This window comes from Zonotrichia leucophrys, chromosome 23, assembly GCF_028769735.1.
Source record: "Zonotrichia leucophrys gambelii isolate GWCS_2022_RI chromosome 23, RI_Zleu_2.0, whole genome shotgun sequence".
Taxonomy (NCBI): domain Eukaryota; kingdom Metazoa; phylum Chordata; class Aves; order Passeriformes; family Passerellidae; genus Zonotrichia; species Zonotrichia leucophrys.
In genome coordinates this window covers 734,123-852,472 of record NC_088192.1, presented here as the reverse complement: position 1 = coordinate 852,472, position 118,350 = coordinate 734,123, and the positions used below count along the sequence as shown (strand labels likewise).

Sequence of the window (118,350 nt, the reverse complement as noted above, 5' to 3'; positions counted from 1 at the left end):
TGGGAGAGGAGCTGACTTTGGGCTTTGGAGTTTTTAACAGAAAAAGTGGAATTTGCTCCTGGTGCCTGGGGACAGAGGGACACATTTTCCCATTTTCCCAATGGGCTCCTCATTTTCCCATCCCATTCCCAATCCCAGTTTGGCCTCTCCTGCATCCCCCGTGTCCCCTCCAGGCACAAATTTGGGGTTTGTGCCACCCCCATCCCTCCCTGGGTGTTTTTCCATCCTTTATTCCAAAGGGAACAACGGGAATTGTTGGGATCTCTCCCACCCTGCTGCCATGGCAACCTGCCTTTGTTCCCGGGAGCTGCTCCATCACAATTAACAAATAATTAATAAAAATCCTCCCCTGCACGGGGGCCCTGCCCTGGTGCTGCCCCCGCTCCGCCGGGGCACGTGGGGAGAGCAAAGAACGGGAAAAAATGGGGAAAAAAATGGAATTTTGTGGCCTGGACGGGTCTCTGGGACAGGCTGGGCCACCTGGGGAATTTTGGGTTTGGATTTTACCCCTTCCCCCTGGAGAATTTTTGTGTTTCTTACCCCTGGTACCTGGGAATTGTTGTGGGTTTTACCCCTTCCAGCTGCACCGCTCCTGCCCAGCAGCTGCGGAGGAGCCCAGCCCTGTGTCCGTTTGTCCTTCTGTCCCCGTGTCCCTCTGTCCCTCTGTCCCCCTGTCCCTCTGTCCCCGTGTCCCTCTGTCCCTCTGTCCTTGTGTCCCCCTGTCCTTGTGTCCCTCTGTCCCCCTGTCCCTGTGTCCCCCTGTCCCTCTGTCCCTCTGTCCCTTTGTCCCCCTGTCCCTCTGTCCCCGTGTCCCTCTGTCCCTCTGTCCCCGTGTCCCTCTGTCCCCCTGTCCCTCTGTCCCTCTGTCCCCATGTCCCTCTGTCCCTCTGTCCCCGTGTCCCCCTGTCCCTGTGTCCCTGTGTCCCTCTGTCCCCTCTGTCCCTCTGTCCCCATGTCCCTCTGTCCCCATGTCCCTCTGTCCCTCTGTCCCCGTGTCCCTCTGTCCCTGTGTCCCTCTGTCCTTGTGTCCCCCTGTCCCCCTGTCCCCGTGTCCCCCTGTCCCTCTGTCCCCCTGTCCCTCTGTCCCCGTGTCCCCCTGTCCCTCTGTCCCCGTGTCCCCCTGTCCCCGTGTCCCCCTGTCCCCCTGTCCCTCTGTCCCTGTGTCCCTCTGTCCTTGTGTCCCCCTGTCCCTGTGTCCCCGTGTCCCCCTGTCCCTCTGTCCTTGTGTCCCTCTGTCCCTGTGTCCCGCTGTCCCCATGTCCCTCTGTCCCTGTGTCCCTCTGTCCCCGTGTCCCTCTGTCCCTCTGTCCCTGTGTCCCGCTGTCCCCATGTCCCTCTGTCCCTCTGTCCCTCTGTCCCCAGGCCCACAAGAGCAGATCCCAGTTTTTCTATTAAAAGCTCCAAACCCCAGCGTCAGCTCCTCCCCCAGATCCAGAGATTACAAAAAAAAAAAAAAAACAAAAAAACCCCACACAATAAAAAAGTCCCATTTCTCTGCTCTCTGTGTGCATTTTTGAACTCGTGCTCCTCCTCTTTCCAACCACAAAAATCCCAGACCTCGTGTTCCAATGGAGATTTGTGAGCTGCAAACATCACTGGGAGCTGTGTGGAACTGCAGGGCTGCTGAGGCACATCCAGGGCTGAAATGGGGCCTGGGCTCAGCGTGGCACCTTCATTTCCTTTATTTCTTTTATTTATTTCCTTTATTTTCTGGCACTCCTGGCACTGCAGGGATCCCAGCTGGGGCTGGGGACACTCAGGTGTCCCAGACCCTTTCATGGAAAATCCTTTCCTTGGGATTTTTCCTCCTGAGAAGCCTCAGGCACAAAATGCAAACATGGATTATCTGCTGCTGTGGAATGCAACAGGTGCATCTGGGATTGGTCTCATGTGGTTGTTTCTAATTAATGGCCAATCACAGCCCAGCTGGCTCGGACTCTGGGTCAGTCACAAGATTTTATTATCATTCCATTCCTTTCTATTCTTAGCCAGCCTTCTGATGAAATCCTTTCTTCTATTCTTTAGTATAGTTTTAAGATATCATTTTCTTTTAATATAATATATATCATAAAATAATGAATCAGCCTTCTGAGACATGGAGTCAACATTCTCATCTCTCCCCTCGTCCTGGGACCCTCAAACACCCCCACACTCAGGGCTGTCCCAGCCCACAAAACCCCCCCAAATGCCGTGCTGGGCTAAGGGGATGATCAGGATTAACCAGGTTGCACTGAGATGTTTACAATTATTATTAGCTCCCAAATCTGCTCGGGCAGAGCAGCCTGGGCAGTGCCCATCTGCTGTTTTACAGCTGCTTTTGCTCTGCCTGCACCTCAAATTCCCTGTTCTGGCACAGCCTGGCTGGGAGTGCCACCAGCAGCAGCAAAATCTGCCCTGGGGATGCAGGGCAAGAATGGGAAAAGGAGAAAAAATCAGCTTGGAGGGAGGGAAATGCCATCACAAGGGCAGGAGCATGGAGGGCAGCACCGCTGGGTGCCCCCAGGGTTTCTGGGGGGCATCAAGGGGTGCTCGTGGCTCTCACAGGGGTCAGGAGAACTCCCCTGGCACCCCGAGAAACCCCCTGTGCCCCAGCCTGGCAGGGAAAGCTGCCCCAGCAGCACAGGATGGCACAGCAGGGATGGGGAAAGTGGAGCTGAAACCTTTCCCTAAGGAAATCACAAAAACCAGCAGCTGGCTTTGCAGGCTCTCCCCATGAAAACTCAGGTCTTTATTTTAATATTTTAATATTTTAACATTTCCCTGTGTGCTGGTGCTCCCCAGGCTCCTGCCCTGGCTGTGACAAATAAATCAGATTTGTGCAGAGCTTGGACAGGAGATGCCCTGAGCGCCCCAGCACGGGGGTTTCACCCCCATTTTCCAGCATGCATTAAAAGTGGGGGTGCTCCAGTTATTTCCTCTCCCAGCTGATGTTTTACCCTGCTGTATTTTTATCTTCGCTGCGTTATATAACGAGCTGTGCTGGTGTCAGTCTGGGAGCTCCGGCGCTGTCAGTAAAACTAATCCAGTTTACCACAGGCCTGAATTCCTCGTGATAAAGAGCAGAATTAACCCAAATGAGTGCCTGAACTCCTGGTCCCTCTCTTCTGACCCTGGGAGAAGGAATTCCAGCCAGCACAGAACTGTTCCAGCCAACTCAGCGGCATCCTCGGGGTGTGCCAGGGGAGTTTGCACATCCGTGCCTGCCTGAAGCTTTGGGAGGAGCTGCAGGAGGAAGGAGCCTCCCTCAGGGCTGAGCTCCCCTTTCCCAAACTGTTCCCCTTTCCTTTGGGGTTTCACCTCCTCTTTTTTATCCTTTAATTTCAGAAAGCCTGAAATCTCCCATTCAGTGACATCCAGAGCAGTTGGTGACACCTTGGTGACACCAGGGTGGCTGCTCAGACAGGACACCCCAATATCCCACCCCAGCCTGGGCCACCAAACCCCTCCTGGGGCAAACTCAGCTTTTTTGGGGTCACCTGGGCATGGAGAGAGCAGAGGGGGGTCCTTACTCTGAATTTGAGTGGGGAATGGGGGGGATCCCTGCAGAGCTGCACCCCACAGTGTAGGGAGGAGGGATTTGGGGCAGGATCGTGGGGGGAAGCAAATCCTGATTTTGGGGGGCACCCCCAGGCCCTGGGTGTGGCTGGGTCGTGACGTCCCCACAGTGCTGTCAGACCCAGGGGTCCCAAAAACTTTGGGGACCCCGAGGAGCTTTAGGGACCCTGCGGAACTTTTGGGTCCCCACAGAGTTTTGGGGACCCTGCTCAGCTTTGAGGTCCCCCCGAGGAGCTTTGGAGACTCCGTGGAGTTTTGAGGACCCCACATAACTTCAGGGACCCTGCAGAGGTTTTGGGACCCCGCAGAACTTTTAGGTCCCTGTGGCGTTTTTGGGACCCTGCACAACTTTAGGAACCCGCGGCAATTTATGGGACCCTGCATTGGTTTAGGGACCCCGAGGAGCTTTAGGGTCCACGTGGAGCTTTAGGAACCCTGCAGAGTTTTTGGAACCCCGCAGAACTTTTGGGTCCCCGCGGAGTTTTTGGGAACCTTACACAACTTTAGGAACCCTGGACAGCTTTAGGAACTCTAAACAACTCTGTGGACCCCGCACAGCTTCAGTGACCCCGCGCAGTTTTTGGGACCCCGCCGCGCTCCGGGCCCCGGGGCGGGGGTGGGCGTGGCACAGGGCGTGGCGCGCTGACGTCAGCGCTCATTTGCATGGCCCCGCCCCCGGACGCGGTCAGCGCTGGCGCCGCAGGAAAAGTTTGCGGCGGGGCCGGGCCGGGATGGACGCGCTCAAGTCCGCGGGCCGGGCCCTGCTGAGGAGCCCCAGCGTGCACAAACCGTCCTGGGCCGGCGGGCGGCACAAGAGTGAGAGCCGAGACCCTTTCCCTGCCCCGGGTCCCACTCCCTGCCCTGAGCGCCGGATCCCTACCCCGCGCCCCGGCCGGGCCCCGCTCCCATCCCGGACCCCGCATTCTGCCCCGGGCCCCTCATCCCGCACCCCGCTCCCTGCCCCGGCTCCCGCTCCCTTTCCCGCACTCCGCTCCCGGCCCCGCTCCGGGTTCCGCTCCGCCGCTCCGGTCCCTGTCCCTTCCCCTCGCTCCGCTCTGTCCCCTGTCCCCTCTCTTCCCCCGGCCCTCTGCTCTCTCTCTTTCCCTTCGCTTTCGCTCTCTCGTCGCTCTTTTCTCACTTTCAGCCCCACTTTTTGCCGCGCTGTTCGCTCCGCCCCGCTGCGCTCCTTGCGCTCCTTCCCCTGTCCCCCTATCCCCGTGTCCCCGTGTCCCCCCGTGTCCCCCAGCCCGGGCCAAGGGCCGGAGCCCGCCGGGCACGCTGTGACCTCGTCCCGCTCGCAGATCGATGCCCCCATGGCGAGCGGCCACCGAGCCCTGCCGGGGGGGGCACCGGGCCCGGGGGAGCCTCCCCGAACTCCCCCGGTGACACCGAACCCGCGGCTGTCCCTGATCCGGTGGGACCGGCCCGGCCCGGGTCACACCGGGACAGGGCGTGGGCAGCGGGGGGACACGAACGGGCCGGCCTGGGGACACCTGTGGGGCCGTGGGACACCTGGGGAGGGGCAAAGCCCCCGAGCTGCCCATCCCTGCTGGCTCCTGGGTGGGATTTCAGGTTTAGGAACCCCCACCTGATTCTCACCTTGGCCCCACAGCTGTCCCTGTATTTGGAACCCTCCTTTCCCCCCAGCTCTTCAGGGAACAGTTCCGTGGTGGGTTCCAAGGGGAGAGCAGAGCCCTCTGCTCCTGGGGGGCTCCTCAGGCTTGGGGGGATCATTCCCCTCACCTGGGTCCCAGCAGCTGCCCGGGATTAGCAGCAAATCCCATTTTATCCTCCTTGTGTAGGTGAGGCTTTGCAGGGTCAGGGCACGGGGGGGCTCCCAGGTGAACTGGGGGCTCCTGAAGGGTTTGGTGTGGAAAACGTTTTGGGGTTTGTTGTGGTTCATGGAAAAGGTTTTGGGGTTTGTTGTGGTGCCTTGGAGAGCTGCAGGGGAGGCTCCCAGGTGAACCCCTCAGTGTTGCTGCTGTGAGTTGGTGACTCCAGAGCCTTCCGTGTGTCCCCAGAGCTGCCTGAGAACTGGACAGACACGAGGGAGACGCTGCTGGAGGGGATGCTCTTCAGCCTCAAGTACCTGGGCATGACCCTGGTGGAGCAGCCCAAGGGAGAGGAGCTCTCTGCAGCCGCTGTCAAAAGGATCGTGGCCACCGTGAGTGTCCCCAGCTGTCCCCAGGTGTCCCCAGGTGGCCCTGATGGCCCTTGGGAGGGTCCCACGGGGAGAAGTTTTAGTGGAGGGAAGTTGGGGGTTGCAGCTCCATAGGGTTGGGATTTGCTGCTCATGGGGTGAGGATTTCAACTCCAGGGAAATTGGGATTGCGTCTCCAGGGGATTGGGAAGGGGATTTGCAGGTCCATGGGGTCAGGATTGCAGCTCATGGGGAAGTTGGGATTTCACCTCCGGGAAAATTGGGATTGCAGCTCTAGGAAGGGTCAGGATTGCAGTTCCAGGGCAATTGGGATTTGCAGCTCCAGGGGATTGGGGTTACAGCTCCAGGGAAATTGGGATTGTAGCTCCATGGGGTCAGGATTCCATCTCCAGGGGAAATTGGAGATTTGGGATCCCGCAGAACTTTTGGGTCCCTGCGGAGGGAAATTGGGATTACAGCTCCAGGGAAGTTGGGATTGCAGCTCCAGAGAAGTTGGGATTTCAGCTCCAGGGCATTGGGATTACAGCTCATGGGGAAGTTGGGATTGCAGCTCCAGAGAAGTTGGGATTTCAGCTCCAGGGGAATTGGGGTTGCAGCCCCTCCAGGGCTGTGGGTGGCACTGCAGACATTTCCAGGCTCTGGCAGCCCCTGGTTCCAGCCCAGCTGTGGGATGGGGCTCTCTGGGCCAGGCTGGAGCGTGCTGAGCTGCTGTGATAAGCTGGGGTGTGTGAGGAGGCTCTGACCTGCTGCAGGCAGCCTGCCCCGGGCTGGGTCAGGGCAGGGACAGGTTTGGAGCGTGGCCAGGGCTGCTCTGGGCTTCCCTTCCAGGATTTGGGGGGCACAGAGGGACAGGAGCAGGACAGGAGCAGCCAGCACAGCCTCTGTCCCACTGACCTCAGAGGGGTGGAATTCCTGGATCCCCCAATTCCCAGCCCATTCCCAGCCATCCCCTGATCCCCAGCCCTCCTTCAGTTCATTCCCCCAATTCCCAGCCCTCCTCCAGTACATTCCCCCGATTCCCAGCCCTTCTCCAGAACATTCCCAGCCATTCCCCTGATTCCCAGCCCATTCCCAGCCATCCCCTGATCCCCAGCCCTCCTTCAGTTCATTCCCCCAATTCCCTGCCCTTGTCCAGAACATTCCCAGCCATCCCCTGATTCCCAGCCCATTCCCAGCCATCCCCCAATTCCCAGCCCTCCTTCAGTTCATTCCCCCAATTCCCAGCCCTTTCCCAGCCCATTCCCAGCCATTCCCCAAATCCCCAGCCCTCCTTCAGTTCATTCCCCCAATTCCCAGCCCTTCTCCAGCCCATTCCCAGCCATTCCCCTGATTCCCAGCCCATTCCCAGCCATTCCCCTGATTCCCAGCCCATTCCCAGCCATCCCCCAATTCCCAGCCCTCCTTCAGTTCATTCCCCCAATTCCCAGCCCTTCTCCAGAACATTCCCAGCCATTCCCTTGATTCCCAGCCCATTCCCAGCCATCCCCCAATCCCCAGCCCTCCTCCAGTACATTCTCCTGATTCCCAGCCCTTCTCCAGAACATTCCCAGCCATTCCCCTCATTCCCAGCCCATTCCCAGCCATTCCCCTCATTCCCAGCCCATTCCCAGCCATCCCCCAATTCCCAGCCCTGCTGAGCGCGTCCCCAGCTGCTCCCACACCTCTGGGGGTGCCCGTGGTCAAAGCCCGGGGTTCTCCCTGCCCCTGTCCCTCTCCCAGGCCAAGGCCAGTGGGAAGAAGCTGCAGAAGGTGACGCTGAAGGTGTCGCCGCGGGGGATTGTGCTCAGGGACGGCAGGAGCAGCGAGCTCATCGAGAACATCTCCATCTACAGGTGGGTGCTGGGGCTGTGCTGGGCCTCCCTCCCACGTGCCCTGAGCTCGGGGAGCATCCTGGGCATCTGCAAACCCCAAACCTGGCTCCCAGCCCGGCCTGGGCACCCCTGCATCACCTCCTGCCCCTGCCCTGAGCCTGGAATGCCAGGCTGGGAACAGCTCCTTTCTCCTTCCTCATCCTCCAGGGAAACCTTCTGAGGAAGAGCAGTGTGAGATGCTGCTGTGCTGGGAGCATCCCCTGCTCCAGCCTGTCCTGTCTCACAGGGTGGAAAAGACATTCCTCTTCCTCTCTTTTCTCTTCTTTTCTCTTTTTTTTTCTTTTTCTTTTCTCCTTTTATCTTTTCTCTTTTTCTTTTCTCTTATCTTCTTCTTTTCTCTCTTCTTTTCTCTTCTTTTTTCTTTTCTCTTCTTTTCTCTTTTCTTTTTTCTTTTCTCTTTTCTCTTTTCTCTCTTCTCTTTTTTCTCTTCTCCTCTTTTTCTTTTCTCTCACTTCTTTTCTCTTTTCTTTTCTTTTTCCTTTGCTCTTTTGTTTTTTCTTAGCTCTCTTCTCTTCTCTTCTCTCTTTTGCTTTTTTCTCTCTTTTGCTTTTTTCTCTCTTTTGCTTTTTTCTCTTCTCTTCTCTTCTCTTCTCTTCTCTTCTCTCTTCTCTTCTCTTCTCTTCTCTTCTCTTCTCTTCTCTTCTCTCTCTTCTTCTCTTCTCTTCTCTTCTCTTCTCTTCTCTTCTCTTCCCTTCTCTTCTCTTCTCTTCCCTTCCCTTCCCTTCCCTTCCCTTCCCTTCCCTTCCCTTCCCTTCCCTTCCCTTCCCTTCCCTTCTCCCCGTGTTGCCCATGGATGTCACCCCCCGGTTTCTCCCCCTGCCCAGCCCACCCTGGTGCCCTCCCCGTGCCCTGCAGCCCCTGTGGCAGCCCCGGAGCCCAGCCAGGGCCGTTTGTGTGTTCCAGGATCTCGTACTGCACCGCAGACAGGGCCCACGACAAAGTGTTCGCCTACATCGCGCAGAGCCAGCACAGCGAGAGCCTCGAGTGCCACGCCTTCCTGTGCCCCAAGAGGAAAATGGTCAGTGAGGGCAGGCAGGAGGGGACCGTGCTCACTGGGCTGCCAGGATGAGGGAAGAGATGAGGATCTGACTCCATGTTTTATTTATCAATTGATTTATTATTTTATTATATATAATACGTTAAAATGATACTAAAAGAATAGAAGAAAGGATTTCATCAGCAGGCTGGCTAAGAATAGAAAAAGAAAGAATGATATCATTTGTGTTACAGATAACATCAGCTTGTGACTGACTGAGACAGTCTGGACAGCTGGGCTGTGATTGGCCATTAATCAGAAACAACCCCATGAGACCAATCCCAGATGCACCTGTTGCATTCCACAGCAGCAGATAATCAATGTTTGCATTTTGTTCCTGAGGCCTCTCAGCTTCTCAGGAGATAAAAATCCCAAGGAAAGGATTTTCCATAAAGATGTCTGTGACATCAGGAGAGGCTGCCCTGGGCTGGGAAGGGGGCTCAGAGCCCAGATTTGGCTGTGGGAAGGAATTGAGGTGGGCTCAGAGCCCATCCCAGACTCTTTCCCAAATCCATCTCTCTGCTCTGAGCCCTCCTGGACCTTTCCCTGCTGTTTCAGTGACCTGGTGAGCCTGGTCCCAGCAGCATCCCCGTGCCTGGAGCTCTGTTCACATTCCCTGCCTCTCCCAGCTCCATTTTTCCCCCTGGGGACAATAATGGCAGCCACAAGTTGTCTCTCCTGTGCTCCCATCCTGGCAGGGCCGAGATAAAGCCTCGCTCTGCAAATTAAAATTTAAATCTTCCTGCTGCTAAAGGAATTATCTCAGTGCTGCATCAGCTCGGTGCATCCCCCTGCAAATAAAGTTCTCCAAAGCCTTTTGTGGCAGAAAAACTGGGGATAATTTCCTTTTTCCTGCTGTGTGAAGTGCAGGAAGATCCTGCTGCTGAGGTGATCCCTGCTCCCAGCCTGGAGCCAGGGCAGGGGCTCTGGGTGCACCACAGCTCCCAGGCACTGCCATGTAATTAGCCCATATTTTTAGTTCCTGGGTAATTCTCAACAGTGGCTGGGCCTATTAAACTTGATTCAGATGTGACAGCTTAAATTGTAAACAGCTGTGAGGAGTTTCATACTTAATTACCATATTTAAGGGGTTTTTTTTTTCTTTTTGCCATAAAGCATTTGCACTCCCATCAGGGATGTAAAGAGCTCAAATATCCAAGTGAGCCCTCCTGGTGCCAGCCTTGACTGGCACTGCTGGTTCTGGGGTCCCCTTGTCCCCCTGTTTACCTTTGGGGTCCCCTTGTCCCCCTGCCTGGTTTTGGGGGTGCTGTGCCCCATGTCCCTGGGGGCTGCCAGTGCTTTCAATAATTTCAGTGATTGGTTTCAGAGATCTCAACAATTGATCACAGTGGTTTCAGTGATTTATCTCAGTAATTTCAGGGATTTCAGTGATTTATCTCAGAGGTCTCAGTGATTGATCTCAGTAGTTTCAGTCATCTCAGTAATTTCAGTGATTGATATAATGGATTTCAGTGGTTTCAATGATCTCAGTAATTTCAGAGGTTTCAGTGACTGATCTCAGTGATTTCATTGGTTTCATTAATTGATCTCAGTAATTTCAGTGGTTGATCTCAGTAATTTCAGTGATCTCAGTGGTCTCAGTGATTGATCTCAGGGATTTCAGTGATTTCAGAGATCTCAGTGATTTCAGAGGTTTCATTAATTGATCTCAGTGATGTCAGTGATTGATCTCAGTGATTTCAGTGATCTCAGTGATTTCAGAGGTTTCATTGATTGATCTCAGTGATGTCATTGATCTCATTGATTGATCTCAGAGCTCTCATCCTGTCCTGCTGTGTGTCCCCAGGCCCAGGCTGTCACCCTGACCGTGGCCCAGGCTTTCAGGCTGGCCTTTGAGTTCTGGCAGGCAGCAAAGGAAGGTGAGTTGGAGTTTGTGTCCCTGTCCCTGCTGTCCCCGCTGTCCCTGTCCCTGCAGGCAGGGGTTCAGGGCCTCTCCTGTTGTGCAGAGAAGGAGAAGAGGGAAAGGTCCATCCTGGCAGCAGAAGGGACGAGCAGCCCCAGCTCAGGAGCTCCTGCCCACCCTGGCACAGGTGAGTGAGGCACAGGGCAGGGCCTGGCGTGGGGAATTGTCCCTGAGCAGGAATGATAACAAAGGCTTGTGGCTCGGACAGAGTCTAATCTAGCTGACTGTGATTGGCCGTTAATTAGAAACAACCCCATGAGACCAATCCCAGATCCACTGTTGCATCCTACAGCAGCAGATAACCATTGTTCACATTTTGTTCCTGAGGCCTCTCAGCTTCTCAGGAGGAGAAATCCCGAGGAAAGGAATTTCCATGAAATGTGTCTGTGACACCTGAGTGTGCTCAGGGCCCAGATGTGGGTGCGTCCTGCAGGGGTTGGATGCAGGGAGGGGATTCCAGCAGGGAGGTTTGGGTGTTTCTCTGTTTCTCTGCCCTCACAGCAGCCCTGGGGAAGCTGCTGGACCTGGAGGAGCCGGGCAGGGCCCCCCTGGGCAGCAGCCCCGAGCCCCCAGCGCTGGACAACAGCAGCTTTGGGCCCAGCAATGCCTCTGTCAACAACAACCTGGAGTGGGTAAGGGACAGCCGGGGGAACTGGGCCAAACTGGGGCAAACTGGGAGCTCTGGGGGGCCTGGGCTGCTCAGGGAGGGATCACAGCTCAGGGTCAGCTCCCTCCTGGCAGCAGGGCTGGGAGGGCCAGGGAGGGAATTCCATCCCTGTGCTGAAATAAATAACATGTGCTGCTCTCCTGGGTGGAGCTGGGGCACGCTCAGCCCCTCTGGGGGTGATTTGGGGGTGATTCCCATCCCTGCTGCCCTCCTGGATGGATCTGGGGGTGCAGGATCAGTTCCTTTGGGGTGATTCCCATCCCTGCTGCTCTCCTGGGTGGATCTGGGGGTACAGGATCAGTTCCTTTGGGGGTGATTCCCATCCCATCTGCCCTCCTGGGTGGATCTGGGGGTGCAGGATCAGTTCCTTTGGGGTGATTCCCATCCCTGCTGCTCTCCTGGATGGATCTGGGGGTGCAGGATCAGTTCCTTTGGGGGTGATTTGGGGTGATTCCCATCCCTGCTGCCCTCCTGGATGGATCTGGGGGTGCAGGATCAGTTCCTTTGGGGGTGATTCCCATCCCTGCTGCTCTCCTGGATGGATCTGGGGGTGCAGGATCAGTTCCTTTGGGGTGATTCCCATCCCTGCTGCTCTCCTGGGTGGATCTGGGGGTGCAGGTCATTCCTTTGGGTGATTCCCATCCCTGCTGCTCTCCTGGATGGATCTGGGGGTACAGGATCAGTTCCTTTGGGGGTGATTCCCATCCCTGCTGCTCTCCTGGGTGGATCTGGGGCAGGCTCATCCCCTTTAGGTGCAGGAAGGGCCAAGCCCCCGAGTTCCCCTTTCCCTGCAGATTGCAGGGGAGGTGGCTGAGGCACTCAGCACCCAACAGACAGAGATATTTCTTTGTGTGAGTGCAGAGCCAGGTCTCTAAATGCACTTTTGTGCAGCTCTCTTAGCAACTACTTGTCTCTCTTTTGATCTCTCCACAAAGGAGATGGATGATGGTCTGGACGAGGCGTTCTCAAGGTAATTCTCAAACTCTCAGCCCGCCCTCGAGGTAATTCTCAAACTCTCATCCTTCCCTGCAGTTCAGCAGGGGAGCAGCCCCAGAGCCCTGGCTGTTAATAATGGCTCTTAATAATGGCTGTGTGTTAATAATAAGTAAAATAATTACTCTGTATTTATTTTACTCCGTGTATTACTCCGTGTTTATTTTACTCTGTGCATTACTCTGTGTTTATTTTACTCCGTGCATTACTCTGTGTTTATTTTACTCTCTGTTTCACTCTGTGCATTACTCTCTGTATTATTCTCTATTTATTTTACTCTGTGCATTACTCTGAATTGCAACATAATATTATTTTACTTGTGCATGTCTCTAAATGTTTATGTCAGTCCTTGCAACTTGTTCTCTGTATTCTAGGGTGATGATGTCTGGGCACTTTCTCAGTATTCTCAACTCTAGCCCGCCTCGAGGTAATTCTCAACTCACATCTTCCTGCAGTTAGCAGGACAGCCCCAGCATCCTGCTGTTAATAATTGGCTCACTTTATAATGGCTTGTTTAATAATAAGTAATAATTCTCTGTATTTATTTACTCTGTGTATTACTCCGTGTTTATTTACTCTGTGCATTACTCTGTGTTTATTTTACTCCGTGCATTACTCTGTATTTATTTTCACTCTTGTTTCACTCTGTTTCATTTACTCTCTGTATTGCTCTGTATTTATTTTACTCTGTGCATTTCTCTGTATTTAGTTCACTCTGTGCATTTCTCTGTGTTTATTTCACTCTCTGCATTACTCTGTATTTATTTCACTCACTGCATTTCTCTGTGTTTATTTCACTCACTGTTTCTCTGTATTTTTCACTCTGTGCGTTTCTCTGTATTTAGTTCACTCTCTGCATTTCTCTGTATTTATTTCCCTCACTGTTTCTCTGTATTTATTTCCCTCACTGTTTCTCTGTATTTATTTCACTCTCTGCATCTCTCTGTATTTATTTCCCTCACTGTTTCTCTGTTTCCCGTCCCTGTGCCCAGGCTGGCGCAGTCCAGGACCAATCCCCAGGAGCTGGACACGGGGCTGTCGGCGCAGGAGGCTGCGGAGGCTCTGTCCCCCCTGCACTGGGGCCAGCTGGAGCCCAGCCCGGCTGAGCAGGACGATCTCTTCATGTTCTGAGGGCCCCCAACCCTCCCCGAGCCCCTCTGGGACCCTCCAGGGCTCCCTCACTGCCGGGTGCCACAGCCCAGCTCAGACCAAAGCTTCAGAAACCCAGCGTGGAGTTTTGTACCTTGCTCTTACCCAAACCACAGGATGCTCTTGGACCGATTTACTCACAGTTTACAAGAGGTGTGGGGCTGCTCCTCCTGCAGGCACCACCACAAGGCTCTGTGGGTGCAGACACAGCTGTGGGTGTCACCAATGCACCCAGCCTGGGGTGCAGACACAGCTCTGGGTGTCACCAAGGGTGGCACAGCACAGCACCCGCGTGGCCAGGGAGGATCTGCAGCAGCTGCTGGCACTGTGACAGCACAGCAGTCACAGAGGGAGCAGAGCTGGTGCGTTGTGCCTGTGGCACTCTCACAGCTCTCACTCACCCCAGCGGCTCCCAGCTCCTGTTTAACCCAAAGACTTTTGTAACTCAAAGAAGTTTTGCACTTTAACGCTTGGACTGAAAGCAGCGCTCGGAGTGTCAGGGTGGGCAGTGCCTGGAGCTCTCCTCAGAAGCTTCTCACCCAAAAAGAGCCCCCCTGGCAGTGCTGCAGCTCTGGCTCCAGGCTGGCTCCAGGCCCCAAACTCCAAAGTTGGCTTTAACAGCAAAACCAGCAGGGAGCAAAGGTTTGGTTTTGGATTCTGCTGGGAAGGGCAGCATGAGCACAGCTCCACGTTCCCAGCTGGGCCCTGCAGGTTTGCCTGGCCAGGACTCCTCCTGCCCCAAAGCCCAGGGGTTGGGATGGGATGGGATGGGATGGGATGGGATGGGGTCAGGTCAGGCAGCAGCTCCTGGTGCCCAGTGGTGCTCCCACCCCTGTCCCTGACAGCTCCAGGGGCCTCAGGAAGCTCCATCTACCCCTGGGGCTTGAACCAGCCATGGAGGCACAGCTTGTGCTAACTCAAGATTGGGTTTAACCATCCCAAACAGCCTCACTGACACCTCTCAGTGTTTGTGGCCTTACGTGAAGTGTACTAATCTGTTTTATAGATTTGTAACTCGGGTTTGAAGCACTAATTCATTCCCCTGATAGCTCTTTAGAACTCCCTCAGAACTGCTCACAGGAAGGAAGGAAAACCCTCTGAGTCAGCTGCAAGGGTTCATTAGGGAGCAGCTGAGTGGCTCTGCCTTAGGTTGGAGATGATTTTCCCCCAAAGTGTGAGTGTGGGAAGGTGTTGGGGGTCTCTCTGATGGAACCTGTGCTCTGTGGGCTCTGCAGGGAGCAGCTCAGAGCAGTTCCAGGTCCTGGCAGGGCTGTGCCCATGGGTGCCTCAGTTCTGGGGGCAGCAGCTCTGCCCAGGACCCTGGGATGGGTGAGGAGCACATCCTGCTTTCCCAAGAACCTGGGATGGAGGGTGAGGAACTCATCCTGATCCCCTGGGATGGGTGAGGAACACATCCTGCTCTCTGGAACCCAGGATGGAGGGCGAGGAACTCATCCTGATCCCCGGGGATGGAGGGTGAGGAACTCATCCTGATCCCCTGGGATGGAGGGTGAGGAACACATCCTGCTCTCCTCTGGAACCTGGGATGGAGGGTGAGGATTCCCCTGTCCTTTCCTAGAGCAGCACATCCTGACATTCACAACACTATCTCTGTGTGTCCAGAGTGTTTTGTTTTGTTTTATTTTATTTTTTTTTTTTTAAGAGAACCTGATGCTGTAAAGAATTTTCTGCACTGAGGGGAATAAAAACTCTGCCATTTTTTTTTTGCAGGCTCTGTGCTGGGTGATTTTATTTCTTTCCCCCGTGGTTCCTGTGGTGGTTTCTGTGTCTCTGGGTGGTGCCTGGCCCTGGTGTGGCAGGATGGGATCAGAAAGGTCCTGGGGGTGATTCCAGGGGGGCTGAGCTGGGCTCTGCTCCCGGGGGCTGCTGTGGCACTGGAGGGGACACACAGGGACACAATCCCAGAGTCAATCCCAGTGTCCCATCCCCATTCCCAGTGTCACACCCTCACTCCCAGTGTCAATCCCAGTGTCACATCCCAGTTCCCAGTGTCACACCCTCACTCCCAGTGTCAATCCCAGTGTCACATCCCAGTTCCCAGTGTCACACCCTCGCTCCCAGTGTCCCATCCGAGTGTTCCCATCCCTATTCCCAGTATCACATCCCCTCTCCCAGTGTCACATCCCAGTGTCCCATTCCCATTGTCCTATCCCCATTTCCAGTGTCCCCCTCTCCCAGTGCCATTCCCAGTGTCACATCCCAGTTCCCAGAGTCACTCCTAGAGTCAATCCCAGTGTCCCATCCTCAATCCGTGTCACTCCCAGTGCCCTATCCCCATTCCCAGTGTCACATCCCCAATCCCAGTATCCCATCCCCTCTCCCAGTGTCATTCCCATTGTCCCATCCTCATTCCCAGTGTCAATCCCAGTGTCCCATCCCCTCTCCCAGTGTCATATCCCCATTCCCAGTGTCCCATCCCAGTTCCCAGTCACTCCCATCCTCAATCCCATTGTCCCATCCCCATTCCCAGTGCCCCCATTCCCAGTATCCCATCCCCACTCCCAGTGTCCCCATTCCCAGTGTCCCATTCCCAGTATCCCATCCCCTCTCCCAGTGTCATTCCCAGTGTCCCATCCTCATTCCCAGTGTCCCATCCCCATTCCCAGTGTCACTCCTAGTGCCCCCATTCCCAGTGTCCCATCCCAGTATCCCATCCCCTCTCCCAGTGTCATTCCCATTGTCCCATCCCCATTCCCAGTGTCCCATCTCCCCTCTCCCAGTGTCATTCCCATTGTCCCATCCCCATTCCCAGCCTGTCACCAGCTCCTCCTCGGTCACAGCCCCCATTCCCAGGTGTAATTAATGCAGCAAATGAGTAAAGACTGGAATCTGCTCCCAAGTGCCAATTTTATCCCTTCTCCAGGGCTGTCACAGCTCCAATCAAACTGACAGCAAGGAATAAAACACTTGCGTCTCTGGCATTTTTTATTACTTTTAATGTGATTTTTTTTTTTTTGTGAGTTACTGGAAATTTAAATTATAATGGTATGCTTCACTTAAAGAAAGTATCCATAGCAACAGAACATCTAAATTATTGCAGGCTGATCACTTCCCTGCTGGAGTCACATCTCACTCCTCTCACGGCACTCCCAGAGGTGCAGCATTTTAATAGAGGTTTGGGTTTTTTTAACCTTTTTTTTGCAAATAAACAAGAGAATACAGAGCACCTTCTCCATCAGTGCAATACCTACAGGGAGACCCAAAGGGAGCAATTGCTTTTGTTGTCCAGGCAGGAGGGGCTCCAGGCTTGCTCTGGAGTCAGAGATTTCTCCTCTGGTTCAGGAGTTATTCCATGTGAAACTGGGGGATTTCTGTCCACTGCAGCTGCTGGAAACTCTCCTGGACCAGGAAAAAGCAGCAAGGGGAGATTGTCACATTCATATTTTCTGGAAAAAATCCCTTTGCCCAGGATTTCGCTCCTGGGAAGCTGAGAAGCCTCAGAGAAAAAGGAAAACAATTCTTATCTCATTTGCTTCTCCTGTGTTTTGCTCCTTTGGAATGTGTTTAAAAAGTAAAACCATAATTATCTGATCTGCTTCTCCTGTGTTTTGCTGCCTTGGAATGTGTTTGGGGATTGTTTACCCACAGGTGATTGTTTCATTGGTTTCATGTGAGTTGTTTTCACTCTTTGGCCAATTGGTGCCAAGCTGTGTCAGGGCTGTGGAAAGAGTCACAAGTTTTCATTATTATCTTTTTAGCCTTTTGTAAATATCCAGAGAATAGAATAGAATAGAATAGAATAGAATAGAATAGAATAGAATAGAATAGAATAGAATAGAATAGAATAGAATAGAATAGAATAGAATAGAATTCTGAGAGCCTGGAGTCAGAGTCACCATTCCTTCCTTCATCAGGGCACCCTGCAAATCCAATAGAAGATCAGGAACATTCTTGTTTGATTCTCAGCTGGGTTTATGGGTTTATTTCTATTTTATTCTTTCCAAATTCCTGCTGGACAGGACAAAAGGGATGGGTGAAAGCTCAAAGAAAGTGGGATTAGATGAAATATTAAGGAGAAATCCTCTGCCCCTGGTCCCTGGCAGTGGCCCAGGCCAGGCTGGAGCACCTGGGGCAGTGGGAGCTGTCCCTGCCCACCCAGGGGTCAGAATGAGATGATTTTTAAGGTCCCTTCCCACCCAAACCATTCCATGATCCCCCAAAAAACAACTCCAGCAGCTGCTTGACATTTAAAGGCAATGGGGGAGAGAACACCCAGGTGTTTTGCTCCCACCATCGCTGAATTTTGGGCTGGAGCAGTCACAGATTCCCACTTTTAAAAGATTCCTTCACTTTAATCACAGCAAAACTCGAGTGCTGCACGCTCCGAGCTGTCACACGTGAGAAACAAACTCGCTGGGAGGAACAGAAATGTGTTTTTTTCCATTCCAATCTCAATTATGGGAATCAAATGCGTCATGTGGATCAATAGTAGGTTGAGATTGCTCAGCCAGAAAGAGTTCAGATATAAAAAGCTGCAGCTGAGAGGCTTCCTGAAAGCTCATGTATTATTGCAAGGGAGATGGTGACAGTGAGCAGTGCCTGCAGTGTCCCCTGGAAGCTCAGGAGAGCAGGGCTTTAATTGGGGTTTTAATTGGGGTCCTGTGTGCAGGATCCTGAGCCCAGGCAGATTTTACCCTGCCCAGAATTTGCCTTTGATGTCCCCTGGTTCCCCCTGCCCTGTGGAGCACTGCCACATCCTGTCCTGCATGTCTGCAATTCCTGCAGAGAACCTGCAAACTGCAGGGCAGTGAGGCAGCCTGAAGACAATACATTAAATATTTTTAATCATTTAAACCTGTCTAGAACAAGAGCTGGTGTGCAGAGAAGCGGCTGTGGCTCGGCCAGCCCAAAGGAAAATGTTAAAAAAGCAGGAAAAGGTGTCAGGATTCGTTGGGTGATTGGGTTTGTTTGTAAGGGAGGCTCCATGCCCATGGAAAGGAGGAGCTGCAGATTTTGGGGTGATCAGGGTGGCAGCAGTGACAGGAGCCATCTCCTGTCAGCGACTCTCAGACCAACTCGGCTTCAGGTGTGAGTTAAAAACAGAGCACAGAAGGTGGGTGGTGGAAGAGGGATGAGAATGATGCAAAAATTCTGCTGGACCTGCAGATCCAGCTCAGGTTTGGGACTCTCAGCTCCTGGGAAATCACCTGGGACAGGAACCTGTAATTTCGTGGCTGCTGCATGAGCCAGAGGATGAGCCAGCTGCAGTCAGGGATTTTTACTGAGCGTGGATCACCCCCAGCCCTGCCCAGCTGTTCCACATCAGCTCAGCTCTCCCTGCCCACAGCTTCCCCAAATCCACCCAAATCCCTCCCCTCAGAGGAGCCAAATAAACCCCAGAGCCAGGGCTGCAGGTTCTGCAGGGGATTTGTCTCCCGTGGTGTGGCTGTGGGATGGGGATTTGCTTCTTGAGTGGGGCCAGATTTGATTTTTGGCATTTCTGTTTGAGGCTCTGATGGATCCTGAGACCCATCAAACGAGCTCCAATGAGAGTTTAGGGCTCAGTGGCTTGGCCAAGTGTGATTTTGTGTGGCAAGAGCCAGTGGTGGGCAGGCAGGAGCTTTGCTTTCAGGGGGTGTCAGAGGCTGGGTTTGCTGTTTCACGCTGGTTTAGCACGGCCGGCAGCTGGGGGTGAATATCGCCATTAAACTGGGGACGCTCCGGCAGGATCTGGGTCACCTGCTCCGCTGTGCTCCCGGTGATATTTCGAGCGGGGCTGACTCACGGCTGCGGAACGCGGTGGGAGCTGCGGTAATTCACGGCTGAGAGCATCGGCCAGGGGAGCGCTCTGTGCCCCGGCTGAGCCGCTCGGAGCGGGCGATGCCAACCCAGGCAGCCCTGGGTACACTCGGAGCGCTGAGGGATGCTCTGGGCACAAGCTGTGCCCTGTGCCAGCAGCCCCGCCATCCCCAGGGTGTGCTGTGTGTGTGTCCCCAGCCCCGCCATCCCCAGGGTGTGCTGTGTGTGTGTCCCCAGCCCCCTCTGCCGTGCCACCATCCCTTGCTGGAGCCCGCAGGTGAGTCCTGCCCTCGGGCTGGCACCGCTGCCGCCGTGCTGGCAGTGCCAGCCGCGGTGAATGGCACCGAATGCGTCCTTTCCGAGTGATTAACCGCGCTCAGAGCCTGGCGTGGCGCTGGGAAATGCCCGGGCTGAGCATCCCCACCTGCCCGCAGCGATAAAGGCTCCTTTAAACCCTGATTTAAAGCTGCCTGTCCTGCTGAGCTCGGGCTTTATCTGGTTTGGGCTGGAGCGATAACACAGCGAAATATCTGGAGAGGAGCTGGTGGCTGCGGTGAGAATGGGTAACCTGGGGGAGACACTCTCAGCATCCCTCTGTCTGTGCAGGGACTCTCGAGGTGTCACCGAGGCCACTCAGCTCCCAAACGCGCTCAGGGCTCACCAAACACAGGGACAGGAACAGGGACAGGGCACTGCCCTGGGCAGGGGCTGCTCAGCCTGGCTGAGGCTCCAAGGAAGATATTTTTGGGGTTTTTTAATGTGAATTGGGTATAGCCCCGTGGAGAAGATATTTTGGTGTTTTCATGTGGGTTAGGCATAGCCCCGTGTGCAGTTTTCAAGGAGGGAAAGGAAAGGTGAAATCTGAGCGGATCTGTGGGAGATTGGTCATTCCAAGGGATCTCAGGGAATGAGGAGTCTGAGCCGGGGCCATACAGAGACACCAGGAAGGGAAAACATTTCCCTGGTTGACACCAATGAAATGAAAATGGTTTCATTTCTGCTGACCCAGGAAAAATTGAAAGGGACCTGGAGGATCAAAGCCCCCTCTCCCGGCAGCAGCAGGGGCTGTGCTGGCACAGTGCCACCAGTTCAGGTACTGGGAACATTGGAAATTTGCTGTGTGAGCTCCCAGAGCTGTGCTGAGCTCCCTCCAGGCTGTGGCTGGGTCACAGGACGTGTTTGGCCTGAGGATGCCACCAGGAACACCAGACTGGCACAGTGCCAACAGCTCAGTGCTGGGTTTAAATTTAGAGCAGACAGTGACTCACCCCAGGCAGCTTGGGGTGACCTGTTCCTCAGGTTGGGACACCTGAACTTCACCCTCCAGGTGAGTGCACAGAGCCCTCTCCTTGTCTCAGGGAGCTCCACAGCCCAGCAGGAGCAGCTGAAGGGGTTTGGGCACCCAGGGAAAAGCTGGCCTTGTTTTGCTTTCACCGAGTTCCTCCCTGATTTATCTTCAGGTCTCTGCTGCATTTCCTGCCAGGTGAAGTCTTTGGCTGGAAATTATTCTTAGACCTTTCCCACTTGGGATCTTCCTTGTGAAGCCATCTAAAACGGGCTGGTGCTCCACATTCACAGCATTGCTCTGGCCCTCTCCTCGTTCCAGCAGGGCAAAATGGAGCACAGGAGTTCTGATGATGATGATTTTGATGGAAAATCAGGGAAAAAAAGCTGCAGCCTGCTCCATTAGTCACCTGGTGTTACAGGGAAGCAATAAACTGGGAATGTTCCTGCTCTCTCCTCCATGCACCTTCTGTTGTGTTGCTGCTTTTGTGCTGTTCTTCAGCGTCTTTGATATTTTCCCTGGCACACAGGAGGCAAGATTGCTGAGACGCAGACCTTTACCATACTTAAGCAAGATTCCTCCTCTTGTGAGAGCTTGTTCCTGCACAATTCTGGGGTGAGGGACTGGGGTTGGGTTCTTATCTCAGATGTGAATGGGTTTTTTTCCTCTATTCTGGGATGGAACAGGAGTCTGGCTGAGGTGATGGGGTTGGCATCGTGCAAATGTCTCTGCTGGAATTCTCAGACTGAACAGAAATAATCCTTCACCTTCCTTAAATCCCCTCTCTCTTGAGGAAACCTCACACAGCAGAGAGGCTGCATTTTGTGTCATCATTATTAAAAAAACAACCCCAAACCAGCCCAACAAAACCCCTCAAACCAAAGCTGCTCTGTTCCTGTAGTGGTCCCTTGATCTTCTTAGGGAAGGCCCAGGATGGGAAAGGTTGGGCGGCTCTGCTTCCTAAGAGGATTTGGGGGCATCAAGGAGGATAATAAATAAAAATCAACAGCAGAGAGCGAAGCAGAGGGAGGATAAAGCAGCCAGTTGTGAGCAAAGCAGAGGGCTGTGCCTCGCTCCTCATTCCAGGCAGCAGCTCTGGAAAACTTGGAGGCTTATCTTTTAATTAGGTTAAATTAGGAAATCTTCTTGTTTTGCTTTTTTTTTGTGTTTAGCATAACATTGTCTTGGAGGTAAAAGCTTGGAATTGGAAGGTTCTCCAGATTAGGTTAAATTAAGATATTATGCTTCTTAAAGAAGACAAAGCATTGTCTTCAAGGTAAATGTTTAATTACATTTTAAAAACAATTTTGTCTGTGCAATAATAAGCCAGAGCCCAGCTCTGCCCGTGACTGCAATTCCAGACAGAAGCCAAATAAATTGAGAAATTGCTGCTGAAGGAGTTAGGAGGCAGAGTGTAATTACTGGGGAAATGGGGGTCCTGCTGCATTATGATTCTTGGTTTTTTAGCAGCTCTGGAAGAAATAATTTAAAGAAAATTACTTTCTTTTTTTTTTTCTTTATGGGCGTAAGAAAAATAGAATTTAATATCCACCTTTCTGTGAGGAAGCAAACTACAGAGTGATAGATAACACCCAGGGCAAAGGAGTTTGGCCCAATTATTGCACTCGGGCCTCCAGACTATGTTTTAGAGAGCCTCGGTGTTTATTCCTCTCCCAGAGCAGAAAACATTTCTGGTTCTGGCTGTGGGGTGAATCCTAGGGCTGGAATGTGGATCCAGAAAGCCTCTTTGGCTCCCAGATGGGGATTTTGGGGCACCACAGCCATGAAAGGATGGAGCAGGCAGAGGGAGAGAGGCTCAGGGGCAGAGCCAGGAAAGAGGGGGAAAAAGAAAGGAAAGGAACAGCCAGGGATGGGAAGGGAAAAATATGGAGAGGGGAAAGGAGAAGGAAGGAAGGCAATGAAAGGAAGGGGGGAAAAGGAAGGAAAGGAGGGCAAAAAGGAAACCAACCCAATAACCCAGCCTTGCTCCCCCGTGGTGCAAAGGGATCTGAACACGTCCCCAGAGCAGGGCAGCCCCAGCGTGTAGAGCAGACACAGAATCTGTGCTGATAGCTACTACAAAGTGCAGGCAGTGACAACAAACCCTGCTGGGGCTGCCAGCCGTGACAGGGAGGGATCCCCTCCCTCTCTCCCTGCTGGGGAACAAGCCGGGCTGACAGAACAAGGAGCCATCTCCCTGGAGCAGCTCTGACATCCACAGCCCCGTTTGTGCCTCAGGTCTGCAGCCTGAGCTCAGCATCCTGCTGGGAACGGAGCTCCTGCTGCTGGGCTGGGGCCTGGCTGTCCCCACCTGGCCCTGCCTCACCTGTGGGGATGAGGGGATGGATCCTGGCTGTCCCCACCTGGCCCTGCCTCACCTGTGGGGATGAGGGGATGGATCCTGGCTGCTCCCACCTGGCCCTGCCTCACCTGTGGGGATGAGGGGATGGATCCTGGCTGCTCCCACCCGGCCCTGCCTCACCTGTGGGGACGAGGGGATGGATCCTGGCTGCTCCCACCCGGCCCTGCCTCACCTCTGGGGACGAGGGGATGGATCCTGGCTGCTCCCACCTGGCCCTGCCTCACCTGTGGGGATGAGGGGATGGATCCTGGCTGCTCCCACCTGGCCCTGCCTCACTTGGGCCAGCAAGGAGGATGGCCGGCTGTAGGCCATGGTCGCCATTGTGCCCTGTGGGCTGTGGTGCCCACAGCTCCTTCACGCTCAGCAGGCCCTGCCTCCAACCGCAGAGGGAAAAATAAGCAATTTCAAACCCAAACCATCAAGATGCAAATCTGTGGTGGCCATGGTGCCCTGTGGGCCGTGCTGACCATGGTGCCCATGGGCTATGGTGGCCATGGTGCCCTGTGGGCCGCGGTGACCATGGTGGTCACGGCCTGTGGTGCCCACCGCTCTCCTTCACGCTCAGCAGGCCCTGCCTCCAACCGCAGAGGGAATAATAGCGATTTCAAACCCAAACCATCAAGATGCAAATCCTTTTCGGAGGGTGGCCACCTTCAAGGTCCGCCAGGCAGGCACTGGAGCTGAAAGCATCACGATTGTTTGGGTTTATTTGACTAAACCTGCAGCAGCTGTGGAGCTGTGAGGAAGGTGAAGAGGGAGGATAGCCAGCCTGTGGTCAAGGGCAGCTCCACAATCCTGTTGTGCTGCCTTCTTTATGCCCCTCAAAGCAGTTTAAAGCAGGGAAAATGACAATTTTAGTGTGGCTCTGACTCTCAGAGATGTGGGCCCCGCAGCAATCAGCTCAGGTATCTGTCCCCCGCGGTGCTGCTTATTGTGCAGCAGGCACACACTGAGCACACAAACTGCAGATGATTTCTTTCCTTTCCTCGCAGCTCCAGCTCCTTTCCAGCCTACAAAATGTTCCCTTTTAGCTCTTCCAAGTTTAGTCACAGCCGTTCTCCGGTGGCTGCGTTTACCCTTTCCTGGGAGCCTCATCCTGCCCCCTTCCCCCATCCAGCTATTCCTGAGGGGTTCCAGATGCCTCCGGCTGTGGGTGATGCCCTTTTCTCCCTTTCATTGCTAATTCTGCAAGTGTGAGGGTGTTTTTTGTAACATTTATTAGCTGAAACTCTGATTCCTCATCTTCGCCGCTGGTATGGTATTAGCTCACAGGGTCACTCAATTTACCTGGTGAGAAATTGAAGGATAAGGTGTGGATTTAACAATTTGGGATTAAGAAGTGCTTCATGGCACTTGAACGTGGGCTTGTATAAAGCAGAAAAGGGGTTCCCAAGGCACTCCAGCCCCTCTCCAAAACTCCTGCTCTTCTCCTCGTGCCAGGCAGCGAGGCAGTGCCCCCCGGGCCGTGGCACCCGCAGGGTAGGGAGCCCCTCGTGGGGGGATCTGTGGGTAAATCGGTCCGTCAGAGCCCTTACAGTGTGGGAGGATCGGAATGAGTGACAACAGCAGCATCCAGACGTACCCAGCCCTCACGGCCTCTGGAGCCGGCGCGTGCCCGCAGCCGCTTTTTAAAGTAGCGGCGCCCCCCCCTCCGCCAATCGCAGCGCGAACGGGGCGTTCCTCGCGGCCAATGGGAGGCGGTGGCTGGAGGAAAGGGGCGTGGCCAACCCTCGCCGAGCTCGAGCCGGGCGACTGTGGTAAACAAGGGGGCGGAGCCCACGGCTTCCCTGTCGCGGGCAGCAGCCAATGAGCGATAGCAGGAGGGGACAACCAGCCAATAGCGCGCGAGGGTGGGCAGAGCCTTGCGCGCTGATTGGCTGGCGCGGCGGCGGAGTGACCGTTGGCGGGAGGGGGCGCGGCGGGGGCGGGGCCGGGCGCTGTCGCAGTGAGCGGCGGCGCGGGCGGGGCTCCGTGCGGGCACCGGGCAGCGCTGCCCCGCCGGTCCCCGCGCCCGGCACGGGGACGGGCAAAACCCCAGCCTGTCTAGGGGCTCGCGGCAGTCAGGTGCTTCCCTCGTGCGTGCTCGGATGGGCAGCGAGAGGAGCTGTCCCCTGGAGAGCGCAGCATCTTCCCTCTCCTACTTGAGCGGGCACCCGTGAGCGCTGGCAGCAGCGAGGGGCTGTCCCTTTTGGGATGAGCGGGCAGGACTGAGAAGATTTTGCTCGCTGTAGGAGCCAGAGAGGCTTGGATTAGTCCGAGGGTGAGTAAACAGCGCTGGAGGTGGGAGAGCGTCCGCCCCAGCGGGTGTGACGGCGCTCGGGGGCAGCGCTGTCCCTGCCCGCAGGAGAAGGGGCGATTTGGGCATCGCACGGAGGGGTTTAAGCCGTGTCCTGTCGGCTTGCGGGGTCTGAAAGTTGAGCTCTGTCTCTTCGGCAAGGAGAGGATTTGTGGGGGGGAATGGATAACTAGCAGGCAGAGATTTGGGAGAAATTAACCGGGATCTATTAGGCAAAACCAAACCCCGTGGATTTAATTTTTTTTTATTACTATTTTTTGCCTGGAGAAGCTCAGCCCGAGCCGAGCTTTCCGCATGGCTGGTTTGCAGCCCCATCGTCCCCAGCCCCGCTCGGGCGAAGGCAGCTCCTGGCAGGGAAGCGGAGCAGCCTGGTCCCTGTCTGTGTGCGCTGTCCTAGGGCACCCTGCCCCTCTTGGGGTGTCCCGGAGCACCTCCTTCTCCCCGGGGTTCTCCCCCTTGTGCCCCGGGCTGCCCCGCCAGCACAGCCCGGCATCCCGGCGCTGGATGGGAGATGGTGCAGAGCTCAGAGCTGCTCGCAGACAGTAGAGTTGATGCCAAGTCCGGACAGAGGGAACCGAACTAGTGCCGCTGGAGGGTGGGGGACCGGCCGGGGACAAAGGCTCGTCTCGCCGGCCGCATCCCCGGCGGTGCTGAGTGACCGCGCTCTTGTCTCCCCCGCCCCGCAGAAATGCTGCAGCATGAACCCACCGCTGCCTAGAGAGACGGACTCGCACCGCCCCGGCGCCGCTGCCTGAGCCAGCCCCGGAGCACCGTCCGGCCGGGAGCCCGCACCGGGACCAGCCCAGCCCAGCCCAGCCCCGCTCCTCCCGGCCCCGGCGGGATGCGCTCGCCGCCGCCTTCATGCCGGCAGGGGGGACGCTGAAGCGCCGCTCCGCCCGGCCCGGAGCCACCCACGTGCGGTCCCCGCTGAAGGCGGCCGGTGCAGCCCAGGGCGGGCCCCGCTGAGCGTTCGGCCGCAGGAGGCAGCGGCGGCCCCCGGCGTGGCGGCGGGTCCCGCCCGGCGGCCGCGATCCGGTGCCCCATGGTGGTGCTGCGGAAGCTGCCGGGCATGCCGGGCTGGCCGGCGGCGCTGGGGCTGCGGCTGCCGCAGAAGTTCCTGTTCCTGCTCTTCCTCTCGGGCCTGCTCACGCTCTGCTTCGGGGCCCTGTTCCTCCTGCCCGATTCCTCCCGCTTCAAGCGCCTCTTCCTACCCCGCCGGGCCACCGCCTCCGCCTCCTCTTCATCCTCCGCCTCCTCGTCCTCAGCCTCCTCCTCCTCCACCCGCGACACCGACCTGCCCCGCAGCCCCCCCGCCGCCGCCGAGCCCCGCCACGCCAGCCCCGCGGCCCCGCGCCGCCTGCGGGAGAAGCTCCGCACGGCCGCCCGCATGGCCGGGCCGCCGGCCCGCACCGCGCCCGGCTCCCGGCAGCAGGTGCAGGGCGGCGAGAGCCGAGCCCAGCCCGCCAGCGCCGCGCCCCCGGCCCGGGAGACGCGGGCCCCGTTCCGCTTCGACTACGAGCGGTTCCGCCGGAGCCTCCGGCACCCGGTGCGGGGCGGGCGGAGCGGAGAGGACCCCGAGACCCGCGCCCGCAGGATGAAGATCAAAGAGGTGGGTGAGGAGCAGGCAGCGCTCCCGGCCAAGCGGCCGCTCAGTCCCTCCATAGCCCCCTCAGGCAGCCTCACCTCAGTGCTCACATCCCCCTCAGGCGGCCTTCACCTTGCTTCACATCCTCACGGCATCGGCTCCCCTCAGGTGTGTGTCCCCTCAGCCATGTCCCCTCAGACCTCACCTTCCCTCACAGGTGTGTGTCCCCTCAGCCGTGTCCCCTCAGCCATGTCCCCTCAGACCTCACCTCCCCTCACAGGTGTGTGTCCCCTCAGCCGTGTCCCTGTCAGACCTCACCTCCCCTCACAGGTGTGTGTCCCCTCAGCCGTGTCCCCTCAGCCATGTCCCCTCAGACCTCACCTTCCCTCACAGGTGTGTGTCCCCTCAGCCATGTCCCCTCAGACCTCACCTCCCCTCACAGGTGTGTGTCCCCTCAGCCGTGTCCCTGTCAGACCTCACCTCCCCTCACAGGTGTGTGTCCCCTCAGCCATGTCCCTGTCAGACCTCACCTCCCCTCAGGTGTGTGTCCCCTCAGTCCTCACCTGCCATTAGCGGCCACATCTCCCCCTCACTCAGTCCTTGCCTCCCCTCACAGCCACATCACCCTCACCAACCCTTGTCCCCTCTCACGCCCATGACCACCCTCTTTTTCAGGGCCATGTCCACCTCAGCCCTCATGTCTGGATCCCCCTTTAATCTGCTGTCACTTCCCCTCACAGCCATGTCCCCCCTCATCTGTCACCTCCCCTCAGCCGTGTCCCCCTCCTTGCTCCCTTTCCCAAGGAGGGCGGCAGGAATTGGGGTGTCACTTTCTGGGGGAGTGTCCCTGTCACTGCCTCTGTTTTGTTTGTTTTCACACACCTCCATTCACCCGGTGTCACCGAAATTAACGAAGTGTAAATTTCAGTTCGGTTATTCACGGTTATGGGGGGAAGAAACTTGCTTGGTGGGAGATATCTTTGCTTGTGCAAGAGTCTCCATCCCTGGGGGTCAGATTTGCCCAAAAACCAGGGGATGACAGAACTTGGCTGGTGCAGGGGGATGGAGGGACGGGATGCAGGGGCCGGGGAGGAGCAGGAGGCTCTGTCCCTGCAGGTCCCTGTGGGATTTGCACTGGAATTGTCACCCCTGTGAGCTGGGGGGGCTGCCAGGGCCAGGGGAGGCTTTGGCCCCGTGTCCCCAGCCTGGCACACACGTGGAGCAGGCTGTGACCCAGTTAACCGGGTTTGTGTGGGATTCCATCGTGGCTGTCACATCCCTCGCCCTGATGGATAACCGACTTGGAGGGAATTCTGCTCTGGGAAGAGGTGCCAATAAGTAAAAAGCACAGGTTTAATTAAGCAGAGTATAAATTTCCTGGGTCTGTGCTCTCGCAGAGGTGCAGGCATCCAGCGACGATGCTGGATTGAAGAGAGAATCAAGTCGGGGATAACACACCGAGGGCTTTCATCCTCTCCAACCTGCCTCTGAAAAACAATTTTTAAAGCTCCCCTCCCGCTGTCTTTGTCAGGCACTAAAACAAAGGCTGTGAATTCCAATTGCTCTGCCAGGCACAGCACGCCCAGGGGTGCTGGGTTCCTTGATGGTCCCAGGAGGGTTCCAGCCATCCTCTCCTGCTGCAGGGCGTGTGGAATGTTCCAGTGCCCAGCCCTCACGTGTGTGCCTGGCTCTCTGCAGATTCCCACCTCCAAGGTGTGCCAGGGAGCACAGCACACCCAGGAGCAACCCGGCTTCCACTCCCTGCAAACAAATCAAATTGAAAAATCAAATTTAGGGGAAGCGAGTGGCATTCAGTCCTTCATTTGGAGTTAATTATTTTTTAAATATAGCATTATTTCAAGCTGTATGGATTCAGCCCCATCTGTTTCTAACAGCCATAATCAGTGCTGGGTAGCAGAGTTAGAGTTTTCAAGGATGAGAATCCATAAATATTAGTTTTATGCTGACAGCTAATTACTCTTCAAACAGAGCCCTTATTTCTTAAAAGTGCCTACGCTTCTATTTATTCAGAGAGAGAGAAACAAATATGGTGCTGAGATATGAGGCTGAACATGCAAAACAAGGGAGGGTGGTGCAGCCTGGGGAAGAGATAAGGTGTGTCTCTTTTTGTTAATCAAAAAGACAAGAGGAGAACAAACCAGGAAGGTTAGAAGACAAATGCTGCATAAAAAAGAAACAGATGGAGCAAAAAAAAAGAATTGCAAGGAAGAAGTGATGATACAGCCCTTGGATTAGCAGATATTGCTCACATGATGGGAGATGCCAGCAGGGCAGGTGGTGGCTGTGCTGGCTGCTCTGGTTTGCTTTTCCCTCCTTCCTCCAGAGCTTTCAGTCCTGTCACTTGCTAGAAGGAGTCCCCAGCTGTCCTTGCACTGGGAGTTTTGTTCTTTTCTCTGCCTTCCCTCAGGCCATTCTCCCAGGTCTGTAACAGGGAGGATGGGTGTGGATGGGATTTGTGGATGTTTTTCCCCCATTTGCCTGCCGGATGAAAGCCAGGAGGAAAAACTGGTGCAAGACCACAGATACCCAGCCTAGAGACTGGAACTTTCTGTTTTCCACAGGACCCTCCAGTGTGAGGAATTCCAGCCAGGAATCCCAGCTGGTGTCCATCCTTTCCCAGCGCCTCTGAGCTGCCTGATCTTCAGCTAAAGAGGAGGCAGTGCCATGGCTTTCCTGTAGCCCTGCTAGACCTTCCCTGCTTAAAAACCAGAATTTAAAGTGGAAAGCCCCATGGCCTCTCCCTGCTAGACCTTCCCTGCTTAAAAACCAGAATTTAAAGTGGAAAGCCCCATGGCCTCTCCCATTTTATTGCTGTTTGGGGCATGAGGAGCACTGGGGCTGTTTGCAGAGTGAGGAAACAGCGTGAGGCTGGGCTGACGTGTGTGTGCAGGTACCTTCACCTATAAACACAAGTCCAGGGTCGGTTAACAGTTGTTTTCTTGGAAATGAAAAAAGAGAGCAGCTGTATTGCACGGCTTTTGCTGCTGAAGGTCGTTGGTCACCTGCAGAACAGTCTGGGAGCCACTGCTGTGTGTTCCTGTGGGCAGCCCAGGCTGGGGCACTCTGACCTTTCCAGGAAAGCTGCAGAAAGCCAAATAACAAATGTGCCCATGCTGCAGGTTGGGAAATTTTGGGAGGGATTATTCATCTCTTAAGATGACCTCTGGAAAAGGTATTAGTTGTGTAATTGATCAGTCAGGCATGGCTTTGGGGATTAGCTGGTTTTTTACATGTGCCAAATACAAATCACTGATGCTCAGGGAAAAAAAAAAAAAGAGAAGCGGTTGTAGCTGGAGAGTGACTGCAGAAATTCCACGGTGGGATTCCGTATTTATTTGCTCTCAACAATTTCCAGATCAAATTGGCTCAGGGAAAAGTCAAAATTATTTCCCCTCTAACTGCTGCCTCTGCAAACTCAGCCTCAGATGTGAGGAAATCAGAGCGTGTGGTTCCTGCCTCCCGCATCATAACCAGTAATAAAGATTGTGCTGGTGGAGCTGAGCTGACACTTTTGCTGATGATGGATGGAGCCAAACAGGCTGCTCCTTGCTGCACTCCTGGGTCTCACAGGTGGGGGAGCAGGGGGGAGACAGGGAAGAGCATTTTTTAAAGTATTTTTATACCAACCAGTGCTTAAAGACAACCACAGGAACCAGGCAGAGCAGAAAGTTCATCATTAAATACTTCCAGCTCGGTCACGGGATGTGAGAAAAATGTGAACAGAGGGAGAGATTTATTGATTTTTCTTCTCTTTTTTTGGGTGCAAAAGGCACGTTTCCATGCCTGAGGTGTGGGAATGCATCGTGCCTGAACCTGGCAGTGCCTTTTGTCCCTTTAAAATGAGGGAATGTGTCACATCCAGGCAGGGATTGTCCCCTTGGGTCTGACACCTGCGTTCATTTCCTCTGGATTAATGATACCAAAGCCTGTTTGTCTCACAGTGCAGTTCCCTTCATCCTGGCTTTTCCTGCCATCTGCACCTGTCCCTGCCTCACCTGGCTGTCCCCTGTCCCCTTCTAACACAGCTCTAGAGATGTATTTGCTCTCAGAAATCAGCCCCTGGGGCAGGGAGGCACCAACTCACACACTTATCCTGCATCACTCTGCACATCAGCAGGTGGATCAGTCTCTGGAACACAAATATCTTGACAGCTTATCACTAAAAGGTAATTAACAGGAGACAGGAATGTTATCAGGAGCTCAGCCTCTGCTGAGAGCCCCTTGGTGGTGGTTGCTGAGTTCCCTTTGTGTGGTTTTGACTATTATGACTGCAGTGAAAAAAGCTGCCCATATTTGGGGCAGGGCTGGGGAAATGCTGCAGGTTCTCCTGAAATTTTTTTACCACAGCCCTGACCCCTGCCAGGAGAGCTCTCAGCCCTGGTGCTGCTTGCCTCTGGCTCACCTGTGTGGGTTTGGGTGCTCTCCTGGAGCTCACAGGTGCCCTGGGTTGGGCTGTGATCACCAGTTTGCCAAAAGCAGGGCTCAGAGCAGCTCTCATGCTGAGCTGAGCTGTGAATCCCATCACTGGTCATTTCTGACCTTCTCCTTCCCACAGCCAGCAGGAAAAGCATGTCAGGCCTCTCCCTTTGCCTGCACTGTGCAACTTTGAGTGCACACATTTGCAGCAAATGCCTTTGAGTGCTGTGCTCTGGGGCTGAGCAGGCTCCAGGCCAGCCGTGAAATCCGTCCCTGCTTCTGTACGTGAGCAGCACCACGCTCAGCCCAGCTGGAAATGCTCCTGCCGTGCCCATCTCCCCTCTGAGGCACGGTCTGATCCTGTGTGCTGGGCACACGGAGACCCAGGCACTTCCAACAGACTTGCTCTGGCTGCTGGGGGTAAGGAAACCAGTTCTCTGTAAAATATTTACTGTGGTGCAGTGGAATTATGCTCTCGAACCAGTCAGATGTGCTGTGATTGTAATTCTCTCTCCGGGGTGGAAATACCTCTGCAAGAGAGAATTTCTCTGCAGTTGGAAGCACTGGCTGGCTCCAGCCTTGCTGGAATTTTCCTTTGCTCCACACTCCTCATGCATTTATTTAGTGAACCTGTGAAAGGGGTACTGTAGTGGAAATCCCACAAATGGTGCATGCAGTGGGTTTTTGCTTCAGTGGCCTCCGGTGGATTCACGCAAACAGAATTTAGACCTGACCTGGAGCCTGTTCTAGCTGTAGGGGATACAGTTAATTGACTAAAAATGTATTTGTTCAGTCGGTGGAGTGCAGAGCACAGGAGTCTGGGCTGTGATCAGTGCTGCAGAGCTGCTTCCCTCAGTGCTACCTCAGAGCTCGCTCTGACCCAGCACTCTGGAATTTGGGAGTGCTCTGCAATTTGCAGTCATTTGCTCCTCTCTCCCCAAGTCTAGCAGCGAAAGCACTTGTTCCACAACAACTAAATTTGATGCTAGACTGGTTTCTGAACTGCCACTTAGAGCCAGCACACGGCTCCAGCACTGCAGAGCTGCGGGCGGGCGGGTGATGAGTGAGTGCTGGGCGGGGGAAATGAAATGACTTTTAGGATGCCCACAGATCTGTGCTGCTGGAGGAGCTGCACTCCCCTGGATGCCTGCAGGAAATGCACATCAGCTCCTGGGAACGGTCTGGGTGGGAAGATGGGCTTAGGGCAGGGGATGGAGCCTGGCTGGGAGCTGTCAGTGACATCCTGCTGGAGCCGCCCTGCTCCTCCGTCAGGCTGGGGCCTGAGCACATCCAGGTCTTCAAATATTTACTGAAAAGCAGTCACCTGCGTTAAGATTCCATCTTCCCAGCCAAAATTTTTATGGAGTCATGATTAACTTTTAATCAATGATTAAATCTGCCCCTTAATGGGAGAAAGATTTTTGTGCTAAGTGTTCTTTCCTTTGGTTCTGTGTGCAAGGCTTTGCCAGATGAGGCTAATCCATCATGTTTAGTTTACTCTGTGACTCTGTTATTGTACAGATTGTTTGTCATTTTGATGTTTTTGAATACGTTCTCCGGCATTGAAAACAATTCAGATTTTAGATGGGGCAGCTGAGAGGGAGGAAGGGAAATGTACCTTAGTACTAAAGGAGAGACTGACCTGAATATAAAACTGACATGCAGCTGTCAGGAGGAGAAGGCAGGAAGGAAAATTCACTCCAGTGGTGGCAAGAGGAGATCTTGGTGCTGGGAGCATTCTGATTTTTAAACTTAAGGAAGAGACTGCATTTACATTCCCCAGAAAAATACTTTTCAGTGGAAGCTGTGAGTGGATTTGGCATGAGGAGCACACGCTGCCATGATTGCTGTCTTTACTCTGGGTCCCCTGGCACTTGAGTTCATCATCTGACAGCACATTTTGGAAGGGCTCCAGAGGAGCTGTGGTGGGCAGTGGTGGCTGTGAGCTGCACATAATGTGAGGGCTTTGTGCACGGTGCACCCAGAGCGTGGCAGGAGGCACAGCAGCACCCTGGGAGCTGTGCTGCAGGACTGGATAATAAACATCCCCATTTATGGGCCAGGAGGGCACTCATGTGTGCCCTGGCTGAGGGGCAGAGCAGCCTCTGGGAGTTACACAGGACACTCTGTGCTCTGTTCCTGAGGGCACAGCCATGGTGGCACCTCTGTGGAACGGGCACACGCTGCTCAGTCCCTGATCCAGCAGGAAAATGTGCAGGAGGACACTGGAGCGTGAGTAAAGCACGAGGCTGCACTAAGCTGAAGTGACTGCTGTGCTTCCCTTCTGCATCTCCTGCTGCCGACAGCAGAGCTGCAGAGTGCCCTGTGGGAGTGAGTGTGGAGCCCAAGGAGGGATCTCGGCGGGTTTGGAAAGGGCAGTTGTGTTCCTGAGGCTCTTTCCCTGGGCTGGGAGGTAGCAGGGTGCAGCTTTCTAGGAATGTGTGCTGGAACCTCCTTAGAGCCATCGGGCAGCCTGGGGCTCCCCATCCTTGTGTCCCCTGTGTGAGCCCCGGGCCCCATCCTGATCCTGGCGCCTGTTCCTCAGTGCAGCAGCAGGAGCCCTGCACTGACCCCCCCTCATGGGGCTCCCTGGGGGTCTCCCCTGCTGCAGCTTGCGCTGAACTCTGGTTTCTGTGTGACCTCTCCCCTCTGTCAGAGCCAATTGCAGTTTGCAGCTCAGGAGGTACCGGGGAGGACGGGCAGGCGACAGCGGAGCAGCAAACGGTTCCTGGGTTCATTTGAGCTAATTGTTCTAAAGGCTGGGATTGAGTGGGAGCCAGGAGCTCATTAGTTCTAATCTGGCCTCCAATACTTGCCTTGCGTGGCCCTGGAGCTGTTGTTAGATCTCCTCTCTGAGATATTGCAAGAATAAGGCTGTGAGGAATATTATAAAGAATATGAAATGCAGGAGATGGAGAAATCCTGCCGCATCTCGTGCCAGCAGCACTAGCACAGGAGGATGATATACAGTGAGTGTTCCTCCTAGAGAGTGTCCCTTCCCTTCCCTTCAGAGGCCCTCGCTGACAGAGCTCCTGCTGATTTATGGAGCAGGATGGCTCTGCAGCCTGTCTGTGCTGAGAATTGGAGCCGTGTTAGCAGCGTCCGAGCAGCCGTGTTTAAAGCTGGGCTCTTGCTCTAATTGTGTTAACATGATTTCCCTGGGCAGGGAGGGAAGTGCAGAACCGTGTACTTTGAGAAGTAACAAAGGATAATTGTGGAATAATCGCGTTTCATCCATCCTGAAACCCTCCTGCTGCCTGGGTTAGCCAGCAAGATCTAATACAAATAAAATACTTCCAGTGGAAAAGGACATTTCTGGCTCTCCTTCCACATGAGCCTCGTTTTTCTCTGGAGTTTTCTAGGAAGGACACGTATTTACATTGGAATGCAGCACTGATGAACCCAAACAAACCCTTGGCTGATTTCTGGTGCTGTTTTGGCTTTCCTGAAGGCCTTTCTCCAGCACCAAGACCATGTCAGGATTGCTGAACCACTGTGACTGTGTTTGATTATCTTATCTCTCAGAGGTTTGTGCTGCTGAGCCCAAACAACCAGAACACCACTGCTGCTGGCTGTGGCTCTGCCCACCCTCACTGGCGGCTGCACAGCAAAATAATTCAAAAGGTTGGCGTAGGACAAAGCCATAGGCAGCTCTCTTCTCTTGGTTCTTTCATTTCTGGCTTTCAAAGGCTGAAATCAAGGTTTGAGCTGAGTGTTAGGGTGAGGTTTGGTGAGTGGAGGCTCATTCCTTAGGCCTGAGCGTTCTGTGGGTGCCACTTGTGCACTGATGAGGGAGCAAGGAGCTGCCTCCAATTCTGATGTTATTTCTGCAGTTTATTACCCTGATGCCCGAAGCTGCCGTTCGCTGCTGTATTCTGTCAGCAGCCCGTTAGTCAGAGCAGTGTGATGGCAGTGCTGGAGCAGTGCCAGGGCCCAGCCTTGATCCCTCTGGGGATGGGAGGTGAGGCCCAGGCCCCTCCATCCTGCCAGCTGAATCCTAACATTGTTCTCACACCAACCCCACCAACCTCATTTTCATCAGGGATCCGGTGTTTGTGACCTGCTTTGTGGTGATTTATTGTGGGCTCTGGGGCTCTTGGAAGGGTTTTTCAGCCTCTGGCTAATAAATTTGCTACTGTGGTCCAAGGATTTCTTGCACCACTTTTGTGAGGTGACAGCTCTGACACGTGGCTCTAGGAAGGCTCTCAGAGAGTTTCTCGTGTCTGTTATTAGCTATTACCTGTGATAAATTATTGGACTAATCTCAGCTGACTACTTAATACTTGAGAATTGCTCTGTTCCTCTCTTCAGAAGTTCCAATCACGAGGAACTCTGGAAAAGGGAGAGGACAGCAGTGCTCCAATCTGTCCCTCTGAGCAAGGACTACAAAGACAGATGGGGAGCAGGTGAACCAGCAAGAAATCATTAAACTAAACTCATCCTCCCAGATCTCTCCTGCTAAGCCATCCAAGTGTGAGATGAAGCACAAGGTGTGCTGGCAGTCCTCAGCCTCCCTCTTTCTCCTGTTCCAGCATTTGGACTGAGACAAAGGCAGTTTCCAAACAGATGTTCCTCCTGCTCCCTGAATCCGTTCTCACAGCGCAGAATAGGAGCGGTGCAGGATGACTCTTGGCCTGTATTTACATTTTTTTCCTTCCCTTCTCCCTTCCCTTCAGCTCTCCCATCTGCTTGTGCTGTGTTTTGGGCCCCTGAGCCATCCATGTGTCAGCAGCAATTCACACCTTGTGGGTGCAGGGGAGAGGCAGCTCAGCTGCTGGTTCTGGGCTGGGGAGCTGAGCTCTGGGGGAGCTGGCACGGGGCTGCTCCTTTAGTCTGTGCCAGCTGTGCTGGGTGTGGGGCTGAGCCTCTCTCTGTGTCTCTGGGGATGCTTTGGGAGCCTTCCCTTGGCTGTGCTGGTGCTCTGGTGCACCCACCCCGATCTCCATCGCACCCAGGACGGGCAGGGAGCTCACAAATCCGCTCCTCTGCTGCCCTGCCTGGCCATGGCTCCCTGGCACACAGGAGCTCTGGAGCCTGTTTGCTCTGCCCACCCCTCCAAGGATTCTGCCATCCTCCCCCAGCCAAGGCTCAGCAGTACAAAGCTCCTCTCCTCTCCTCTCCTCTCCTCTCCTCTCCTCTCCTCTCCTCCTCTTCCTCTCCTCTCCTCTCCTCTCCTCTCTCTCTCCTCTCCTCTCCTCTCCTCTCCTCTCCTCTCCTCTCCTCTCCTCTCCTCTCCTCTCTCCTCTCCTCTCCTCTCCTCTCCTCTCCCTCCTCTCTCTCCTCTCCTCTCCTCTCTCTCCTCTCCTCTCCTCTCCTCTCCTCTCCTCTCCTCTCCTCTCCTCTCCTCTCCGTTTTGTTTCTTTTCGTTATTGATCTGTTTGACATTTGTCCTACAGCCTGTCAAACAGACAGGCCCAATATGTTCTAGAGACTTGGGTTTTCTTTTTTTATTTTCCTTGAAAAGGAAAAGCAAAATATTTCCACACCTTTTTCCTTTCCTTCCTTCTCCTTGCAGCGTTTTGAGTTACTTATGGCTACAGCTCCTTTTGAGCATCCCCTTGGGCTGTGGCTCTCCAGAAATGAGAATTCTGTGCAGATGGTATCTGTAGGGAAAAGGGAAAAAAACCTTCCCTTGCCATAATGCAGGTCTGTAAAAACAATCCTGTGTTTGTGTTTCCATCCATGCAGCGTGGGGGGATCCTGGGCAGGAGCTGATGGATCCTGCCTGCTCAGCTCTTGCTGGTGCTCACCTGGAATGCTGGGCGCTTTCAAGGAGAATTTGTAGTCTGTGTGTCATTAGGCATTTACAAAGCCCTGTGCTGTACATGCTTGGAGGGAAGCAGCTGAAATGGAAGAGCCCTCAAGGCAGCCTGCAGGAATGAGACAGTGCCCAAAATCTTGAGAGCTCAGGGAATTCCCTGTGTGGTTTGTGCTGCAGGCTCCAAGCCCAGGAGGGGACTCGGAGGTGACATTTGAAGGAGCATCATTACTAGGGAAGTAATTTTTCCCCACTTTTCTTTCCTTAAAGTGTGCTGGAATGCAATAGTAGTCACTAAGAAAAGCCAGACTGTCCAGCCTGGAGTGAAACGGAGTTGAAGAAATGCAAAGAGCAGTGTCACCCAATGGGTGCTGGTGGCTTTGTGCTCCTCCTGCTGTTCCGTGTGCTTGCAGCAGCTCAGGAGCTGTGTTTGACCCTCAGGTTTAACAGGGCCAGCTCCTGCCATCTCCCTGCACCGGTGACAGCAGTGCCTGAGTGCTGACAAGCCAGGACACAAGGAGTATTTATTGTGTTTATTATACTGTGCAGTGCCAGCCTGGCTGTGCTCTGGAATATCCCGACTCTGATCAGCCCCAGGGGCTCGCAGAGAACACGAAACTGAGGTGTCAGGGTGGCCAGGAACACAAATTCCTTTTGTTCCCATCAGAATTTTCCCCAGGCTTTGATTCTGGCAAGCAAAGGAAGAGGAGGCTGCAGTTTCCCTGATCTCTCCACTAAATCACCCCGTGCTTTGGTCTAGACTTGCAAATTTGTTCTCAAAACCATTGTCAGCCTCTTCCAGGCCAGCATCTCATTACAGAGCTAACTGCAAAATCAACTGCTCTTGCTGACATGTTTCCTGATTTAGATGCAGCTGGATCCAGCTGGGGTTTAGTGCCTCAGATAGCCTGAGAAGGGTTTTATTTTTTTCCCCCTCTTGACACGGTTAAATCTAGTTGCATTAGGAATTTAATTAGGTGTTAGTTTAATTGTGGTTTGAGCTGTTTTCTCCCATTCAGCTTTCCTAGCAGGGACTGACTCTTGAGTTCTATTTCTGTCCTTGCCACTAACACTGACAACCTTGGGCTGCTCTGTGCTGGGCTTTTTTCTGTCCTCCCAGTGCTTTTTTCTGTCCTCCCAGTGCTTTTTTCTGTCCTCCCAGTGCTTCTTGTCCTGCTTTTCCCTGATTGTGCTGGGCAGGGAGTGCTTGGCTCTGCAGGTCTGTGCTGGAGAACTCACCTCGACCTGGCTGCTTGGGAACAGCAAGGAGAGCTTCAAACTTTTTTTTTTTTTATATTGTGACTCGCTGGAAGGTGATTTCTTCAATTCCTAAAGAATTCCCCCATTGTTCCAGTGATGGAGATCAGTTTTCTGAGCAATGTCTTTGGCTGCTGTGCAAGAGAGGGTGAGCTGTGGTAGCAGCTGATGGCAGAAAAATCCACCCATGCAGCTTTGGGAAGGAGTTTGCCAGAAAGAAATCAAAGAAAGCAAAGCCCCACTCACCTGTTGCTGCAATTGCTCCCTTACATTTTTTTCCAGGTAAAGCTGCCTGTAGCAAGCAATTCCTCTATCTGCCATCTCCCCCTGAGCTCTCAGCTGATGTGTTTGCAGGCAGGAGCTGACAGGGGTGGAAATTTTGGGTGAGGATCCTCCAGGAAGAGTGGAGCCCCAGGAAGGAGGAGTTCTGTGCCCAGGCTGCTGCTTTGGGTGTGAAAAATGAACCTTTATCTTGTGTATAAGGAGAACCTGATGGGCCAAGTGAGCTCAGGCTCAGTGTCCAGTTCCCTCTGGGCGTTTCTGTGTCCAGTTCCCTCTGGGTATTGCTGTGTCCAGTTCCCTCTGGACATTGCTGTGTCCAGTTCCCTCTGGGCGTTTCTGTGTCCAGTTCCTTCTGGGTTTCGTGTCAGTTCCTCTGCATTGCTGTGTCCAGTTCCCTCTGGACATTGCTGTGTCCAGTTCCCTCTGGGCGTTTCTGTGTCCAGTTCCTTCTGGACATTGCTGTGTCCAGTTCCCTCTGGGCGTTTCTGTGTCCAGTTCCCTCTGGACATTGCTGTGTCCAGTTCCCTCTGGATATTTCTGTGTGTCCAGTTCCCTCTGGACATTTCTGTGTCCAGTTCCCTCTGGATATTTCTGTGTGTCCAGTTCCCTCTGGACATTGCTGTGTCCAGTTCCCTCTGGGTGTTTCTGTGTCCAGTTCCCTCTGGGTATTTCTGTGTCCAGTTCCCTCTGGGTATTTCTGTGTGTCCAGTTCCCTCTGGACATTGCTGTGTCCAGTCCCCTGTGGATATTTCCCCCCTGCCCAGTCTCTGAGTGTGTTTTATCTGGAGGAGCTGAGGAGCAGTGGAAGCTGCCCAGAGGATGTGTCAGAGTCACCATAGGAGAGGAAAGAGCTGGAGCTGGGTTTGTGCTCTCCTGGCTTTCCTTGGGAGTGACAGGCCCAGGTTTTACCCCTTGGCCATCAGTTAAAGGGATGAGTTTGATTTCAAGTGGGAGGAGAGAGGGGATGTTGGATTACCACGTTGTTTGAGGGCCCATTCAATGGAAATCTGTGCAGTTCCTGAGTGCCCCATCCCAGCAGGACAGAACGTGGCTGCTGGAAAACAGGCAGGTTAGCCAGGGTGCCTTTAAACTGCTGGAGTTGCTGTTGGGATCCATTGGATTTCCTGTAATCTTTAATTATGAGGTGTAATTGCTTTAGGATGGATTATCAGTGTTGGTGTCCATCTGCAGGAGTTGCCTGGTAACGTCCCTGGGGCTGCAGCTCCTCCTGCTCTGCACTCCCAGGCTTTTAGAGGCAGCCCTGGCTATCAGTGTCTGCCTAAATGGAACATCTCCATGCTCTGGAGTGAGCACACAGCCTTTTTGTTATCATTTTGCTGTTACATAAAAGCATTACCGGGGACACGGGCCCGGAGAAGAAACCTGAGAAGTTGCTCAGCTTTCTATTAAAGGTTTTCAAATGAATTCCAGCCTTTTTATAGCATTCTGCCCTGCTGTTTGCCTGGGTATTTATATCTCCATGTGCAGCAACACAAAATAAACATGATGCTGTTTCATTACCTTTTCAGCAGATCCTGAATTATACAGCTTTATGCAAGTTTGATAAGGGAAAAGTGCATCCATTATTCCAAACAGAAATGAGTTATCCCGATGTGTTCAGGCAGACTTCTTCCTACAAGACTGACAGTTCCTCTTTTCCTTTCTTTCTTCTCATCTGGCAAATTGTGTTTTATACAGGAGGGGGAAATAAATGTCATTATTGCAGCTTAAAGACCCAAAGTGGCGCAGGGTTACCATGGGACAAGGAGGTTAAAGGTGGGAAAGAACTGGTCCTGCTTTGGAAACTGTCAGCACAAATAATCTGCTCCAGCTGCAGGAAAAGGAAGAGAGATGGGGAAAAAACAAGTTAGGAATACAATGGAGAAAGAAATATTGAGATTACACTCACCCCCCTGCCCTCCTTTTTTTCCTAACTCAAACTGGGTATTTCTTTGATATTTTCTAGGGGAGTGTTTGAAGGGAAGTTGGAGGAAGGAGGCTGAAGAGCCACGGAAGTGGTTATCTTGTGTAGATAATGGCTTTGTGCAATGTTCCTTGGAAGTGCTTGAAAGGGGCTCATTGGTTGGTATATTTAGATTTCATCTTTTAAGCATTTACTAATTATCCCAGTCTAGATGGATAAAACTAATCAAATAGCTGTTTGGGAATGCTCTGCCTTTGGAAATCTTCCCTGTTGACAAAAGGAGGGCAAGTGATGGTGGGGGGAGCTTTTTGTTCTTTTCTTCCCCTCTCTTCTCTCTGCTTTTTGCAAGTCCATAAACCCAGAGATTTGGAGTGGTTTAGATATTAAATGTGCTAAAGATTTGCACATCTCTTCAAAGTGAAAACACTTTCTTGGTCAAGTTTTTATCCCGAGACCCATTTCCTCATTACCTGGATCACAGCATCCCTAAATGCTTTTTGTTCTGCTGGAGCCTCTATGAAACAGATGGGCTTGAAAGCCAGGCCCCTTTTGGGTTTGGATGGAGCAAAGCACAGGAAAAGATGGGGATCTAAGGGGTGAAAATGATAGTGCAGGTTTTCAGAGGTCAGTTTTGTCATTTCTAATTGATTTTAATACAGGCTTGTCTGTCTGGGCAGCTGAAACTCCAAAGTAACAAGTGACTTGCAGGTGAAAGGAAAGAAAGAGCAATCTGACAAATTAACTTATAAATTTGGAAGTCTCTGCTATAAATCAGTTGAGACCCAGAGTGCTTAGAATACCAGGCCCAAATAGATAATTGTCTGTTAGGTGGCAGATGGCTCAGTGGTGAGAACAAAATCTGAAATTATGGATCTATTTCCATAATTTTTGTGGTTCCAGTGCCATTTTTCAAATGCAAAATGGCACAGTGTTAACACTGATGTATTGTAACGTGTCAGGACCAGAATTCATAAAATATTCACTTCTAATCCTGGTGGCTCATCAGAAATGAGCCTGGAACACACACATTCCCCATCCTCCTGCATCCATCCCTTCCCTTCCAGGCTGGAATTTGGAATCTCTGGGAATGTGGAGCCCCCACTTTCAGGACTTTGCTGCATCCCCCCAGTGCTTTGGAAGCCAAATTTGGGCTGGAGAGGCAGCTGCAGGCAGCCAGAAGAGGCAGAGTGGTGCAGATGCTGTTCTGGCTCTTCACCTTTTCCAGTTGCTGCTTTTTGGAGCCATCACTGGAGAGAGGGAAGCTTTGGGATGCTGGCAGATGAGAAGCTGCCCCGTTCTGCATGCTGCCTCCCAAATCTGCAGGGCTCCAAGGCAGCCAGCACCGTGTGCTTCACCCAGAGGCAGCGCTGCCGTCCCCTGAGCATCAGCCTCTGAGCAGAGGCAGAGTTTGGGCAGGAATCTGTGCTGGGGAGTTTCTCTCAGCAGTGTGGCACAGGCAGCTGAAATGGCTGAGGAGGCAGGGGAGGGGTGCAGGTGTTGGCTCCATCCTGGGGGGCGTGGGGCCCTTTGGGGAGCCTCAGGCTTGATGAGGAGATAGAAAATGAGATTTTCCCTGTAGATGTGGCTGATGGAGGCTGAAGGGATAAATGAGCCTTGCTTGGTCGTATCCTATGCAAGCTGTTCCAGCTCCAGAGCTCAGCCCCAAGGGGACTGGGTGCCAGAAGCCAGCTCGCTCTCAGACCAAGGCCGCAGGTCAGCCCTAGCAAGCAGGGAATATTCAGCTCTTAGTGATGAGGCAGCTCTTGTGATTTCAGCTTTGCTTGCTAGGTAGCTTTCCCTTGGCCTAAGGCTCCAGCAGACGGCAGAGAGAGGAGAAGCAGAAGACACTGGCTGTTCCACGAGTGTGGCTTTATTGGAGGGTTTGTGAAGGGTCTCAGCTCTTCTTCTTCCCAGTTAGCAGGGGTACAGTGTGCTACTTTTATACCCTTGGCCTGGATCCAATCCTGACCAATGGCAAAGGTGTTAGAGTGACCATAAGTGACCAATGGTAGGGTTTAACACAATATTGCCTTACATGGCTATAGGGATAAGGTACAAGGCGATGTCCCTGGAGACAGGAAACTTCTTTGCCGCTGTGTCAGCATTCTATTCTCCAAGGGGCCCTGGCTAAACCTGAGGGGTTCACTACAAAGGGAGGCCTGGGTGGTTTCCATGCCCTCCCTGGGATGGGGGTGTCTGCAGGCACCCCCAGGGAGCTGTGCCCTGGTCCTTCTGCACTGCAGGGGTTAAAGAAGTTGAGGGAAGGAAATAACTTAAAATTTCATACTCAGCTTAAAATGCGGCTGACTCAGGGTTACAGCATTAGGAGTTTTAGGGAAGAAAACAGAATCATTTCCACATCCTGTGCATGTCCAGGCTCCCTGTGTGCCAGGAGGGTGGGTGCCCGTCCTCACCCTGACTGAGGGGCCTGGCAGGTTCCTTGTGGTGCTGCTGGCTGTGGGAATGCTGCCTGGGCAAACGCCATCCTCCCTGCTGCCAGCTCCAGCAGCAGGCTCTGACACACAGAATTGCTCTGCCTTGCCCAGGGAGAGGCCAGAGCTCCTCACAGATCCACCCTGGTGTGTTCATGGAGAGTGAGAGCTTCCCATTTAGAACCTGCTGCCACTGGGGAAAAACCAAACCAACAAAACAAAAAGAGATTTGGCAAAAATAAAGCAAGCAGCCCGAGTCATATGCCTGGGACATGTCTGAGTGCATTTTGTGGAGGGTTTCTCCCCCTCCCTGGGTCATTATTTAGTTCTCCACTGACTAATTCATCCCACACTGAGTTTTTAAACCCCAAATTGCCTTTATTTGTTTGTCCAGCATTCCATCTCCTGGTGCTGTTGGAGCCCGAGTGTTAACAATCAGTTCAGCAAATGTTTATCCTCCTCCATCTGAGCAGCTCCAGGAAACTTTACTTTGGAAGCTTGATGTTTAAAAAGGAGGGGGAATCTGGGGATGTGGCTTTGTGCTAATTAAGGAGGATTCTGCCAGGGGCTTGTGATGCTGGGTTTGTGAAACACACAGCTGGAGGGGAGAGTGAGAGCTGAGATGGCAGGAGGAATTTCAGGAGGAATTTCAGACCAACCTGTGATTCTGATCCTGAAACAGAGCCCTGCTGCAGACACGGGACAGGAGCGCTCTGTGCAGGAAGGATTTTGTTTGAACTGCCATTTTCCCTCAAAAGCCTGCTCTGAGGGAAGCGTTTCAGCCTTCTCTTATCTTTGTTGGAGAACGTGGCTGGTTCTCTGAAGCCCCCTCTTCCCCTTTGTTATCTTTTTATGCCAGGGATTGAATCAAAGGATGTTCAGGTCAGTGCAGTGCTGGGGCTGGAGCTGCTCAGAGCCAGGCTGGGGTTAGAAAAGGCAGCTTGATTTAAGGCACTGCTAGGAATCTGACAAGTCTCTCCCAGGTGGAGAAAGGACACTTGCATGTTTAATTTGCCCTCCCAGAGGGGCAGGAGGGCAGACAGAGCTGCTCTGGGATGTGTGTGTGTGTGCTGGAACTTGCACAAGCACTGCCCCGCAGCCCTCAGGGGAAGGTCAGGGTGCCGGGCTCGGGCAGGACGGCTCAAACAGCCCAAAAGGAATTGTTGGAGTTGGAAGGGGTTGCTCAGGAATCACCCAGCCCCTGTGCAGAGCTCTCTGAGGAAAGCACCGGGGAGTTCTGATAGAAGATAACCAAATGTCATGGATTTGGTCTTTGTGAATGTATTCTGTCAATTAACAGAATGAAAACCTCTGTGCAGTCCCTAAGATCAGTTCCTGCCTGTACTTAGGCACAGATCAGCTTTGGCCTTACACTCTTAGCCCATTTTAACAACCACTCTGAAATACTGCTGTATTTAACAACCATTCTGAAATACTCTCTGAGAAAGGCTGGAAATTCAGAGATGGAGACAGCTTTTTAGAAATGCCACGTGGTTTGCAGGGCCAGGGTGAAACGTGGGGTTTTGGTGGGACATGTGCCAGGTTCTTCCCCAGGAATGATGAACTGGAGACTTCCCAACCTCTGGGTGCAGCCCCGCTCCTGGTGTTCAGTGGGAATTAGGATTTTATCATGAACAGGCCATGGGTTCAGCAGTGAGTGGGAAACTGCCATGGGTTCCCAGAGCTCAGGACTGGAAATCCTCACTGTGCTGACTGTTTTCACTGCCCTTTGCCTCGCAGATGATGAAGTTTGCCTGGGATAACTACAAGCAGTACGCCCTGGGGAAGAACGAGCTGCGCCCGCTGACCAAGAACGGCCACATCGGGAACATGTTCGGTGAGTGGGGCTCAGCTGCTGCAATTCCACTTTTCCTGAGCTGTGGAAGTCACACGTGCAGGGCAGGGAGGTGCCTGTCACAGCTTTGACCCCGTCCCTCTCATTGTTGGTGAAATGCAAAGCTTTGAGTCCCTGTTCTGTGCCTGTGCAGGGCTGGGAGCTCATCCCTGCAGGCAGCTCCCAGTCCCAGCCTGGGGCTCCTCTCTGTGCACTGCCAGCACCAAATGCAGTGCTAAAATGAAAGTGTCTTTATTAAAACATGAAGCCAGCCCAGAGCTGACAATGCTGCTATTTGTCTGGGCTTGTAGGCTTCAGGACCTGACCAAATTGAGCATTTTCTCTCTCTCATTTCTTCAGTGTTGAGCAAGATGTGAATTCCATGAAATATTGAGTGAATCAATATTAAAAGCTCTTTATACTCTGTGCTAACTGGCTTGTATAATTTCACTCTTTAGCAGATTATCCTTTTTTATGTGAGCCACTTTGAGTGCTATTCCCCTGCTCATTCTGGTGGGATACTTGTTGTGGCTTTGGGGTATTTGTTGGCTTTTGGGGATATAAATTCTCATTTTGCTGCTCTGCACTGGGAGTATTTCCCTGTTTGGCTCCCTGAGGCCCTGCCATGGGGATCCCTTCCCATCCCTGGGGAATTCCTGCTCTGCAGAGGGCTCTGGGCTCCTGTGCAGGGATGTGTGTGCAGAGATTCTCTCGTGGGGTTCCTCCGTGGGCAGGTCACCGTGAGCTGATTGCAGATTGAGCGTTTGGAGAACGCTCCCATCCTGTTGTGCACTCTGTAGGTGCCCAGGTCCTTCTCCACATCAGCTCCAGGACCTGGGGGGAGCTTCCAGCCTGTGGAGATCTGCTTTGTGCACAGCCCAACCCTCATCCTGCTCAGCTTTGGGGGCTGAGGTTGGGGAAGGGGAATGTGAAGGTGGAAATGGCATCAGGTGTCTGTGACACCGTCAGAGAAGGTTTGGGTGACTGATTGTGGCCTTGCAGGACCTGAAGGGAGGACAGGAAAGATGGAGAGACAGGAGTGGCTCAGAGTGACAGAGGCTGAGATGGGACATTAGGGACAGGTTCTTTGCTGGGAGGTGGGGAGGCACATCTGGCTCACAGCTGGCTGGGCTGCAAGGAACCCCATTAACCCTTGTGGAGGCTCAGGGAAGGAGGTCTGGGATTGTCACAGGCTGGGTGTGAGCAGCCCCTGCCCCTGGCCAGCCCCTGTGTGCCAGGGGCTCTGCTTTGGGTGGGTTTGGCCTTGTTTTGCTCTTTCAGCCCCCTCCAGCAGCAGCCAGGTTCCTTACTGGAGACTCTGCATGGAGTTCAGAGCAAGCTGAAGCATTTTGCAGCTCCTCCACTGTGGCAAGCTTGTCAAAATTCCTCAAGGAGTGTGCCAGTAAACAGACAAAAATATTGAGAGCTTTAAAATGCATTTATCATGCTAAAACAATTGACAGTACTTATGCTTGTTTGCAGTGTGCCTGTGAGCACTCTCAAGGAAAATGCTTTGGAGCACGAGGATTTGCAGACAATTGCAGAAAAGCAGCTCCATGGTACATTTCAGCCTTTCCATAGGCTTTTCCCCCTCCTGGCTGTGCCTCTAAAGGAGAGAGCATCAGGCAGTCCCTGGGTGCAGCCAGGACAGGGCCCTGCATTGCTGCCCATTCCCCCTCCTGTCACACCAAGTGGCTTTTTATCCCAAGCTCCAGCTGGAAAGGAGGCAAACTGGGTGCTCTCCAGGCTGGAAATGTCAATATTAAGCTGAGATTTCTGTGCAGCTGCTTCCATGTGGGAGGGGAGGAACCTTTTTGGGGCTATTTTCGAGCGTGTTTGCGTGCATGGGAAGCAATCAAGTTCCTGAAGGGTGAATTTGCTGTTGTGGATGTGCTGCTGCTCACTTGGAGCCTCCAGCTTGGCAGCCTCAGCCTGGGGGGAGCTGCTCTGGATCAAATATTGCCTCTAAGTCCAAGCAGAAATAAAAATGAACTCTGAATTCTGCTCCTGCAGAGTGCCCTGCTCCTCCTGGCAGCCAGGACAGAGCATCCCTCCCCATTTTCCTGCCCAGGTAGGAAAGCTTGGATCGCCAGCCCCATCAATCTCTCCAGAAATCCAACTTTGCCATTTCCCAGGTGTTTTTCCAGCATTCCCCCTCTCCTGGGCTGTGATCTGATCTCATGTTCCTGCTGGTGCTTGGTGTTCTCCAGCTCCTGTTTCTCTCATCCTCCCACGTTTCTGGCCAGAGTTTATTTGCACAGAACTCCTGTGATTGCTGTCATTTACAATCACTGCAGCTCGAGAGCCCTTTCCTTAAACCCACAAGCTGTGCTCCTTTCATCAGCATTAATTATTCATCAGCCACGCTTGTGATAAGAAGTGCCACGCTGAGCAGCCCAGCCCATGCCCTCCAGTGGGGTAAACACGGTTTGGGCTTTAGGTGTGGGATGATTTCCCTGGAATTGGTGCCATGGGAGTGGGGGATGATTTCTGATGGAGCAAACCCCACACCACGAGGTTCCAGTGGCTCCTAAAGGCTGCACAGCTTGGGGGGTTAATTATGAATTTATTGTATTGTTATATTTATTATTTATATTTTTATTATAATTATTATTATAGGTTTTTAGGTTCAGGGTTGTCTGCAGAATGCCAGGCACTGCTCAAACCAGACCCCAAACGAGCTGGTTTAGGAACATTTAAGGAAAATAGCACAGCTGAGGGTGAGGCTGGAGATCTGCAGGTACCAATTCTGCTCCCAGTGCTGATGCAGTTGTTTTAACCCTTCTCAACACCCCAGCCCTGCTGCCTTGGGTGCTGTAGGAATTAAATTCCGTGGTGTTTGCAGGGGTTGGCTCCCTGGGGCTGCTGGAGAGGGCACAGCCCCTGAAATGCACCTGTCACCCTGAGCTCCAGAGCTCTGGATTATTATTCTGCCCACTCCCCAGCTCTGTCAGAGCCACTTATTTTTCTGACAAAATGTTTTTAAAATCCTGATAGCTTTACAGAGCTTCTGCAGCTACGGGAGAGTGAGCTGGCATCTCGTTCTGCTCGTGCATCAGCCGAATTGTCAGTTACATTTTGATTGCACAGTCTTTTAACAATGATAAGGTGGGAAGCCTGATTTTCAGATATCTCTTGAAGTGTGCAGTGCTGGCAGCAGAAGGATCTTTCTTTGACTTATACCCTGAGCCAATTTGCTCTGAAATCAGTGACAGCAAGTAAATATGGAACCCTGCTGTGCTGTTAGGCGTTCCTCACCACCTAAACGCACGTTGGTTTATTAATTTTAGTTTAAAAATAGCAAACCTTAACCAGGTTTCTCCCCTTTTTTTCCCCTCTTTCCCCACTCGATATCATGCTTTGAGATCATGAATAGCCTCGTTGCAGCCATTGCTGCTCTCAGCATATGCTGAATTTCTGCAGCACAGGGAGGCTGTCCAAGTGCCAGCTGTCACAGCCAGGGCACTGCCAGGCCAGCAGGAGGGGTGGCACAGCTCTGCCAGCAGCTGCAGTGAATTTCTGCAGGTGTTTGCACCTCAGCCTGCAGCAGGGCCGTCCTGTGTTGGATTGCCTGGTGACAGGGCCCAGGCTGGAGGAATTCCTGGAAAATCCATGGCTGTGTTTGTGTGCTGGGCTCAGGCTCTGGCCGAGCTGTTTGCTTTGAGGACAGGAGGTCACTGGCCTCAGCTGCCTGGAAATGGGGCTGGTTTGGCTCTGAGGATGAAAAAAGGGAGAAGAAAAGCAGTGACCAAAAAAGTGACCAAAAAGTGAAAAGTGAAAAAAGGGAGAAGAAAAGCAGTGACCCAAAATCTCCACGTGCCCCCAGTCTGGCCAGCTGAGCCAAACATTTCCCAAAGAGCTGCTTCCTCCTCCAGGATTGAGCAGGCACCAAACACACCCAGCTCAGTCAGAAGCAACAGGAGCTGGTCTGGGAATATAGAACAGAGATAATTGAATGAAAATATTAATTCAGCAATATCCCAGCTACCAGAAGAGAAATGGGAACCTCCAATTGTGCAATTGCTTACTGCACCTTTTCTCTTCTGTCTCTGGGTCTCTTTCCCCATGATCACAAAATTGCAAAACCCTGGAGAGTCCTTTTATGTGATTCAAATAATAATAATAATAATAATGGTTCTCTTAATTTCTGTGCTGAATTATGCCTGCTGCCTGTTGCACATGACATTGGATGCTTGGCTCCATGGGCTCTTTAAAGAGAAAAATACCTTGTAATGAAGATATTGCTGGAACTCTGTTGCTCCCTGGCATCATCATCTTTTTTTGTCTTTTTCATGTGTAATGTTCCCCAGATGAATAATTTTCAGGAGGGCATTTTGAGTTGACTTTGGCTTTTGATGTCAGCGAAATCTGCAGCAACAAACTTATTTCCTGGCAGCAGGAAGCAGGGAATCAGGATGTGCTCCAAATCCCAAACTCACTGGAGTCTGGCTGCGTGTTGGAGCTGACATTAATCCCTGTTTTGGGTTTTTTTCCCCTGTTTTGAGATCACTCCCAAGCTAATTAATCCTTCAGGAGATCTGTCCCCACTCCACTCTCACCTTGTGTCCTGCTGGCAGTGGTGGCTCAAACTTCAGGGCTCTGCTGGACCCTAAACAGGGTTTAATCTGATTACAGTGGCTCAGCTGACTTCTCAGCTTGAAATGCTCATTTAAAAAGTTTAACCAGAAAAAAATCCCCAACGTCTCAAGAGTGGCCTCTAAATGAGGCCACCTTGGCATCAAACCCTGGCTCTGGGGCTGGGCAGGGCAGTGACTGTGGAGAAAATGTCATTTGAACAGAGCGGGCTCATCTTAGGTTTGCATTTCAGCAGGGGAATGAGGTCAGGAAGGAGAAGGGGTGCAGAGGCTGAGGGATCTGGGCCCTCTGGGCACCCAACCTGCCCTGGCAGCAAACTGGGCGAGCTCCAGCTCCTCTCCCCAGCCCATCCATCAGCCCAGCTCCCTCAGCAGCTTCCTGAACTTCCCACCGACCCCAGGCTGGGGCTGGAGCTTAGCGAGGCCTGGGAGGAGCAGAGCGCGCCGTGGGATTTGTCAGGAGCGCTCGGCGCAGCCAAACGGGGCAGGAGCAAACCAAACAAGGAGCAGAAAAACAGCCATTAGAGCAGCAGGAAAAGGGAGAGAACTGAGCAGAGCTGGGAGTGGGGAGGGTTCTGTGGGGCCTCTGTGGGCTGTGAGAGAGGAGCAGGCAGAGATGAGGAGGAAGCCACACGTGAGCAGCCCCGTGGCACAGCGCGCAGGGAACAATCAGGCTGGAGCTATTTTTTAATCCTTTTTTCAGGCTCTGGGTGTATTTTAAAACACAGCGAGCTCGTCTTGAAGATTTTTTTCCCTTCTTTCCTTTTAATATTTTCTTTAAGCACCCCATTATGGATGTTGCCTGTGCCTCATTCTGGACACTAATTATGCGGAAATAATTGTCTAATCTTGAGAGATATTGAGCGTGTGATTAAAAGGCAGCCAGCTGAGGGTGGGTGGAGTTGGACTGCTCACAGATCCAGCTCTGGATTAGGAGCCTTTGGTGGCAGCTCCACAGCAAAAGCTGAGTTGGAGCCTTGGCACTGGCAGCTGGTTTGAGCAAACATCCAGCACCCGTTCCAGGGAGCTGGGTACAGCTTGGGAACCACTGGGAGCATGGGATGGGATGGGATCCATGGGATGGGATGGGATCCATGGGATCCATGGGATGGGATGGGATCCATGGGATGGGATGGGATGGGATCCATGGGATGGGATGGGATCCATGGGATGGGATGATGGGATGGGATGGGGATCCATGGTGGGATGGGATCCATGGGATGGGATGGGGATACCATGGGATGGATGGGGATGGGATGGGATCCATGGTTTGGGATGGGATTGGGATGGGATGGGATCCATGGGATGGGATGGGATATGGTGGGATGGTGATGGATGGGATCCATGGGATGGGATGGGAATGGGATGATGGGATCCATGGGATGGGAATGGGTGGGTCATGGGATGGGGATAGGATGGATATGGGATGAGGGTCCTGGGTGGGATCCATGGTTTGGGATGGGATCCATGGGATGGGATGATGGGATCCATAGTTTGGGATGGGATGGGATCCATGGGATGGGATGGTTGGTTGGGATCCATGGTTTGGGATGGGATCCATGTTTGGATGGGATGGGATCCATGGGATGGGATCCATGGTTTGGATGGGATGGGATGGGATCTATGGGTTGGGATGGTTTGGGATGGGATCTATGGGATGGGATGGGGTCCATGGGATGGGATCCATGGTTTGGGATGGTATCCATGGGATGGTTTGGGATGGGATCCATGGGATGGGATGGGATGGGATGGGATCCATGGTTTGGGATGGGATCCATGGTTTGGGATGGTATCCATGGGCTTTGAGGACCCTTCCCACCCAAACCAGTCTGGGATTCCTTAGGGAGGTAAATGCCCCACCTGGGACTGCCCTGCCTGGGCTGAAGGTGGATTTGGGATGCTCAGGGCCAGCTGTCTCTGGCCACTGCTTGCAGGCAGGTTCTTTATGAAGTTCTTGCCAGAATCACAGAATTAAGGTTGGAAAACCTTTAAATCCAAGCACTGGCCCAGCACACCAGCCCTGTGCTCACCACCAACCCACATCCAGACATTCCTGAGCACTTCCAGGGCTGTGACTCCAGGAGTTCCGGTGCTTGATAACCCAGTCAGGGCAGAAATTTTCCCTCCATCCAACCTGAGCCTCCCCTGGCCCACCCTGAGGCCGTTTCTTGTCCTGTCCCTGTTCCCTGGGAGCAGAGCCTGACCCTCTCTGGCTCCAGCTCTGTTCCAGGAGGAGTTTGCAGCCACAGCCCCCCCTGCACTACCAGGAGCTCCATCAAATCCAGGTTAAGAATGTTTTAAAAATGCACTTCTAGCTAAGCCTTTTAATGTTGGAAATATCTTGAGACTCGAGGGTTTCTTACCTTTATCCCTCTGTGTTTTAGCTTTCCCTTGTTTATTCAGAGGAGATGGAAACTGTACAGCAAAAACCCCACTTACTTTGGTTTTAATTCACTTGGTTTCTGCTGCTGAAACTTCTGAAGAGATTAAGCAGGTTCCAAACTGGCTTTGCTGTGTTGGATTTCACATTTAGAACTTAACTGCTTTATCACATCATTTTGTGCTGCTGCTGAGGTTTCTTTCCACCCTCATTATGTATCTCATTGGATATTCATCTGGATTAGTGTTAGATTTTGACATTTTTCCATTCACCTCCAGGAGATCATATATCAAATGGGTCCTGCTACTGAATTTCTTCCTCTGTAATTTCTCCAGGTGCTTGTTTCTGATATTTTTTTTTTCATCTCTGCTGCCTTTTTGGGGGAGAGGAGTCCCTTATCCCACTCAATCAGTGGGTTTAACTCCCTCCCTCAGGACGGGAGCTCTCAGATTTGTCCCTGCTCGGGGCTGGCTCTGTGTGCTCAGAATGCTGTGGCAGCATTTGTCACTCCAAGACCTTTATGCTTTCACCGAGTGCTTCCTTTTAGCCTCCCAGGATTGTGTCTGTCTCTGGAGAGGATTTTTTTTGGAGGTTCAAGGAAATCCCTCAGCCTTTGCTTGAGGCATCCGTGTGAAACACAGCGAGGATTTTCTTTTTTTTTTTTTTGGACTGACTAAAATTGTTCCTCTTCCTTGTGATGTTTTATTCCCAACACCACTTCTGCACCCTAGCACACTTTATATGCAGCTCCAAAAGGGAAGGAAAAGTTCAGTGCAGGAAAATGAAAGCGTTTCAAGAGAAAGTTCTAAAGGCAGAGGTTGTTTCCTACTAATTTCAATAAACCCAGAATTTACCTCTCAGGTACAAACAGAGGGTTAAGAGCACCAAATGTATTCCTGTTTCTCTGCACAGTGCTTTCCTGTGAGCACAGGATTGCTCTGGGGTGGGGAAACACAAACCCTGAGTTCTGAAGTGGGGGATCCCAGCACCCAGGGCTGGGTTTCTGCTTCACCTCCATTTCCAAGCTCCAGTCTGTGCTGTGTCTGCCAGGAAGAGAGGGAATCCAGAACCAATCCTGAGCATCAAGGTCTGCCCGTGCAGGAGAGCAGAGCGTTCATGGACTTCTCCTTCAGGCAGCTGCAAGTGGAAGTCACCTCCAGGCATTAAAATTGACACCTTTTGCCTAGGCTAGAACATTCCTTCTCTCTTGGCAGGCTCCATCCTGGTTGCTGTGGGAACCAGCATTTTTAATTTCCTGACTTTTGTGTGTACATCCCAAATTGTAGCTGTGATGTTCTCTGTCACCAAGGGAGCTCTGGGGAAGGTTTGCAGGGGATGGAGCCAGCAGGGAGCGTTTCATGGAGCTTTTCCTTCCCTCACCATCACTCTGCCGCCTCTCCAGGGCATCTTTTTGGAGTCCTGCAGCTCCCACTCATCCCAGAGAGCAGCAAAACTCAGAATCAGCACTCTGGGGTCTTTCAGTGCTTCCCAAAAGCTGGAAGGTCCTGGCAGGGACAGTTCTGCCTCAGTGCTTGAAGCTGGTGCTGGTGGCTGAGCCCTCTGTGTGCAGAGCTCAGCTGTGGCTCCTCGGCCTCCCCCTGGGCATTGCTGAGTGCTTTTACCCTCTCCTGCTTTGCAGCATCTCCAGTTTCCTCCGGGGGCCGAGCAGCCTCGGGGCTGCCCAGCTCTAATTGCAGGTCACATTCCTCCTGCTGGGATTGCCCTCTGCAGGCTCCAAATGCTGCTGGAAAGGGGAATCTGTGCCCTTTGTTGTGTGAGGCGTTACTGCTCTTCCTGGGGTGGGCTTTGCTCCTTTTTCCAGCATTCCAGCGTATTGGTCTGAGCTGGAAATCGGTGATTTGAGCTGGAAATCAGTGATTTGAGCTGGAAATCATTGGTCTGAGTGAGAAATTGGTGATTTGAGCTGGAAATCCGTGGTCTGAGTGAGAAATTGGTGATTTGAGCTGGAAATTGGTGATTTGAGCTGGAAATCCTTGGTCTGAGTGAGAAATCATTGGTCTGAGCTGGAAATCATTGGTTTGAGCTGGAAATCCTTGGTTTGAGCTGGAAATTGGTGATTTGAGCTGGAAATGGTTGATTTCAGCTGGAAGTGGTTGGTCTGAGCTGGAAATCCTTGTTTTGAGCTGGAAATCCATGATCTGAGCCAGATATCCTTGATTTGAGCTGGAAATGGTTGGTATGAGCTGGAAATCCTCGGTTTGAACTGGAAATCATTGGTCTGAGCTGGAAATGGCTGGTTAGAGCTGGAAATCCTTGATTTGAGCTGGAAATCATTGGTTTGAGCTGGGAAATCCTCGTTGCTGGAAATCATGAGTTCTGAGCTGGAAATCGATTGGTTTGAGCTGGAAATCATTGGTCTGAGCTGGAATGGCTGGTCTAGCTGGAAATGGTTGAGCTGGAAATGGTGTCTGAGCTGAACTGGTTGACTGAAAACATTGGTTTGAGCTGGAAATCATTGGTCTGAGCTGGAAATCATTGGTCTGAGCTGGAAATCATTGGTCTGAGCTGGAAATGGCTGGTCTGAGCTGGAAATCATTGGTTTGAGCTGGAAATCATTGGTCTGAGCTGGAAATCATTGGTTTGAGCTGGAAATGGCTGGTCTGAGCTGGAAAGGGCTGGTTAGAGCTGGAAAGGGCTGGTCTGAGCTGCATTTCCTGGGCTGCAGCCTGGCAATGCTTTCCCGAGCGCTGCCTCACCATTCCTTCCTTCCTTCCTTCTGCTTCACGGCTCGTTGTGCTTCCCCGGGGCAGGAGGCACCGTGCAGCCTCACTGAGCTGCATCCCTGACTGTTTCCCCAGTGTGCTGGGCTTATTTTGATGTCTAATCCTGTCAAGCAGCATGCTGGAGAGCATTTGGAGGCTTTCAGCTGGGGTCTTGTTGGTGTGGCTTTAACAATGAGGGAAGAACGGGGACAGATGGTCCCAAGTGATGGAGTTCTGTGCCTTAATGTGTTTGTGCTGGTGGTAATGGAGCGTTTGCATTCTCCTGGCCCACTGCATTGACAGAGAAAATGTGCTCAGATCCTTCCATGGGTGGTTATGAGGGTTCCAAGCTCAGCCTATAGGTCTCAGCATGGCCAGGCCCCATAAGGAACAGCACAATTAATCTGTTTATTGTTTTGAGGCAAAGGGTGCTTTGGCTTCTTCATCTCTGAATTCTCTCCCACCTGGGCTGGTGCTAAGGGCCAGATAATTTCTGGGAGGTGACGTTTGCTGGGCTGTGGATAAAACCACGACAGGGATGGGTGGTTTTACAGCCCCAGCTCCAACGTGGTGCCTGTTGTGCAGAGCCCATCCAGATCTGAGGGAAAATCACTGTCAGGAGCTGCAGGCTGTGCTGTCATAACACATCTGCCACTTTGGGGAAGTGTGTTGGAGAGGCAGAAGGGCACCTTCTCCTGATTGTTGTAATGAAGCATCTCCCCTTTGAGTTGTGAGGTGAATTAGCAGCTCTGCTCATTAACTGCTACCTGTGGCTCTGGCAGAGCAGGATAATAGTTGCAGGTAGGACGAGTGTGTTTGCTTTAATGGGCCTGTTGGGACCCCTCACATTAAATGCTGCAGGTCCTCCAGGAGGGCTGCGGAGGAGCAATAAATTGAATATAATCAGATTACCTTTAACCGCTCCAAAATTAATTTCAAACGCCCAGAACGGGGAGGCACCAGCCCCAGCTGTTGTGTTGTGCTTGACCTCCCTGAGCTGCTCCTCGCAGCCGTGCTCCAATGGCCCGTCTCTGTCAGGAGTGATTACTCTGCTGGCCAGCATCTGAGCCCCACTGGGCAGGAGGGGAGCTCCTTCCTTCCTTCCTTCCTTCCGCCACTTCCGCCACTTCCGCACTTCCGCCACTTCCTTCCGCCACTTCCTTCCGCCACTTCCTTCCGCCACTTCCTTCCGCCACTTCCTTCCGCCACTTCCTTCCGCCACTTCCTTCCGCCACTTCCTTCCGCCACTTCCTTCCTTCCGCCACTTCCTTCCTCCGCCACTTCCTTCCGCCACTTCCTTCCGCCACTTCCTTCCGCCACTTCCTTCCGCCACTTCCTTCCGCCACTTCCTTCCCTTCCTCACTTCCTTCCTTCCCATTCCTTCCTTCCTTCCTTCTCCTTCCTTCCTTCCTTCCTTCCTTCCTTCCTTCCTTCCTTCCTTCCTTCCTTCCTTCCTTCCTTCCTTCCTTCCTTCCTTCCTTCCTTCCTTCCTTCCTTCCTTCCTTCCTTCTTCCTTTCCTTCCTCCCCTCCTCCCTCCCTCCCTCCCTCCCCTCCTCCTCCCAGAGGAGCATTTCAGCCATTATCACTCCAATTTCCTGCCCAGCCCTGCCTGGCCCGCAGAGCTGCTCTGTGTGTCACGGGAGACAGATGGGAGGCACGTGGAGAGTGGGTTTGCAGGGACTGTGCTGCCAGCCTGCCCTCCTGCCTGGCTCTTTGCAGCAGGAACCGTTTGATTCCAGCTCCGGGAGGTGCAGGGATGAAGCAGAGCTGCTCGTTGGAGCATCACTAAATGTTGAAAGATGGTTGGAGGAGCTGGGGGAAAGAGGATTAAACTGGGGAGTGCTGCCAAGTATTAAACATTTAAGAATCAGTTGGCAATAGGTGCTTATCACATGTCTGCTCTGCCGTCCCTCTGAAGGAAGTAACTTATCTGAGGGGCTGGTGCTGTGACAAGTGATTCATTTCAGTGCTGAGCACCTTTCTTCTCCTTTTCCCAGTGCTTAATAAGGACATTGTTAACCTGTTCCCCCAGCCTCTCACATCCCTAAAGGAGCCCAAGCTCTCTTTTGTGTCTCCCACCCATCGCTGGATCAGGGCAGAGCTGCCACTGCTGCTCCAGCCTGAATGATAGCCTTAATTCTCCAGGGGAAATTGATATTTGAAAAACATGAGTGGTTTGTAATCCAAAAAAGCCATTTCTTCCCCAGCTGGAACACGCTCCCTATTAAATTTGATCACAGCAGCCTAAAAGGCAGCACTTGAAGCTGCCAGTCTGCTGCCAGCTTTACCTGTGCAGCCCATATGCCGAGGCTGCTGCGTGCTGCAGGTGGAGCTGGCACTCATTAGCACTCCCCAGGAGCTGGGAGAGCTCTGCTGCCGGCAGCACGGAGCAGGCTGAGCTCTGTGGGAGCCACGTTTGGGTGATTTCCCTCGGGCCAGCCCGCAAAGTTCCTGTGCTCTGGCTGGGAGGCTCAGCCTGGGCTGGCAGTGCAGCTTTGGGGGCTCTGCTGCCTCCCTGCTTTGTGCAGGATTGATTGTTCTGCTGCTCCTGAGCATCTTCTCAGGCAATGATCACCCTCTGACCCTTCCTTAGCTGGGGAAATGTGACTTTAGCACCCTGCATGCACAGGATGGGAGCTGTTCCCTCCCAACCTCATTGAGGATTGATTGTTCTGCTCCTGAGCATCTTCCCAGGCCTCTGACCTTTCCTTAGCTGGGGAAATGTGATTTTAGCACCCTGCATGCACAGGATGGGAGCTGCTCCCTCCCAGTTTTGTGCAGGATTGATTGTTCTGCTGCTCCTGAGCATCTTCTCACGCACTGATCACCCTCTGACCTTCCCTTGGCTGGGGAAATGTGACTTTAGCACCCTGCATGCACAGGATTCCCTCCCAGTTTTGTGCAGGATTGATTGTTCTGCTGCTCCTGAGCATCTTCTCAGGCACTGATCACCCTCTGACCCTTCCTTAGCTGGGGAAATGTGACTTTAGCACCCTGCATGCACAGGATGGGGGCTGTTCCCTCCCAGCCTGGTGCTGGATTGATTGTTCTGCTGCTCCTGAGCATCTTTCCAGGCCTCTGACCTTTCCATGGCTGGGGGAAATGTGACTTTAGCACCCTGCATGCACAGGAAGGGGGCTGGAGCTGGTTTGCTGTGAAGCTCAGAGGGTGACGTGGTGTGAGTGATGTCCTGTGGCTCATAAAGGCATGGGATTCCCGTGGATCCCTGTTTCCTCTGGAGCTGTGTGGGAATCCACATCTCCAGGGCCAGGATTGCTAGCTGAAGAGTTGGTAACTGCAAAACAGGGCCAGCATCCTGGGAATGCTGAATCTGCCAGGGTGGGGAAGGGGAGGAGACAGAACAGGGACTGAAACTGGGGGGAAATTGGTGTTTTGGGCTGATGGGGGCTGGTTTGGGGGGAAATAATTGGTGTTTTGGGCTGATGGGGGCTGGTTTGTTGGGCTCTGAGGTGGGGCCTGGCACAGTGTGTGACCCCGAGACCCTCATGGATGGCAGCTCCCACTGAGGGACAGGGACAGAGCTGCCTGTGACCCTGCCTGGTGGCCTTTGCTGCCCATCAGGGCATGGAGAGCACTCAGGTGTGACCCTTTGACCAATACCTGCAGAGGAGAGTGAGGAAGATTAATGAGAGGAAGATGGGAAAATAACCTTGGCCATGGAGTGGTTTTTGATGAGGTCCCTGAAGTGTAGGTGCAGTGGTTTATTTGGAAAGCAGAGAAAAATGAGGTTGCTCAAAAGCTAATGGACTTTTTTTTCCCTAACTCTGCAAGAGAATGTGCTGATACAAAAAGAAATAGATCCTTTCTAATTCTTGAACTGCTTCTTTGTCCCCTCTATCTCTGGCTTCTGCTACCTTGTTGCTCAGATGTAATTTGTTTAGTTTCCCTTAAATAAAGGGAATGTAGTTACTCTGTGTTACAGCTATCAGGTTCCCAGACAAAAAAACTCAATAAATAAGGCACTGGCAGGGCTGGAGCTCAGGTCTGGTGTTTGTGCCTTCATCTGCAGTAGGTACCACTCACAGGCAGCTGAAGGACTGTAATGAGCTGATTGTGGATTTAACTGAGCACTTTTCTTTCTCCCTGCAAACCAAACCCATTTCCCAGTTCCATTTGGATTTTCTGTTTAATCTCTGTCAGCCGGAGCAGCTGGGGATCCCTGACATCTGATCCTTGCAATGGGAGCAGAGTGATTTTCCACTGGAGCTGGAGTTCATCTCCAGTGCCCATGCCTGGTGTGAGGGAGGAAATGTTAGGAAATCACAGGTGGGGAATGTTCCTGCACCATTCCTGAGGGGGATGGATGGATGGATGGATGGATGGATGGATGGATGGATGGATGGATGGATGGATGGATGGATGGATGGATGGATGGCTGCTGCAAAGTGCTTGGGAAGAGCAGAGACAACAGGTTGGGCGTGGTGGATAAATTCATTCTTATTTCTCTTGCTTTAAACCCTCTTTCTTTTCATGCTTTGAGGAGAATTCCTCCTGCTTTTTGGGCTGGCAGGAGAAGCTGAAGGCCAGACAGGGAGCTCTGGCCTGAGCCCAGATCCCAGCTCAGGCTCCCAGCCTCTGCTTGTGCCTGGCCTGGAGCGCTCTGCACAGGGACTGGCAAATCTTGGCTGCAGGGCAGATTTTTCCAGGAGCTGCAGTGATTTTCACAGTTTACTTGGTTGCCAAGATAATCCTGAGCTGTGTGAAACGTCTGTGTGTGGATTTCTCCCAGAATTGGACAGTTTGCCACCAGGCAGGAGCTGTGTGCTGACGCGCTCCCAGGCAGCTCCCAGGCTTCTCACACACATTTGGGATAAATGTCAGGAGTTCAGGCTGCTCTCCAAGCCCTGGCGTGGAGAAAAAGGACCAAAAAGAGCAGGAAAAGCAGCACTTGGAGATGGTAATTTTTCAGACTCCTGCTGTAGCAGGGCACTGGTTTTAATTGAAGCCTTGAGCCCAGCAGAAGCAGGGAAGGGATCTCGTGTTTTCCCCCCTGTGCCCCAGGAGGTGAAGGTAAACAACCAGAGCCCCTTGGGCCTTGGCAGTTAACAAGTTCGTCGTGTTTCGTAGAAACTGCATCCTAATTTTTATTCCAAACAAGGTTTCAGCACTAATTTCTGTTTTGACAAACACGATCTGACATAAGAACAGTGGGAGTCAAGACCTTTCATTTTTGATCTGGGTTTACATTGCGCTGATCTAAATTCCTCCCCCTTCTGCTCTTGCCTTTCAGTTGTAAACTCTGTTATTAAAGTTAGCAAAGAGCTGTTTAAACCCCCTGTTCTGTGGCATTTAAAGAGTCCTGCTGCATGCCAGATTAAGTCTGATATCCTCCTAATGGCTCGTGCTGTTCATCCGAGGCGTTGGCACAAAGCGTCACTGTGCGGATTGGAAACGGCTTTGTTGGAAATGAAGGATTTGGTTTCTGTTCACTGAGTCACTTCATCAAGGGCTCTTTGCCAAATGGCAGCACCAGCCCCCTGAGGCTCAGGGCATTAGAGATGCCATTCCCCAAGCTCTCTGCCTGCTGCAGGGCTGCTGGGGTCAGGGTGGGCTTCCCTCCCTCCCTGGGGCAGGCAGTGATGGCAGGCACAGGGGAACGTGGCTCTGAACAGGGGGGACACAGCACAAGGAATTTCCTAGTGGAAGGTTGGAATTTAATGATCTTTAAGGCCCCTTCCATGCCCAACCAGCCTGTGAAAGGATAATTTTATTTGAGCTGAGCCCTGACATCAGGGAGAGCTGGGGATCCTGGTGAGGATGCTCCCATCTCCTGCTGCTTGGGCATCCTGGTGCTCACCTTCCCAAAGGCACACCCTGAGCTCCTCCTTGGTCCCTGGAGCCCAGAGCAAGGCTGGTGGGACAGGAGGGTCCAGCCTGTGGTCTGGGGGCTTTGCAGGGTCCTTTTCTCCATGCCCAGGCACAGAGAGTGCGGTGGGTCCAGGAGAGCCTTTGGAAGGAGCTCTCCTTGCTGAGGAAAGGCTATTTCAGACCCCACTCTGAGCTGCTGGGCTGCTGAAGCATCACTTTGGGGGCTTTTTTTGAGGCTCTCAAGGGACAGACTTGCAGCTGGGAGCCCTTCAGGTTTGTCTGGCCTGTGATATTCCATGGTGGCTATTTTGGGAAGAGACAAGGCAGTGCTCTCCATCCCTCCCAGCACAGCTGCTCCCCTCTGGAAAATCAGAGTTTTGCTGAGCTCTGGGGGCTGGGTGAGTGCTGGGGTTAGGCCGCTTGTTCAGGTGTTGGGAGAGGCAGGTGCAGGTGGGTCTGGGCTTGGACATGTAGATCCCCAGCCTGTAACACCTCACCCCAAGGTTTTCATTTGGGGCAGAATTTCTTCCTAGAGCCTGAGTCATCTCCCACAAAAAAAAAAATTAGAAAAATTAAGAAAAGAAGAAACAAAAGGAGGCAAAGCCAGCAATGGCAGCTCCTCTCCACCCAGCACCTTTCCCCAGTTGTGTCAATGAAGTCAGTGTTGGTTGGTGCAGCTCCTGGGGTGGGTGGCAGCAGGAACAGAGCAGCCTTGTTGCCCACACTCCTCTCTCCATTCTTCTGCTGCACAAAAGAGCAAATCCAGGGTGGCACAGCTCCTTCAGCTCGGGGAGAGATGAACCTTTGTGTGCTCCCATCAGCTGCTGCTGCTCCTCCCTGCTCATCTCTCAGGGACAGCTCTGGGCAGAGGCCACCAGAGCTGCTGTGACACTCAGGGATGTCCCCAGACCCCCTGGAATCCTCCTGAGCTCCCTGTCCTGGTCCCTGGTGAAGGTGTCCCCACCCCAGCCAGCCTGGGGCAGGGTCAGGAGGGGATTCCATGGCACACCTGGGTTTGGGACAGACAATCTCAGATGTTTGGTCCTGCTCCCAGCCCTGGGCACTTCCAGCAGGGTTTCTCTCAGGGGTTTCTTGGTTCCTGCTGTAACACTCCCTCAGAGTCAGGCTGAAACCAGCAATTTGGAGATGAGGGTGTCAGCAAGAGTCAGGAGTGACAGAGAGGGGTTTGGTTTGGTTTGGAGCTGCCTCCCCTTTGATTGCAGCCCTCCCACCCTAATGTGCAGGTGCAGAGAGGGGCTGGCGCTGTGACAGAGCTGGCAGGAGGTGTCACCACCCTGAGCTGCTGGGCTGTGCACACACCAAATCCTCACAGCTGCCCCTGCAGCTCCCTCCTGCTCTGAGCACACAGGAGGGAAATGTTCCCCTGGCACAGAGTCACAAACTGGGGCTCTCTGGGTGCCCTCTGGCCTGGCCAGGGCAGGGCTGACACAGCTCTGGGGCTGCAGGAGAGGAGTCCCTGAGCACCTGCAGCTCCTCAAAGCTGCTGCAGAAAAAAGGGAACACGGCCCAGCCCCTGGTACAGAACACACAGCCCCAGGTTCCTCTGATGATGCACGGGGCGAGGGAACATTTAAAACAAATGTTTAATGTGACACAAAGGCAAAGCAGCAGGGAGTGAGGTTTGCCCTGCACTCTGTCAAGCACAGGCAGCAGAGCTGAGCCACTCCAAGCAGAGCTCCCAGTCCCCAGAGTTAAAGGCCTGACTTGCTAAAAACATAAAAGGCCCTGTCAATCCCAGCAATGTTCCTCACTTCAGTTAATCATCCCAGAAAATGGTGAGTTTGTTGTCTCTTTGTCTCCGTTTAGCTTGAGCAAATCCGACTTTCCTCGTTGTCTCTCTGCAGATTATGGGAAGCTTTTGTTGATTATATCATCAAATTGAGGCGAGCCCAGCAGTGTGATTTTCCTCTCAGAGTATCACAGCAGCAGCTGTGCCTCAGGTGCCTCTGCCCTTCCTTCCCTGCTCGGATGCTCTCCCTGCCTCCCTGTCACGTCTCTCCCTGCTAACGGGAAAGTGTATAAAAACCACATAATCATTAATATTGAAGAGTCATTAGGGCTGATGAAAGCAGCCCCGCCTGCCACGCTGTTGTTTTCCATGCTCAGTGCTTTTGGCAAACAGGCCAGGCCCACTTCAGCCCCGCTGATTTGCAGAGCCCACCAGTTGATCCAGTGCCTGTTTGACTCCGTCCACCCCGTGCTCCTGGAGGTGGCTGCAGGGACATGGCCATTTCCCAGCCTGCAGGAATAAATGCATTTCTGGAGGCTGTTTGTGCCTCCCTGCTCTCCCCCAGCCCTGCTTTTGATGCAGACAGCATCCCAAAGGCAGCAATCCGTGCTGGAGCAGCAAAGTTCCTGCCTGGGTTTTTATTAAAGCCATGATGTGCTGCCTGGCTGAGGAGTGTCAAAACTGCAATCTTGGAGCATCAACAAGATAAGGCAGGATCCTTCCCTAGGGGAGAGGAAGGCTGAGAGGGGGAAGGAGCCCGGGATGGGTGATCTGAGCCTTGTCTGGGTCACATCAGAGTCAGACCCAGTCCCTGTGTGCCTTGGAGAGAGCACAAACTCTGCTGGGCCAGGGCTGCACTTGGGGCTGGGGGCTTCAGGTGTGGGCCCTGAGCTGTTCCCTGGGGAGTTCTTGTAGCCATGATGTCTTCTGAAAAATCCTTTCCTTAGCATTCTTTCTCCTGAGAAGCTGAGAGGCCTCAGGAACAAAATGCAAACATTGATTATCTGCTGCTGTGGAATGCAACAGGTGCATCTGGGATTGGTCTCATGTGGTTGTTTCTAATTAATGGCCAGTCACAGTGAGCTGGCTCAGACTCTGTCTTTGTTATAATTATTTCTTTTTCTATTCTTAGCCAGCCTTCTGATGAAATCCTTGCTTCTATTCTTTTAGTATAGTTTTAATATAATATATATAATAAAAATAATATTTTATATATAATAAAATAATATATATAATAAAATATATAATAAAATAATATAATATATAATAAAATAATAATTATATTATATATTTTATTTTATATTGATGTAATATTTATCATAAAATATATAATATAATGATAATATATATAGTATATATCACAAATATAATATATATATCTTAAAAATATATATCATAATAAATCATAATAAATCTTCCCTCATCCTGGGACCCCTGCAAACACCCCCACAAGTTGTTGCAGAGCTCAGCATCCTTCAGCCCTGTGGACATGGTGTGTGCAGGGCTGAGCAGCCCGGGTGGAAGGGGCCCCCCAGGCACCCCAGCACAGGCTGTGGGAGCTGCTGTGCCCGTGCCAGCCCCCAGGCTGACTCAGAGCTGTGCTTTCATCCCTTGCTGTGTTTGTGCCACACAGGAGGCCTTCGAGGAGCAACTGTGATCGACGCCTTGGACACCCTGTACATCATGGAGCTCGAGGAGGAATTCCAGGAAGCCAAGCAGTGGGTGGAGAAGAGCTTTGACTTGAACGTGGTGAGTCAGCTGCTGGGAATGCCTGCCTGTGCCACCTCAGCTGCCAGCCCTGAGCACAGGGGGGGAGGAAACCACTCAGCTGGTTGTGTTCCTAAGGCCAGAGGGGCAGTGCAGGGATTACCCCAGTTTGCAGCAGATCAGCCTCACCTGGCTGGCAAGGCTCAGTGTTTGATGGTTCTTGTGTTCTGCTCTGGGTTATGGAAACAGACACTCACTGTCACACACTCCAAGGAAGCGTTGCTCACTAAAGAACAAGTTCTGTTTCATCTCAGGTAAATGTCTGCCTGTCATAAAACCAGATTTCCATATTAAATTTCCTTATTAAATTAGATTAGGGTTGTAAACCCAGCTCCCCTTCTCTGGGCCCTTTGTTGGTGTCACTGCTGGGACCTGGTGACACCTCAGCAGCGCAAGGGGAGCCAGGGTTTGGAAGGAAGGGCATCACCACCTGTGGAAACAGCCAGGGCTGCTTCTCGTGGGGCTGCTGGAGCTGTGCTGGGCTCTGGTGCAGGGCTGGCAGCTGAGGATGCTGTCCCTCCTGTGTCCCTGCATCCCTCACCCCCAGCTGATGCCATCTCATCAGTGGCACACAGAGAATGTTAAAAGCAAAGTGCAGCCTAAACTTGTATTTGTTTAGTGCCAGCCTAGTTGTTGTGAGGAATGGTTCTCCCACGGGAACAATGCCTGCAGCTGCCTTTTCAGAGAAGCATCGTTTGGGAGGGCACCACTGGCAGTCATGGATTCATAAAAGGCAGCCCACATCTGATAAATCTGGTGAATGGTCTCAGTCTGTTACTGAATCGATAAACAAGGGACAAAATCAACTGGGAGATAATTTATCTGGATTTCATAAAAGCTTTTAATCTTGGCCTGCAGAATAGATTGATCTGTAAAGACAGAATGCTATGGATTGATCAGTGGAGTCTGGGAGCACAGCAAGGGAGGCAGGGGGAAATCAATTCAATATTGCCTCTCCACAAGGAGCTCTCACAGTGCAGAAGGGCAGGACAGGGACTGCAGGACCCACGAGCTCTGCTGGACACTGAGTGCAGTGATCTGCCTGAAGTTGTGTTGGGGAAGTTCAGGCTGGATTAGAGCTCCAGGAGCCCTTGGACAGTGCCCAGGGATGCCCAGGGTGGGATTGTTGGGGGTCTGGGCAGGGCTGGTGGGTCCCTTCCAGCTCAGGAGGGTCTGTGATGGTGAGATCTGCCCTGCCTGCCCCAGGTGCTGCCTCTGGTGGTAAATGGGGCGGTTTGGGTGTTTCCCTGTCCCTGCAGAGCAAACAGAGAGCTGGGAGATGGGCACAGGGCTGGGGCTGTGCCGCACTCAGGGCTGTCCTTTGTCTTTGCAGAATGGAGAAGCTTCTCTGTTCGAGGTGAACATCCGCTACATCGGGGGGCTGCTGGCCACCTACTACCTGACTGGAGAGGAGGTGTGTCCCCACAGTGTCCCCACAGCTCCTGCAGTGTCCCCACAGTGTCCCCACAGCTCCTGCAGTGTCCCCACAGTGTCCCCACAGCACCTGGAGTGTCCCCACAGTGTCCCCACAGTGTCCCCACAGCTCCTGCAGTGTCCCCACAGTGTCCTCACTGCACCTGGAGTGTCCCCACAGTGTCCCCACAGTGTCCCCACAGCTCCTGCAGTGTCCCCACAGTGTCCCCACAGTGTCCCCACAGTGTCCCCTCAGCTCCTGGAATGTCCCCCCAGCTCCTGCAGTGTCCCCCCAGCTCCTGGAGTGTCCCCACAGTGTCCCCACAGCTCCTGGAATGTCCCCTCAGCTCCTGCAGTGTCCCCACAGCACCTGGAGTGTCCCCACAGCTCCCACAGTGTCCCACAGTGTCCCCCCAGCTCCTGCAGTGTCCCCCCAGCTCCTGGAGTGTCCCCACAGTGTCCCCACAGCTCCTGGAGTGTCCCCACAGCTCCTGCAGTGTCCCCACAGTGTCCCCACAGCCCCAGGAACCAGCTGAGAGCCCTGCCCTGAGCATCAGATAATCCCCCCCTTAACAACAGGCTAAACCCATCCTTTTTGTGAATATGGAAATGCCACTAATGTTCCCTTAATTAAGCCTCGAATAATTACCTTGCACACACCGTGCACGGCTCATTTGCCAGGGATCTTCCCTCCCTCCTGTGGGCAATTGTAGCCAGACACGTTTGCAGTCGGACACATTGCTCCCCGGGGAAATGCCATTTGCAGAGGAGCTTTGTCTCTGTGCTTGTTCCTCTCTCTGCAAGTCGGGTGAGATTCCACCAGACACCATCCCAGGTCCTGCCTCGGGCTAAGGAGGGCACTGGGAGGGCAGGGGCTCCCCACATCCCCCTGCAGCAGGAGTTGCTGAGCTGGGGGGCCCTGGGGGCAGGGCTGGGGTCTCAGCCCCTGGGGTGGATGTGGAGCCCTGGCTGAAGCAGAGATCTCATCTCCACTGCCCTCCCTGGGATGGAATTTTACATCTCTAGGGAGGTGAGGAGATTATTAATTATTATTAATTCTGCCCTGGGAGTCTGAAACTCTGGTTCAGGGGCAGTTGTGTGAGGACTGGCCCTAAATGAGAGCTCATTAGCCCCAGCACAGAGGTGGGAGGGCTGCTGCCCAGTGACACCACTGATCAGGGGCAGCTCTCTTCCTTCAGCTGTTTCTCAAATGTGTTCCAGGAATGACTTCCCTCAGGGATTTCCCTCCAGGGAAAACCCTCAAAGACTCAGTACCCCAACTCAGAGCCTGCCTCAGTGGCAACTTCAACAGGTTTCAGCTCCACAGAGCAAAGAGAAACCACATTAAAGCATCAAACTCCAGCAGTGACCCCTTGGAGTCCCATCAGCAGCTGGGGCAGTGCCTGTCACTTACCCAGTGCCACTGAAAGGCAGAGCCCAGTCCCTGCTTTCCCCTCTGAACCAGCCCCCTGTTTCCCTGTGAGAGTATCAAAGGGCTGAGAGCCCACAGGAGGGCTCAGCTTTCCTCAGTGCTGTATTTTTAGAGCAATGAATTCCTGCTTTCTGAGAGCCACCACCACAGGGCTAGAGGTAAAAGGCTTGTGCTTTATCTCCTAAGTCACTTAGAGGCTTCTCTTGATCAGGACTAATCTCTGCAGCGAAGATTAGTGCTGTTATCACTCTGTCCCAAAATAATTGTGTGTGCTTGCTTTGTGCTGCAAGGCACCATAAGCTGCAATTTGAGTGGAAAGCCCAAAACTGAGGCATTACCAGTGCAAAAGGAGCAGCTTAGCCATGAAACCACCAATCCTTCTTGGCCAGGAGCTGCAAGGAGAGGATGGCTGGTTGCAAATCATGTTTTTTACACCAGGAGATGAAAACAAACTCTGGGCAAGCCCACGTTGTAAATCCAGCAGTGCTTCAGCCCAGGAGGATTTCAGATTTCAGCTCCTTGTGTTCTCTGCCATGCTGGGAGTGGGAAGGATTTGGGGAGCACTCTGTGGATCAGCTCAGACCACAGGTGCTGCTGTGAGCTGCTCTGGTGCAGGCTGAGCCTTTGGGTGCTGCTTTAGTGCAGATTTGAGAGGAAATTCAGAGATGCCCAAGTTGAGTGAGATTTTTGATTCAGATTTTTTGTGCAGGGCACAGCACACCTGGAGCAGGGGCTCTGCAGCACCTCCAGTGTTTTATAACTGTGTGTTTGGATAAAGGGGATCTGGGAGAATCCTCTGTGATTCATTCCATCAAATATTTATCCTCCTTTTTAACAGGTGTTCAAGAGCAAAGCCCTGGAACTTGGAGAGAAACTTCTGCCAGCCTTCAACACCCCCACTGGAATCCCGCGTGGAGTCATCAACCTGGGCAGGCAAGCACGGCCTCAATATTTCCTTTATTCTGGGGCTGGGAAGGAGCAGGGGCAGCAGCAGCAGCTCCTCAGAGCTGTCCCCTCCAGGGCAGATTCCTCCAGGTCACTTGCTCTGCCAGCTCAGACCCTGGCACACATTGCAGTGACTCAGGGCAAACCCAGCTGTGTTTTATTCATCCATTTGGGGCTGGCCACATTTCTTCCTCTGCCTCCTGACAGGGCTCCCTGCTGCAAGAGCATTTTCCTCCCTCTCAGGTTCTGTGAAAGGTGATTTTCTACTCTGCTCACAGCATGGATTTTCAATGTGCCCAGCTAGATGCATGTGAATTCATCCAGGAAAAATGGATTTAAAAATTGGGAAAACTGGGCAAGGGAGTGGATGGGGCTGGCTGACAGCTTTGGTGCTGGGAAACAGAGCACAGCACTCAGCCCTCAGCCAGGCTCTGTCGTTGCTCAGAGCCAGGATCCAGGCTGGTGATGTTCTCATGGCCAGGGAGGCAGCTGAGTTCACAAAGGTCTGGCAGCAGAGAGAGCACTGCCCTGCTGCTCCTGCCTCTCCTGGCTGACAATTCCCTGCCAGCCAGGCAGGATTTGGATTTGCTGCTTCTGATGCATCCAAACAAATCCACGGGTGAGGGCTGCAGGAAATGTGGGTTAACAAAGCCTGTCATCCTCACCTCTTGCGAAACCCTCAGAGTTATTTTCCAGCCCTTAGCCCAAATCTCCTCCTTGGCTCTGCAGGCAAAAGACTTGCAAACATTTGGCTCACGCTGCTGCGTTGCTCAAATATCACTGTCAGCCCTCAGCTGTCTGATGTGCTCCTGATCCCGGGGAAAATTGGAGCCACCAGCAGCTCTGTAATTGTCCTTTTTTACAGCACAGACATCCTGCTTGCTCTGGGCCTGATAAAGGCTCTGCATAGACTAACCTTTCACAGAAATGCCAAACCCTCCCCTGCCCTTTGTGAAGACAATTGAAGCAGCCTCGGTCTGCCCAGACATTCCCAAAATGTTTTGCTGATGACCTTGAGTGAGAGCAGAGGGAATGGACAGAACACCCAGGCCATGGCAGAGCCCCCACTGCTCTGGGGCTGATTGAGGAGCAGGCGTGGAGGGAGCTGCACCCAGAGCCTGTGAGCCCCCAGGGAATGGGAATCACTCAGTGTGCAAGGGGAGGGCGAGGTGAGGCTGTGACACCACACTGACCCAAACACCAGGGCCAGAACAAAGCCCTGAAGGGTTTGGCCACGAGGAATTCTCTCTCCAGTTCTGCTTTTGCAAGGATGTGCTAATGCCAGAGAGACCTCAGCATCCCAGAAGGAGGAGGAGGAGGGTCCTGCAGTGTGTGTGGGCCTCGCTTGGGGGGTGGGTTAAAAGGGACGCTCAGAAATTTGAAACCAAAATCCCCCTGGCTTTGAGTCAGTTCTGCACGTTAATGTTCCAGGGCCCAGCACAGCCAGCCCCCAGCTCTGCCATAACCAGCTGCCTTTATCTCTTGCTGTCACCTTTCCTCTGGGGTCCCCTCTCTGCTGAAAAGTTTCCTGTGGCTGCCTCTGTCCCCTGTGTCCCATCTCACACTCCTGCTCTCCATCCTGCTGCTCCATCCTGCTGCTCCATCCTGCCCCAGCTTCAGCTGCTGCCCTGTGCTCTGCTCTGTGAGCTCTCCCTGTGCTCCCTTCGCATCTCCCCAAACCCTCTGTATTCCACATTTTCCCTCAGCATCCTCTCCTGGCCTCTCCCCTGACCTGCCACTGGTTTTGCTGCTTTGGATCCCCACGGGGGGAGGCAACGATTCGACATTCCAGAGCCACTTATCAGGGAGATAAAGGAGGTTCTGGGCATGTTCCTTCCCCTTGGAGGCCAAGGTCCTTTAAACAGTGGCTTCCTCTGAGCTGCTGGAGAGCAGAGCAGCTCTGCAGGGCTGGGCACTGTGACCACGCTGCCTGTCGTGACCAAACAGCCAGATCGGGACCTGCCACGTTTTCCTCTCCATCACAGCGAGGGAAACTTCTTTTTTTCCTCTATTTTCGTGCTCAGAATCATTAGCTTTAACCTCTGAAAACAACAAACCCTTCTCTCTCCAGCCAAGCTTCCCGGCGCCATCTAGTGTCACCCCCACCTGTCCCTGTCCCCTCCCCGGGACTCACTGGAGCCACCACAGCTCCGGGGCAGCAGCCACAGCCAACCCTGCATCCTCCAGGATTGTCCTGGGGTGTTTTATCCCAAATGTCTCTGTGGGGCAGGGTGGCAGTGCTCCTCCAAAGCTGTTTGTCAGCTGAGCTGTTCAAGGATTCCTCTCCCACACAGAAATGCAGTTTGTGAAGTCTGTGTGTTAGTCCAGTCCTAAAGAATCTCTGGAAAATCACAGCTCAGTGCCACTGGAACTGCTGCTGAAAATCTGTGTGTCTGTCCTAAAATCTGTGTATGTCCCCTAAATCAGTGTGTCTGTCCTAAATATGTGTGTGTGTCCTAAATCTGTGTGTGTGTCCTAAATCTGTGTGTGTGTCTGTCCTAAAATCTGTGTGTCTGTCCTCAAATCTGTGTGTGTATCCTAAATCTCTGTGTGTCCTAAAATCTATGTGTCTGTCCCCAAATCTGTGTGTGTCTCTTAAATCTGTGTGTGTGTCTGTCCTAAACCTGTGTGTCCGTCCCAAATCTGTGTGTGTCTCTTAAATCTGTGTGTGTGTGTCCTAAATCTGTGTCTGTCCTAAACCTGTGTGTCTGTCCCAAATCTGTGTGTGTGTCTGTCCTAAATCTGTGTGTCTGTCCTAAACCTGTGTGTCTGTCCCAAATCTGTGTGTGTGTGTCCTAAATCTGTGTGTGTGTCTGTCCTAAATCTGTGTGTCTGTCCTCAAATCTGTGTGTGTATCCTAAATCTCTGTGTGTCCTAAAATCTATGTGTCTGTCCCAAATCTGTGTGTGTGTCCTAAATCATTGTGTGTGTCTGTCCTAAATCTGTGTGTCTGTCCCAAATCTGTGTGTGTGTCCTAAATCTGTGTGTGTGTCCCAGATCTGTGTGTGAGTCCTTTCCATGCCCCAGTGGCCCCTGGCCAAGGCAGGGCTGCCCTGGGCAGGCTCACCCCAGGCTCTGGCTGTTTCCTGGCACTGAGGGCTCCCTTTTGTCTCCTTGCAGTGGCATGAGCTGGAGCTGGGGCTGGGCATCTGCTGGCAGCAGCATCCTGGCAGAGTTTGGGACGCTGCACCTGGAGTTCCTGCACCTCTCCGAGCTCTCTGGCAACCCAGTGTTTGCAGAAAAGGCAAGTGAGCCCAGCCTGGCTCTCTGGGGTGGCCTCTTCATCCTCCTGGGGCTTTTCCCCGTGTGGGTTTTACCCAGAGAAGGGCACTTGCAGATCCCTCAGGAGCCTCTTTGAGGGACACAGACTGTTCCAGGCAAAACCCAGAGGGAAATGGGGCTGGTCCAGAGTGCCACAGTGGGGTACAAACAGACAGGATTGCCAAAAAAACCCCAAAAATTCTGCTTTTCCAAGATGTGCCCAGTGCAGGTCTGTCAGCCGAGAAACAAGGAGGGGATTTGAAAGAGAGACAGGAAAAAATAAAAAAAAGAGGAGGGAGAAGCTGGGAGAGCAAAGTGGAGCTGGGATGGAGGGGATGGAAAGCAGTGAGGGTGGGGCGAACCATGAGTGTCAGAGGAGGGAAAGCAGAGGGTGAAGGGAAACAGGAAAGCCAGAAAACTCTGTGGGGAGATCAGGAGAGGCTGGTGATGTGAAACAGAGACAAGGCTGAGGTTCCTGAGGACAGGGACAATGACAAATTGGCTGCCAGGGAGGGGCAGCTGAGGAGAGGCCAGGAAAGGGAGCAGGGTGAGGAAATGAAGGGAGGGGAGAGAGGAGGAAACGCTGGGGATGCTCTGCTAAAAACCAGAACTGCATCCTCATTCTGGGTTCAAACCGTGGCATTCTGAGCCAGGGGCAAACCTCTGTCCCCAGCCTAAGAGATTTTCCTCTTCTCCTCCTAAGCCTGTGGAGGAAAAAGGCAAAACCTTTCTGAGGGACTCTCCTGGGCTGGTGTGTGCACAGGAAATGGAGCACAGCCACCCTGAGAGGGAAATGTGGGGTGGTGTGAGCTGTTAGGGCCCACAGCAACTTCCCAGCAATTTCTGTGGGAAATTCCTGCAGGGGAGCAGATCAACTCATGAGCTCCCAGCTTGGGACCGGGGTGATTTTAGCAGGAATTAAAGCCCATCTGTGTCTTTTATTCAAACCTGTCATGAATATGCCAAGCTTCCAAACTCCAGTAAATATTATGGAGCCTGACAACTTCCTTGGAAGCACTGGCTGAAGGCTGTAGCCAGCTTTTGGCGTGCAAATTGTCTGATTTTGTAAAAGGGTTAGGGCAAATTAGCTGCTCTGTAGGTTATAATAGAATATTTATGCTGCATGGAATTTAACTGGGTCCCTTAAGGGAAAGGCCTGTTGGATTTAATGGGGGTGAAACCCAGGGAGGCTTTAGAGAGTTAAGTGCTGGCTGTTCTGGGGTATTAAGGGAACTGTCTCTTGTTGAAATTAAAGGCCCCAATTCATCACATTAAGTGACCACATGGTGAATTTAAGTGCTGTGTGAGTCACTCATCCCTGCCACTCCTTTCCCTTTGGATCATGGAAAAAATCACCCCTGGCATGGCTCACATCTCCCATTTCCACCCAGATCCCCAAGCACAGAATCAGATTTGGGTTTGGAAGGGACCTCAGAGCCCCTCCAGTGCCAGCCCTGCCATGGCAGGGACGCTTCCCACTGTGCCAGGTGCTCCAAACCCCAATGTCCAGCCTGGCCTTGGGCACTGCCAGGGACCCAGGGGCACCCACAGCTGCTCTGGGCACAGGGAGAAATCCCTTCCCAATATCCCACCTAACCCTGGCCTCCTTTACCTTGGGGCCATTCCCCCTCGTCCTGTCACTCCACACCCTTGGGGAAAGTCTCTCTCCAATTCCCTGTAACCCCCTGAGGTGCTGGAAGGACAAAATCTCCCAGGATTGCACCTGGACCATGGCAGTGAGCTGAGCTGGGGCTCTGCAGGGCTTCCAGAGCCATTTCTGAGATAAGGGTTGAAATAAGAGCCTGTCCCTCCCTGAGCTGTGTCCCTGGGCTGGAGCAGGGCAGGGATGGAGGGAGGGCAGCAGAGCATTAACCCCAGGCTGTGTGTGCTCTCTCACAGGTCAGGAACATCCGCAGGGTGCTCAGCAGAGTGGAGAAGCCCCAGGGCCTGTACCCCAACTTCCTGAGCCCGGTGACGGGGAGCTGGGTGCAGCGTACGTATCCCTGCCTGCAGCATGCCAGCCTCTCCTTCCCTCCTTCCCTCCTTGCCCAGGGGCTCCTGGCACAGCAGCCAGGCTGGGGGGCAGGAGATAAGCCAGGCTTTGCAGGGAGCAGGGCAGGAATTGTGCCATTACCCTCCCAGATGTGTGTCCAGCTGTGTGTGCCAGCTGCAGAGAGAGAATCAGAGCCTTGCTGAGTCTCCCAGCTCCAGAGAAAGCATTAGGGCCTTACTGAGTGTCCCACAGAGAGAACTGGGACCTTGCTGAGTGTCCCAGCTGCAGAGAGAGAATCAGAGCCTTGCTGAGTCTCCCAGCTCCAGAGAGAACTGGGACCTTACTGAGTGTCCCAGCTCCATTGGGACCTTGCTGAGTGTCCCAGCTGCAGAGAGAGAGAATTGGGGCCTTGCTGAGTGTCCCACAGAGAGAATTGGGACCTTACTGAGTGTCCCAGCTCCATTGGGACCTTATTGAGTGTCCCAGCTCCAGACAAAATTGAGACCTTGCTGTGTGTCCCAGCTCCACTGGGACCTTGCTGAGTGTCCCACAGAGAGAACTGGGGCCTTGCTGAGTGTCCCAGCTGCAGAGAGAGAATCAGGACCTTGCTGAGTGTCCCAGCTGCATTGGAACCTTACTGAGTGTCCCAGCTCCAGACAAAATTGGGATCTTGCTGAGTGTCCCAGCTGCAGAGAGAGAGAATTGGGACCTTGCTGAGTGTCCCACAGAGAGAACTGGGACCTTACTGAGTGTCCCAGCTCCACTGGGACCTTGCTGAGTGTCCCACAGAGAGAACTGGGGCCTTGCTGAGTGTCCCAGCTGCATTGGGACCTTGCTGAGTGTCCCACCTCCAGACAAAATTGGGATCTTGCTGAGTGTCCCAGCTGCAGAGAGAGAGAATTGGGACCTTGCTGAGTGTCCCACAGAGAGAACTGGGACCTTGCTGAGTGTCCCACAGAGAGAACTGGGACCTTGCTGAGTGTCCCAGCTGCTTTGGGACCTTGCTGAGTGTCCCAGCTGCAGAGTGTCCCTCTGAGTGTTCCCACAGAGAGAATCAGGGCCTTCCCTGCACAGGGGCTCATCCCACAGGAGTTGGGAGCCAGCCCAGGCTGGGATGCTGCAGCCAGCACAGGAGCTGCATGGGGAGCACAGTGAGGTTCCCCTCCAGAGCCTTGGAGGAGCCCTGGATCCCCCTCGGATCCCCCTCGGATCCCCCTGGGATGCAGGCAGGAATTCTCCCGTGCATTCCTGTTGCTGTTTCCATGGCAGCTCTGCAGAGCCATTTGGGAAGGCAGGATGAGATAAGGATGTTTGCTTCTCTCCTGTTGGGAGCCCAGCACTGGAGCAGCAATCAGGGAAGGTCCTGGAGAGGGCAGGGAGTTGTGGTGGCGCCCAGGGAGGAGGCTGTGCCCCCTCTCAGGAGTTTGCCCTGTGCCAGGAGCAGGAGGTGCCACTTCTGCAGCATCTGTGACCTCCCCTCTCTGCTCTGGCATTGATCTGCTTGTTCTGGCTGCTGGATTAGATGTTGCCAGAGAAAAGTCTCTTTCAGAGGCCGGCGGGAAGCTGTCAGTGGGTGACATTTGTTATCCAGGCAGGTTGCTCTGAGTCCTGCAGCTCCTGGTGTCCCTCCCCGTGCTCTGTTGCACTGTTTGCTGGGCTGGCTCACTCCAGAGCTCTCCCAGTGCTGCTTTTGTGGCTCTGGTGGCACAGGCAGGGACAGAGCCCTGGCTCTGAGCAGTCCCTGACCTTCAGCTGGCAGGGCTGCTCCCAGCAGAGTGCCTGGGATGGTCACAGCTGCCCCACTGAACCAGGGCTGCCCTTTGGTGCTGGGAGGAGGCCCTCATCTCTTCTGCCACCAATTTAATTCTATTTTCTGTCTCTTCTGCCACCAATTTAATTTCTATTCTCAGAGAGGGGCCTGGTGGTGCTTTCCAGAGCACATTAAAAGCAGTTTTTGATTGCTTGGGACAGGAGATGCCTGGAGATTTCCTGGTTCCAGACAGACTCTCACTGGCTGTTTGTGACCTTGGGATCTCACCCCATATTGCAGGGAGGGGAAGAGTGATGAGCCCCTCCTGCACCCCCAGTGCTGCTGGGGACAAACAGATGGGGACAGAGCAGGGAGGCGCCTGCAGCCTCTCCCCAGAGAGGCCAGGCTCTCATTTTCTCCCTTGCCATTAAAGCTCTCTGCAGGAAGCTGTTTTTCCTTGCAATTGCTGTGATTTTCTTAAAAGGTGTATCTTTGACCTGGCTGAATGAGCAGATCTCATCAGTGGGGAGGCTGAGGGAGGGCAGCAGTTACCTGGGGGCGGTGGATTTATTGATGCAGGGTGCCCGGGAGGCAAAGCTGCCACATGGAGAGCGGTTCTGCAGCAGGGCTGCAGCTTTGGTGAGTCCCTGAATGGCACACTGAGGATCACAGAGCTGCTCTTTAAAGGCAGCCCGTGTTTGCAAATCCCCTGCCCTCTCAGCCGGGTGTTTAATCTCATTGTTTTGCTGGGGATTATTCCCTGGATCGCTGGACACACTGTGGCAGGGATGTTTGCTCTCCAGGTCAGGAAGATGATGCGTGGCTCTTGGGGAGGATTCAGCATTTGGAATAAGCCTCGGGACTTTATCTGTGTACAAGGAGAGGGGAAACAAAAATCTGAGCAGTTCTGAACACCTGCTGCATGGGAAATGAGGATGGGGCAGAGCCGGGGGGACACTGGTAATTTGTTAATTAACAGGATGGCTCAGCCCAGGGAGGGCCATTTGTCTTGCTTTCCTAAAAACGGGAGTGCTTGAGTGCTGTAAAGAGCTGCTGTTCCCCCGTGGCAGGGTTTGGAGCTGTGAATGCATCCAGCAGCTCCCCCAGGCACAAACCTGCAGCTGCCAGGCCCATTTCCCTCTGCAGTCCCTCAGAGCAGGGCTGCTGTGAGCACACAGCCTGGGAAATCTCCATTCTGCAGAGGAAAACATGCACTGCACATCCCTGTACCTGACTTTATCATTTTAATGTGCCAGCAAGCCCCAGCCTCCCCCAGGGCTCAGAGTCCCTCAGTGAGGCAGGAATACAAATGGCAGAGCCCAGCAGTGTGTGCCCAGCCCCTGTGGCATCCAAACACCTCTCCTTCCTCTCCTGAGGGCTGAGACAGCTCCCAGGGGCTCCATCCAGATGGAAATCCCTCAGTACCCACCGCTGCTTTTGCTTTATGAGGCTGGATTTATGATGATGGCTCCATAAACAGGAAGCATCTTCACGTTGCAGGATAAATAACTTGTAAAATAAGGCCTCTGAATGGTTCTGCTAAGGGACACTAATGCTCTGGAAAATGACAGAACATTTTTCTCCTGATTGCACTTTCCACCTTTCTTCCTCTCTGGAAAGCAGTGCTGCAAGCTCTCCCCAGGAAGCTGGGCAGGGGAAGGAGAGAGCAAGGGCATTAAATGGGACGAGATTGTTTCCCCTGTGTGAGGCAGCTGCTCGCTGCCTGCCGTGCACCTGAAGCTCTGTCCTGCCTTTCCCACCACAGACCACGTCTCCATCGGGGGGCTCGGGGACAGCTTTTATGAATATCTCATCAAATCCTGGCTCATGTCAGACAAGAAGGACTCTGAAGCTAAGAAGATGTACGACGATGCCCTGGAGGTGAGGAGCGAGCTGCTGCTCCCTGGTTTTTGGGGGGGACACGGTTCATGAGAAGGGTTCAGACCTTCAGAATGAGCCTCTGGGTTTCCCTGGTACTCACTCCTGGCACTAACTAACACTGAGTAAGTTTTACTCGCTGTCCACTCTCTTGAGATGCTGATTTTCATCCCTCTAGGCAATAGAAAAGCATTTGGTGAAAAAGTCTGCAGGAGGCTTGACCTACATTGCTGAGTGGAGGGGCGGCATCCTGGACCACAAGATGGGGCACCTGGCCTGCTTCTCCGGGGGCATGATTGCCCTGGGGGCCCAGCACAGCACCGGGGACAGGAGGCAGAGGCACATGGAGCTGGCAGCAGAGATCACCAGCACCTGCCACGAGTCCTACACACGCTCAGGTACCTGGCCTGCAGCGGGGCATTGCCAGGGGGGCTCTGTGCCTCAGGGCTTTGGGCTGGAAGGGACCTTACATTCCATCCCATGGGCAGGGACACCTCCCACTGTGCCAGGTGCTCCCAGCCCCAGTGTCCAGCCTGGCCTGGTGTAGTAAACCCTCAGGTTTAGCCAGGGCCCCTTGCAGAATAGAATGCTGACACAGCGGCAAAGAGTTCCCGTCTCCGGGACATCCGCCTTGTACCTTATCCCTATAGCCATGGAAGGCAATGTTGTGTTAAACCCTACCATTGTCACTTATGGTCACTCTAACACCTTTGCCATGGTCAGGATTGGATCCAGGCCAAAGGTATAAAATAGCATACTGTACCCTACTAACTCGGAAGAGAAGAGCTGAGACTCTTTACGACCCTCCAATAAAGCCATACTGGTGGAACAGCCAGTGTCTTCTGCTTCTCCTCTCTCTACCGTCTGCTGAGCCTTAGGCCAAGGAAAGCTACCAGCAAGCAAAGCTGAATCACAAGAGTGCCTGATCACTAAGAGCTGAATATTCCCTGCTTGCTAGGGCTGACCCGCGGCCTTGGTCTGAGAGCGGCTGGGTTCGGCACCCAGTGCCCTTGGGCTGAGCTTGCATAGGATACGACCAAGCAAGGCTCATTTACCCGGCACTGCCAGGGATCCAGGGGCAGCCACAGCTGCTCTGGGCACCCTCATGAACCGATTTTTGGTGTTGAAAGCAGGGATCTGAGTGCTGGACAGTGCTTGCAGGAGACTGGGATTCCTCACCACAGACCAACATACCCCTGAATTTCTGTTTATAAAACCAGTGCCGTTGGTTTTATCACCATCCTGATCCCTTCTCTCCAAGGCACTGCAGAAAAAAAGGCTCAGCAAAGCCTTGGGCAAAGCCTGGCGTGCTGAGCAGCCCGAGGGCACCTGGCTGGTGTCCTGCTGGTGCTGGCAGGCAGTGACAGCGCTGTGCTTGTCCCCAGACACCAAGCTGGGCCCCGAGGCGTTCCGCTTCGACGCGGGCAGCGAGGCCACGGCCACGCGGCTCAGCGAGCGCTACTACATCCTGCGGCCCGAGGTGGTGGAGAGCTACATGTACCTCTGGAGGCTCACCCACCAGCCCAAGTACCGGCACTGGGGCTGGGAGGTGGTCCAGGTAAGGCTGCAGAGGGCTCAGGGCTCTGGGGGTTCCTGTGGAGGAAGGAGAGGGAATTATTGAAATCGTGTTAAACGCTGGGATGGGTCAGGAACGCTCCAGGCTGGGTTGGATGGGGCTCTGGGGAGCTTGGTTTAGAGGGAGGTGATCCTGTCTGTGGCAGGGGGGTGGAACTGGGTGATTTTTAAGGTTTCTTTCAAGCCAGATTGTTCTCAAACCTGTGGGCAGTGGGGCAGGATCTCAAACCTGTGGGCAATGGGGCAGGATTCAAACCCACGGGCAATGGGGCAGGATCTCAAACCCACAGGCAATGGGGTAGGATCTCAAACCCACAGGCAATGGGGCAGGGTCTTAAACCCATGGGCAATGGGGCAGGAACTCACACCCACAGGCAATGGGGCAGGGTCTCAAACCCACAGGCAATGGGGCAGGAACTCAAACCCACGGGCAATGGGGCAGGATCTCAAACCCACAGGCAATGGGGCAGGAATTCAAACCCATGAGCAATGGGGCAGGATCTCAAACCCACGGGCAATGGGGCAGAAATACACAAAGTGCCTCAGTTCAGGGTCATCTCCACTGTGGATTTTTGCTTCTCCCCACACTGCTGGGGTGGCTGAGGGCTCTCTCTCCCCCCAGGCCCTGGAGAAGTACTGCAGGGTGGAGGCTGGCTTCTCTGGCATCCGGGACGTGTACACCACCACGCCCACCCACGACAACATGCAGCAGAGCTTCTTCCTCGCAGAGACCCTCAAGTAAGTCTGGGCTCCCAGGGGCCGTCCCAAGCAGCACAGCTCCTGCAGCAGCTGCCCAAGGAGCCTCAGATGATGAGAGGGAGGTCTTCTCTTCATAGGGGAGGTGTCCTTGCCCAGGGCAGGGGGCTGGCACCAGGGGAGCTTCCAGTTCTGGGGGGAAACTGGGAAGGGCTGGAAATCTTTGGGAGCAGAATCTCTGCTGCCCTTGGCCCCCTGAAGGCTCCTGCCCAGGGCTGGGGCTGCAGGGCTCTGCTGTGATCCAGGGCTGGGTTACCTGGCAAGGGTGGGGATGTGCAGGGAGGTGGGAGTGTGTGCCGTGCTGCTGCCTGGGCCTGCCTGGAGCCCTGCTGAGCTCCTCCAAGCTCTCCTGTGTGTCCCTGTGCTGCAGGTACCTCTATCTTCTGTTCTGTGAAGATGACGTGCTGTCCCTGGAGGATTGGGTGTTCAACACCGAGGCTCACCCCCTGCCCATCAACCACACGGACTTGAGGGCAGCAGGGCAGCCCTGAGGCCCTGCCCAGCTCCTGCTGGCCCAGCCTGGGCAGACTCTGCTTTTCCTTTCCATTGAAGGAATTCCTGCTGTTCCTGAAATGGTGTTTTGGGGCACTAGTCCAATTGCGGACAGGATTTTCTCGGGAAGATGAACCATGACTAAGCACCTTCTTTTCCTCTGTGAGGAGCTCTATTAGGCTGATGATGAGATGTTTATTCTGGGCCATACTGTACACAGTTCATAGACATTCCTTTATACAGAGAATTTATATGAAATCCACTGATTTTGCTTTATAGTGGCCAAAGGACTGGAAGTTTGCCATAAAATAGACTTTACACCCACACAAACACACACACACATCCTCCTTTCCTTTCTCTGGTTCATTTCTGCCTTTTGTCTGCTCTTGGATTTATCACCTTTCCAGTGAACAGCTCTCAGTGTTCTGGGATTTCTGGTGCTCTGGGGGCTCTGCAGGAGAATGAGGAAGGGGAGTTGTCCTTGGTTTGGGAGAGCAGCTGGAATTGTTGGGGATGGTGAGGAGGTGCTGGGAGCTCAGGAGTGAGGGGAGGACAGGGACAGGTGATGTTTCGCTGGGAAATGAGAGCATCAGACCCTGCACACACAGGAGCAGCCTCAGGCTGGAATTTACAGATTTCAGGGGGGAACTTGAACCACCCTGATCCCCGCTGGAGAGGTAACTCAGGAGCAATCCTGGAGGCTCCTGGAGTGAGAAATTCCTCCTGCAAGGGACACAGGAGCCAACAGAGAGAGCCCAGAACGAGATCCAAGGCTGTGGATGGTGAGTTCAGGATCCTGAGGGCACCAGGGAAGGGGGAAAGCTCCAGCCTGGACCTCTCAGAGGGACAGGTGACACTGGGGTTCAGGTGGCCCTGCCTGAGCACTGTCCCCTCCAGCCTCAGCCATTCTGTGACTCTGCCGTGTCACAACTGTAACTAAACCAAAATCCTTGCTCCTGATGTATTTTTATATACTTTTTTTTTTCTGTGCTCTTAAAACACATTTACCACCCATCACATCTCATTTAACTTTCCTTTTATTGTTGGGGTTTTTTTGGTGTTTTTCTACTTTTATTTGGAACTAAATGTTACGAGTCACTTGTAATAATTTTACTGCTGTAATAGTCAGATCTGTGAAACAGAATAAAAGTCTTGTAAAATAAAAAGCCTGTTGGGGTTGATCCTGTAAAAGACCGGTCACTCCATGCTTGGAATGAGACAACACTGGATTTAAAGAGTGGATTTGAAGAGTTTTGTGCAGTAGAAGTTGATTTCTAGGGGAATCCAGGCGGTGTTTGACAGCAATTCCAGCTCTGTTAAATGCTGGATCTGGGATCAGATTCCCTCTGATCACTGCACAGCTCTGTGGCCCCGGGGGATGGAACATTTTTATTTTTGTTCATTCTTGTGACAGCCTCGTGACAATCGGTTCATTCAGCAACTCGGGGGAAAATAAAGTTGCTTTGAGCAAGTTGTGAAAACAGAAAATGTTGTTTCTAAATTCCTGCCTTTGTAATTCCCCGAGAGAAATAAGATTGTCAGATGGGGACTTAGCATTATCCCAGGGATAAAGCTGCTGCCTGCTAAGCCTGGCCTGGAGGAATGGGTGTTGGTAAATAAACATCCTGGGAGTGAGCTGTGTTATCCGGGAGATTTGGGCATGGGGAGCTCTTGGAGCTCAAAGGATTCCGATAATGGATTAAGGGAATTTCTTAAATAAGAATGACCTGCTCTTGGAGTAACATGGAGCAGAATTTAAACCCTCAGAACAAACAGTGTGGCTCTGGTTTCCTTCAGGAACAGCTCCATGGCTGGTTTCCATTTCTCACAGGTGAGTGGCACCATCCCACGCCTCCCAAGGAAGTTTCCTGCAGCTCAGCACAAACCAGGAGCTGTTCTGGCCAAGGGGAAACCTGGGATCGTTTCTCCTGCTGGGTGGAAATCTTCCCTGTTATTATTATTTTTAGGATTCCCTTTGATCCAGGTGTGCCTGGGTGGGCCCCACAGCAGATGTGTGGATATTTAACATTTTTCATGAGTGCTGTAATCCCAGCGCCCAGAGCAAACCCAGAGAGGTTTGTTCTCTTTCAAGGAGCAGCAGGCACCCTGAATTATTCCACCTTTTCTCTTTCATTCGGGTTTTTCATGGAGCAGAGTTCCAGGGGAGTTTTCTGCTGTGCTGCAGAAGGAATTTTCACCGCATGAATCACAAAAATCCCCCCTGGTTCCACTGCTGGGCTCCTTTGCTGGTCCCATCCTCATCCTCCCTCCCTTAATGGCTTGGTCATGCTCTCGCTCATCTCCATCTCCAGAGTTCTTTAAAGCTAAAACAAAAACGATTAGGCAGGCTTAGGATACAGCAGAGCTTCAAAGGATTAAAGGCTGGCGCTGGCTGCTTCCCTCGGAGAGATCAAACATTCAGTGCTGGCCCTGCAGCAGAAATCTTCCCTGGCTGTGGGGGATTGGAGGATGAGGTGTGGGGAGGGGTTAAAATAATAATAAATTTGTGTGTCTAAATAATAATTTTGTGTGTCTTGGCCCAGCCACTGCTAAGGGACAATGTGCCAGCAATGCCACGGCTGTGGGAGGGACGCTGATAACATGGGAGGTTGAAAAGCTTGGGGTGGAAATGACCCAAAATGTGACCCATGGTGGTAAAAATGACCCAAAATGTGGGGATGATACTGGAGACAGAACGCTGAGCACCATCACCCCAGGGCTGCCAAGTCGTTCCCATCCCCTAATTCCCATTTACAGAGCTCAAACCTCAGCAGAATCACTGCAAGTGAACCCACCGATACCTGTTTTATTAAAAAAATATCCATTTTGGTCAGCTATAGCCAAGTAGAAGTGCAGGATACGGCTTTGGGGAGTGCAGAACAAGTCCAGGGTTTTGTTCTTTCTGGGAAAAGTTGATTTAAGGGCAAAATGGGAATGTGGGGATGGACACACACCCGTGTCTCCCATGGATAATAAAGAAAAAGTCCTTGGAGAGAGAGGATGGGGTTCATCCCCCCAGAGCCCTCACAGCAGAGACATTTCAGCCTAAAAAGCGCTTTTTCCTGAACAACTGTCGCTCATTCACCATTTAGAGTGGTTTTATCTTCACAAGTGCCGTTCATTTAACACTAAAATGAACTTTTCCCTAACTGGGATTTAACACTAAAACACATTTTTTCCTTAGCGGGTGCCGGTCATTTACCACTAACACGATCTTTTCCCAGACGCACCGACTCTCATTTACCACTAAAACACATTTTTCCCTGACCGGGTGCCGATATTTAACACCACACAGCCCCTTCCCGTGAGGGAGCGGAGGTGATTTAACACAAAAAGGGTTTTTTATTCCCCGCGGGGCCCGCGGCCCCTCCTCGGCCGCCTGACGCCTCCCCCGGCCGGGCGGCCATGGCGGCTCCGCGGCGCGGGCCCGGCGCGATGGCGGGGCCGGGGCCCGGAGCGGCCCCTCCGCGCCTGGCGCTGGCCCTGGCGCTGCTGGCCGCGCTGCTGGCCGCCAAGTACTACCGGGACGCGGAGGCGGCGCGGCAGCAGGTACCGAGCACCGGGCACCGGGTACAGGGGCGGGGACGGGCCGGGCGGAGCGAGCGGGAATGGCGGGCGCGGCCCAGCCGGGCTGCGTGAGGGGAGGCGGCGGCACCGGGGCTGGGGGGGCCATAACCGGGCTGAGGGGACACCGGGGCTGAGGGGGCCGGAGCGGGGCTGAGGGAGCTGAAGACGGGCTGAGGGGGCCGTAGCCGGGCTAGAGTGACCACCGGGCATCGGTGAGGGCTGAAGTGGCCATAGCCAGGCTCAGGGGGCACCAGAACCGGTGGGCACCGGGGCTGAGGTGGCTGTGGCCAGGCTGGAGTGACCACCAGGTATCGGTGATGGCTGAGGTGGCCATAGTAAGGCTGAAGTCACCTCCAGGAATCGATGGGGGCTGAGGGGGTCTAGCTGGGCTGGAGTGACCATCAGGAATCCATTGGCAGGGTGGCTTAGGTGGTCACCACCGGACTAAGAGGAGTATTGGCATTGTGGCTAATGGGGCTGAGGTGGCTGTAGCCAGGCTGAAGTCACCGCCAGACTTGGGATGACCCCTGGGTTTGAGGTGACCAGCAGACATCTGTGCCCATGAGGGTTAAGGTGTCGCAGGTGTTGGGGCACTGCCAGGCATCGGTGCCTGCTGGGGCTGAGGTGGCCGTGGCCAGGCTGAGGTGACCACCAGGCATTGAGGGGCTTAAGGTGGACACTGGGTTGAGGTGGCCAGGCTGAGGTGACCACCAGGCGTCACTGGGGGTTCAGGTGGGCACTGGGTTGAGGGAGATGTGTCAGCACCTGCAGCCAGGTGCTCAGCAGAGCTGTTACCTCTTTGCAGAGCCCAGGATGCTCATCCCCATTCATTCAGGGAATAGAAGCAGGTTAACTGTGGTCAGTCCATAGTGCATTGTCCCTGTGCACAAAAAACACGTCTCCTTTCATTTTTTTGTGTCCTTGGCCATGTCCTCATCCACATCTTCGTTTTGAGCTCCAGTTTATTTCAGTCTCGGCCCTGGAAGTGCCCTGGAAGGCTCTTAAGTGCTTTTGTAGCTGCAGTTGATGGGAGCAAAGCCTTCCAGGCTGCATTAGTGCTGCTTCAGGCTGGCAGGCAACAGATGGAAAATAAACGGGCTCAGGAGCTCTGGGGATGGTGCTGCAGGCAATGGAGAGCAGCAGAATGCAGAGCGTTTGTGCTCCCAGCTCCAGCCTTCTCCAGGGTGGCAGGGCAAGCTGCTGGATCCTGGGGCATGTGCCAAGGGCTGGCTGGCACTGAGGGCTTTGCCCAGCCTGCTCTGTGTCCCTCCCTCCTCTCACACCAACCTGGAGCTCTTGCTCTGCCTCCAAGTTGTCCCTTTCCCTTCAGACTGTGGAGTGGAAATGTGTGGAAGCTTCCAGAGCCCTTCTGGGGCTGCTCTGAGGGAGCCACCACCTTGGTGAGCCCTGTGGGGGCTTGGCAGAGGGAGAAACTGAGGCACAGAGCAGCTGGGGTCCTGTGGAAGTTTCTGGAGAAGGCCGTGGGTTCTGTGACTCCCTGATGGGTGGATGGCTGAGGGAGCAGGGAGCCAGAATATTCCATCTGCAAGTCTGGAGCTTTAGAGGGGCACTGACCAGAGCAGGGCAGTGATGCTGGAGTGGAAGTTTCTTCTACAAGTGGAGGTTTCTAATTCCAAGGGCTCAGCTCACTCCCTCTGTGCTTTAGGAATGTGGTACTCACATATTTGACTGCCTTTATTTGCACATCAGCTTATCCCAGCAATTACCACCTCCAGGTGCTCCCAGATCTGCAGGTTTAGGACTCACTAGCTGGAAAAAGTGAGGACTTTTTCTGGCAAAAGGCTCTGAACGTGAGCAAATGGTTCAGCTGGAATTACTCAGGCAGATGTAGGTTCAGTGTCCTCGTGCCAGCAGTTCCTGGACACGTTGCAAACAGCACCAAACCCTGCCAAGGGCCGTTCATCTTCCCCTGGATGTGCTGGGAAGGATGGGATCAACTCCAGAGGGGCCACAGTGGGCTCCTGCAGGAGGTTCCAATGAAATCTCTGTTGCCTCTTCTTCCCAAACCAGGAGCTGGCTCTCAAGTCCTTGGGGAATGAGGGGCTGTTCCTCTTCTCCTCCCTGGACACCAACAAGGACCTGTACCTGAGCCCAGAGGAGTTCAAACCCATTGCTGAGAAGCTCACAGGTGGGTTCCTGTCTGATTCCCTGCACAGAGCCAAACATCATGAACCCCACAGCTTGAACTCACTGAATGTTTTATTCACTTTATTGTTTTCTGGGTCTTATTTACACGAAGAGAGGCTGTGAAGCTTTCCATGTTGTTGGAAAGGCTTAAGCAGCAGACATCACTGTGACAAAGTGCAGTTTTTACAAGGTGGAGGATCCCACTGCTGGACTAGCAAAGTACATAAGTGACTTTGTGTGGAGCTTAAGGGGGATTTGGGATGGGTGAATGGCACAAATGCAGCTCAGGCCAGGCCAGAGGCACCAGAGAGGGCTCCATTCAGCTGGGGCAGCTCTCCTGGCTGGCAGCTGGGGGAGATCATCTCTGCAGGCTGTGTCAGCACAGAGCAAGTGGCTCTGCTGGTGCCAGCCAGGGAGAGTGTGGGCATGACAAAGGACATGGGGACACAGACAGGGATTGCTCTGCTCTCCTGGACTGGCTGCAGCACGTGCTGGGATGGGGCTGTGAGTGTGCCTGGGCTTTGCAGCCAGGGAAACAGGGAATCATGGAATGGTTTGGGCTGGGAGGGACCTCAAAGCCCCTCCAGTGCCCCCCCTGCCATGGCAGGGACACCTCCCACTGTCCCAGGCTGCTCCAAGCTCCATCCAGCCTGGCCCTGGGCACTGCCAGGGATCCACAGCTGCTCTGGGCACCTGTGGGAACAATTCCTCCCCAATATCCAACCTAAACCCATCCCCTCCCACTTTAAAGCCATCGAGTTCATCCCCTTCCCTTCAGTTTGTGCAGCCAGAGCTGGGTCTGAGTTCTGCTCTGTGGGATCAGCTGAGAGACCCCCAGTGCTCCTGGATTTGCAGGATAAACGTGTGATCACTTCACAATTACATAAAAGGGGAGGGAGGGGAAGCAGCTGCCTGAGTTCCTGTCCTTGTGCCCAGGGGTTGCTCCAGTGTCAGAGTCTGAAGAGGAGGAGACACCAGATCCAGATGGGGAGACTCTGTCCGTCGTGGCCAAGTTCCAGCCCCTGCTCATGGAAACAATGACGAAGAGCAAGGATGGCTTCTTGGGAGTAGGTGTCCTGCAGGGCCCAGACTGTGGGATAAACAATCTGGGGGCTGGGAACAGCACCAGGAATGTGCTGGGAGGGGACAGGGTCCTTGCTGTGACAGGGACCCCCTCAGCATTGCAGGCTTTCAGCACACTCAGCTGTGCCCTGCCCCAGTTGGAGCACCCTCCCTTCCTGGGGAGCTGGGAGCAGGAGCAGAGCTGCCTCTGCTCATGGCAGGTTCCCTCTGCTCTGTTACTCACATTCTTGGAGGCTGACAGAATGTTTGGTGGGGTAAGAAGAATTTGGGATGTGATGCATTTTCCCCCCCTTTTCCAAAGCCTCCCTGCATCCATGACATCACTGCACACTGGGACACTCCTGTGGGCTCTGACAGCATCTTCTGTTCCAGATTTCCCACGTGGCTCTGTCTGGGCTCAGGAACTGGACAGCCCCAGCAGCCCCCATGAGTGTCCTGCTTGCCAGGCAGTTCAAAGCCTTCCTCCCTCCAAAGGACAACCTGGATCTTGGGGAGCCCTGGTGGATCATTCCCAGTGAGCTGAACATCTTCACTGGGTATCTGTCCAACAACAGGTTTTACCCTCCACCTCCCAAGGGCAAAGAGGTGAGATATGACACTCAGATTTTATATGTGTATCCCTATTTTCTAGGGAAGCAGGGATTCTGCAGTGTATAGCCAGGAGCACCTAAACTGGGGGCAAAACTGAGAGCAGGCAGAAGCTCTGTGTGTGTCTGTGACGAGTAACTTCATCTTGTTTGTTAATTGTGTGGGACTGGAGGATAGTTATCCCAGAAGGGATTATTCAGAAAGGCCCTGGGATCATTCCTGGTGGAACCCTTAGGTGCCAGGTGGGACCTGTGTGTGCCCAGCAGGTAAAGCCTGGCTGTGCATCCCCTCCCCTGGCTGCATCCCACCCCTTCAAGGCTGAAGCATTGGCACAGGCAGCCTTGCACATCAGTTTGCTGTTTGCCTGGGCTGATGGAAGGCTGCAGCCCATGGCAATGGCACACAGACATGGAAGATGGATTTATTTGTGACAGCAGTGCCTTGCTTTGTCTCCTTGCTGTGTGATTAGGTCGGTCTCTGAGCTGGCTGTTAAATCACGGCCGTTCCCTGACCTTCCTGCTCAGGTGGGGGCTGCTTTGGAGCTGTGTGGAGGAGCAGTTCTCCCTGCTGTCCTCAGCCCTCCTGCCGTGTGAGGAGCAGTTCTCATGGTGCTCCTGCCCTCCCTCAGGTGCTCATCCACAGGCTGCTGAGCATGTTCCACCCGCGCCCCTTCGTCAGGACGCGCTTCGCCCCGCAGGGAGCCGTGGCCTGCCTCCAGGCCAGCAGCAGCTTCTACTACAGCGTGGCATTCCGGTGAGCCCGGGGGGCTGGGGGCACCCCCGGGGCATGGGGACACCCCCAGCCTGTGCCCTGGCACAGCTGGCATGGCACTGCAGCGGGTTCCCAAGGGACACTGGGTGGTGGGGCTGGGAGGGCGGTGCAAGCCAAGGGTCACCTGTGCTGCCAGTGTCACCGTGCCCTCATGCAACCCAAAGGTCACCTGTGCTGCCAGTGTCACCGTGTCCTCATGCAGCCAAAGGTCACCTGTGCTGCCAGTGTCACCGTGCCCTCATGCAGCCAAGATCCTGTGCTGCCAGTGTCACCGTGTCCTCATGCAGCCAAGGGTCACCTGTGCTGCCAGTGTCACCATGTCCTCATGCAACCCAAAGGTCACCTGTGCTGCCAGTGTCACCGTGTCCTCATGCAACCCAAAGGTCCCCTGTGCTGCCAGTGTCACTGTGTCCTCATGCAACCCAAAGGTCACCTGTGCTGCCAGTGTCACCGTGCCCTCATGCCAACCCAAAGGTCCCCTGTGCTGCCAGTGTCACCGTGTCCTCATGCCAACCCAAAGGTCCCCTGTGCTGCCAGTGTCACCGTGCCCTCATGCAACCCAAGGGTCACCTGTGCTGCCAGTGTCACCGTGCCCTCATGCAACCCAAAGGTCACCTGTGCTGCCAGTGTCACCGTGCCCTCATGCAACCCAAAGGTCCCCTGTGCTGCCAGTGTCACCATGTCCTCATGCAAGCCAAGGGTCACCTGTGCTGCCAGTGTCACCGTGCCCTCATGCAAGCCAAGAGTCACCTGTGCTGCCAGTGTCACCATGCCCTCATGCAACCCAAAGGTCACCTGTGCTGCCAGTGTCACCGTGCCCTCATGCAGGGCATCACCCCTGGCTGAAAGGGGAGAATCTGGCTAGCAAGAATTCTGTTAGATTTAGGTTTGTCAGAGTGTCTTTCCAAGGGGGAGAGTCCACAGAATTGTTGCTCACAGCTTTGATGTGTCTGAGCAAGCTAAAGGGGCCTTGTTCTGTCCCTGTGTTTCAAGGAATGATAAATTACTTCATCCTCCCTGGCTGCCCAGTTCCAGAAGGCATGGGTACAGGAGGTGCTCCTGACCCAGGGCATCTGTTCCAGCCTCACCCTCCTCACTGTGTGACATGAAAAGCTGTTTAAGCTCCACCTCTCCTGCCCAGTTGAGGTTCATAGTTTCAGGTGCCTGGAGACAGCTTTTCCCTGCTGTCCCTGCAGTGCAGGATCCCAGCTGATGGCTCCTCTCTCCTTGCAGGATCCACGCTGAATTCCAGCTGAACGAGCCACCAAACTTCCCCTTCTGGTTCTCCCCGGGGCAGTTCACAGGTTACATTGTCCTGTCCAAGGACTCCTCCCACGTCAGGGACTTCAGGCTCTTTGTTCCCAACAACAGGTACGGCTGTTTCCCTCTCATTTCTGGGAAAATCTGAGAGATCTGAGCTCTGCAGTTGCTTTAAATGCATTTCTGCACCATTGGGGATCCCTGAGCCATCCAGGGCCTGATTCACACCCAGTAACTGTCCCTTGGTGCAGGGCTGGCAGTCCCAGTGGAGTTCAGCAAGGCCTGCTGCTCCTCCTCCAACACATTATTTTGCTTAGAGTCTCACAGGTTAAGGTTTTGTGTGCAGAGCTGTGCAGCAGCTCGTTCCTGCTCTCTGGCAAGGAGCTGGAAGTGTTTCAGGGGGAAGGAGCTTCAAATCTCTTTGCCCATGACAAGAGTGAAAATTCTATTACAACGTTACCCTGGCGACTCAACCCCAGTGGCTCTGTCAGCACATTTCTTACAGCCAGCAGCCACTCTGGGCTCTGCCAGCAGCCTTTTGCTTCCAGAAAAACACTTTTAAAAGTTCAGCAGGATCAGAATGTGCGAGCGAAGTGCTGGGAAGGATGAGGGAGCAAAGACATCTCTCTTTCCTGTCATTTGACAGAGCTCAGAGGTGTTGAGTGTGATTTCCAGAGTGCTGAGTGGGTGCCTGGGCCCTGGGCCAGCAGGATTGGTGTTCCTGGGCTGCTGCAGGGAGCACAGAGATCTCCAGAGGCTCTGGGTCTGGTGCTGGCCCTGCAGGAGGATGTTCCCTTAGTTTGGGGTTCCCAGACTCAGAGCCCTGGGTCACTCCTGGGCTCCAGTTTGGGGTTCCCTTGCACAGTTTGGGGTTCCCTTGCACAGTTTGGGGTTCCCTTGCACAGCTGCAGCCCTGGGTCACTCCTGGGTTCCCTGCAGGAGGATGTTTCCATAGTTTGGGGTTCCCTTGCACAGTTTGGGGTTCCCCTGCATAGTTTTGGCCCTGAGTGACTCCTGGGTTCCAGTTTGGGGTTCCCTTGCACAGTTTGGGGGTTCCCTTGCACAGTTTGGGGTTCCCTTGCCCAGCTGCAGCCCTGGGTCACTCCTGGGCTCCAGTTTGGGGTTCCCTTGCACAGTTTGGGGTTCCCTTGCACAGTTTGGGGTTCCCTTGCCCAGCTGCAGCCCTGCTGTTCCCCTGCAGGTCCCTGAACGTGGACATGGAGTGGCTCTACGGGGCAAGCGAGAGCAGCAACATGGAGGTGGACATTGGATACCTGCCCCAGGTCAGTGCCCTGTCCTGTGCCCCACACCTGGGCAGCTCCTCAGGGGTTTGTGCTGCCACAAACCTCTGGAACCTCTGTACCCCATTCCTTGGAGCTCTCCCTGGATCATTTCAGTACAGCAGTGCAATTTCCATTTGTCTCTGTCTGTCCTCTGCAGCCCCACTGGCAGCTCTTCTGATTTTCCTTTTTCCCTCAGTGTGCGTTGAATCCTAAGCTTTTGGAGACTTTTCCCTTTTTTAAAACATTGCCTGACAGGCAGGAGGGAAGATGAGGAGCTGAACCCGGGCCCTGAGCAGGGTATGAACAACTGTGGGTCTGGATTTAGAAAGTGCACGAGGTTGTTCCCCTTTTTTGTGGTAATCCCAGCTCTTGGGACAGGAAACATAAGGCAGAATTCTGAATGCCTGAATTCACCAGGCCCACGTTCTCCTAAACTAGAGCTGTGATTATTTTTAATTGGCAGAAGTCAGATTTAGCAGAATCATTCCAGCTGTAGCAGAGCCACAGGGAAGCTCCTGGGCAGCTTTTCCTGCTGCTCCCTCTCGTGGCTTCCCAGGGCTGAGCTGGTGACAGAGCAAGGGCTGCCAGTGAGCCCTGCAGATCCTGGTGGCTGAAAGCATCTGGTGTCCCACAGCACTGGGAAGGTGGGAACGTGGACTCTGTGCATTCCCAACCCAGAGAGTGCAGCCACACTGAGGGAAATGAACTTCCTCTCCTGGTGTCTCACTGGCACAGTGCAGCTCCAGGAGATGGGAGATCAGGCTGTGCCTTCCTGAGGGGCTGCACGGTGTTATTTGGGATCTGTGCCCTGTCCTGGAGCACCAGGAGAGGGCTGGGAGCAGCTCCAAGCCAGGCTGTTCCCTGCAGATGGAGCTGGAGGCCACAGGGCCCTCGGTGCCCTCCGTGATCCACGATGAGGACGGGAAGGTCCTGGCCAGCAGGGACCCCTCGGGGGAGCCCATCCAGTTTGTGTTTGAGGAGATCACCTGGCAGCAGCAGATCCCCTGGCAGGAGGCGGCCCACAGGCTGGAGGTGGCCATGTACCCATTTAAGAAGGTGAGCAAGGGGCTGGGCTCTCCTTGGCACGTTGATTTGGGGCAGATCATCCTCACTGAGCCACCCAGTGACCTGGAGGGCCAGCAGGGTCCAGAGAGCACAGCCTGAGCAGCATCCAGGGCACTGGGAGGGTGTCCCAGGGGGTTTGGGGTCACACAGCAGCACAGGCAGCAGCAAATTCTCCATGTCAGGATTGTACTGTAGGTGTAGGCTCATCCTTCCTGCCTCTTATCACTGGCTGTGCTGTGAGTGTGGAGCAGGCAGGTAATTGTGCTGCTTACAAATGCTTTTTGCTCTGGCTCCACTGGCACAGCAGCCAGGTGCCTCTGGACCAAGCTCTCCTTATCAGCAGAGAACACACGAGCTGCCTGTGCCTCTGCAGCCTGCAGCCAGACACAAATGTACAGCTCTGGGTGACCCAAACCATTTAACATGCCAGCAGGCTGTGGAGCAGATGGCCACTGCCTGTCACTGCTGCCTTGGCTGGAGGGACACGTTTTGGTGGCTGCCTCCTCGTGCCCGAGCTTACAAATGTCCCTTCAGGCTGCCAAGATGTTCATATCAGTTCCTTTCACTGGAGTGATTGCAGCAGCTCTGTGCAGGCTCCTCAGCCAGCTCTCAGGCTGTTTCAGGAGGTTTTGTAATAAATATCTCAAGGCCAGGTTTCCCTGCAGCTGAGGTGGGGCTGCAGACAGCCTGGGCACCCTGGTGCAGGTGTTCTCTGCAGTGTGTGAGGTCAGGGCTCTGCAGGGACAGGGACAGGGGGCCACAGCCTCCCCAGGAGATAAAGTTGCCCCTGGGGACACCACCACAGTTATCAGTGTATCACAGTTACCACTTTATCACAGTTATCACTTTATCACAGTTATCAGTGTATCACAGTTATCACTTTATCACAGTTACCACTTTAAATCTGCAGGTGCTGCTGCAGACTGAGCTCTGTGTGTGTCCCCCCTGGGTCTGGTTCCCTCAGAGCTGCTCCTGCTGGAGCTGGGCTGTTGTGTCCCTGTCCCTCACACTGTCCCTCTGCCCCCAGGTCTCCTACCTGCCCTTCACAGAAGCCTTTGAGAGAGCACGAGCAGAGAAGAAGCTGGTGCACTCCATCCTGCTCTGGGGGGCCCTGGATGACCAGTCCTGCTGAGGTGAGGGCATTGCCAGCCTGGCTGCAGGGATGGGGGTCAGGGGGCTGCAGGAAACCTTGAGCCACTTGTTTGGGCTCTGGGGGTGCTGGACAGACAAAGCTGGGAGTGGGAGTCACTGGTGGGAGCTGGGAGTGGGAATCACTGGTGGGAGCTGAGGTGGGAATTACTGATGAGATCTCAGCTACCCAGTGGCAGCACCAGCTCTGTCTGAGTCAGGTGCCTTTGTCAAAGTGGACTCATGGCTCTGGTCTCTCCCCTTCCTCTCTCCTGCTGGGGAAGAGGAGAGGCAGCGTTGGCAGGAAAAGGGCACTGCTCTGTGTGCCTTGTCCTGGCACCTGCACAGCACAGGTCAGAGCCAGGCCTGGCCTTGGGGCTGTCCTGGTGTGCAGCTTTTCCCCCTCAGTGCCTCAGAGCTTCTGTGCCACCTTGGGCAGGAGGGGAAGGGTCTCCTCAGTCCTGTGTGCCCTGAAGGACCCTCATGCTTGGCATGAGCAGCAGGTGGCACTGGGGGTGGCTGCCATGGCTCTCCTGTTCTGTGCCCGCCTTGGGCTCTGCTCTGCCAGCAGCACCTGTGGGCAACAAAAGCCGTGGAAAACTGCCAGAAATGGAGCAAAAAGGCAGTGGGGAGGGCTGGGGGAGCCAGAGCCAGCTGGCACTCAGCAGCTGGCATCGAGCACGGTGACAGTGCCCTGAGGAAGCCCAGCAAAGCCTCCTGTGCCTCTTCCCGTGCCAGGTTCGGGGCGAACTCTCCGGGAAACCGTCCTGGAAAGTTCGCCCATCCTCGCCCTGCTCAACGAGAGCTTCATCAGCAGCTGGTCCCTGGTCAAGGAGCTGGAGGAGCTGCAGGTGAGGCTCACGCTCTGCTGGGCTGCCAGGGGGATCTCTGTTCCCAGCCCTCCCTGTGCTTGGCTGCTGCAGGGGCCAGGCAGACAGCAGATGGAGCAGGCTGACACGGGGCACTGTGACCCCCTTGGCTCTGTCCTGGTGCCAGGTTTAAAGCTAAAACAGATGATTCCCTGTGAGACAGCCCTGCCCAAGGCCTCTGGTGCCATCAGCCAGCTGACTGCCCTGCAGCCCAGGGGACAAGCAAATAACCAAATAACTGTGTGAGCCCTGGGGCTCCTGGCTGAGCCTTTCCCCCTTGTGAGCCTGTGCTGTCAGCTGGGATCAGTCACAGAGCTGGGGACTGGGAAGGGCTGGGATCACACTTTGGTGTGCCTGTGATGGGGTGATTTCTTGTCTGGGGAGAAAATCTGCAGCTGAAATGGGAGAGGGAGCCTGAGAGGGAAAGGGAAAGCAGCCTGTGAGAGTGGTACCTGTTACCACTGCACTGCAAAGCTGCTCTGCTCCCTCCTGCTCTCCTGTGGGCTCCCCTGTGCCATTCTGCCACTTGTGGGGTGTGCCAGTGTGTGGTTTTGGTGTCTCCCTGCAGAGCAACAGAGAGAATGAGCTCCACAGCAAACTGGCCAAGCTGCACCTGGAGAAATACAACTTCCCTGTGGAGATGATGATCTGCCTCCCCAACGGCACGGTGGTAAGGCTGGGCTCCTCCATGGCATCTGTTCTCTGCAGGGTCTGCCAGAGCTGGGGCTGGCCCTGAGCCTTGCTCCCTGCCCCTGGAAATCAGAACAAATGTGTTTTAGTTCTTCATCCTGTTCTTAACCCAAGCAAAGGGTCAGCACCCTTGGGGGAGGATCACACATTGTTCTCTGACTGAAATTCAGACCCAAATTCTGGTTCCTGAATTAGCACAAGAATCAGATATTCTGTGGGAGCTGTTAGAGCCTTGACTTCTCTGTGCTGGCTGCAGGCCAGGCAGGGATGGGGAATTGTTCTGACCCTTAGAAGTCTCCTCTCATCTGTTTTCTGACCAGGTTCACCACATCAATGCCAACTATTTCCTGGACATTACTTCCATGAAGCCTGAAGATGTTGAAAGCAGCATCTTTAGTTTCTCAACCAATTTTGAAGACCCTTCAACTGCAACTTACCTCCAGTTCCTGAAGGAAGGGCTGCACAGAGCAAAACCTTACCTGCAGCCCTAAAAGCAGGCACTGAATGCCCCTCTGAGATGGCCAAAGACTCCAGAGATCTATTTTGGTTACAGCAAATCCTCCTGATCCCCGTGGCAGGTGTTGAACTGCAGCAGTCCCAGCTCTGGGTCCTGGTGTGAGCTGAATTCCAGTTCCACAGCCTGCCCCTCTCACTGCAGGCACATTTCTGCAGGAGTGCAAATACCTGAACACATCCCAGTGCCCCTGCCTGGGTGTGCACCCACCCTCATTGCCCTGGAACTGGCCTGCAGGACTTGCTGGGTGCAGGGACAGCACTGCCATCGTGACCAAACACTCGTGCTGAGCACAGAGCCAGCAGCCCTGGGCAGTCCCTGTCCCCTGGGGCCAGCTCTGGATCTGGCTGTGACAGTCTGTGTGACAGGACTGGGGCTGCCCTGAGCTCCTGTGGCACCTGCTGGCCTGGGTCAGGCAGGGTCTGACCCTGAGGGTGGCACAGGGACAGCAGGATGGGCATTAGGGACAGTGACAGTCTGTGTGACAGGACTGGGGCTGCCCTGAGCTCCTGTGGCACCTGCTGGCCTGGGTCAGGCAGGGTCTGACCCTGAGGGTGGCACAGGGACAGCAGGATGGGCATTAGGGACAGTGACAGTCTGTGTGACAGGACTGGGGCTGCCCTGAGCTCCTGTGGCACTGGTGGCCTTGCCCTGAGAGTGGCACAGGGACACCAGGAGTGGGCACCAGGGCATCAGAGGGGTGAGCTGAGGATCAGTGTGAGCTCCCCAGTGAGCCCAGGCTGAAGGACACAGCAGTGAGCAGTGTCCCAGCCACCCATCCATCCCTCCCAGCAGCTCTGGCACCTTGGAGCTGCTGCTCTGTCCCTGTGTGCTTTGAACCATGAAGTTCCTTCTGGGAACTTCCCTCCTGCCTGGGGACTGGGCAGCTCTAAAAGCCAGCAGTGCAAAAAGGTATTTTCAGGAATTTTTTCCAAAGAGATTGTTCAGACACAAAGCCATTATCCCTCACCTGAAGCCACCCTGAGCAGTTGTTCCTGCTCTGTGCCAATGCCTGGATCAGAATGAGCATCATTTTGTGATTTGGAGAAGGAGAGGTTGAGTGAAATGGGATTTAAGGCAAATTCCTACAGACATGTGAGGGGACAAAGCATCCTCAGTAGCTGCCTGCAGCCAGCCCTGGCTGCTGATGCTTTTTCTGCTCTCTGAAGCACAATTGTGTTGGACCAAATCAAATTAAGGGAAAAGCCTTTTTTTTTGTTTTTAATTTTCAGTGCTGGGAGGAGCCTGGTGGTGGCAATTCCCCTGTCCCCACCCTGGTCCATACCTGAGCCTGGAGACTGAGCTTAGCTCTGGGCTGAACCGGTGCCACTTCACTAATTGCTCTAGTGAGACTAATTAATGACCCTGGGATGGTTGGCTTTGTAACTATGCATTAACTCTGCACTTTCCACACCCCGGTGGGACAGGCTGGGGTCAGGGCAGCCCTTGGGGCCCTTCCATCCCCGCAGGGCTCAGCCTTTGGGATCCCACCGAGTTCATTTTTATTTCATTCTCTCCTGAGCTCCCCCAGCCACCTGTGCAGGGGGAGCCCCAAAGCCACCCCCGAGCCTGGGGGACCCCGAGGGGTCACAGCCCGTGTCCCTTTTCCCGTGCCAGGCTGCGGGGCTCCATCAGTGCGTGCCAAGTGTTGTCCCCTTTCCCTCGGTGTGTTCTCCCCATTCCCTCTCTGTGTCCCCCCGTTCTCGGTCCGTTCTCTCTGTATGGGCTCCGCCGCCGCCCCTGCCGTGCCTGGTGACGCCCCGGCCCGAAACCCGCGGCGGGCCCGGGCCGATGTCGGCCGGGAGGGGCGGCGGAGCGGCCCCGGTAAAACCAAAACCATCCGTGCATCATCCTCGGCTCGGCTCTGCTTCCTGCGCCGGGGCTGCGGGGGCGAGGGGCGAGACGGGGCGTGCCCGGGCTGTCCCCAATGTCCCCTCTACACCAGGGTGTCCCCTCGGCACCGGGGTGTTCCAAATGTCCCCTTTACACCTGGGTGTCCCCAGTGTGCCTTTACACAGGAGTGTCCCTTTACACCGGGTGTTTCCAGTGTCCCCTCTACACCTGGGTGTCCCCAGTGTCCCTTTACACAGGGGTGTCCCCAGTGTCCCTTTGTATCGGGGTGTCCCCTCGGCACCGGGGTGTTCCAAATGTCCCCTTTACACCTGAGTGTCCCCAGTGTGCCTTTACTCAGGGGTGCCCCAATGTCCCTTTACACAGGGATGTCCCCAGTCTCCCCCTGCACCGGGGTGTCCCCAATGTCCCTTTACACCTGGGTGTCCCTATGTACCACGGTGTCCCCGGATGTCCCCCCTGCAAAGGGGTGTCCCCAGTGTGCCTTTACACCGGGATGTCCCCCTGCCCCGGGCTGTCCCGTTGTCCCCGGGCTGTCCCCTCGCTGTTCCCGGCGCAGGCGCTGCGGCCCCGGAAGGCGCGGGGCGGGCCCGGTTCTGGTTCCGGGGATGGCGGCGGAGCGGGCGCTGGCAGCGGGGCCGAGCTGCGCCGCCGGCCCGCAGGTACCGGGGCCGGGCCGGGCCGTGAGGGGCCGGGGAGCCGGACCGGGCCGTGAGGGGCCGGGGAGCCGGGCCGGGCCGGGCCGGGCCGTGCTGAGCCCCCGCTGTTGTTGCAGTGAGCGGCGGAGCGGGTGCGATGAGCGGCCGGCGCTGAGCAGGCGGACATGGACGCGGAGGCCGTGAGTGACACGGGCGGGACAGCGGGCACTGCCCCGACACTGCCCCCGGCACCTCCAGGGCTGCCCCAGAACCTTCCCCTGCCGCGGTTCCCCAGCAGCAGCTCCCGGGCACTGCCCCCGCCCCTGTCCCCGGGCAGAGATGGCAGAGATCTGTCCCCAGGCAGAGATCTGTCCCCTCCCAGCCCCAGTCCCTGTCCCCAGGCAGAGAGAGCTCTGTCCCCTCCCTGCCCCAGCCCAAGGGTTCAGGGCTCCTCAGGAGTTTCAGGTGTGTCAGCATGGAGAGTGCTCAGAGCACAGAGGAGCTCCAGCAATAAATGGATTGTTGGGTGAGCTGTGGGCTGAGCTTTGGCACCGTGCTGTTCCCTGTGCAGGGCCTGGTGCTGTTCCTGCCCCAGGAGCTCTCATGGGCAGAGCACTTCACCCTTTGGCTGCAGCCCAGAAGTGTCCTGGGAGCTCCAAACCAGCTGCTAACCTCAGTTACCGCCAGGTTCTCAGTGACAAGTGAACAGATAACAAGTCAGAGATAGCCCCTGACAGCTGAGGAGAATTTCCAGCTGAATGAATTCCAGGGAGGGCCTGGGTGCGGTGCTGAGCGTGCTGTGTCCCTGCAGACCATCCCCATCTGGCAGAACAAGCCCCATGGCTCAGCTCGCAGCGTGGTCAGGATGATCGGCTCCAACCTGCCCCTGAAGCCCTGTCCCAGGGCCACCTTCGAGGTGAGTGTCCCCTGCCTGGGCACCTGGGGCAGCACAGGGCACTGCCAGCAGGGCTGCTCTGCCCCCACACGTCTGCAGAGCTGCAGCCACAAAACCTACACCAGTATGGTGAAGTTTAGGAATTCTTTTTGTAATTTATTTTTCTTGAATTCCGTTCTTGTAAAGTGACCTCTGGCAGCGTGAGGAATGTTGCTTTCTGATACAAGGCAGGCGGCCTGGTTTCGGGAAACAGCACGGCGATCCCCTTCCCCAGGGTCGCTCGGGCCTAAGAAACACGCGGACACCAATATGGTGGAGGATCAAAGGCCTTTATTCTCTCTTCCCGTGGGGTTTTATAGTCTAGGGGGCTTCTACGTCAGGTGGGGGTCTGTCTTTACCATCTATGGTTAGTAGGGATGGAAAGTTACTGGGCAAATGGAAAGTTACTGGCATCTGATTCAGGGGGCTACATTCCTATGTTAATTTTCTTATCTAAGGGGGCAGGGGCCCTGTCTTCCCGTAACATCACGAGATCTTCCGAACGCCAGGCCCTACCTGCTACATCGGAAATCCCTGCTCAGGCAGTGCCTGAGCTGAGGGAGATGGAAAGGTGGAGCTGCTGCCCCAGGGTTTTGCTGTGTGACCTCCAAGGGGCCAGGTGCCCTCTGGGGCTGTTCCAGGACTGTGGAGTCCCTGATGTCACCCTTGGAGTGGCAGAGGGTGGCACGTGGCCTTGGCAGCGCCTGGCCTGGATCAGGTGTCCCCTCCTGCCTCACTCACACAGCAGGAAGGAGCAGCAGCTGGCCCAGGGAAGGATTTATTTCCCTGGTCCAAAACCTCAAACAATTGTGCAAATTTAAGGAAACTGCTGGAATTGCTGCTGTGTGTGTGCCTGACCCAGCTGCCCACAGCACAGGGGCTCTGGCAGCACACCTGGGGCAGCTCCAGGAGAACAAACACCCTCTCCTCAGCAGCATTTCCCCCTGCCAGGTGCTGCCCAGTGTGTCAGATCTGTACCTGGGGGATGTGCCCCCCGTGCCCACCCTGGCTGACATCGTGTGGATCGCCGCTGACGATGAGGAGACCTACGCCAGGGTCAGGTTGGTTTCCTCTGCTCTTCTGGCACAGAGCCACACTCTGCTCTCATGGCCACAGCTTCCAGTCCCCTCAGGGTCCCATGTGGTGCCTCTTGAGAGACATTTTTACCCAGAGAGGGGGAAAAATGACAAAGTACCTGGAGAGGAATTCCTGTGGGAAGTGCCAGGAGCCTGCTCTGTGCTCAGTGTCCTGCTCTGTGCACTGTAACTGCTGCTCCAAGGGGTTTTCTGGCGAGGAAGGGTTGAGCTCTCCCAGGACTGAAATGCCCCTGGAGACACTTGCAGGGATGCAGGGGCAGCCACAGTTTCCTGTGTTCCTGGTGCTCTGTGCTCTCTGAGGGGACACAGAGGCTTCGTTTGTTTCCTTGGAGGCTCTGCTGCCCTCAGGCTGTGCCAGGCTTTGTCATGGCCAGGTTTGGCCCCAGTTCCTGACAGGGTTTTGTCCCAGCTCTGCTGCCCGCAGGGGAGGTGTGGCCTCAGTTCTGACAGTTTTGTGTCCCCAGAAGTGACACTCGCCCTCTGAAGCACAAGTGGAAGCCGAGTCCCTTCACGGTGATCCAGAGGAACGCCTCGGTGCCCAACCTGAGGAAGCAGGAGGAGAAGCTGCTGGCCCTGAAGAAGCCTGGCTTGCCAGCCCTGAGCAGGACCACGGAGCTGCAGGATGAGCTGAGCCACCTGCGGAGCCAGATCGCCAAAATCGTGGCTGCACAGTCAGGTAGGGCCGGGTTCCTGCTGGGGCTGAGCCCTGGCTCCCTCTGGGCTGTTTTCCCAACATTTACCCTGCCTTTTACATTCTTTCCTCACTCCTCCACCACTGCTGACCAGCATGGATCAGTATCTGTATGAACCAGATAAATTAGATAAATTCCAAAGCAGCAGCTGCATTCAGGGTGCCAAATCTTCAGTCTCACTACAAGACTCAAATGTATAAACAAGACACAATTGATTTTTGTGAAAAGTATTTTGTAATACAATACAATACAAAAAAGTTTTTCTGTAAAAAGGTATTTTGTTTAATGGTTCACCTGATTTACTTTTGGGGGCTGAGCCCTGGGTTCCTCAGGCTCACTCTGGGCTGATTCTCAGCATCTCCCTGGGTTCCTCCAGGTTCATTCAGGGCTGGTTCCCAGCAGTTCCCTCGGTGGGCGCTGGCCCTGGGGGCAGCTCAGGTTTTATATTTTGTTTGGTTTTACACTCTGTTGCTGTGAGCTCACCCTCCCACCTCCCGCTCTCTGTCCCAGCCTCGGCCCAGCTGACCCCGGACCTGTTGTCTCCGGGCAGCTCCAACGCCTCCTCTCCCGTGCACTGCTTCGGGCCCTCCTTCCAGTCCACCACGTCCTTCGTCATCAGCGACATCACGGAGGAGGAGGCGGAGCTGGAGAGCCCCGAGGCGCCCTCGGTGGCCGAGCTGGAGCTGCCGCCGCTCTGCGGCGCCGCCGAGGGCCGGCCCGAGCCCCGCGAGCCCGACGAGGAGGACTCGGTGTCCCTGTCCAAGGCCAGCAGCTTCGCTGACATGATGGGGATTCTCAAGGACATTCATAGGATGAAGCAGAGCAAGGACTTGTGAGTGCTTCCTGAAATTCTCCTTAATTCTGAGTGGAATCCGTGCAGAGCCTGGGCAGGCACTGGGCTGGAGCTGCTCCATTCCTGGGGAAATGAGATGTTGGTAACTCGTTCCTGGGGTTTTGGCCTTTCTGGGATAGGAAATAATGGAGAATTTTCATGGGGGAGATACCTCCTTGGAGCAGAATTGGTAACTCATTGCTGGGTTTTGTTGTTCATTGCTGGGTTTTGTTGTTCAGGGCTGACTGCAGTGAGTTCTGTGCCCCTCAGGATCCAGGCAGGGCTGTCAGGCAGGAGTTTGGGCCCTGTCAGTGAAGAATTTGGGTCCTGTCAGGGCTGACTGCAGTGAGGATTCTGTCCTGTGTCCCAGTGAGGAATTTGGGCTGATTGCAGTGAATTCTGTGCTCTGTGCTCCTCAGGATCCAGGCAGGGCTGTCAATGAGGAATTTGGGTCCTGTCAGGACTGAGTGCAGTGAGTTTTGGGCTGTCTGCAGTGAGTTCTGTGCTGTCTGCATTGAGTTTTGGGCTCACTGCAGTGAATTCTGTCCCTCAGGAGCCAGGCAGAGCTGTCAGCGAGGAATTTGGGCTGTCTGCAGTGAGTTTTGGGCTGATTGCAGTGAGTTTTGGGCTGATTGCAGTGAGTTTTGGGCTGATTGCAGTGAGTTTTGGGCTGAGTTTTGTGCTGAGTTTTGGGCTGATTGCAGTGAGTTTTGGGCTGATTGCAGTGAGTTTTGGGCTGAGTTTTGGGCTGATTGCAGTGAGTTTTGGGCTGAGTTTTGGGCTGATTGCAGTGAGTTTTGGGCTGATTGCAGTGAGTTTTGGGCTGAGTTTTGGGCTGATTGCAGTGAGTTTTGGGCTGAGTTTTGGGCTGATTGCAGTGAGTTTTGGGCTGAGTTTTGGGCTGATTGCAGTGAGTTTTGTCCCCTCAGGAGCCGCCCGTCCCTGAAGCAGGAGGACCCGGCCGTGCTCATTGCAGAGGTGCTCAGGAGGAAGTTTGCCCTCAAGGACGAGGACCTGGCCCTGAAGGAGAAGTGATGCTGCTGCCCTCAGCTCCGCTCCCACAAGCTCCTCCACAGTAGCTGCCTTCTCCCCAGGACTGAGCCTTCTGCCTCTTTTATTGATCAATGGTTTGTGCACGGACACCTGGTCAGGAGTTGGATTTGATGTGTTTGCCACGTGTTGTTCTATTTAAGAAAATCCTTTTTAAGAAGATGGGAGCTGTTTCCCAGCTGTGTTTGGTGTTGGTGAGGATCTCCTGGAGTGCTGCTGGATGAGTTCTTTGTTCCTGCACTTTTCCTTAGGTTCCAGTTCAGCACTGGGCTGCAAGGACAGAACCAGTTCCCTGCCCAGTTTGAACAGGACAAACCCCAGTTTTTATTTACCCTGAGAACGAGCTCCTGGGTGCTCCCAGCCCTCTGGGACTGTTGGATCATGGTGGGAAAAGGGATTTTATTTCCCCAAAACCCCCCTGGCTCCGGTCTGAGGGGTTTCCTGTGCCCTGGGTGTTCATTCCCTCACAGATCAGCCACAGTTGCATGACAGAATGGCCTTAATTTCCTGCCACTAATTTAACTGAAGCCCCTGTGCCCCCAGCCTGTGTTTTACTGCGCCTCCCCAGGGTCTGTGTGTGGCAGAACAGGGCAGGGGCTTGGCCTGGCTGTGGCTGCAGCTCCCCCTCACCCAGAGCTCTCCCCAGCTCCACCTTCCCTGCAGTGCCCCCATGGCTGTATTTAAAATGGCATTTTTGTTTCCTTTCTATAAAATGGAGCCTTAATAAGACACTGATGGTCTGTGGGGTTATTGATGGGCTCGGGGTGGGGCTGGAATCACAAATATTCGGGTGCCAGGGGCTTTCTCCATCCTCCTTGAAAAATGAGATCATCCCCACCTCAAAAACCAGAGAAGAAGAGACTGGTGTAGCAGAGAGAAGATGTGAGAATTCCCATTTTTAGGGAGCTCTGCTCCAGGATTTGGGGGGGTTTGGTGGAGATGGAGCTCTCAGCACTCCCTGCCCTGGGAACGAGCTCCAGGGACACAGCCAGAGCCAAAAAGAAACAAACTGCAACTTTTATTTGGATTAAAGCAGCATCCATGAGAACAAACAGGAGCTGGGGGCTGCACCAGGGGGTTCCCTCCCCTCTGTGAGCACTGCAGGGCCAGGCTGGGCTCTCACCAGTGCTTGATGACCCTGTTCCCTTCTGAGTCCTGCGTGAACAGGGGCTCAGAGCCCAGCTCGGGGGGCTCCGGGGGGCTGGGGGTGACCCTGAGGGGGAACCTGGGGCTGTCCCTGTCCCTGGAGGGGCTGGGGGAGGTCCAGGTGGGGCTGGGGGTGTCCCTGGGGCTGGCCCTGTCCTTGGCCCTGTCCCTGTCGGGGCTCTGGGTGTCCCTGTCCCTGTGGGCACTGTCCCTGTCCCTGCTCCCCTGGCACAGGACCTGCCTGGGGCTGTCCCTGTGGGCACTGTTCCTGTCCCTGTCCCTGGAGAGGCAGGGGGTGGCCCTGGGGCTGTCCCTGTCCCTGTGGGCACTGTCCCTGTCCCTGTCCCTGTTGGGGCTGTCCCTGTCCCTGTGGGCACTGTCCCAGTCCCTGTCCCAGTCCCTGCCCCTGTCCCTGTTGGGGCTCTGGGTGTCCCTGTCCCTGTTGGGGCTGTCCCTGTCCCTGTGGGCACTGTCCCAGTCCCTGTCCCTGTCCCTGTCCCTGCAGCCCTGGCTCTCCCTGCAGGGCCCCACCCGGACCTGGCCCCGCTCCCGCAGGGGCTGTGCTGTGCCCGGGCTCTGTGTGGAGCAGCAGCCCCGGCCGGGAGCAGCCCCCAGGGCCGGGTTTGTGCCCCCAGCCCCGGCTCTGGGGCAGGGCAGAGCTGTCCTGGCCCCTGGGGCCGTTCCTGCAGGGGACACCCAGGGTTTGTCCCAGGAATGCCCCCCAGCGCCGGGGGAGGCTCTGCTGAGCCCCTGGGAGCCCACCCTGAGCTCCAGCGCTGTTTGTGCTGCCCGGGCTGGGCCCTGCAGGCCCTGCCCAGCCCCGGGGGGCTCCTGCTGGGCTCCCTCCAGCTGGGGCAGGGGCAGGATCTTCACCCTGGGTTCCTCACAGCGAGCAGCGGGCCTGATGTTCTCTTTGTCATCTGCAAACAACAGGGAATCAGTGAAAACAGAGCCATTCCCCAGGGTTAACCACCCCAGAGCATCCCTGAGTGTCCCCAGGGCTGTCCCCAGAGCTGCAGCTCCTGCCCAGAATCACCAAAAACCCCCAGAACTCCCCAGCTCTGCCCTGGCCTCACTCAGAAATAATCTCATAGAAAATCCAAGTTATACTCTGAAATCATTCCATAGAAAATCCAAGTTATGCCCTGAAATAATATCTAGAAATCCAAGTAAACCAAGTAAACCTGGAATAATTTCATAGAAAATCCAAATTAGACCCTGAAATAATTCCATAGAAAAATCCAAGTTTTACCCTGAAATAATTCCATAGAAAATCCAAGTTATACCCTGAAATAATATCATAGAAAATCCAAGTTATACCCTGAAATAATTTCATAGAAAATCCAAGTTATACCCTGAAATAATTCCATATAAAATCCAAGTTTTACCTCTGAAATAATTCCATATAAAATCCAAGTGCCCAGGGCCATCCAGCTCCTCCTTCCTGGGAGTTCCAACCTTTGCTCTGTGCCCCTCAAAATGCCCAGGATTTTCTGCCCAGCCAGGAGAGCAGAGCTGGGGTTGTGAGGCTGAGTCCCTGCCCAGGTACCTGGCTGGGGGCTGAAGAAGCTGAGGATGGAGCTCTGCCAGGAGCTGGAGCTGTGCCTGGGGCCGATGCTGTCCCCGCTGCCGGGCTGTGGGAGCAGCCCCAGGCTCTGCTTCCTCCCTGCACTTCTGGGTGCTCTGAGCGTGAGGGGCTGTGGGGAAAAACACGGGAAAAATATTAAAATAAAAATTGAAATTAAAATAAAACCGACTGTGCCCCTCTCCCAGCGATGGGGCACAGCTCCCGCCTTCATTGTACAGCATCACAATGCTGGATAAGCCGTTATCATTTGATATTAATTAGTAATTATTAATAATTAGCAAAGCATCAGCCTCCCCTCCCCAGGCCCCGAACGAGCCCCAGGGTTCGATGGCAGCGCCTCAGCCCGGCCCGGGGGATCTCTGGGGGTTCCCGGTGCTCCCGGTGCCGGCCCGACCCCCCCGGTTCCCTCAGGGCCTCACCCGCGCCCGGCCCCGCTTCAGCTCCGCCGTGTCCAGCCACACCCCGCAGGCCTCGGCCGGGGCCGCGCCGCCCCCGCGCCGCCGCCTCATCCCGGGGCTGCCGGGGGCTCCCCGGGACCGGTTCCCAGTTCCAGTTTTTCCCGGTCCGTTCCCTGTTCCGGTTCCGGATTTTCCCGTTCCCCGGTTCCGGTTTTTCCCGCTCCGTTCCCGTTCCGAGGTTCCGGTTCCGGTTTTTCCCGTTTCCCGGTTCCGGTTCCGGATTTTCCCGTTCCCCGGTTCCGGTTTTTCCCGCTCCGTTCCCGTTCCGCGGTTCCGGTTCCGGTTTTTCCCGTTTCCCGGTTCGCGTTTTCCCGCTCGCGCCGGCCCCGCCCTCAACGCGCACTGCGCACGCGCCGCCCGCAGGAACGGACCAATGGGAGATGAGGGGCGGAGCTATATATGCCCCACCCTTTGAGAACCACTGCGCACGCGCTGCCTGAGGAAATGGACCAATGGGAGATGAGGGGCGGTGCCATGTGTGCCCCGCCCAGAAGCCGCAATGCGCACGCTCTGTCTGAGGGAACAGTCCAATGGGAGATGAGAGGCGGGGCCATATGTGTAATGAGACCACGCCCATGCCTATATAAGGGACGGTGGCGGCTGGGCCTCCCCAGAGCGGCCGGAGCGGGGCCCGAAGGCGGATTGGGGGCGACAGAACGGCCCCGGCTTTGCCCCGGATCCACAGCGGGATCCCCACACCCGCCTGTTCCCAGCCTGACCCGGTCCTGCGGCTCCTATAGCACCAGGGCCGTGCCCGTGCTGCTCCCAGCGGGTAAAGGACAGCGCCTGGCACTGCATGGACAGCTCTGAACAACTCCCTCAGCCCTGCAGGAGGGGCCTGACGTGATATTAAATTAATTTGTCACCTCAGTGGTTTAACCAGCCTCGCCCTGGTCTGTTTCCATGGTTTGGAGTCTGACAGGGGCCAGATGGCCTCTCCTTATCTCGTGCTGGGAGCCCTGGCAGTCTCCCAGCGCCTCCCCAGCCCATCAGGGCACACGGACACTTTGTTCCAACTGTTTATTCAGAGCTGAACTGAACCCTGCACATTCTGTGAGCAAGTTGGAACTTAGGCTGGATTAAAAAAGCATTAAAGCATCTCTCATTCTTACAGAAAGCACTTGCTGAATAACAGTTCCTGAAGCAGCATCTGGGGGCTTGGGGCTGGGTTTGGGCTGAGCTCATTTTCCCTTTACTCCTCCTTGAGGCCCAGCTTGTGCCTCACCCTGCGGGCCATGTAGGCGGCTGTGAGGACGGAGCAGGCGACGGTGAGCAGGAACAGGGCAGAGAAGTCGTGAGCCAGGCCCCGCTGCAGGGAGGAGTAGATCTCCCTCCTGGACTCGTAGTCCAGCACCACGGCCTCGATCTGCGCCAGCGTGCACAGCACCAGGAACACGTGGAAGATCTGGTGGCTCTGCCCCACGAAGTGGCACCGGCCCGGGAACCACTTCTCGGGGTAGGGGTGGGAGAAGAAGAAGGCGGCCAGGAGGAAGAAGAGCACCTGGCACTTGTGGTAGAGCAGGGCAGGGTCGGGGCGCGCGGCCGTGGCGAGGCGGTGCAGCACGGGGCTGATGTCCAGCAGGTAGGCCAGCCCCGAGGGCAGCTCCTGGCACAGGCGCCCGGGCAGCGGGCAGCGCGGGTGGAAGCGGAACTTGGCGTAGCAGGAGCCGGCGCACGACAGCCAGGCCAGCGCCGCCGCCAGCGGCAGGAAGAAGCCGCGGACACGGCGGTGCCAGCCCGGCTCGATGGCGTAGTAGAAGTGGCCCAGGGCACTGCCGTACTGGTACACGGCCACCCCCACGTAGTCCATGAAGAAGAAGCTGTAGTGCCAGAACTCGGACTTGGCCTGCAGCAGGTGCGCCAGGCTGCTGAAGGTCAGGTAGGTGATGGCGGCGGCCAGGATGATGAGCAGGGGCCGGGCGTGCGCGTCCTGCCCGAAGTCCACGCGCTGCCAGAGGCGCAGCAGGCGCAGCAGCAGCGCCAGCGCGGCCGCCAGGTGCGACCACACGTTCACGGCCTCGTTGTGCTGCTGGAACAGCGTGGAGAAGTAATAGCGCCAGGTCTGGCGCACGGGCCGGTAGCCGCGGTGGATGTAGGGCTTCCAGAACACGGCGGGCACCTCGGCGCTGCTCACCGTGCCCGGCGACAGCGGCCCCGGCAGCCCCGGCAGCTGCCTCACGCTGAGCAGGAGCTGGCTCAGCTTCCCCGGCACCACCGTGGCCATGGCGAGGCCAAACTCCGCGTCCTCGTTACCTCTGGGAGGGAGAGAGAGTTCTGCTGTGGGGATTTAATGTAATTATTATCACAGGCATCTTTATGGAAAATCCTTTCCTTAGGGTTTTTCCTCCTGAGAAGCCTCAGGAATGAAATGCAAACATTGATTATCTGCTGCTGTGGAATGCAACAGGTGCATCTGGGATTGGTCTCATGTGCTTGTTTCTAATTAATGGCCAAGCACAGTCAGCTGGATCAGACTCTCTGTCCGAGCCACAAGCCTTTCTTATTCATTCTTTCCTATTCTATCCTTAGCCAGCCTTCTGATTAAATCCTTTCTTCTATTCTTTAAGTATAGTTTTAATATAATATATATAATAAAATAATAAATCAAGCCTTCCAAAACATGGAGTCAGATCCTCGTCTCTTCCCTCATCCTGGGACCCCTGCGAACACGGTCACAAATAATCAACAAGCAGGGGGTGTTTAAATGCTCTGGTTGGGGTTTTCCTGTGGAATCCCCAATAACAGTGACAAAAAGGAGGCCGGAGGGAGATTCAAGAGCCCCCGAGGTGCCTCTGCTGTGTGGGCAGCCCCAAGGACACGAGGCTGGGGTTAAATGACAATAATGAACACACCAGGACACACCAGTGCCTGGCTCACCCCCTCCCTGTGGTTTGGGAACAGCTAAACAAGCCAAGCATCCCAAACAAACCTCCCACTGCAGATTCCCCCTCCTGTAAACTGTTTGCAGAGTTTGTCCTTACAAATACCAACACGTAACAGAGGCTGCAGTTCCTGTGTTTGGAGTTTTACCTCCTTTTCTCAGCTCCTGATTCCCCAAGCAGCTTCCCACATCGTGGCCCTGTTGCACACTGAGGTCCAGCAGTGCAATCTTTGTGAGCAGGAATTTCCATATTTACCTTTTGGAATCTGCTGTCCTTACCCAGTGCAAGGCAGCCCTGCCAGCTTCTTCGGCCTTTTCATAAAAACTTTCTGAGATTCTTTACCTGCTCTTGCTCAGACAAGTCCTGAAGAAAACCTGGTTCAGGTCCAGCTCCAGTGCTGCTCTGTGCCTCAGCCCCAGACAAGTGCCCTCATTTCAGGGACAGGAAAAAGCTCTTCAAAGTTTGGGAACAGGAGGAGGTGGGGATGGGACTGTTTGTTTTAAAAAACTCTGTAATTTCCCCATCAAAGTTCGGCTGTAACTCATTCCTGCCTGAATCCAAGGGGCACCGATGCAGAAAGGAAAACAAAGCGGGCTCTCTGCTGCTCCATTTCCCTCCCAGTGCCCTTTGCCCACCTGGCCGGGTCGGAGAGGCCCGGCTGGGGCAGGACCTCACCCCGGCCACCCCCGAACCCTCCCGAAGAGCCGCCGCCCTCTGGGGCTGCCAGGGGAAATTCAGCCCCGAACTCCCTCCTGCTCTGAACGCAGCACCCGAGAGGGCCAAGGCAGAACCTGCCAAATTCAGCTGTTGTGACCCAAATCCCGCGGGCAGCTCGGAGCAAACCGTGCCCGGAGAACTTGCCTGGTGCGGGGCGCAGGGCGGGGGGCTCGGGGCTCGGCTCTCACTCGGTTCTCAGCTCTCGGCTCTCTCAGCTCGACCCCTGCGCGGCTCCCAGGAGGGAAATTCCTGCGGGAAAGGCGGCCCCGGGAGATGCCGTGCCAGCAGCAGCAGGGGAAGGGAGCGGTGTTTACTTCGGCTGCTCCAGAACTTGTCGGAGCAGGATTTCAACCGAGCTCTTCCCAACTACGGAGCCTTGAGCAACGCTCCGTTATGACGGGAGCGCATCCTGGAAATTCCCGCATGTGCCCGGCGCTCCAAACACCAGCCCGCGCCTCCGCAGGGCTGCGCTAACGCTGCCTCAGCCGCCGGCGTTTCCTCCGCAGCGCTTCCTCTGCCCGCCAGCATCCACCCCACCCGCTGGATTTTTGTGCGATGATAAAGGCTCGCCCCCGGCTGTTTCCAGCGCTGGTTGCTCCCGCCGCGCAGCGGCACAGCCTCCCCGAGCCTCCCAAAGCGCTCACGGCTCTCATTTTCCATCCATCCACCGCGGGTTTGATCAGCCCCCGTTCCACCTGAGCCCCGCAGAGCCTGGGATGGTTCTCCCTGCCCCGGCGGGTTTTGGTTCCCCTCCCATCGCGGGGACCCCCGGCCCCGCCCCGGCACCTGCAGAGCGGTCCCTCCCGGCCGGGGGTCCCGGGGGTCGCAGCCCCTTGGAGCTGCTCCTCCCTTTGCAGCCCCAGCACGGCTCTGCATCCCTCCCTCCCTCCCTCGGCAGCTGGAAGAAGCTTTAAAAATTATTGTTTAAATTATTATTACTATTATTATTATAAATATTATCAATTATATTATTATTATTATTATGGAACCTGTTTCCAGCCCAGCTCTCCCCAGAGGGATCCCCAGTTCTGTTTTCCTGCCCTGATCATTCCCCTCCCATTCCCTGCCCAGGTCGCTGCTGTCCTCTCCCTCCAAGCACCCCCAGTCTCCCTCCCACCCCCCAAATTCCCCCCAGGGGCACCCAGAGACCCCCGGGGGGCCCCGCAGCCCCGCTGAGCCCCCCTCGGCACACACACACGTGCAGCAGAAGGAGGAGGAGGGAACAGAAGGCCCCGAGCGAGCTCTGACAGCTCTGGCAAGCCTAAACCTCGCTTTTAGCATCCATTCGGGCTCCAGCAGCATTTGGGGCTTGGCAGAGCTGCCACTCTCCTCCCCCACGTTTGGAGAGAGGAGAAAAAACCCCACATGGCATTGGGGACACTCTTTCCTCAGCAGGTAACTGCATTAAGATGAAGATCTGGGGGGGTTTGATTGCTGATTGTGCCTCATTTTGTACTCGGGAGCTGCTCCAGCCTCCATTACACTGTGCCAAGGTGCTCAGCCTCGCTCCTGGCTGCACTCACAAGCTTTGAGACAAAGTTCAGCCCTGTTTGCCTGCCCTCATCTTGTGGGGCAGACCCTGACCCCAGCCCCAGGCAAACCCTGGCCCTATTTCGGGACAGAGTCTGACCCCATCCCCAGACAATTCTGACCCCATCCCCAGACAGACCTGGCACCATCTCTGGGCAGGTTCTGCCCCCATTCCCAGGCAGACCCTCCGGTTCCTCCCTCGCTGCCGGGCCGTGCCGAGGAGCCCCGAGCCCAGCAGGGAGCAGCACAGCCTCTCCCGTCCCTCCAAACCTGCAGCAAATCCCTCGGAGCTCCGGGGCTGTGTCCTGCTGGAAATCCCTCAGGGCAGGGCCGGGCGCGCTCCGGGGCTCTGTCCTGCTGCTGCTCCTCTGGGGTAAGAGCAGCTGAGCTCAGCAGAGCCCAGGGGGACACGGGAAAAATGTCCTGAGCTGAGGCTCCTTCTCCACCACACCCCAGACCAGAGTCCAGTGGGCCAGGACTCCCCGAGTTCCTTAAGAAAATCAATTCTCTACGGATTTTCCACCTTCAGGTGCTCTGGGTGTGGAGTTAAACTGAGAACAAACCTGGGAGCCAAGGACAGAGAAGGACAGAGAGCAGTGCCAGCAGTGCCACCTCCATGGGCTGTGGCACCCCAGGGTGGTTTTGGGGAGGGTGATGGTGCCTGCTCACACCCCAGGGACCTGTGGGTACCCTCAGGGGAAGAGTTTGGGGTACAACACAAAGATTTTGTTCCAAATCCACCTAAAAATTATCATTCCTCAGAGCCCTCCCCTTTCTCCCAGCCCCAAGGAACAAACAGAGCAGGCTGTGGGCAAGGGCTGCTCCATCCCAGCACAGAAATGATTCTTGTGCCCCGGTGCCCTTGCAGGTCCTGCTGTCCCCCGTGTCCCCCCAGCGCCACAAGGGCCGTTTGTTGTGTCCCAAAGCCCGGGACACAAACAGCCCCAGCTGAGGTGTGACACAAAGCCCCGATTGTCACAGCCCAGGACAATGGCCTGGCCCTGGCCCTGCACCCAGCCCTGGCTCCTGAGGAGGCAGCAGATAACAGCACTGTGCAGCTTTATTGAGTCACTTGTTACAGCAGGATTTTAGCAGACTGGACAGTCAGAGAATTTTGTTTGAAGTGTAACAGATATTGAGCATGGAACAGTTACCAGAGATTCCTTGCACAAAGGTCTTACAGAGCTGATACAGTACTCGCCATCAACCCAGGAGCGAGTGCACTGGCGTAGAAAAGGATGCAACAAGAAGAAAAAGCTACACTGGAAAGACAACACTTTAGAAAAGTGACACATGGAAGGTCTCCCCTCTAGCCCCCAAAGCAAGTGTACAGTTTGGATCTAATTTTACAGTTCTACATCAGTTTCTAAGAAACGTAAAAAAAAAGAAATATATATATAACCGAACCAAAACCAAAGATAAAACCACTGGCCAGTACAGTCTTTGGATATTTGGAGGAGGGGGAGAGTCAGTTGCCAGAGCGCAGTCAGTCGGTCTCGGCCTCGCCGGGGTCTTTGCCTTCTTTGTTCTTTCGGACCTCTTCCACGTGCTTGTCCTGGAAAACAGCACAGGGGCTGAAAAACAGCACAGGAGAGAAAAACAGCACAGGAGAGAAAAACGGCACGGGAGAGAAAAACGGCACGGGAGAGAAAAACACCAGCACAGGGGCTGAAAAACAGCAGCACAGAGAGAAACGCAGACAGGCAAAACAGCACAGGAAGAAAAACGGCACACAGGCCTGAAAACGCGCACAGGGGCTGAAAACACACAGAAAACAGCACAGGAGAGAAAAACGGCAGCACAGGGGCTGTGAGCTCTGAGGACAGGGGGCTCCACACCACTGAGGGGCACAGAGGCTGCCCCAGCTCCATCCAGCCCCACACAGCTGGAATTCTGCAGATTCCCCAACCACACCATGCCCTCCCCACCTTTTTTTTGGGGTTTTTTACCCCCTTTTCCCAGCAGGGGCAGCTCCCCTGGCAGGGCTCCACACCCACCTTCTCCCGCAAGCGCTCCAGCTTGGCAGCCATTTGTGCCTCACGGTTCTCTTTGTTGGCTTCCATTTTGTGGGTCAGCTTCTCCTCTGCCATTTTGCTGAAGTTGTTGTTCTCCTCGATGGCTTTCTGCAGCACCTCCTTCTCGTGCTCCCTCTTCTCGGCCAGCTGCTTCAGCACTTCTGCCTCGTGGGACTGGGGAGACAGGGCCAGGCTGAGGGGAGCCCTGGGGTGCACACTCAGCTCCTGGGGCTCCCACCCTCCCTCAGGACCTGCCCCTCACCTGCCATTGCACATCTTGTTAAATGGGATTGTTCTGGAGAGGGAACATGGATTTTTTTTTTTTTTTTTTGATGTTAATATTGAAAGAATTTTCCTTGAAGATCCTCCCCTCTCACTGAGATTCAGGTCAGGCTCACTTCAATCAAAGCCTTGCCACCCTCGGGGCTCCAGGCTGCACCCCCAGCCACATCTTTCATCACTCAGACAATTTATTCCCCAACTGCTCATTACAGATTCACTGCTGCGTTTTCTGGGAGAAAATTCATCTGTTCTGGTGTTAAAAGACAAGAAAAACAGCTTCTTCCTGAAAGAGCTGCCCCTCTCAGCTACGTTCACTCCCAGTTTTTCTTCAGAATCTCTTTGGGATCAAAATCATGGCCATAAAGCTTCACACGAGCCCCAAGGATTTCATTAATAAATTCCATTAATATGCAGTTTGACATAAAAAACCCCACTTATCCCAAGAAACAAATGAAAAGAGAGCCCCAGAAGTGGTGGAGCAGAGCTCACTCCAGCTGCTCCAGCCTTACCTTGCGTCTCTCCTCAGCTGCTTCCAACTTCTTCTGGATCTCCTCCAGGGACACATCCTTCTTCTTGGGGGGGGACAGAGGGAACTCTGCCACGGCCTCTTTGGAGCGGGGGCTGAGGATCAGCTCAAAGGCCTGCCCGGAGGCTCGCTTCTCCAGCTCCTTCACCTGGATGTCTGGAACACGGGCAAAGCCAGAAAAACCAGTGTTTAGTGCAGGAGCTGCCTCAGGTGGATTAACAACACCCTTCCAAAATTCAGCACCTGAGGGAGGGCAGCCAGGACAGGAGTTCTGTTTGCAGCACAGCAATACTGTTAAAATGAGGAAATTTCCTTTGCAACCCTTCCTCGATCCTGCATCACCCAAGCAACCTGCTGTTTTAATTTAGCCCTCAACATCCCAATGGTGCAAACAAATCCTTTAGTTCAATCCAAAATCATTGAACCAGTGACAAACCTGAGGATGAATTTGCAGGCTGCAACCTGAGCGAGCCGAGAAGGACGAAAAGGGATTTGGGAGGAATGTGCAGGGTGTCAGCTGCACCCGCGTGCTCCCCGAGATGTCTCGGTGACAGCCAGCTCTGCCGAGGAGCAGATGGCAGCAGGGAGCTGCAGCCCATCTGCTGCCAGACTCCTCTTTTGGGGTGTTTTCACAACCACCCAGCTCCAGCAGCCTCGCCCAAGACGGGAGAAAAGCCTGCTGACAGCAGCTCGTTTCACTACATTTGGGGTTTAAGTTATTCCTGAGGAAATGGGGAGGCAACAAAAAAAAAAGACACAAGAGCGTTTAGCACAGGATTCTACCTACCAGAAGTAGCCATGGCTAAGAAAATCAGAATCCAGAAGCCAAGCCTGGGAGAAGGTCAGTCAGGTGGGTTCCTAGGTAACAAAGAGATGTGCCTTTCAACAGCCAGCACAGGGATCCTGCTCCTTCTAATAAAAACTGAACAGAATCAGAGCTGCTGAACAAAAGGCAGACAAGGTAGGTCACTGCAGTCAGTGATTCCAGGCATTTTGTGCAGCTGATGGGCAGTGCTGGGAATACTGGAGAGGTTATGGAATTACTGGCGTTGCAGGATCTGTGTGATATTCGAGCATCTTCAATCTGTTTTATTCCACCTTAAGGGACTCGAACAAAGACCCCTGTTTTAGCAAGGGGCTGTGGGGATTTCACTGCTCTCACACACATAAAAGAGCTCGCAGAATACAAAAATGACGCACCACAGGACAGCACGGCTAGGATCCCTGCCACTCCCGAAGGATCTGAAATGTGCGCAATCGAGCTCATTTAAAATTCGGTTTTAATTGCGCAGCTCAAGTCAGATGCTTCACACCGCGGCAGACAGCGAGGGCGTACACCGCCCAGCACACCTCGTGAAAACGGAGCGCCGTAAAAAAGCGCCAGAAAAAGGTCTAGAAGCCGTTTAAAATAAAATCGACAAAAAAGGGTTTTTTTGGGGGGGGTTTGAGGGGCTCGGATCGGGGTCCGGGCGGGGCCGGGGCGCGGAGCGGGGACCGCGCGGCTCTGGCCCCGCCCCCCGCGGCCGCAGCCAATCGCCGCCGAGGCGCCATCGGAGGCCCCGCCCCCGGCCCGCCCCCGCCCCTCCAACCGCACCGAATTCAAACGGCCGGGGAGAGCGCGCGCGCGCGCCCGCGCGAGGGGGCTCGAGGGAGGGGGCGGGGCCAGCGCCAACATCCGGGCACCTGCCGCCCCCCGCCTCAGGTGCGGGGCCGCTCCCCCCCCCCTCCGCCTCAGCCCCTCAGGGGCGAAGGGGACGGGGAGCGCTGGGCAGCGACACCGGGACAGGGCGCTCCGGCAGGGTCCCCTACGGCTCGATGGCGTCGGGGCGCGGCCGCCCGGATACCGCCCCTTCCCCACTAACAATGGCGGGGAGGGGAGGGGGCGCCGCTGCCGCGGGTAGGGCGTCGCCCCTCGCTGAGGGACAATAGCCACCCCGTTCCCCTCCGCGATCGGGGCGCGGGGGGAACACGGACGCATACGAGGAATCCCCCCCATTGTCTCCCCTCCCTTTGTCACCGCAACGCTCCAAAACCGGCGGCGACGCGATGTCCGCGAGCGGGGACAAAAGCGACCGCCGCCCCGAGCGCCCGAGAAGCGCTCCGCAGCCCCCCCTCACCTTGACACCCACCCTGGGGACCCCTCCGCCGCCCGTATCAACGGCGCGCCGGACCCCCGAGAAGCACCGACACTTCCCCCCTCTCCTTCCTCCAGCCCTCTCGAGACGCGGAAGGTGCGGCAGGGGGGCCCCGCGGCCGTGGCCCGCCCGTGCCCGCTCCCCCGCGGCAGCCCCGCCGCGCACCCACCTGCCCGCGCCGCCGCTCCGGCCACACTCCGCTCGCGCCCGCCCCGCCGCGCACAAAAGCGCCAAACAAAGGCACGTGACCCGCCCCGCCCCGCCCCGATTGGCCGAGCCCGCCGGCACGTGCCGCCCGCCGGGGGAGGGGGGGCTGTGGGGGGCTCGCGCCCACCCCCTCTCGAACGCGCCCCCGGCCGCGAGGGGCATGCCGGGAATTGTAGTTCGCCCACGGCGGGGGGCGGCGGCCCCCGAGCTCGGCCCGGGCCGCACCGGGGCTGCGGGGCCCCCCAGAGCCCCACACTGCGATCCCGCCCCTGCCCCCCGAGCGGCTGGGATTCCCTTTGTGTCTGGGGGGGCGGACGGGGGTGTCAGGGCCTGTGCTGCGGTCAGGGGTGTCTGGCCCGATGGGGGGAATGGTCAGAGTGGAGCTGTGGCTGGGTTGACCACAGCTGCGGCCATCTCATGGACATGGTCAAGTCAGATCCATGGTTCCCTCAGATCCGGTCATGTTAGATCCATGGTCACGTCACAGCCACGGTCATGTCAGATCCATGGTCACCCCACGGCCATGGCCACCCAGAGCTACGGTCACCTCACAGCCATGGCCATGTTAGATCCATGTTCACCTCATGGCCACGGTCATGTTACATCCATGGTCACCTCACGGCCATGGTAACCCCAGATCCACGGTCACCTCATGGCCATGGTCATGATCCATGGTCACCCAGAGCCATGGTCACCACAAGATCATGGTCACGTCATGACCATGGTCACATCATGGCCAGGGTCTCCTCAAAGCCATGGTCACCTCATGGCCATGGTCTACGGCCGTGGTCACCTCAGAGCCATGGTCACCTAGGTAAGGGCACGGCCACCTCAGGGCCACCATAACCTCAGGGCTGGGCTCTTGGTCATCACCAAGACGACCACTGAGTCCCTTTGGTCGTCTCGGGGTCACAGCCACCACAGAGCCACCACACCCACAGTATTTGGGGCCACCCAGAGCAAACCCCAATTGTGCAGATCCCATGGAACAGGCACGGTAGCTCCATAGGGACCTTCCCCTCCCAGGGCACCCCTCTGGAAGCTCCTCACTCCCAAAACTGCTCCCAACAAACTCACTCCATCCCTCACCAATCAGTCCCGTGGTGGTTTCCACACCAAGAGTCAATCACACAAAAGGCAGATGGACACACAGCGCAATCCTCCACTGCAGCCTCCACACCCTCTATCCCAAAAACCCTGATTTTCTGGGTCCCCCCCCGTCACCGAGCACCCTCCTAATCCCAACGATTCTGCACCAAAAAGAGAGGGCTCCTACCTTTGAAGGTTAATATTGTGACAGAAAGGCAGGGAGCTTTCAAAACAGAGATTATTTTAAAGGCTGGCCCTGGTTCTTGCTGATCTGACGTCTATTTCCATGGAAACCACATCCAGCCGCCGAGCTGCTGGAACTGGGAGAGGCACGGTGGCCAAGCAAGAGCCATTTTCCAGCAGGGGGATGGAAGATTTTTGGGATCCCAGACCCCAGACCTGAACCCTGGAACCTGCTGGGCCTTTTGGGGCCAATGATCCCTTTTTGGGGATCACTGCTGGCAGATCCAGCCCAGGGAAATCCCATCCACGACACCCCCAGAACACGTGGAAAACAGTGAGGGCTTGGATGGAACACTGGGGGGACAAAGCAGTTGGACTTTATTTTAATTTATTAACCATTTATTAATCTATTAAACACTGTGGGGGACAAAGCAGCCCCTGTCACCAGGCTGTGTTGGACTTTATTATCATTTATTAATTTATTAAACACTATGGGGGACAAAGCAGCCCTTTCCAACAGGCTGTGCTGGACTTTATTTTAATTTATTAATTATCACCCGTGCAGCCCAACAGTGGGGTGGAGGCTTTAATATTAATGCTTTTGAGGCAATCAATGAGCTTATCCTGGGATGATCCCAGGATTTCCCTGAGGAAATGGGGATTCCTGGGCTCGGGGCTTTTGGGATGTACCTGTGTGAGGGCTTTGATCAGTGGAGGGGAGGAGGAAATTTCCTTTTCAGCCTTTGAAAAGGAGGGATGCAGGCTGAGAGAAAGGTAGGAGTCATGGCAGCACTTCCTGGGTGATTTTCTGGGGGGAAAAAGGAAGGCATAAAGAAAGAAAAGGAAAAAAAACATAAGAAAAAAGAAAAAAGAAAAAAGAAAAAAGAAAAAAATAAAGGAAAAAAAATAAGAAAAATAAGAAAAAAAAGGAAAAATAAGAAAAATAAGGGGAAAAAGGGGGAAAAATAAGAAAAAAAGGGAAGAAAAAAGAAATAACAAAAGGAAAAAAAATTACAAAAAATACCCACCTGTCTGCAGCTTACCTTACTTTGCAGACTGGCTTAAAAGCCAAAAATATTTCCTTGGGGTGAGAACTCTCTTATGTAAGAGGAAACTCATTGGCAGAGAGGATTTGGGAGCTGCTCTCGGCTCTGGGATTTTTCCATGCCCTATCTTTTGGGACGAGGCTCTTCCCCAGCCCCTGCCACTGCTGGTTCTGATCTGAACCACAAAATCCCCTGAGCTCTGCTCTGACACCCAGAGAGGAACAAGAGCCCCCAGCAGGTGCAAAGACACGGAGAAAATCTCGTTTTTTGGCCCTGTTGCAAGAGTGGTTTTATTTTTGGAGCGTTTCATAAACCCCGTTTGTTTGTGTGGCATTTATTTCTGTCTGATCTCGAGGAGAATGGAGTGCATGAAAAGCTTTTATTTAATTTGCATTTGATTTGTGTTTATTGACACATTTTACTGCGGTTCCAAACAGGCTCTCCCCTCCTCAGCGTGTGGCTGGGGCGGTTTTTATCTGCTGGATTCCTTATCACCAACAAAAAAGCTTTTTAATTTCTGCTTTAATTCCAGTTTTACCACTGAGAGAGCAGGCAGCAGTGGCAGGAGCTTCCCCCAACACGTCACGTTTAGCCCCAAAATGGGTTGGAGCAGAGAAACACCATTTCAACACCAAATTTAACATCAGGACGAATTTCTGATGGATGAATTTCTGCCTTTTGAGGAAAATAAAGGATCCCAGCAGGAGAAATTCACAGAGAAAAAGGACAAAGGCTCTGTAAATCAGGAATATGAGCAGTGGCCATGGAGAACCCAGCCCAAATGTGTTCTTGGGGGTTCAACCCCACCAAAATCCCAACCTGAGCCCCCTCAGCTCCATCCCAGCCCCTTCTGCTCAGGGTGGGACACCAAAATCCAGAGGGATCCTGCTGGGTGTGAATTTGGGACGTGACGTGAGCCCAAAGATGAAAGCCTGAGCTCTGATGTGCTTATCAAAACACCCCACAAAGAGACTGACACAATTAGGTGACGACTCAGCCCACGGCAGCTCTTTTAACTTGCAAAAATATTTAATCTCCAGTAGGAAAATGTGGTTTCTGGGTGTTAAATTGCCAGCCCAAAGCGCTGGGGCTGGTGGAGGCAGTGACAGCTTATTTGTTCATCAGAGGATGTTTGAGAGCACCTGGCTTGGTGATGCTGGCAGCAGCCCTGAATTAGCAAAGTTTATTTTAAAACTAGAAATCCAATGTATTATCCGACCTGAGTGGGTCATCTGGAGAGATTTAATAACCAGGAGTTATTGAATTTTAATAATTTTCAAAGGAACTCAGAGATGGGGAAGGGCTATGAGATCTCTTCCAATCCGCTCAATGACCTCACAGGTTTTTTTTCAAACCTCAAAAATCCTTGATTTTCTGA

General features: G+C 54.4%; 7 protein-coding genes across 14 annotated transcripts; 4 read left to right on the top strand and 3 right to left on the bottom strand.

The window, feature by feature from the left end:
- Positions 1-4,179: 4,179 nt before the first annotated feature.
- LDLRAP1 (low density lipoprotein receptor adaptor protein 1) lies at positions 4,180-14,774 on the top strand. 2 transcript variants are annotated; one of them, XM_064731468.1, is made up of 9 exons: positions 4,180-4,371; positions 5,577-5,719; positions 7,436-7,548; positions 8,491-8,605; positions 10,431-10,503; positions 10,591-10,674; positions 11,052-11,179; positions 12,150-12,184; positions 13,200-14,774. In XM_064731468.1, the coding sequence occupies exons 1-9, from the start codon at positions 4,287-4,289 to the stop codon at positions 13,336-13,338; spliced, it is 915 nt and encodes a 304-aa protein (XP_064587538.1). In that variant the 5' UTR covers positions 4,180-4,286; the 3' UTR covers positions 13,339-14,774. The 2 variants fall into 2 exon arrangements, with proteins under 2 accessions (XP_064587538.1, XP_064587537.1); XM_064731467.1 differs by having other exon boundaries at positions 4,181-4,371; positions 11,049-11,179.
- Positions 14,775-24,706: 9,932 nt separating this feature from the next.
- MAN1C1 (mannosidase alpha class 1C member 1) lies at positions 24,707-80,274 on the top strand. Of its 2 annotated transcripts, XM_064731568.1 has the most exons (13): positions 24,707-25,023; positions 25,746-26,668; positions 44,475-44,571; positions 63,480-63,595; positions 64,947-65,027; positions 67,297-67,391; positions 70,524-70,647; positions 72,564-72,657; positions 76,173-76,288; positions 76,464-76,683; positions 77,671-77,843; positions 78,483-78,598; positions 78,987-80,274. In XM_064731568.1, exons 2-13 carry the CDS (start codon positions 26,102-26,104, stop codon positions 79,105-79,107), a joined length of 1,920 nt encoding a protein of 639 aa, XP_064587638.1. In that variant the 5' UTR covers positions 24,707-25,023; positions 25,746-26,101; the 3' UTR covers positions 79,108-80,274. The 2 variants fall into 2 exon arrangements, with proteins under 2 accessions (XP_064587638.1, XP_064587639.1); XM_064731569.1 differs by lacking the exons at positions 24,707-25,023; positions 25,746-26,668 and adding an exon at positions 31,174-31,501.
- A 2,240-nt stretch (positions 80,275-82,514) lies between these two features.
- Positions 82,515-95,924, top strand: SELENON (selenoprotein N). Its single transcript, XM_064731570.1, has 12 exons — positions 82,515-82,657; positions 84,707-84,824; positions 85,760-85,890; positions 86,279-86,491; positions 87,123-87,247; positions 88,499-88,636; positions 89,727-89,808; positions 90,676-90,864; positions 91,901-92,006; positions 92,740-92,852; positions 93,439-93,540; positions 93,881-95,924. Exons 1-12 carry the CDS (start codon positions 82,544-82,546, stop codon positions 94,049-94,051), a joined length of 1,602 nt encoding a protein of 533 aa, XP_064587640.1. The 5' UTR covers positions 82,515-82,543; the 3' UTR covers positions 94,052-95,924.
- Positions 95,925-96,477: 553 nt separating this feature from the next.
- Positions 96,478-101,897, top strand: MTFR1L (mitochondrial fission regulator 1 like). Its single transcript, XM_064731573.1, has 7 exons — positions 96,478-96,587; positions 96,701-96,763; positions 97,375-97,479; positions 98,449-98,558; positions 99,059-99,270; positions 99,797-100,118; positions 101,048-101,897. Exons 2-7 carry the CDS (start codon positions 96,749-96,751, stop codon positions 101,151-101,153), a joined length of 870 nt encoding a protein of 289 aa, XP_064587643.1. The 5' UTR covers positions 96,478-96,587; positions 96,701-96,748; the 3' UTR covers positions 101,154-101,897.
- A 271-nt stretch (positions 101,898-102,168) lies between these two features.
- Positions 102,169-104,560, bottom strand: LOC135457174 (uncharacterized protein DDB_G0284459-like). The gene is made up of 3 exons (XM_064731572.1): positions 104,322-104,560; positions 103,864-104,011; positions 102,169-103,234 (listed from the first exon to the last, which is right to left on the bottom strand). Exons 1-3 carry the CDS (start codon positions 104,409-104,411, stop codon positions 102,288-102,290), a joined length of 1,185 nt encoding a protein of 394 aa, XP_064587642.1. The 5' UTR covers positions 104,412-104,560; the 3' UTR covers positions 102,169-102,287.
- An 806-nt stretch (positions 104,561-105,366) lies between these two features.
- Positions 105,367-108,555, bottom strand: PAQR7 (progestin and adipoQ receptor family member 7). 4 transcript variants are annotated; one of them, XM_064731816.1, is made up of 2 exons: positions 108,104-108,555; positions 105,367-106,637 (listed from the first exon to the last, which is right to left on the bottom strand). In XM_064731816.1, the coding sequence occupies exon 2, from the start codon at positions 106,582-106,584 to the stop codon at positions 105,553-105,555; it is 1,032 nt and encodes a 343-aa protein (XP_064587886.1). In that variant the 5' UTR covers positions 106,585-106,637; positions 108,104-108,555; the 3' UTR covers positions 105,367-105,552. The 4 variants fall into 4 exon arrangements, with proteins under 4 accessions (XP_064587886.1, XP_064587885.1, XP_064587887.1 ...); XM_064731815.1 differs by having other exon boundaries at positions 105,367-106,615; XM_064731817.1 differs by lacking the exon at positions 108,104-108,555 and adding an exon at positions 107,585-108,097 and having other exon boundaries at positions 105,367-106,615.
- A 1,976-nt stretch (positions 108,556-110,531) lies between these two features.
- STMN1 (stathmin 1) lies at positions 110,532-115,954 on the bottom strand. 3 transcript variants are annotated; one of them, XM_064731636.1, is made up of 5 exons: positions 115,931-115,954; positions 113,100-113,170; positions 112,296-112,468; positions 111,487-111,678; positions 110,532-111,044 (listed from the first exon to the last, which is right to left on the bottom strand). In XM_064731636.1, the coding sequence occupies exons 2-5, from the start codon at positions 113,110-113,112 to the stop codon at positions 110,976-110,978; spliced, it is 447 nt and encodes a 148-aa protein (XP_064587706.1). In that variant the 5' UTR covers positions 113,113-113,170; positions 115,931-115,954; the 3' UTR covers positions 110,532-110,975. The 3 variants fall into 3 exon arrangements, with proteins under 3 accessions (XP_064587706.1, XP_064587705.1, XP_064587708.1); XM_064731635.1 differs by lacking the exon at positions 115,931-115,954 and adding an exon at positions 114,617-114,728; XM_064731638.1 differs by lacking the exon at positions 115,931-115,954 and adding an exon at positions 113,513-113,818.
- Between the last annotated feature and the right edge of the window lie 2,396 nt (positions 115,955-118,350).

Bases quoted from the DNA above. Each gene is read 5' to 3' on its own strand.
- LDLRAP1 (XM_064731467.1), top strand. From the start codon at position 4,287: ATGGACGCGCTCAAGTCCGCGGGCCGGGCCCTGCTGAGGAGCCCCAGC. The intron at 10,504-10,590 runs GTGAGTTGGAGT...CCTGTTGTGCAG, and splicing joins CTGGCAGGCAGCAAAGGAAG to AGAAGGAGAAGAGGGAAAGG. The intron at 10,675-11,048 runs GTGAGTGAGGCA...CTGCCCTCACAG, and splicing joins TCCTGCCCACCCTGGCACAG to CAGCCCTGGGGAAGCTGCTG.
- MAN1C1 (XM_064731568.1), top strand. From the start codon at position 26,102: ATGGTGGTGCTGCGGAAGCTGCCGGGCATGCCGGGCTGGCCGGCGGCG. The intron at 26,669-44,474 runs GTGGGTGAGGAG...TTTGCCTCGCAG, and splicing joins GCAGGATGAAGATCAAAGAG to ATGATGAAGTTTGCCTGGGA. The intron at 70,648-72,563 runs GCAAGTGAGCCC...GCTCTCTCACAG, and splicing joins ACCCAGTGTTTGCAGAAAAG to GTCAGGAACATCCGCAGGGT.
- MTFR1L (XM_064731573.1), top strand. The intron at 97,480-98,448 runs GTGAGTGTCCCC...TCCCCCTGCCAG, and splicing joins GTCCCAGGGCCACCTTCGAG to GTGCTGCCCAGTGTGTCAGA. The intron at 99,271-99,796 runs GTAGGGCCGGGT...TCTCTGTCCCAG, and splicing joins AATCGTGGCTGCACAGTCAG to CCTCGGCCCAGCTGACCCCG.
- LOC135457174 (XM_064731572.1), bottom strand. From the start codon at position 104,411: ATGAGGCGGCGGCGCGGGGGCGGCGCGGCCCCGGCCGAGGCCTGCGGG. The intron at 104,012-104,321 runs GTGAGGCCCTGA...TTTTCCCCACAG, and splicing joins TGAAGCGGGGCCGGGCGCGG to CCCCTCACGCTCAGAGCACC. The intron at 103,235-103,863 runs GTACCTGGGCAG...TGTTGTTTGCAG, and splicing joins CTTCTTCAGCCCCCAGCCAG to ATGACAAAGAGAACATCAGG.
- PAQR7 (XM_064731816.1), bottom strand. From the start codon at position 106,584: ATGGCCACGGTGGTGCCGGGGAAGCTGAGCCAGCTCCTGCTCAGCGTG.
- STMN1 (XM_064731636.1), bottom strand. The intron at 111,679-112,295 runs GTAAGGCTGGAG...CTGTCTCCCCAG, and splicing joins CAGCTGAGGAGAGACGCAAG to TCCCACGAGGCAGAAGTGCT. The intron at 111,045-111,486 runs GTGGGTGTGGAG...GCTGTTTTCCAG, and splicing joins TGGAGCGCTTGCGGGAGAAG to GACAAGCACGTGGAAGAGGT.